General features: G+C 43.6%; 6 protein-coding genes and 1 pseudogene across 6 annotated transcripts; 1 reads left to right on the top strand and 6 right to left on the bottom strand.

Annotated features, from left to right (window-relative positions):
- Positions 1–4842: 4842 nt before the first annotated feature.
- LOC124006182 lies at positions 4843–8852 on the bottom strand. The gene is made up of 5 exons (XM_046316022.1): positions 8641–8852; positions 7539–7797; positions 6902–7360; positions 6389–6509; positions 4843–6013 (listed from the first exon to the last, which is right to left on the bottom strand). Exons 1-5 carry the CDS (start codon positions 8841–8843, stop codon positions 5373–5375), a joined length of 1683 nt encoding a protein of 560 aa, XP_046171978.1. The 5' UTR covers positions 8844–8852; the 3' UTR covers positions 4843–5372.
- Positions 8853–28608: 19756 nt separating this feature from the next.
- On the bottom strand, positions 28609–33086 carry LOC124004963 (annotated as a pseudogene).
- A 2613-nt stretch (positions 33087–35699) lies between these two features.
- Positions 35700–46936, bottom strand: LOC124004964. The gene is given in 12 exon segments (XM_046313767.1): positions 35700–36616; positions 36805–36928; positions 37228–37455; positions 37618–38430; positions 38682–38970; positions 39072–39407; positions 43447–44341; positions 44473–44596; positions 44725–44952; positions 45022–45894; positions 46120–46414; positions 46678–46936. Coding segments are annotated over 12 exon segments (5364 nt in total). The 5' UTR covers positions 46920–46936.
- A 6899-nt stretch (positions 46937–53835) lies between these two features.
- LOC124006338 (extracellular calcium-sensing receptor-like) lies at positions 53836–59127 on the bottom strand. The gene is made up of 6 exons (XM_046316301.1): positions 58587–59127; positions 57507–57792; positions 56549–57355; positions 55373–55603; positions 55106–55229; positions 53836–54973 (listed from the first exon to the last, which is right to left on the bottom strand). The coding sequence occupies exons 1-6, from the start codon at positions 58796–58798 to the stop codon at positions 54060–54062; spliced, it is 2574 nt and encodes an 857-aa protein (XP_046172257.1). The 5' UTR covers positions 58799–59127; the 3' UTR covers positions 53836–54059.
- An 84-nt stretch (positions 59128–59211) lies between these two features.
- On the bottom strand, positions 59212–61074 carry LOC124006339 (vomeronasal type-2 receptor 26-like). Its single transcript, XM_046316302.1, has one exon. The coding sequence runs from the start codon at positions 60385–60387 to the stop codon at positions 59731–59733; it is 657 nt and encodes a 218-aa protein (XP_046172258.1). The 5' UTR covers positions 60388–61074; the 3' UTR covers positions 59212–59730.
- A 6811-nt stretch (positions 61075–67885) lies between these two features.
- Positions 67886–71946, bottom strand: LOC124005689 (extracellular calcium-sensing receptor-like). Its single transcript, XM_046315153.1, has 6 exons — positions 71763–71946; positions 71318–71606; positions 69930–70682; positions 69608–69835; positions 69096–69219; positions 67886–68930 (listed from the first exon to the last, which is right to left on the bottom strand). The coding sequence occupies exons 1-6, from the start codon at positions 71897–71899 to the stop codon at positions 68011–68013; spliced, it is 2451 nt and encodes an 816-aa protein (XP_046171109.1). The 5' UTR covers positions 71900–71946; the 3' UTR covers positions 67886–68010.
- A 40155-nt stretch (positions 71947–112101) lies between these two features.
- LOC124005848 (extracellular calcium-sensing receptor-like) lies at positions 112102–121373 on the top strand. Its single transcript, XM_046315470.1, has 11 exons — positions 112102–112331; positions 112436–112727; positions 113026–113268; positions 113403–113498; positions 113665–113980; positions 114069–114241; positions 114394–114624; positions 114850–114973; positions 115588–115781; positions 120415–120693; positions 120802–121373. The coding sequence occupies exons 1-11, from the start codon at positions 112102–112104 to the stop codon at positions 121228–121230; spliced, it is 2607 nt and encodes an 868-aa protein (XP_046171426.1). The 3' UTR covers positions 121231–121373.
- The last annotated feature ends 22806 nt before the right edge of the window (positions 121374–144179 follow it).

Genomic DNA, 144179 nt, shown 5'->3' on the forward strand with positions numbered 1-144179 from the left:
ACTTTTTGTCACGAATATTACCGAAGGTGACTCCCCTTCTTGTTCGGGTGGCGCTCGGCGGTCGTCGTCGCCGGTCTACTAGCTATCACCGATCCGTTGTTCTATGTTTGGTTTTGTCTGATTGGTAGCACCTGTTTCTTGTTTGGTTGTTAGGGTAGGGTTATATATAGTTTGTTCAGCCCGCTTCTGTTTCGTGCGGGCTTGTTCGTCTGTTCTGTGTTTGAGTGTATTTTGTTTGTATTTTGGGTTTCACGCTGTCCGTTTATATTTCTGTTAATTTGTTTTCCTACTTTTGTTCATGTTATTTATCCGGGACATTAAAGCGTGTTTTTTCCCACATCTTTTGCTCTCGGCGCCTGACCTCCTCACTCATCTGCCGTAACACTTTTCTGCTCTTTTGCACACCAATATCTCTACCTGTACATGACCATCTGATCATTTATCACTCCAGTGTTAATCTGCAAAATTGTAATTATTCGCCTACCTCCTCATGCCTTTTGCACACATTGTATATAGACTCCCCTTTTTTCTACTGTGTTATTGACTTGTTAATTGTTTGCTCCATGTGTAACTCTGTGTTGTCTGTTCACACTGCTATGCTTTATCTTGGCCAGGTCGCAGTAGCAAATGAGAACTTGTTCTCAACTAGCCTACCTGGTCAAATAAAGGTGAAATAAAAAAATAAAATAAAAACATTTTTCAGGCATTAACGACACACATAAAGAGATGCTGGCTCTTAATTAGATTTTGTTGTTGAGATTTTTCCTGCATGCAAAGGTTTAAAAAGGCTTCTAACGTTTGTAATTTCAGACTTGTATGAACTGTATAAATAAATACAATATAAATATATAATATTTACATATAATACGTATAATATATATAATATAAACATGTCCAACCGGCTTCACAACAGCAGACCACGTGTAACCACGCCAGCCCAGGACCTCCACGTCCAGGTTCTTCACCTGCGGGATCGTCTGAGCCCAGCCACCCAGACAGCTGATAAAATTGTGGGTTTGCACAACCAAAGAATTTCTGCACAAACAGTCAGAAACCGTCTCAACCCACCAGATACAATCCTAAATCCATAAACATGGGCACCCTCATAGATATTATCATGACCAGCTTGCCCTCCAAATACACCTCTGCTGTTTTCAATCAGGATGTCAGCATTCACTGCCTCATTGCCTGCATCCACTATGGGTCCGCGGTCAAACGACCACCCCTCATCACTGTCAGACTTTCCCTAAAACACTTCTGCGAGCTGGCCTTTCTCATCGACCTGGCCCGGGTATCCTGGAAGGATATTGACCTCATCCCGTCAGTCGAGGATGCCTGGTCGTTCTTTAAAGGTAATTTTCCCACCATCTTAAATAAGCATGCCCTTTTCAAAACAAAAATAAAACTTAGAACAGATATAGCCCTTGGTTCACTCCAGACCTGACTGCCCTTGACCAGCACAACAACATTCTGTGGCGGACTGCAATAGCATTGAATCGTCCCCACGATATCCAACTGTTCAGGGAAGTCAGGAACCAATACAGTCAGGAAAGCAAAGGCTATCATTTTCAAACAGAAATTTGCATCCTGTAGCTCAAACTCAAAACATCTTATGGACACTGTAAAGTCCATGGAGAACAATAGCACCTCCTCCCAGCTGCCCACTGATAAATCCATGATAATCGAAAATTTCAATAAGCATTTCTCTACGGCTCGCCATGCTTTCCTCCTGGCTACCCCAACCCTGGCCAACAGCTCTGCACCCCCCGCAGCTACTTGCCTGAGCCTCCCAGCTTCTCCTTCACCCAAATACAGATAGAATATGTTCTGAAAGAGCTGCAAAACCTGGACCAGTACAAATCAGCTGGGCTAGACAATCTGGACCATCTCTTTCTAAAACTATCTGCCACCATTGTTGCAACTCCTAACCCCTCAGATCACTAAAGATTGGAAAGCTTCAAAGGGACACTCTAGGCCAAAACTGTTTTATACCTATATCCATCCTGCCCTGCCTTTCTAAAGTCTTCAAAAGCCAAGTCAATAAACAGATCACAGACCATTTCGTATCCCACCGTGCAATCTGGTTTCAGAGCTGGTCTCTGATTGAGTGGACACTGCATTGTCACAGAGCTTTTTCATGCGCCGTGACCGAGAGCGCGCCTTTCTTGTTTTCCTTTTATATTGACAAAGCTTTTATCCGGTTGAAATATTATTGATTATTACGACTAAAAACAACCTGAGAATTGATTATAAACATTGTATGACATGTTTATGCAAACTTTAGTGATACATTTCAGATTTTCCGTCTGCCTGTTGTGAATGCCTTTGATCCTGTGGATTACAGAACAAAACGTGAGAACAAAACGGAGGTTTTTTGGATATAAAGAGGGACTTTAATAAAACAAACATTAATTGAGTAAATGGGAGTCTTGGGATTGCAACCATATGAAGATCATCAAAGGTAAGTGATTAATTGTATCGCTATTTCTGACTTTTGTAACTCCTCTAATTGGCTGGTTACTGTTTGTAATTATTTATCTGCTGGGCGCTGTTCTCAGATAATCGCATGGTTTGCTTCCACCATAAAGCCTTTTTGAAATCCGACACATCGGTTGGATTAACAAGAAGTTAATCTTTAAGACGATGTATAACACTTGCGGATGTTTTATGAATTTATATAATGTTTTTGAATTTGGCGCACCACAATTTCACTGGATGTTGGCCAGGTGGGACGCTAGTGTCCCACAGACCCTAGAGAAGTTAAACCACCCACCACTGCGACCTATATGGCCCTCGCTACATATTCATCGCCAGACCCACTGGCTCCAGGTCATCTATAAGTCTATGCTAGGTAAAGCTCTGCCTTATCTCAGTTCACTGGTCACGATAACAACACCCACGCGTAGCACGCGCTCCAGCAGGTATATCTCACTGGTCATCCCTAAAGCCAACACCTCCTTTGGCCACCTTTCCTTCCAGTTCTCTGTTGCCAGTGACTGGAACGAATTGCAAAAATCGCTGAAGCTGGAGACTTATAATTCCCTCACTAACTTTAAACATCAGCTATCTGAGCAGCTAACCGATCGCTGCAGCTGTATATAGTCCATCTGTAAATAGCCCACCTAATCTACCTACCTCATCCCCATATTATTTTTATTTACTTTTCTGCTCTTTTGCACACCAGTATCTCTACTTGCACACCATCATCTGGTCATCTATCACTCCAGTGTTAATCTGTTAAATTGTAATGACTTTGCTATTATGGCCTATTTATTGCCTTACCTCCTCACTCCTTTTGCACACACTGTATATAGACTTTCTTTTTTTTCTATTGTGTTATCACCGCCTGGTATGGCAACTGCTCAGCTTCTGCTCAGCCATTGCCACCCCGACTATTTACATTAGTTGGCTATCTGGATATGACGCTAGACAGTTAGCCATCACAAAGCTACCCTTAGTTACTGTATGTCAGAGAATGGTGCATTATTGGTAATTCCTGAGATGCCTGGAATAATGGATAATGTTGAAAGTATTCTGTACTTCTGTATATGTAAAGTGTAATATTGGGATGTAAACTCACAATGTAACATGTTCTAACTGTATATCTGACATAGTACAGGTGTCCTCTTTATTTTAAGCCAATAACCATGTGTGTGAGGTGTACACTTTTGTTTCAAAGTAGATTGGTTTGAGACAACCCAGAAACAGTCTGCGTGACTGATTTAGCCCACTGCTATATGTTTAGGCTTATAATGATAGGACCATACTGTACCTAGTGTGCTGATCACACCCCTATTTGAGCCTACTTGTTGGAGACCTGAATCAAATTTCAATGTATTGGACGCAGCTGGCTGATGAATGTCGTCTGTTGTGTGTGAGCTCTTTGCAATAATGAAAAGGGAGTTTAGGCCTCTGATTCTCACAATGGGCAGTACTACTACTATGTGCTCCATTCACTGCTATGTCAGTGGGGAGCCCAGCAGGCCTACAGTTCAAGCAGGTAACATATAGATGTAGGATATTAATTTGATCACTCTTTTGTTGGTGAGAAAAGGCAAACTTGTAGTGTATTTAAGCAATAAGGCCCGAGGGGGTGTGGTATATGGCCAATATATCACAGCTAATGGCTGTTCTTATTACGCAAAGCGGAGTGCCTGGATACAGCCTTTAGCCGTGGTATATTGGCCATATACCACAAACCCCTGCGGTGCCTTATTGCTATCATAAAGTGGTTAACAACATAATTAGAGCAGCAAAAATAAAGGTTTTGTCATACCCGTGGTATACAGTCTGATATACCACATATTTCAGCCAATCAGCATTCAGGGCTTGAACCACCCAGTTTATAATTTTGTTTTAAACAGGCTTCTAAAGTTCATAATTTTCACTTTGACATTTCAGACTTGAATTTGACCTAACGAAAAATGTATCAACCTCAGCAAAATGTCCATTCATTATAATCCACATAATAATTCACATTTCCTGTTGCTGCAAGATTATTTTCCTGCTGTAGCAAACTGGCTCAAATTAAGATGCTACATCTGTAGTGTTGACACCTACAAACAACTCTATTCACCAGAGGTTCAGATACCTTATTATGTGGTATAATGTCCTCTAAGGGTTAAAATATGTACTTCTCAGTTTCATTTATTTGATTGTGGTATTATGTTATGATCACCAGTTTGTTAATCAGAGTTGAGTGTAATGATAGTATTGTGTATTTTTGTATTTATTATGGATCCCCATAAGCTGCTGCCAATGTATCTTGTATTGCACTTAAGGATGCTTTATGCACAGTTGTAGGAAACAGTCACATAATTACATTTTTGTATTGTTGCTTTATTAAGATGACATTAGATACATTTCTTAGGGGCGGCAGGTAGCCTAGCGGTTAGAGCGTTGGACTAGTAACTAAAGGTGGCGAGATCAAATCCCAGAGCTGACAAGGTAAAAATCTGTCATTCTGCACCTGAACAAAGCAGTTAACCCACTGTTCCTAGGCCATAAAAAAAATAAGAATTTGTTCTTAACTGACTTGCCTAGTTAAGTAAAATTATTGTGGTTACAAAGCTATTTTATAACTATGGATAATATTAACAAGTGTTTAGAAAACAATGAATTTATGTGCAACCGGGATGGGCAACTCCAGTCCTCGGCGGTGCCTGATTGGTGTCACTCTTTCCCCCCATCCCTAGCTAACACACCTGATGAAACTAATTGCATTCTAAACCGAAGATCATGATTAGTTGAACATTGGAGTCAGGTGTGTTAGCTGAGACTGGGGCAAAAGTGTTACACCAATTAGGCCCTTGAGGACTGGAGTTAACCATCCCTCGTGTAAAACCTTTCAGTTTCTAGGTTTAGACATCTAGCTATGTTGAATGTATCTCAATGACTAGTTTATACCTTGTTGGTGCCCTGGAGGTTTGCAGCCATGCTGCTAATTGTACATGTATAAGAACAGTCAATAGAATGAACTTCGCTTGCATAGATGGTAGCTTATTGACCAGAGAGACCAGAACAAAGCACAAGAAGGCTAGGAGCCCTATGTAGGGGAAAGGAGGGGAGACTGTTAACCAAAGAGCACAGATCAGGACCTGTATGAGAGTGAAAGCCAGAACACTGAGTCTCTGCTGTGGAGGACCAAACCATTTCATGGCTTTACTGGCTGGAAGTGTAGCCCTGAAGGCCATCAACACCACTATTGTTTTCCCCAGAACACAAGAGATGCAGAGGACGAAGGTGATCCCAAACGCTGTGTGACGCAGCATACAGGACCATTCAGAGGGCCGGCCAATGGCGGTGAGAGGTGAGAGAGTACACAGAGTCTGTGTGATGAGCAGCAGGAAGCTCAGCTTTCTGTTGGCTCTGAGGACAGGGGTGTCTCTGTGTGATCTACTGGTGTAGATCATAAGCCAGAACAGAGCTGTCACCACAAGTCCTTCTTCCACCCAGCCATAAGAGACACACTGATGGCTGCTCTGCAGGATATGTGGGATATAGTTACTAGCATCTGGTAAAGAAACACAGCATTTAGAACAATGCGAGGATTTTACACTGTCAATAAGCAAAACATCAAAAAGGTGACATTGTAGCCTGAATAGATCATTGATTATCTTTAATATGATTTGTGGTATTTAGGGGAATATTACACTGACTTAAAATGCTGCACAATTAATTTTATACCTTGGCTTTCGTGTCCTGATATACATTTTTTTTAATTTCAGCGTGATTTTCACGCTAAATGTTAGGTTGAATCAAATTATTCAAAACACATTATTTATATACAATTTGCGGTTCATGATTTGTTACAAAAACGCAACCATTATTATAGAGGAGGAAGAGGAAGTCAACATTATATCAGTCACAAGTGGATTTTTTTCCTCACCATTTTTCTGTTCATGTTCTCTGTCCGTCGTCACTTTTAGGTTGAAACAACGTGATACTACTGTGTTAGCATCACTCCATCTGCCCAGCGGAGATATATTTATGCACACCGCCTTTGGTAGCTGTCAGTGGAATACTACAATAGTTACTACAACATAGACACACACAATGCACTTAGACATACAATCTGTATGTACATGGGGAGGAAGGTAGCCTAGTGGTTAGAACGTTGGACTTGTAACCAAAAGGTTGCTAGATTGAATCCCAGAGCTGACAAGATACAAATCTGTTGTTCTGCCCCTGAACAAGGGAGTTAACCCACTGCCCCCCGGTAGGCCGTCATTGAAAATAAGAATTTGTTCTTGCCTAGTTAAATAAATGTAATACAAAAATATGGGAGAAAAACGTTTTTTTTTTTTTTTGGGGGGGGGGGTCTGCCACTTTTCATTTTCCCCTCATTGCATCAGCCTTCATAAATAGTACAATAATCACAAAATTCCAAGTTAACAAGTACCTGGTTTGGTGTCAACACAGCATATTTCATACAGTCAGACTCAGTATGACTGTCGCTGCATTGCTTTCTCATGTCAGCTGCCGTTGTCAATGCACACATGACCCTATGGACCTGGAACGATGCTCGGCCCTCAGGGAGAGGGGAGCACAGCCACTGCTGAGCAGCCAGGCTCCAGTCACAGATAAAGGAACTCTGTGATCCATCCGAGGGTATCAGATTTAGTAAGAACTCAGTCAGGCCGGGGAGAACAAACCCCTTCACTTCATGTGAGGGAGCCTGACTCTCAGCTTTACCCTCCGGTATGCATGTCCCACAGACAACATCCACTCTGCTCCAGCATGTCAGGGGCAGCATCGGGGCTAGGTTCTGGGCACAGTGACTGGACTCTGCTCTGAGGAGAATGGCTCTGGGGTTAACATCTCTGTCTCTCAGACATGCACAAGTACATAGGTGGATCATCTAGGACAGAAAGGAGAAGAACACACACATATTATATCATTATTGAGCTCACTTACTAATGTCGGAATCAACAAAATTTTATTACATGTTAAAACTTGCATTACTCAACAAATCATTCTGTAGGAGGTAGGGCTGCACAATATGTACTGCTGGGTATCACGCTCCCTGTCAGTCTCACCTGTAGCCAGTGTGAGGAGCTGCCGAGACCAGAGGAGGAGTGTCCCACCAGCGCCAGCACCCTGCTGCGGCTCCAGCTCCGCAGTCCTGTCGGCTCTCTCTGCTCCCCTCCTTTCAAAGCCTCCAGAACGGCTCGCAGCAGATTGTTGCTCCCACAGATGGAATAGACGTTGTAGCCCAGAGTCACAGCCGGTAGAAGTTCAGAGTTTCTGTTGATCTCCTCTCTAGTGAATAGCACCATCCAGTCCTCTTGAATTGTGCTGGAGAATAAAATAGCTATTTTCACATGGCTGTACATAAACCCCCTACTCCCCCTTCAAAATCTTTTCAACAATTTGGAAGACAGTAAGATCCTCCTCCAAAAACCTACATTTAGCAAATCAATATGAATGTCTGGTGCTACATCTGTTCATTTAATACAGCTGTAACCTGCGTATAACAATTCAAGATGAGTGCAGTTTATTTGTGTACATTTAGTCCTCAACAACAGAGAGAGAGAGAGAGAGAGAGAGAGAGAGAGAGAGAGAGAGAGAGAGAGAGAGAGAGAGAGAGAGAGAGAGAGAGAGAGAGAGAGAGAGAGAGAGAGAGAGAGAGAGAGAGAGAGAGAGAGAGAGAGAGAGAGAGAGAGAGAGAGACAGAGACAGAGACAGAGACAGAGACAGAGACAGAGAGAGAGAGAGATCTGGAGTGACTTCGGGAGAAACTAGTACATTGCTCCGGCATCCTGTGGAGTTTCTCATCAGGTTGTTTAATTGCCTTTTAGATGTCCCATGATATGTCATTTAGAGTCCAATCATTTGATCTCAGTTTCCCACAGAGACAATTACAACAATTACAAAATCAGTGCTGATTAAACAACCAAGAGTGACATTTAAATCCAGGTTCTCCATATCTTACAATATAATGTTATAATAAGTAGTATTATATGTGCATTACGGACAAAAATACATTGTATTTAGGAATCGTCGATACATATATTTAATGTTCCTAGAGAGAGAAATTGTTAGTGCTGAAAAGAGATGGTCGAATTTGCAAAATAAAATGACATTAGTAAAAAAATTAGTAAAAATTAGTAAAAATTACAATTCCATTTGTATACTCACCGTTCATATTTCAGAAACGGATTCATTCTACAGTGAGTGAGAGCGTCTCCAGCGGAGTTGTTTAAAGTGGAACCTCTTGTCTCCCCATCCTCTCTAGTGTGTGGTAGCTCAGCGCTCGGGTCCAGAGTCAGACAGAGTCTTCTGCAATAGGGAGTCACTGCCCCGGTGAACAGAGCTATCAAGACAAGTGTGACTGGTCTCATCTCAGAGCCTCGCCTTGGCACAGTCACCATCCTGGAGAGTCTCTGTGTTTTATAGCCTCCTGTCTCCTACCCAGCTGTAAGGGGCTATTCAATTGGGGACAGACTGACAAGCAAACACAATTGTTGCGTAAGGCATCCAGAACTTAGGAGAGCAAACAACATGACATCTGATTCCTTGGTCAACCAATGGTAATTTCCGTTTATTTACCACAGTAATTGTTTATCTCTTTCAAGAGAAGTTTTCCCATTCCCACTCTCACTGTGTGTCCTAATATAACAGCCCTTTCCATTCTAGTGTACACAGTACGATGAGTTATTATCTAAGTAATGTGTTTTTAGATTACCTTTAATTTATTTCAACATCTATCTGAAATGGGTCACACTGGTTTCCAGTTACAGATAGATATCATTCACAAAGCCTAGCATGTCAGCTGCAAAAATAGACCCTGATTCTATGACATCTATCTGCCAAAGTATGTCATCTGCCATAATATGTATCTATCTGCCATAATATGTATCTATCTGCCATAATATGACATCTATCTACCACATTATGACATCTATCTACCACATTATGACATCTATCTACCACATTATGACATCTATCTGCCACAATTATGACATCTATCTACCACATTATGACATCTATCTACCACATTATGACATCTATCTACCATAATATGACATCTATCTATCACATTATGACATCTATCTGCTGTATTATGACATCTATCTACCACATTATCACATCTATCTGCTGTATTATGACATCTATCTACCACATTATGACATCTATCTACCACATTATGACATCTATCTACCATAATATGACATCTATCTATCACATTATGACATCTATCTGCTGTATTATGACATCTATCTGCCACATTATGACATCTATCTACCATATTATGACATCTATCTACCACATTATGACATCTATCTACCACATTATGACATATATGACATCTATCTACCACATTATGACATCTATCTGCCATATTATGACATCTATCTACCATATTATGACATCTATCTACCACATTATGACATCTATCTGCTGTATTATGACATCTATCTACCATATTATGACATCTATCTACCATAATATGACATCTATCTACCATATTATGGCATCTATCTACCATAATATGACATCTATCTACCATATTATGACATCTATCTGCTGTATTATGACATCTATCTACCACATTATGACATCTATCTGCCGTATTATGACATCTATCTACCACATTATGACATCTATATAGAGTATTATGACATCTATCTGCCATATTATGACATCTATCTACCACATTATGACATCTATCTGCCACATTATGACATCTATCTACCACATTATGACATCTATCTATCATATTATGACATCTATCTGCCATATTATGACATCTATCTGCTGTATTATGACATCTATCTACCACATTATGACATCTATCTGCCACATTATGACCTATATCTACCACATTATGACATCTATCTGCTGTATTATGACATCTATCTACCATATTATGACATCTATCTGCTGTATTATGACATCTATCTACCACATTATGACATCTATCTGCTGTATTATGACATCTATCTACCACATTATGACATCTATCTGCCATATTATGACATCTATCTACCACATTATGACATCTATCTGCCACATTATGACATATATCTACCACATTATGACATCTATCTATCATATTATGACATCTATCTGCCATATTATGACATCTATCTGCCATAATATGACATCTATCTGCCACATTATGACATCTATCTATCATATTATGACATCTATCTGCTGTATTATGACATCTATCTACCACATAATGACTTCTATCTGCCATATTATGACATCTATCTGCCACATTATGACATCTATCTGCCATATTATGACATCTATCTGCCATATTATGACATCTATCTGCCACATTATGACATCTATCTGCCATATTATGACATCTATCTGCCATATTATGACATCTATCTGCTGTATTATGAAATCTATCTGCCATAATATGACATCTATCTACCATAATATGACATCTACCACATGACATCTATCTACCACATTATGACATCTATCTGCCACATTATGACATCTATCTGCCACATTATGACATCTATCTGCCATATTATGACATCTATCTGCCTATATTATGACATCTATCTGCCACATTATGACATCTATCTGCCATATTATGACATCTATCTGCCATATTATGACATCTATCTGCTGTATTATGAAATCTATCTGCCATAATATGACATCTATCTACCATAATATGACATCTACCACATGACATCTATCTACCACATTATGACATCTATCTGCCACATTATGACATCTATCTGCTGTATTATGACATCTATCTACCACATTATGACATATATCTGCTGTATTATGACATCTATCTACCACATTATGACATCTATCTGCCATATTATGACATCTATCTACCACATTATGACATCTATCTGCCACATTATGACATATATCTACTGTTATGACATCTATCTATCATATTATGACATCTATCTGCCATATTATGACATCTATCTGCCATAATATGACATCTATCTGCCACATTATGACATCTATCTATCATATTATGACATCTATCTGCTGTATTATGACATCTATCTACCACATAATGACTTCTATCTGCCATATTATGACATCTATCTGCCACATTATGACATCTATCTGCCATATTATGACATCTATCTGCCATATTATGACATCTATCTGCCACATTATGACATCTATCTGCCATATTATGACATCTATCTGCCATATTATGACATCTATCTGCTGTATTATGAAATCTATCTGCCATAATATGACATCTATCTACCATAATATGACATCTACCACATGACATCTATCTACCACATTATGACATCTATCTGCCACATTATGACATCTATCTGCCACATTATGACATCTATCTGCCATATTATGACATCTATCTGCCATATTATGACATCTATCTGCTGTATTATGAAATCTATCTGCCATAATATGACATCTATCTACCATAATATGACATCTACCACATGACATCTATCTACCACATTATGACATCTATCTGCCACATTATGACATCTATCTGCCACATTATGACATCTATCTACCACATTATGACATCTATATAGAGTATTATGACATCTATCTGCCATATTATGACATCTATCTACCACATTATGACATCTATCTGCCACATTATGACATCTATCTACCACATTATGACATCTATCTATCATATTATGACATCTATCTGCCATATTATGACATCTATCTGCTGTATTATGACATCTATCTACCACATTATGACATCTATCTGCCACATTATGACCTATATCTACCACATTATGACATCTATCTGCTGTATTATGACATCTATCTACCATATTATGACATCTATCTGCTGTATTATGACATCTATCTATTATGACATCTATCTGCTGTATTATGACATCTATCTACCACATTATGACATCTATCTGCCATATTATGACATCTATCTACCACATTATGACATCTATCTGCCACATTATGACATCTATCTACCACATTATGACATCTATCTATCATATTATGACATCTATCTGCCATATTATGACATCTATCTGCCATAATATGACATCTATCTGCCACATTATGACATCTATCTATCATATTATGACATCTATCTGCTGTATTATGACATCTATCTACCACATAATGACTTCTATCTGCCATATTATGACATCTATCTGCCACATTATGACATCTATCTGCCATATTATGACATCTATCTGCCATATTATGACATCTATCTGCCACATTATGACATCTATCTGCCATATTATGACATCTACATCTATCGCCATATTATGACATCTATCTGCTGTATTATGAAATCTATCTGCCATAATATGACATCTATCTACCATAATATGACATCTACCACATGACATCTATCTACCACATTATGACATATATCTGCCACATTATGACATCTATCTGCCACATTATGACATCTATCTGCCATATTATGACATCTATCTGCCATATTATGACATCTATCTGCCACATTATGACATCTATCTGCCATATTATGACATCTATCTGCCATATTATGACATCTATCTGCTGTATTATGAAATCTATCTGCCATAATATGACATCTATCTACCATAATATGACATCTACCACATGACATCTATCTACCACATTATGACATCTATCTGCCACATTATGACATCTATCTGCTGTATTATGACATCTATCTACCACATTATGACATATATCTGCTGTATTATGACATCTATCTACCACATTATGACATCTATCTGCCATATTATGACATCTATCTACCACATTATGACATCTATCTGCCACATTATGACATATATCTACCACATTATGACATCTATCTATCATATTATGACATCTATCTGCCATATTATGACATCTATTATAATATGACATCTATCTGCCACATTATGACATCTATCTATCATATTATGACATCTATCTGCTGTATTATGACATCTATCTACCACATAATGACTTCTATCTGCCATATTATGACATCTATCTGCCACATTATGACATCTATCTGCCATATTATGACATCTATCTGCCATATTATGACATCTATCTGCCACATTATGACATCTATCTGCCATATTATGACATCTATCTGCCATATTATGACATCTATCTGCTGTATTATGAAATCTATCTGCCATAATATGACATCTATCTACCATAATATGACATCTACCACATGACATCTATCTACCACATTATGACATCTATCTGCCACATTATGACATCTATCTGCCACATTATGACATCTATCTGCCATATTATGACATCTATCTGCCATATTATGACATCTATCTGCTGTATTATGACATCTATATGCTGTATTATGACATCTATCTGCCATATTATGACATCTATCTGCCACATTATGACATCTATCTACCACATTATGACATCTATCTGCTGTATTATGACATCTATCTGCCACATAATGACATCTATCTGCCATATTATGACATCTATCTGCCATATTATGACATCTATCTACCACATTATGACATCTATCTGCTGTATTATGACATCTATCTGCTGTATTATGACATCTATCTGCCACATAATGACATCTATCTGCCATATTATGACATCTATCTGCCATATTATGACATCTATCTGCCATATTATGACATCTATCTGCCATATTATGACATCTATCTACCACATTATGACATCTATCTGCCATATTATGACATCTATCTGCCGTATTATGACATCTATCTGCCACATTATGACATCTATCTATCATATTATGACATATATCTGCTGTATTATGACATCTATCTGCCATATTATGACATCTATCTGCTGTATTATGACATATATCTATCATATTATGACATCTATCTGCCACATTATGACATCTATCTATCATATTATGACATCTATCTGCCGTATTATGACATCTATCTGCCATATTATGACATCTATCTGCTGTATTATGACATCTATCTGCCATATTATGACATCTATCTGCCACATTATGACATCTATCTACCACATTATGACATATATCTGCTGTATTATGACATATATCCGCTGTATTATGACATCTATCTGCCACATTATGACATCTATCTACCACATTATGACATCTATCTGCCATATTATGACATATATCTGCTGTATTATGACATCTATCTGCCATATTATGACATCTATCTGCTGTATTATGACATCTATCTGCCATAATATCACAGCTATCTACCATAATATGACATCTACCACATGATGACATCTATCTGCCACATTATGACATCTATCTGCCACATTATGACATGTATCATATTATGACATCTATCTGCTGTATTATGACATATATCTACCACATTATGACATCTATCTATCATATTATGACATCTATCTACCACATAATGACATCTATCTATCATATTATGACATCTATCTGCTGTATTATGACATCTATCTACCACATAATGACATCTACCTGCCACATTATGACATCTATCTGCCATATGATGACATCTATCTACCACATTATGACATATATCTGCTGTATTATGACATATATCTGCCACATTATGACATCTATCTACCATATTATGACATCTATCTACCACATTATGACATATATCTGCTGTATTATGACATATATCTGCCACATTATGACATCTATCTACCACATTATGACATCTATCTGCCATATTATGACATCTATCTGCCACATTATGACATCTATCTGCCACATTATGACATCTATCTGCTGTATTATGACATCTATCTGCCGTATTATGACATCTATCTGCCACATTATGACATCCATCTGCCATAATATGACATCTATCTACCATATTATGACATCTATCTACCACATTATGACATCTATCTGCTGTATTATGACATCTATCTGCCACATTATGACATCTATCTACCACATTATGACATCTATCTACCACATTATGACATCTATCATATTATGACATCTATCTACCACATAATGACATCTATCTACCACATTATGACATCTATCTGCCACATTATGACATCTATCTGCCACATTATGACATCTATCTGCCATATTATGACATCTATCTGCTGTATTATGACATCTATCTGCCATATTATGACATCTATCTGCCATATTATGACATCTATCTGCCATATTATGACATATATCTGCAGTATTATGATATCTATCTGCCATATTATGACATATATCTGCTGTATTATGACATCTATCTGCCATATTATGACATCTATCTGCCATATTATGACATCTATCTGCTGTATTATGACATCTATCTGCTGTATTATGACATCTATCTGCCACATAATGACTTATATCTGCAATATTATGACATCTATCTGCCACATTATGACATCTATCTACCATAATATGACATCTACCACATGACATCTATCTACCACATTATGACATCTATCTGCCACATTATGACATCTATCTGCCACATTATGACATCTATCTGCCATATTATGACATCTATCTGCCATATTATGACATCTATCTGCTGTATTATGACATCTATATGCTGTATTATGACATCTATCTGCCATATTATGACATCTATCTGCCACATTATGACATCTATCTACCACATTATGACATCTATCTGCTGTATTATGACATCTATCTGCCACATAATGACATCTATCTGCCATATTATGACATCTATCTGCCATATTATGACATCTATCTACCACATTATGACATCTATCTGCTGTATTATGACATCTATCTGCTGTATTATGACATCTATCTGCCACATAATGACATCTATCTGCCATATTATGACATCTATCTGCCATATTATGACATCTATCTGCCATATTATGACATCTATCTGCCATATTATGACATCTATCTACCACATTATGACATCTATCTGCCATATTATGACATCTATCTGCCATATTATGACATCTATCTGCCATATTATGACATCTATCTATCATATTATGACATCATCTGCTGTATGACATCTATCTGCCATATTATGACATCTATCTGCCACATTATGACATCTATCTATCATATTATGACATCTATCTGCCACATTATGACATCTATCTATCATATTATGACATCTATCTGCTGTATTATGACATCTATCTGCCATATTATGACATCTATCTGCCATATTATGACATCTATCTGCTGTATTATGACATCTATCTGCCATATTATGACATCTATCTGCCACATTATGACATCTATCTACCACATTATGACATATATCTGCTGTATTATGACATATATCCGCTGTATTATGACATCTATCTGCCACATTATGACATCTATCTACCACATTATGACATCTATCTGCCATATTATGACATATATCTGCTGTATTATGACATCTATCTGCCATATTATGACATCTATCTGCTGTATTATGACATCTATCTGCCATAATATGACAGCTATCTACCATAATATGACATCTACCACATGATGACATCTATCTGCCACATTATGACATCTATCTGCCACATTATGACATCTATCATATTATGACATCTATCTGCTGTATTATGACATATATCTACCACATTATGACATCTATCTATCATATTATGACATCTATCTACCACATAATGACATCTATCTATCATATTATGACATCTATCTGCTGTATTATGACATCTATCTACCACATAATGACATCTACCTGCCACATTATGACATCTATCTGCCATATGATGACATCTATCTACCACATTATGACATATATCTGCTGTATTATGACATATATCTGCCACATTATGACATCTATCTACCATATTATGACATCTATCTACCACATTATGACATATATCTGCTGTATTATGACATATATCTGCCACATTATGACATCTATCTACCACATTATGACATCTATCTGCCATATTATGACATCTATCTGCCACATTATGACATATATCTGCCATATTATGACATCTATCTGCTGTATTATGACATCTATCTGCCGTATTATGACATCTATCTGCCACATTATGACATCCATCTGCCATAATATGACATCTATCTACCATATTATGACATCTATCTATTATGACATCTATCTGCTGTATTATGACATCTATCTGCCACATTATGACATCTATCTACCACATTATGACATCTATCTACCACATTATGACATCTATCATATTATGACATCTATCTACCACATAATGACATCTATCTACCACATTATGACATCTATCTGCCACATTATGACATCTATCTGCCACATTATGACATCTATCTGCCATATTATGACATCTATCTGTTGTATTATGACATCTATCTGCCATATTATGACATCTATCTGCCATATTATGACATCTATCTGCCATATTATGACATATATCTGCAGTATTATGACATCTATCTGCCATATTATGACATATATCTGCTGTATTATGACATCTATCTGCCACATTATGACATCTATCTGCCATATTATGACATCTATCTGCTGTATTATGACATCTATCTGCTGTATTATGACATCTATCTGCCACATAATGACATCTATATCTGCAATATTATGACATCTATCTGCCATATTATGACATCTATCTACCATATTATGACATCTATCCACATGACATCTATCTATGACATCTATCTGCCACATTATGACATCTATCTGCCATGACATTATGACATCTATCTGCCATATTATGACATCTATCTGCCATATTATGACATCTATCTGCTGTATTATGACATCTATATGCTGTATTATGACATCTATCTGCCATATTATGACATCTATCTGCCACATTATGACATCTATCTACCACATTATGACATCTATCTGTTGTATTATGACATCTATCTGCCACATAATGACATCTATCTGCATCATATTATGACATCTATCTGCCATATTATGACATCTATCTGCCACATTATGACATCTATCTGCCATTATGACATTATCTGACATCTATCTGCCATATTATGACATCTATCTGCCATATTATGACATCTATCTGCCATATTATGACATCTATCTGCCATATTATGACATCTATCTACCACATTATGACATCTATCTGCCATATTATGACATCTATCTGCCATATTATGACATCTATCTGCTGTATTCTATGACATATATCTGCCATTGTATTATGACATCTATCTGCCATATTATGACATCTATCTGCATCTATATTATGACATCTATATGACATCTATCTGCCACATTATGACATCTATCTATCATATTATGACATCTATCTGTTGTATTATGACATCTATCTGCCATATTATGACATCTATCTGCCATGTATTATGACATCTATCTGCCATATTATGACATCTATCTGCCATTATGACATCTATCTACATATATCTGCTGTATTATGACATCTATCTGCTGTATTATGACATCTATTATTATGACATCTATCTGCCACATTATGACATCTATCTGCCACATTATGACATCTATATCTCTATCTGCCATATTATGACATCTATCTGCCACATTATGACATCTATCTGCTGTATTATGACATCTATCTGCCACATTGACATCTATCTGCCATATTATGACATCTATCTGCCACATTATGACATCTATCTGCCATGACATCTATCTGCCATATTATGACATCTATCTGCCATATTATGACATCTATCTGCCACATTATGACATCTATCTGCCATATTATGACATCTATCTGCCATATTATGACATCTATCTGCCACATTATGACATCTATCTGCTGTATTATGACATCTATCTGCCATATTATGACATCTATCTGCTGATTATGACATCTATCTGCCATATTATGACATCTATCTGCCATCATTATGACATCTATCTATCATATTATGACATCTATCTGCTGTATTATGACATCTATCTGCCATTTATGACATCTATCTGCCATATTATGACATATTATGACATCTATCTGCCATATTATGACATCTATCTGCCACATTATGACATCTATCTACCACATTATGACATATATCTGCTGTATTATGACATATATCTGCTGTATTATGACATCTATCTGCCATTATGACATCTATCTACCATTATGACATCTATCTGCCATATTATGACATATATCTGCTGTATTATGACATCTATCTGCCATATTATGACATCTATCTGCTGTATTATGACATCTATCTGCCATAATATGACAGCTATCTACCATAATATGACATCTACCACATGATGACATCTATCTGCCACATTATGACATCTATCTGCCACATTATGACATCTATCATATTATGACATCTATCTGCTGTATTATGACATATATCTACCACATTATGACATCTATCTATCATATTATGACATCTATCTACCACATAATGACATCTATCTATCATATTATGACATCTATCTGCTGTATTATGACATCTATCTACCACATAATGACATCTACCTGCCACATTATGACATCTATCTGCCATATGATGACATCTATCTACCACATTATGACATATATCTGCTGTATTATGACATATATCTGCCACATTATGACATCTATCTACCATATTATGACATCTATCTACCACATTATGACATATATCTGCTGTATTATGACATATATCTGCCACATTATGACATCTATCTACCACATTATGACATCTATCTGCCATATTATGACATCTATCTGCCACATTATATATATCTGCCACATCTATCTGCTGTATTATGACATCTATCTGCCGTATTATGACATCTATCTGCCACATTATGACATCCATCTGCCATAATATGACATCTATCTACCATATTATGACATCTATCTACCACATTATGACATCTATCTGCTGTATTATGACATCTATCTGCCACATTATGACATCTATCTACCACATTATGACATCTATCTACCACATTATGACATCTATCATATTATGACATCTATCTACCACATAATGACATCTATCTACCACATTATGACATCTATCTGCCACATTATGACATCTATCTGCCACATTATGACATCTATCTGCCATATTATGACATCTATCTGCCATATTATGACATCTATCTGCCATATTATGACATCTATCTGCCATATTATGACATCTATCTGCCATATTATGACATCTATCTGCAGTATTATGACATCTATCTGCCATATATGACATATTATGACATCTATCTGCCATATTATGACATCTATCTGCCATATTATGACATCTATCTGCTGTATTATGACATCTATCTGCTGTATTTGCATATGACATCTATCTGCCACATAATGACTTATATCTGCAATATTATGACATCTATCTGCCACATTATGACATCTATCTACCATATTATGACATCTATCTACCACATTATGACATCTATCTGACATCATCTGCCACATTATGACATCTATCTGCCACATTATGACATCTATCTGCTGTATTATGACATCTATCTGCCATATTATGACATCTATCTGCCATATTATGACATCTATCTGCCACATTATGACATCTATATCTGCCACATTATGACATCTATCTGCCATATTATGACATCTATCTGCCATATTATGACATCTATCTACCACATTATGACATATATCTGCTGTATTATGACATCTATCTGCCACATTATGACATCTATCTACCATATTATGACATCTATCTACCACATTATGACATATATCTGCTGTATTATGACATATATCTGCTGTATTATGACATCTATCTACCACATTATGACATCTATCTGCCATATTATGACATCTATCTGCCACATTATGACATCTATCTGCCATATTATGACATCTATCTACCATATTATGACATCTATCTTATGACATCTATCTGCTGTTTATGACATCTATCTGCCATATTATGACATCTATCTGCCACATTATGACATCTATCTGCCACATTATGACATCTATCTGCCATATTATGACATCTATCTGCCATATTATGACATCTATCTGCCACATTATGACATCTATCTGCTGTATTATGACATCATCTGCCATTATGACATCTATCTGCCATCTATTATGACATCTATCTGCTGTATTATGACATCTATCTGCCATCTATATGACATCTATCTGCCATGACATCTATCTGCCATATTATGACATCTATCTGCCACATTATGACATCTATCTGCCACATTATGACATCTATCTATTATGACATCTATCTACCACATTATGACATCTATCTGCCATATTATGACATCTATCTGCCACATTATGACATCTATCTGCCACATTATGACATCTATCTATCATATTATGACATCTATCTGCCATATTATGACATCTATCTGCCACATTATGACATCTATCTGCTGTATTATGACATCTATCTATCACATTATGACATCTATCTGCCATATTATGACATCTATCTATGATATTATGACATCTATCTGCCACATTATGACATCTATCTGCCATATTATGACATCTATCTATTATGACTGTATTATGACATCTATCTGCCATATTATGACATCTATCTGCCATCTATCATTATGACATCTATCTACCATCTATTATGACATATATCTGCTGTATTATGACATCTATCTACCATCATCTATCTGCTGTATTATGACATCTATCTGCCACATTATGACATCTATCTGCCACATTATGACATCTATCTGCCATATTATGACATCTATCTGCCATCTATCTATTATGACATCTATCTGCCATATTATGACATCTATCTGCCATATTATGACATCTATCTGACATCTATCTGCCATATTATGACATCTATCTGCCATAATATGACATCTATCTGCCACATTATGACATCTATCTGCCACATTATGACATCTATCTGCCACATTATGACATCTATCTGCCACATTATATTATGACATCTATCTGCCACATTATGACATCTATCTGCTGTATTATGACATCTATCTATCCATATTATGACATCTATCTACCACATAATGACATCTATCTATCATATTATGACATCTATCTGCTGTATTATGACATCTATCTATAATGACATCTACCTGCCACATTATGACATCTATCTGCCATATGATGACATCTATCTACCACATTATGACATATATCTGCTGTATTATGACATATATCTGCCACATTATGACATCTATCTACCATATTATGACATCTATCTACCACATTATGACATATATCTGCTGTATTATGACATATATCTGCCACATTATGACATCTATCTACCACATTATGACATCTATCTGCCATATTATGACATCTATCTGCCACATTATGACATATATCTGCCATATTATGACATCTATCTGCTGTATTATGACATCTATCTGCCGTATTATGACATCTATCTGCCACATTATGACATCCATCTGCCATAATATGACATCTATCTACCATATTATGACATCTATCTACCACATTATGACATCTATCTGCTGTATTATGACATCTATCTGCCACATTATGACATCTATCTACCACATTATGACATCTATCTACCACATTATGACATCTATCATATTATGACATCTATCTACCACATAATGACATCTATCTACCACATTATGACATCTATCTGCCACATTATGACATCTATCTGCCATATTATGACATCTATCTGCCATATTATGACATCTATCTGCTGTATTATGACATCTATCTGCCATATTATGACATCTATCTGCCATATTATGACATCTATCTGCCATATTATGACATATATCTGCAGTATTATGATATCTATCTGCCATATTATGACATATATCTGCTGTATTATGACATCTATCTGCCATATTATGACATCTATCTGCCATATTATGACATCTATCTGCTGTATTATGACATCTATCTGCTGTATTATGACATCTATCTGCCACATAATGACTTATATCTGCCATATTATGACATCTATCTGCCACATTATGACATCTATCTACCATATTATGACATCTATCTACCACATTATGACATCTATCTCCCACATTATGACATCTATCTGCCACATTATGACATCTATCTGCTGTATTATGACATATATCTATCATATTATGACATCTATCTGCCATATTATGACATCTATCTGCCACATTATGACATCTACTATCTGCCACATTATGACATCTATCTATCATATTATGACATCTATCTGCCATATGATGACATCTATCTACCACATTATGACATATATCTGCTGTATTATGACATATATCTGCCACATTATGACATCTATCTACCATATTATGACATCTATCTACCACATTATGACATATATCTGCTGTATTATGACATATATCTGCCACATTATGACATCTATCTACCACATTATGACATCTATCTGCCGTATTATGACATCTATCTGCCACATTATGACATCCATCTGCCATAATATGACATCTATCTACCATATTATGACATCTATCTACCACATTATGACATCTATCTGCTGTATTATGACATCTATCTGCCACATTATGACATCTATCTACCACATTATGACATCTATCTACCACATTATGACATCTATCTACCACATAATGACATCTACCTGCCACATTATGACATCTATCTGCCATATGATGACATCTATCTACCACATTATGACATATATCTGCTGTATTATGACATATATCTGCCACATTATGACATCTATCTACCATATTATGACATCTATCTACCGTATTATGACATCTATCTACCACATTATGACATCTATATAGAGTATTATGACATCTATCTGCCATATTATGACATCTATCTACCACATTATGACATCTATCTGCCACATTATGACATCTATCTACCACATTATGACATCTATCTATCATATTATGACATCTATCTGCCATATTATGACATCTATCTGCTGTATTATGACATCTATCTACCACATTATGACATCTATCTGCCACATTATGACCTCTATCTACCACATTATGACATCTATCTGCTGTATTATGACATCTATCTACCATATTATGACATCTATCTGCTGTATTATGACATCTATCTACCACATTATGACATCTATCTGCTGTATTATGACATCTATCTACCACATTATGACATCTATCTGCCATATTATGACATCTATCTACCACATTATGACATCTATCTGCCACATTATGACATCTATCTACCACATTATGACATCTATCTATCATATTATGACATCTATCTGCCATATTATGACATCTATCTGCCATAATATGACATCTATCTGCCACATTATGACATCTATCTATCATATTATGACATCTATCTGCTGTATTATGACATCTATCTACCACATAATGACTTCTATCTGCCATATTATGACATCTATCTGCCACATTATGACATCTATCTGCCACATTATGACATCTATCTGCCATATTATGACATCTATCTGCCACATTATGACATCTATCTGCCATATTATGACATCTATCTGCCATATTATGACATCTATCTGCTGTATTATGAAATCTATCTGCCATAATATGACATCTATCTACCATAATATGACATCTACCACATGACATCTATCTGCCACATTATGACATCTATCTGCCACATTATGACATCTATCTGCCACATTATGACATCTATCTGCCATATTATGACATCTATCTGCCATATTATGACATCTATCTGCTGTATTATGACATCTATATGCTGTATTATGACATCTATCTGCCATATTATGACATCTATCTGCCATATTATGACATCTACCACATGATGACATCTATCTGCCACATTATGACATCTATCTGCCACATTATGACATCTATCATATTATGACATCTATCTGCTGTATTATGACATATATCTACCACATTATGACATCTATATATCATATTATGACATCTATCTACCACATAATGACATCTATCTATCATATTATGACATCTATCTGCTGTATTATGACATCTATCTACCACATAATGACATCTACCTGCCACATTATGACATCTATCTGCCATATGATGACATCTATCTACCACATGATGACATATATCTGCTGTATTATGACATATATCTGCCACATTATGACATCTATCTACCATATTATGACATCTATCTACCACATTATGACATATATCTGCTGTATTATGACATATATCTGCCACATTATGACATCTATCTACCACATTATGACATCTATCTGCCATATTATGACATCTATCTGCCACATTATGACATATATCTGCCATATTATGACATATATCTGCCATATTATGACATCTATCTGCTGTATTATGACATCTATCTGCCGTATTATGACATCTATCTGCCATATTATGACATCTATCTGCTGTATTATGACATCTATCTGCCATATTATGACATCTATCTGCCACATTATGACATCTATCTACCACATTATGACATATATCTGCTGTATTATGACATATATCTGCTGTATTATGACATCTATCTGCCACATTATGACATCTATCTACCACATTATGACATCTATCTGCCATATTATGACATATATCTGCTGTATTATGACATCTATCTGCCATATTATGACATCTATCTGCTGTATTATGACATCTATCTGCCATAATATGACAGCTATCTACCATAATATGACATCTACCACATGATGACATCTATCTGCCACATTATGACATCTATCTGCCACATTATGACATCTATCATATTATGACATCTATCTGCTGTATTATGACATATATCTACCACATTATGACATATATCTATCATATTATGACATCTATCTACCACATAATGACATCTATCTATCATATTATGACATCTATCTGCTGTATTATGACATCTATCTACCACATAATGACATCTACCTGCCACATTATGACATCTATCTGCCATATGATGACATCTATCTACCACATTATGACATATATCTGCTGTATTATGACATATATCTGCCACATTATGACATCTATCTACCATATTATGACATCTATCTACCACATTATGACATATATCTGCTGTATTATGACATATATCTGCCACATTATGACATCTATCTACCACATTATGACATCTATCTGCCATATTATGACATCTATCTGCCACATTATGACATATATCTGCCATATTATGACATCTATCTGCTGTATTATGACATCTATCTGCCGTATTATGACATCTATCTGCCACATTATGACATCCATCTGCCATAATATGACATCTATCTACCATATTATGACATCTATCTACCACATTATGACATCTATCTGCTGTATTATGACATCTATCTGCTGTATTATGACATCTATCTGCCACATTATGACATCTATCTACCACATTATGACATCTATCTACCACATAATGACATCTATCTACCACATTATGACATCTATCTGCCACATTATGACATCTATCTGCCACATTATGACATCTATCTGCCATAATATGACAGCTATCTACCATAATATGACATCTACCACATGATGACATCTATCTGCCACATTATGACATCTATCTGCCACATTATGACATCTATCATATTATGACATCTATCTGCTGTATTATGACATATATCTACCACATTATGACATATATCTGCTGTATTATGACATATATCTGCTGTATTATGACATCTATCTGCCACATTATGACATCTATCTACCACATTATGACATCTATCTGCCATATTATGACATATATCTGCTGTATTATGACATCTATCTGCCATATTATGACATCTATCTGCTGTATTATGACATCTATCTGCCATAATATGACAGCTATCTACCATAATATGACATCTACCACATGATGACATCTATCTGCCACATTATGACATCTATCTGCCATATGATGACATCTATCTACCACATTATGACATATATCTGCTGTATTATGACATATATCTGCCACATTATGACATCTATCTACCATATTATGACATCTATCTACCACATTATGACATATATCTGCTGTATTATGACATATATCTGCCACATTATGACATCTATCTACCATATTATGACATCTATCTACCACATTATGACATCTATCTGCTGTATTATGACATCTATCTGCCACATTATGACATCTATCTACCACATTATGACATCTATCTACCACATTATGACATCTATCATATTATGACATCTATCTACCACATAATGACATCTATCTACCACATTATGACATCTATCTGCCACATTATGACATCTATCTGCCACATTATGACATCTATCTGCCATATTATGACATCTATCTGCCACATTATGACATCTATCTGCCATATTATGACATCTATCTGCCACATTATGACACCTATCTGCCATATTATGACATCTATCTGCCACATTATGACATCTATCTGCCATTTTATGACATCTATCTACCATATTATGACATCTATCTGCCATATTATGACATCTATCTGCCATATTATGACATATATCTGCAGTATTATGATATCTATCTGCCATATTATGACATATATCTGCTGTATTATGACATCTATCTGCCATATTATGACATCTATCTGCCATATTATGACATCTATCTGCTGTATTATGACATCTATCTGCTGTACTATGACATCTATTTGCCACATAATGACTTCTATCTGCCATATTATGACATCTATCTGCCACATTATGACATCTATCTACCACATTATGACATCTATCTGCCACATTATGACATCTATCTGCCACATTATGACATCTATCTGCCACATTATGACATCTATCTGCTGTATTATGACATATATCTATCATATTATGACATCTATCTGCCATATTATGACATCTATCTGCCACATTATGACATCTACTATCTGCCACATTATGACATCTATCTATCATATTATGACATCTATCTGCCATATGATGACATCTATCTACCACATTATGACATATATCTGCTGTATTATGACATATATCTGCCACATTATGACATCTATCTACCATATTATGACATCTATCTACCACATTATGACATATATCTGCTGTATTATGACATATATCTGCCACATTATGACATCTATCTACCACATTATGACATCTATCTGCCGTATTATGACATCTATCTGCCACATTGGGTTGATAAATTGATAATTTTCGTGTGATTTTTAATAAGAATATTTCACTCATTCAGATCTAGGATGTGTTATGTTGGTGATCCCTTTATTGTTTTGTGCAGTGTATTATTTAACCATGCTATGATGCTATACAGTGTTGGTTTAACGTTTACTTTGTTTACAAAAATTGGAATAAAACAAGCTCATATTTTGGGTTCTGATGGGGTACGACAGTTGAACTAAGCTCATGAGGAATTTATAAGTTATTATTATTATTCCTCATGAATCAATGGCTAAACACTGTATATCATGTATTTATTTTACATTTTAAGTCGAATAAAGGATGTCGCAATTAAAGATTTTAGCTTTAATCTAATTTAAGAACGTTTCATGTTTTATTGGGAATTCCAAAAATATATATATTAGATTTGTTTCAAAATATATCTCATGAATAACTATCTTTATAAGTAATTGATTATGGATAAGTTTCTTTCAAATTTGATGAATATGTGAGATATGCATTAGAAGTGTATTTTTTTTTATTGGACACAGAGAGAATATATCAAATTCAGCCAAGGCTATGCATGTCTGTAGACTTTAAAGATGGCAATGAATGAGATGTAGTTATACTTCAAACTTAAATCCACTAGAGGGTAGACCGTTTTCTTTGCCAACCCTTCAGCATTGTCAGTATATAGTACTGTACATCTTTCCTCAGGTGCACTTGGCTGCTGCTCTATGCGTTATACTGTTGGATATATATTGAAAGGTGTTTGTTTTTAAGCATTATGTGGGGCAGATGGGTCACGGCATGAATTCTAATAAAACAGCAAACATACAGTACCCAGACAATTGTACATTTTAAATCAACAATAAATGATCAGAATACATGACATTTTACATTGAATTGTTTTTGCATAAAGATGACCTCTTCTACCCCATGAGAATGTTTTTTGTGTGTGTGTGTTTTCCTCTGGCTTTTTTGAAGAAAGATACAAAATAGCATTCCATAACTAAAGGCTAGCATAGCAAAGATCTGTTGTGGAAATTCTACACAGGGACACTCAAAGACAATCTTTAATGAATCATCCTTTATTATTAGTACTCTGGAGAGATTTCAACAAACTCAATGCACCAAGTACACATGTTGATCAGGAGCTCTACCGGGGCAGTCCCGTTAGTTCTCTTATATTTGCTTGATTTAGCTGATTCATAATTCATAATTAATTCATCATTAGCGTTTGCTTCATTCATGTGACCGACCAATACTGGTTCATGCATGTGACAGACTAATACTGGTTCATGCATGTGACAGAGTAATACTGGTTCATGCATGTGACAGACTAATACTGGTTCATGCATGTGACAGACTAATACTGGTTCATGCATGTGACAGAGTAATACTGGTTCATGCATGTGACAGAGTAATACTGGTTCATGCATGTGACAGAGTAATATTGGTTCATGCATGTGACAGACTAATACTGGTTCATGCATGTGACAGAGTAATACTGGTTCATGCATGTGACAGAGTAATACTGGTTCATGCATGTGACAGAGTAATACTGGTTCATGCATGTGACAGAGTAATACTGGTTCATGCATGTGACAGAGTAATATTGGTTCATGCATGTGACAGACTAATACTGGTTCATGCATGTGACAGACTAATACTGGTTCATGCATGTGACAGAGTAATACTGGTTCATGCATGTGACAGACTAATACTGGTTCATGCATGTGACAGAGTAATACTGGTTCATGCATGTGACAGAGTAATACTGGTTCATGCATGTGACAGACTAATACTGGTTCATGCATGTGACAGAGTAATACTGGTTCATGCATGTGACAGAGTAATACTGGTTCATGCATGTGACAGAGTAATTCTGGTTCATGCATGTGACAGACTAATACTGGTTCATGCATGTGACAGAGTAATACTGGTTCATGCATGTGACAGACTAATACTGGTTCATGCATGTGACAGAGTAATACTGGTTCATGCATGTGACAGACTAATACTGGTTCATGCATGTGACAGACTAATACTGGTTCAAGCTGAAACTGAGATATTTCTCATTCCCAAAAACAAGGGTCTGGGCATTCTGCCAAATTGCAGATACTGAAAGTGAGGATTCGTTCAACAAGTCACTTTCATGAACACAGAAATTGGTTATTAGAAAAACACAAACATGACATTTTCCTCACAGATCTCCACAGCTGGAGTGAACTTCCCAGGAGAGCTGCCATGAGCTGAATACAGTATGAGCATGCTGAAGGTGATGCATTTGGCCTCATTGAAGTTATGAGGAAGCTTTTAAGACAGAAAAGGCAGCACAAAGCACAAGAGAGACAGGAGTCCTATATAACCCAACACAGCCCAGAAACCAATAGCTGAACCCACATCACACTCTAGAATGATCTTTTCCTTGTAGGTTTTCATATTCTTGTAGGGGAAAGGAGGGGAGACTGTTAACCAAAGAGCACAGATCAGGACCTGTATGAGCGTGAAAGCCAGAACACTGAGTCTCTGCTGTGGGGGACCAAACCATTTCATGACATTACTGGCTGGAAGTGTAGCCCTGAAGGCCATCAACACCACTATGGTTTTCCCCAGAACACAAGAGATGCAGAGGACGAAGGTGATCCCAAACGCTGTGTGACGCAGCATACAGGACCATTCAGAGGGCCGGCCAATGAAAGTAAGAGAACACAGAAAACACAGAGTCAAGGAGAAGAGCAGCAGGAAGCTCAGCTCAGAGTTGTTGGCCCTGACTATGGGGTCTCTCTGAATTGGAATAAAATTGTTTGTATCATAACAGTTAAACAAACCAGTCAAATATACCAAAAACAAAATGACCCCCATGACCTCAGAGTAGGACAGGAATTCAATCTATCCCCTCTCCCATTGGATCAGTACTGGACTGGGCACTTCATGCACTCGGCTGAATCTGTTTGGAGAAAAAGCCCACAATAAAACACAACGTTAATGATTCAGGAAAACAAACAGACTCACATAAGTGTCCGAGGAGAGTGTGTGTATTCATGTTCACTCATGTGCATATCAATGCTTGTTCACTGTAGAGTGTGTGTTACTTGACTTGTCTCAATACTTTACTGGGGCAGCAGGGTAGCCTAGTGGTTAGAGTGTTGAACTAGTAACCGAAAGGTTGCAAGTTCAAATCCCCGAGCCGACAAGGTCAGCGACACATCTGTTGCTCTGCCGCTGAACAGGCAGTTAACCCACTGTTCCTATACCAGTTAACCCACTGTTCCTATACCAGTTAACCCACTGTTCCTAGGCTGTCATTGAAAATAAGAATTTGTTCTTAACTGACTTGCCTAGTTAAATAAAGGTAAAATAACATTTAAAAAACATGCCAACAGGGGCTGAGTGGCTGAGCTTCAGTGTAATTGTTGTGTTATTGAATATCATGCAGGATAGCATACTGACTCCCCAGCCAGAGATATGAGACAATATCTCTCCTCCCCAGATAATGCTAGAAACCACTTCCATGGTCCCGATGTAGCACTATGTAAGTGTATAAGTTCATATCTGGCTGGGGAATCTCCATTGCTGTAAAAATGTTAAAAAAGCCTCTCTTCCCATTGTGAAATTTACAATATGTAAGTAGTGCAAATGCTAAAGAGGAAAATGTTAGAGGGAAAAGCATGTAGCTTTTGCATTCATCGTTCTGTTGCTGTATTATCAGACTACAGTGAAATCATTTATTTTACTTTAAATGATTTGCCGTAGATAAAGGTCACATTTATAGAGCGGTATATAGGCAATAAACCTCAGATGTACAGTAGATTAAAAGATCACTCATAATATTGAAAACAATAAAACTCAGAATTTTCTAGTCACCTGAAACAGGATACTCACTTCTTACACCTTGGTAGATCTGGTAAACTCTGGAAGTTGGGTACCCTGCTGTCGTACTCCGTCTGGAAGGTGAAGATGCCTCCGACGACGAGTTCCCCGTCCTTGGCCATGTCTGGCAGCTCTGCCCTGCCCTGCAGCCTGCACACAGGCTCTCCCTCCCCCATCACCACCAGCAGCACCAACAGGACCAGCTCCAGCAGTAGAACGGCTCCGGGCTCCGTAGTGTAGTCTAGAGATAGGGATGGATCCGTAGTGTAGTCTAGAGCTAGGGATGGATCTGTAGTGTAGTCTAGAGATAGGGATGGATCCGTAGTGTAGTCTAGAGCTAGGGATGGATCTGTAGTGTAGTCTAGAGCTAGGGATGGATCTGTAGTGTAGTCTAGAGCTAGGGATGGATCTGTAGTGTAGTCTAGAGCTAGGGATGGATCTGTAGTGTAGTCTAGAGCTAGGGATGGATCCGTAGTGCAGTCTGATGATAGGGCTGGCGCTTTAGTGCAGTCTAGAGCTAGGGATGGATCTGTAGTGCAGTCTGGATCTAGTGCTGGCTCCGTAGTGCAGTCTGGATCTAGTGCTGGCTCCGTAGTGCAGTCTGGAGCAAGGACTGTCTCCGTAGTGCAGTCTGGAGCTAGGGCTGGCTCCGTAATGCAGTCTGGAGTTAAGGCTGGCGCCGTGGTTCGTACTCCTCACATCTCCTCTTTTTATACTCTCTGAACCCTGCATCTGTCTCAGAGCCTTACCACCGAGGCCCTGTCTGTCGGTGCTCCCGCCCCTTACTCCTGTCCCCGTACACATCCTGCCCACACACCCCTCAACCTGGCATGTAGGAGGTGTGACACGTCTCTGAGGTATCGAGAGCATGACATAGGGGTGTTAAGAGAGCATAGGAGAGCCAGCCAGCGCCGGGCTACCCAAGTCCTCACAGTGAGGACGCATGCGCCCTGCATGATTTAGGCTGTAGATGTCTCTAACTACGGTACCGTAGGTAGTACCGTAGTGTCCACAGTCTAATGGAACACTGGAAATATGTGACACATGCATATCCGGGCACGTTGCTGCTATTTGATGTGCTCCAAAGCTCTGTTACAGCCGTTCTAATTCACAGATGTAAAAATGTGTGGCGGCTGCAGTCTGTGAGATGTACAGAAAATAAATCAGGGGGTTTATGCAATCGACCTTTACTTGCCGAAACCATTTGCAAAAGAAACACACACAAAAACAACAACATGAAACTGGACTCATTGAGGGTATAAATGTGTACCCATAACTAGATCTCCTTTCTTCACCAGCTGGGGTTGTTGAGGTTTTCAGTCTGCAAAGGTCAACTGTCCTTTTTGAAGAGCTTTATCAGCAACCAGGAGAGGATGAGGCACCACCATGGACTCTCAACCAGGAGAGGATGAGGCACCACCATGGACTCTCAACCAGGAGAGGATGAGGCACCACCACGGACTCTCAACCAGGAGAGGATGAGGCACCACCATGGACTCTCAACCAGGAGAGGATGAGGCACCACCATGGACTCTCAACCAGGAGAGGATGAGGCACCACCATGGACTCTCAACCAGGAGGGGATGAGGCACCACCATGGACTCTCAACCAGGAGAGGATGAGGCACCACCATGGACTCTCAACCAGGAGAGGATGAGGCACCACCATGGACTCTCAACCAGGAGAGGATGAGGCACCACCATGGACTCTCAACCAGGAGAGGATGAGGCACCACCATGGACTCTCAATGGCACCTGTCCAACCCCAGTTATCCCAGTAGGTCCCTTTGTATTACAATGGTTGGGATAAAGTGACAGGCTGATATCTGGGTACATGGTTCATGTGATAGTATAGTGTATTTTTTGTAGTATAATTGCTGAAGAGCAGGTTTAAAGAGATTCGGTCAAATAGATTACCCTGCCCTGGTTTAGGCCTCTTCGTATGTAAGGAGAGGGCAGCATTTTCTTGTGTTTATCTACAAAGCACTAATGCAATAAATCAAAACGTCCTATGTATCTGTCATCATTAATTCAATTTAGACTTACAAATGAACTAACCTGGTCTCAGGATTCGATTTACACTGGAGGCCCCTTCGGTCTCCACAGAGTTGGGTTTTTGCATCATTTATGTGGAACAACTTACAGTGCACTCTGAAATGAGATGTTCTGATCCGCCCCGTGGTCAATTCAGAGACATGATCAGAGACCTCTATGTTAATAATGAATGTGTCTGCTTTTCTGAATGTGTTTTGTAATTTTGTATATTGTATGTTGTGTGTGTTTGATGTATTTATGCAGGACTCATCTGTAAAAGAGAGCCTAGTCTTAGTATGACTTCGCTTTAAAAACGTTTAAATAAAAAAATACATCAAAAAATATAAAAAGAGGCACGTTGCACTATAAAATGGAGTGCAATGGATCATAGTGTTCTGTTTTTGTTTTAAAAATGTATTGAAGACTATTGTTAACCCTGTAAGCACCTTGCAACTAACCAGAGGTCAGTTACATTACAACGTAATGGATTATCATTGCCCCCAACCAAAAGAATTAGGACTTTTTCATTGTTTTTCATTTTTTCAAATTCTTGATCCTGTGCAGTTTTAAATCAAATGTAAACACCAAAACATACATTTCAATTTACTTTAGAAGAAATAGCGAATCATGCAAAGGTAGTCACTATTTGACAGAATCTGTAGATTACAGTATACTGTGTCTTTGGATGGGAAGCTGCCACTGTTGTTGTTGTGTTAAAGGATGAGCTAGAGGCCTTGAGGTGTTTACTCCCCCGGGACTGTGCTCTGTGGCATTAGCAGCAGCTCCTCTGTACCTGGAGAGACACATCCCACTGTACGTGTGTGTGTCAAAGGGACGGCTTGTCTGTACCAGATGGTTATCTGTCTGTCTGTCTGTCTGTCTGTCTGTCTGTCTGTCTGTCTGTCTGTCTGTCTGTCTGTCTGTCTGTCTGTCTGTCTGTCTGTCTGTCTGTCTGTCTGTCTGTCTGTCTGTCTGTCTGTCTGTCTGTCTGTCTGTCTGTCTGTCTGTCTGTCTGTCTGTCTGTCTGTCTGTCTGTCTGTCTGTCTGTCTGTCTGTCTGTCTGTCTGTCTGTCTGTCTGTCTGTCTGTCTGTCTGTCTGTCTGTCTGTCTGTCTGTGCACACAATAACTTATGGAGACAGCCTGTCTATCTTTGACAATGTCCTAATGTTCATGTTTCAATATCTATTATTTCACAAAAGGTTTTTGTTGATTGTGATTTATTTAAATACACACAACACTAAAAGCACTAAACACTACACAGTAAGTGACTTATATTCTTTTAACAAGGTTCAAACATGCAGCAGTTGTTGTCCTCACAGTTTACTCCAGAACATTTGACAAACAGTATATCAATTAGTAGGCCTCAACATTTTCTCAAATATGTTAATGACGGATATCATTGGATGTCTTCCCCATCATATGTTTCTTGGTGTTTTGCTCTGGCCTCAGCAATATAATCAAACATTTAGGAGCAAATATGCAGAAAAGTAAACCAAAACTAGAGGCCAGAATAGCAAAGATTTCCACAGCTACAGTGAACTTCCCAGGAGAGCTGACATAAGCTGGGATAAAGGTGATCCAGACTGCACAGAATATGAGCATGCTGAAGGTGATGAATTTGGCCTCGTTGAAGTTATCAGGCAGCTTCCGAGCCAGAAAAGCCAGCACAAAGCACAAGAGAGACAGGAGTCCTATATAACCCAACACAGCCCAGAAACCAATTGCTGAACCCACATCACACTCTAGAATGATCTTTTCCTGATATGTTTTCATATTCTTGTAGGGGAAAGGAGGGGAGACTGTTAACCAAAGAGCACAGATCAGGACCTGTATGAGAGTGAAAGCCAGAACACTGAGTCTCTGCTGTGGAGGACCAAACCATTTCATGACATTACTGGCTGGAAGTGTAGCCCTGAAGGCCATCAACACCACTATGGTTTTCCCCAGAACACAAGAGATGCAGAGGACGAAGGTGATCCCAAACGCTGTGTGACGCAGCATACAGGACCATTCAGAGGGCCGGCCAATGAAAGTAAGAGAACACAGAAAACACAGAGTCAAGGAGAAGAGCAGCAGGAAGCTCAGCTCAGAGTTGTTGGCCCTGACGATGGGGGTCTCTCTGTAACAGTAGAAAATGAATGATGTCATCACAGTAAGAAACACCCCTAGCAATGAAAACAAGGCCAGCAGTGTCCCCATGATTTCCTCATAAGATAAGAATTCAACTTCTTTCGGACGGCAGGAATCTCTGTACGTGTTGGACCAGTATTCCAACTGACACCTCATACATTCGATGGAATCTGAGGTTAGATGGGAAAAAAAAACAACAGTCCACTTTTACAATCGTAAAGCAATTACATACTAAGATCGATGTCTGAAATATGACATCATTTAAAAAATTGTTTTTTTAGGAACGTGCCTCTGGGACCTGTGTCGATTTCTGAGTGACTGTTTCAGTGAGCCGTAATGCTGTGTGTTTGCTCATCACCTGTAGCGTTGCTGATCTCTCCGTCTGAACATGGCACACAGTCAAAACAGCATACGGGCTTTCCTTTCTGCACAGCCTTACGAGTGCCTGGGGGACAGCTCTCACTGCACACTGACACAGGTATCTTTAGGGGACAGAGAGCATACATATTACTGTAAATGTTACATGTTTTACTCCAACAGGGTCTGTTACCGTTTTCACTGCACACTGACACAGGCACCTGATGCACAGAAAACAGCGAAAACAACCACAACAACTCAATCAAAAGGAGTGTAATGACAGAATCATGTTTTTAATATACTTGTGTACACTTAGATCCTAAAATGTATTTTGACCTAGAATATGAAGAAAACAAATAGTTTTTGTATTCACTGTAGAATATATATATACAGAGAGAGATGTTTGAGTGACTAAGAGCCGCACCTTTTCACTACGTCCTCTCCATATGACGCTGATGTTATTCATCATGAACTGGTGGCCTTTTGGCAGTGCGGCATCATAGGTCCCGACGGTGACTCCATCCATGGTGCCTGGGTTAGTGATTTGTAAGTTAACCAGTTCGTATCTAGCCGGTGAGTCTCCATTACCGTCGAAAAACACTCTCTCCCCCTCTTCTGTTGTGAAATTCACTGTTTGAAGGTAATACAAAACCTTTTGTGTTTTTTTGGGTGGGGGGAGAAATTACAAAAATAGTTCAGCTACTAAAAAAGTTGAAGAAAAAAAAACGCATAATCTCTCACCAGTGTATTTGTTTATGATACGTAACGTGTGACAATGAAAACTAGTGAATTCTCTTGACTGGTTCCTGCTCACCTGCCAGGGCTGTATGCGTGTGGGTTGAGCACAGCTCCCGTTAGAGAAGGGTCCCCGGCTCTCCTCACATGTCAACAGGTTGTGGAGGGCGTGAGCTACAGCGTAGACAGACTTATACACGTTATTACTGAATGTGAACTCGGACACATCTGTGAACGTGTTCTGCACGTCTCTTAAACTCTCAGAGCCGTTGCACGGCTTCCTCTTAGGTTCTGTAGTCATATTGAGTGAGCAGTCGAACACAATCTCCCAGAAATCCCTGAGAAACATGCTGTCGGGGAAGTGAGAAGGGTGGACGTCCTTCAGATGCTCTCCCAGCCCAGGGATGTGAGCCCTGGTCACCGTGAAGCCTATGGCGCCTTGCAGGGCGCTGTGTCCCTCGATGGCAGTGAGAGAAGGATCTGTGATCCACGCATCGCTGCCGATCCACTGTAGTCCTGTGATATTGTGCCTGTAGAGCTCACTCACCAGAACCTTGATCTCCCTGTGGGTCATGAAGGCCATGATGACCTTTGAACTGGACTGTTTAATAATCTCCACTATCCTGAGAATCTCATGGCGCGGACCTGTCTGCTCAAATGCCTCAGAGTATTCTATACACACTCCCTCCTCCTGTGCAGCTAGCATGAAGGTGGCTAGGCCTCTATTCCCGTAGTCATTATCACTGCTTATAGCCCCCACCCAGCTCCAGCCAAAGTGCTTGACCAGTTGGGCCAAGGCTCTGCTCTGGTAGAAGTCACTGGGGATGGTTCTAAAGAAGGAAGGGAACTCCTTTCTGTTACTCAGACACCCACAGGTGGCGAAGTGGCTGATCTGTTTTAAGTGAGGGTCACAAAAGACAGTTTGTGACGTTAGTGACAAAATATCACACCACTTCTGAAAATGACAGCACATCTTATCACAGAACTTCTGAATATGACAGCACATCTTATCACAGAATAGATTATACTGTAGATACTTGTGCATTTGATTTAAAAGCTATGTGGAGTAGTAATTTGTTCAAGCTGACATTGTATTTACTAGGCAGTTTAGGTTGTTCAATTTATGTTCATTTTGTATCTTACCACTGGTATTTGAAACCTCCCAACCATCTGTGCCATTCCGATAGTAGGTGTTGATCCAGAATGCCCAAGGATGGCCTGGACTGTGTCCGATTTACTGCAGTTGTTGTCATTGATTATGCTCTTCTGCCCGTTCACCAGAGCCATCGCAGCTCTCAGTATATCCATAGTGCCACAGTTATTGTAGATTTTGTATCCAAGCTTAATGCCTGGAAGAATTTCATAGTTTCTGTTGATCTCCTCAATTGCAAAGATCATTGTTTGAGCAAACTGGAATTCTCTGAAATTATAACTAAAAAAAATGTGTAGTTAGAAATGATTTCATACACGTTAAACTTCAAATAACAAAAAACAACAACGTTTGAATCAAATAAACATGATGAATATACCTACTTTATGCATCTACGAATTTTAGGGATTGTCTGAAATGTGTCTATGACCCCATCTTGTTCGGTGCGGAACGAGAAGATGCCTCCGATGACAAGGTCCCCGTCCTTGGCCATGTCTGGCAGCTCTGCCCTGCCCTGCAGCCTGCACACAGGCTCTCCCTCCCCCATCACCACCAGCAGCACCGACAGGACCAGCTCCAGCTGTGGCATGGCTCCTGGCTCTGTAGTGCAGTCAGGGCTCTTAGACTCTACAGCTCCCGGCCTCAGCCCCATATATAGCCCCTGGCCCCCCGCCCCTGCAGCAGGGGTAGCTGCTATGGCTCCATCCCTGGTGTGGCTCCTGGAGGAGGAAGGTCTCAGGAGACCAGGGGACACTCAACCAAACAAAGAATAAAAGACACGTTGAGATGCTGTCTCATTGTGATCAGGATGTTGTTTTTGTTTTGGCATGGCACTCTCTCTGGTTGTTGGGAAGGTGGCATGGTACTCTCTCTGGTTGTTGGGAAGGTGGCATGGTACTCTCTCTGGTTGTTGGGAAGGTGGCATGGTACTCTCTCTGGTTGTTGGGAAGGTGGCATGGTACTCTTTCTGGTTGTTGGGAAGGTGGCATGGTACTCTCTCTAGTTGTTGGGAAGGTGGCATGGTACTCTCTCTAGTTGTTGGGAAGGTGGCATGGTACTCTCTCCGGTTGTTGGGAAGGTGGCATGGTACTCTCTCTGGTTGTTGGGAAGGTGGCATGGTACTCTCTCTGGTTGTTGGGAAGGTGGCATGGTACTCTTTCTGGTTGTTGGGAAGGTGGCATGGTACTCTCTCTGGTTGTTGGGAAGGTGGCAGGGTACTCTCTCTGGTTGTTGGGAAGGTGGCATAGTACTCTCTCTGGTTGTTGGGAAGGTGGCATGGTACTGTGGTTGTTGGGAAGGTGGCATGGTACTCTCTCTGGTTGTTGGGAAGGTGGCATGGTACTCTGGTTGTTGGGAAGGTGGCATGGTACTCTCTCTGGTTGTTTCGAAGGTGACATGGTACTCTCTCTTGGTGTTGGGAAGGTGGCATGATACTCTCTCTGGTTGTTTCGAAGGTGACATGGTACTCTCTCCGGTTGTTGGGAAGGTGGCATGGTACTCTCTCTGGTTGTTGGGAATGTTCATGGTACTTTGTTTGTTGAGAAGGTGGCATGGTACTCTCTCTGGTTGTTGGGAGGGTGGCATGGTACTCTCTCTGGTTGTTGGGAAGGTGGCATGGTACTCTCTCTGGTTGTTTTGAAGGTGGCATGGTACTCTGGTTGTTGGGAAGGTGGCATGATACTCTCTCTGGTTGTTGGGAATGTTCATGGTACTTTGTTTGTTGAGAAGGTGGCATGGTACTCTCTCTTGGTTGTTGGGAATGTGGCATGGTACTCTCTCCGGTTGGTGGGAAGGTGGCATGGTACTCTCTCTGGTTGTTTTGAAGGTGGCAAGGTACTCTGGTTGTTGGGAAGGTGGCATGGTACTCTCTCTGGTTGTTGGGAAGGTGGCATGGTACTCTCTCTGGTTGTTGGGAAGGCGGCATGGTACTCTCTCCGGTTGTTGGGAAGGTAGCATGGTACTCTCTCTGGTTGTTTTGAAGGTGGCATGGTACTCTGGTTGTTGGGAAGGTGGCCTGGTACTCTCTCTGGTTGTTGGGAAGGTGGCCTGGTACTCTCTCTGGTTGTTGGGAAGGTGGCATGGTACTCTGGTTGTTGGGAAGGTGGCCTGGTACTCTGGTTGTTGGGAAGGTGGCATGGTACTCTCTCTGGTTGTTTTGAAGGTGGCAAGGTAGTCTGGTTGTTGGGAAGGTGGCATGGTACTCTCTCTGGTTGTTGGGAAGGTGGCATGGTACTCTCTCTGGTTGTTGCGAAGGTGGCATGGTACTCTCTCTGGTTGTTGGGAAGGTGGCATGGTACTCTGGTTGTTGGAAAGGTGGCATGGTACTCTGGTTGTTGGAAAGGTGGCATGGTACTCTGGTTGTTGGGAAGGTGACATGGTATTCTCTCTGGTTGTTTGGAAGGTGGCATGGTACTCTGGTTGTTGGAAAGGTGGCATGGTACTCTGGTTGTTGGGAAGGTGGCATGGTACTCTCTCTGGTTGTTGGGAAGGTGGCATGGTACTCTGGTTGTTGGGAAGGTGGCATGGTACTCTGGTTGTTGGGAAGGTGGCATGGTACTCTCTCTGGTTGTTGGGAAGGTGGCATGGTACTCTCTCTGGTTGTTTGGAAGGTGGCATGGTACTCTCTCTGGTTGTTGGGAAGGTAGCATGGTACTCTCTCTGGTTTTTGGGAAGGTGGCATGGTACTCTCTCTGGTTGTTGGGAGGGCGGCATGGTACTCTCTCTGGTTGTTGGGAAGGTGACATGGTACTCTCTCTGTTTGTTGGGAAGGTGGCATGGTACTCTCTCTGGTTGTTGGGAACGTGGCATGGTACTCTCTCTGGTTGTTGGGAAGGTGGCATGGTACTCTGGTTGTTGGGAAGGTGGCATGGTACTCTCTCTGGTTGTTGGGAAGGTGGCATGGTATTCTCTCTGGTTGTTGGGAAGGTGGCATGGTACTCTCTCTGGTTGTTGGGAAGGTGGCATGGTATTCTCTCTGGTTGTTGGGAAGGTGGCATGGTACTCTCTCTGGTTGTTGGGAAGGTGGCATGGTACTCTCTCTGGTTGTTTTGAAGGTGGCAAGGTAGTCTGGTTGTTGGGAAGGTGGCATGGTACTCTCTCTGGTTGTTGGGAAGGTGGCATGGTACTCTCTCTGGTTGTTGCGAAGGTGGCATGGTACTCTCTCTGGTTGTTTTGAAGGTGGCAAGGTAGTCTGGTTGTTGGGAAGGTGGCATGGTACTCTCTCTGGTTGTTGGGAAGGTGGCATGGTACTCTCTCTGGTTGTTGCGAAGGTGGCATGGTACTCTCTCTGGTTGTTGGGAAGGTGGCATGGTACTCTGGTTGTTGGAAAGGTGGCATGGTACTCTGGTTGTTGGAAAGGTGGCATGGTACTCTGGTTGTTGGGAAGGTGACATGGTATTCTCTCTGGTTGTTTGGAAGGTGGCATGGTACTCTGGTTGTTGGAAAGGTGGCATGGTACTCTGGTTGTTGGGAAGGTGGCATGGTATTCTCTCTGGTTGTTTGGAAGGTGGCATGGTACTCTGGTTGTTGGAAAGGTGGCATGGTACTCTGGTTGTTGGGAAGGTGGCATGGTACTCTCTCTGGTTGTTGGGAAGGTGGCATGGTACTCTGGTTGTTGGGAAGGTGGCATGGTACTCTGGTTGTTGGGAAGGTGGCATGGTACTCTCTCTGGTTGTTGGGAAGGTGGCATGGTACTCTCTCTGGTTGTTTGGAAGGTGGCATGGTACTCTCTCTGGTTGTTGGGAAGGTAGCATGGTACTCTCTCTGGTTTTTGGGAAGGTGGCATGGTACTCTCTCTGGTTGTTGGGAGGGCGGCATGGTACTCTCTCTGGTTGTTGGGAAGGTGACATGGTACTCTCTCTGTTTGTTGGGAAGGTGGCATGGTACTCTCTCTGGTTGTTGGGAACGTGGCATGGTACTCTCTCTGGTTGTTGGGAAGGTGGCATGGTACTCTGGTTGTTGGGAAGGTGGCATGGTACTCTCTCTGGTTGTTGGGAAGGTGGCATGGTATTCTCTCTGGTTGTTGGGAAGGTGGCATGGTACTCTCTCTGGTTGTTGGGAAGGTGGCATGGTATTCTCTCTGGTTGTTGGGAAGGTGGCATGGTACTCTCTCTGGTTGTTGGGAAGGTGGCATGGTACTCTGGTTGTTGGGAAGGTGGCATGGTACTGTGGTTGTTGGGAAGGTGGCATGGTACTCTCTCTGGTTGTTGGGAAGGTGGCATGGTACTCTCTCTGGTTGTTGGGAAGGTGGCATGGTACTCTCTCTGGTTGTTGGGAAGGTGGCATGGTACTCTGGTTGTTGGGAAGGTGGCATGGTACTCTGGTTGTTGGGAAGGTGGCATGGTACTCTGGTTGTTGGGAAGGTGGCATGGTACTCTGGTTGTTGGGAACGTGGCATGGTGCTCTCTCTGGTTGTTGGGAAGGTGGCATGGTACTCTCTCTGGTTGTTGGGAAGGTGGCATGGTACTCTCTCTGGTTGTTGGGAAGGTGGCATGGTACTCTCTCTGGTTGTTGAGAAGGTTAGCATGGTATTTAGGTTATATACCTCTTTCACTACATTTTAGCCATACTCTGACAATAAATACAAATTCTGCTGAATTGGACTTAGTTCATAATCAAAAAATCAACCAATTCCATTTCTAGTTATACATGGTTTATTTTCAACATTTAACATTTAAACATTCAAACCTGAAATACTTCAAATGTAAAATTAAGTACATTATCATGAGAAAACAAAACAATATATGCATTCATGCTGACATTTTTCCCATCATCAACTTTTTAGTGTTTTTCTCTGGTTTCATTAAAATTATATAACATTTAGGTGCAAATATACAGAAAAGCAACCCAAAGCTTGAGGACAGAATGGCAAAGATCTCCACAGCTACAGTGAACTTCCCAGGAGAGCTGACATAAGCTGGGATAAAAGTGATCCAGACTGCACAGAATATGAGCATGCTGAAGGTGATGAATTTGGCCTCGTTGAAGTTATCAGGCAGCTTCCGAGCCAGAAAAGCCAGCACAAAGCACAAGAGAGACAGGAGTCCTATATAACCCAACACAGCCCAGAAACCAATAGCTGAACCCACATCACACTCTAGAATGATCTTTTCCTTGTAGGTAGTGAGGTTTTTTATGGGGAAGGGAGGGGACAGGACCAACCACAGAGTGCATATCAAAGCCTGGACAAACGTGAAGGACACTACAGTCAATCTCTGCTGTGGAGGACCAAACCATTTCATGACATTACTGGCTGGAAGTGTAGCCCTGAAGGCCATCAACACCACTATGGTTTTCCCCAGAACACAAGAGATGCAGAGGACGAAGGTGATCCCAAACGCTGTGTGACGCAGCATACAGGACCACTCAGAGGGCCGGCCAATGAAAGTAAGAGAACACAGAAAACACAGAGCCAAGGAGAAGAGCAGCAGGAAGCTCAGCTCAGAGTTGTTGGCCCTGACGATGGGGGTTTTCTTGTATCTGAAGAAAATAAATGCCACAATACTCGTCAAACATGTTCCTAGCAGGGAGACAGCAGTCAGCAACACTCCCATGATTTCTTCATAGGAGAGAAATTCTATTTCCTTCTTTTCACACATATCCCTCTTCTTATTGGTCCAAAACTCAGGATGACATTGATCACAGGTGACAGAATCTATAAAAAAATAAAATAAAAGGAATGTAATTAGTTTTATAAAGACGAGACACAAACTATTTTTCATTCCAGGACAACTGTGTAGGTCGTTTTTTTTCTTCTCTTACCACTGTTTGACTTATTGTTACTACCTGTGTCATTGCTGATTTCTCCCTCTGCACATTGGATACAGTCATAACAGCATTCAGGCTTTCCTTTCTGTACAGCCTTACGAGTGCCTGGGGGACAGCTGTCACTGCACACTGACACAGGCACCTGTAAAATAAAAAAAACAGTGGTGTTTTATATTAGAGAACATGGTGACACAATCCACTACTCTGTGTACAGTTACAAAATGATAGCCTGCAACACATAGCGTGTATTTGACAATCAATTAGTCGCACCAGCTTTGCATTCTGCGTCCACACTAAGGAGCTGTTGTTGATGGTGAGTTGCCTGTCTGCAGGTAGGGAGGCATCGTAAAGACCCACGGTAACAAACTCCACACTGCCGTCCTCTTTCGGCTGCCAGTTGATGATGTCATACTTGGCAGTAACGTCCCCTTTCTCGTTGAAATACACCTCCTCCCCTTCCTTTGTCTTGAAACGCACGTTTTTTATGTGCTCGAGAATCTAAGGAGACATAACAATAACAGTAATAATATTAACATAGCAGGAATGCTTTTTTTTTGTAGTTAGAACTGAAATGTCTGACACATGAAAATCTGAGTTACACTTCCTAATGTGTGCTTATCAACTCACTGTCTGTGGATCAGGCTGTGTCTTGTTGCCACACGTCTCCCCACAGCCCCAAGCATTATGGAGGGCATGGGCCACAGCCAGAACACCTTTATAGACATTATTAAAGATAGCCATTAGAGACAGATCAGTGAAGATGTTCTGCAACCCAGACAGATTCTCCCTGCCTGTACACTCTCGCTGAGACTGACCCGTCTCGGACTCTGAGCTCTCACCCTGCCTGAAGCGACAGTCAAACAGAGCCTCCCAGAACTCACTGAACATGCTGCTGTCAATGCCGGCGGAGTTAAGCGGCCTCACGTCCAGGATGAACTCTCCCAGCCCTGTGACATGGGCTTTGGCGATGGACAGGCCTATGGCTCCATTTAGGACGTGGTGGGCATCCACCCTGGCGATGTAGGAGTCAATGATCCATCCCTCGGAGCCCACCCACTGGTAGCCTGTCAGATTGTGGAGGGCAAATTGCCTCACCAGCAGGTCTAGGTCCAGGAAGGAGAGGAAGGCAACAATGACCTTGGATTTGGACGTCTTGATGCTCTCTATGACCCTCTGCAGCTTCTCCTCAGGGTCTGTCCTGAAGAAGGCCACAGAGTACTCCAGACAGATCCCCAGCTGCTCTGCCGTCTCAATGAACGTGGCCATGCCGTTATTTCCATAGTCGTCGTTGGTTCGGATGGCGCCCACCCAAGTCCATCCAAAGTGCTTGACCAGCTGGGCCAGGGCTCTGCTCTGGTAGCGGTCACTGGGGATGGTTCTGAAGAAGGAGGGGTACTTGACTTTATCACTCAGACACCCACATGTGGCAAAGTGGCTGATCTGAGGAAATAAATTGTACAGGAGTCACAATAGACAACCAATTAGGACATACAACTATCTATCAACAGTATAAGAATAGACAACACATCCAAATACTACTATTTAGGGGGGAAAGCATTTTTCAAAAAGTTTTTAATGACTACCAATGAGCATGTTTTGAGTTAATGTATAGAACATCTTAATTCACTGATACCCTCGTGACTCCTAACCCTGCCCTCTGCCTACCATCGGGATATGGAAGGGACCGAGGACGGTAGCAGTGGCCATGCTGGGTGAGGAGGAGTCCTCCCCCATGATGGCCTGAACCTGGGCTGGTCTGGAGCAACCTGAACCCTCTGTGGCTGTCTCCTGGTTCCCGTTAGCCAGCGCCAGGGCCACCCTCACCCCTCTGGCTATGGAGCCACATGAGTCATAGATCTTATAGCCTAGAGAGACACCGGGCAACAGGGATGAGCTGTTGTTGATCTCCTCTATGGCAAACAGCATAGCCTGGGTAAACTGGAACGCTCTGAAATTCAGACTGGTTCCAACACGACAGTTGTTAATGTCAGGGTTTGGGGTTCAAATGTTCCCTAACTAAAAATGCACAATATTTTCTAAAAAAAAAATTTTTGTAAGAAATTATTCTAGAGATACATTATTGAAACCGATAATTGTTGATAACCATAGTAAAAAAATAAGGAATTAGCTGTTTTCTTAATATGTATGGTGTTCTTAAAAATTACCATAGTATTTTCCCTGATTTTCAATATTATGCCAACTTTATTCCTGCCAGTAGTTTACCTGCTGCACTGCAGAGGTGGTGGGCTATGTGTGTAGTTCAGCTCTCTGTTCTGCCAGCTGCTGTGGAATGAGAAGATGCCTCCCAGAATGATGTCTCCGTCCTTGGCCAGCTGTGGGTACTCTGGACCTCCTCTCCGCCTGCACATCACCAAGCCCTCTGGCTCTGCCTTGGATAGAGCAGCCACCAGAACCAGCTGTAGCATCGCCCAGCCCTGCTCTGGCCACCTATGTGTGGACAGCATTCCTGACACTGCTAGGCTTCTGTAGTATGCTAGGCTGGCATTACAGGTGCCCAACTAATGGATGGCAGTGCTGAAATGGATATTTATACGGTGTCACACTCCACCAGGGAACGGGCACCATTGGGCATCAGTGAGGGAGGTGCTACATTGCTTCATGATAACAACACTTTATTGATTACCGGAAAATTACTGGCATGTTTAGTGTGGAGATGTTTTAAGGTCATACTAAGGATAATTTTGCTATTTGATTTTGAATTTTAAGACCCCTTGAAGTATCAAAAAAAATTCCCCCCCAAAATATTTGATGAAACATTGAATTTGGCATTACTGCTAGTAGCCCATACAAATGCATTGAATAACATATTCACTACATGGAACAATAGATAGTCCCCCAAAACTAAATCTAAATGAATTTTATTCTGAAGGGTCTTATATCTGACAGATGAGAAAGAACAGGAAATGTAACAATATATTTTTCGCACATAATGGTCTCCATGTAACATAACAAAATGTGGAAAAAGTCAAGGGGTCTGAATACTTTCCGAATGCATTGAATTTGGAAATGATTCAGACCCCGTGAATTTTTCCACATTTTGTTATGTTGCAGCCTAATTCTGAAATGGATTAAATCGTTTTTTCCCCCTCACCAATCTACACAATACCCCATATCGACAAAGCAAAAAAAATAAACATTTTTCATTGTTGAAATTTCTTACAAAAAAAATGATAATAATATCACATTTACATAAGCATTCAAACCCTTTACTCTGTACTTTGACAGTGATTCCAGCCTTGAGTCCTCTTGTGTATGAGGCTACAAGCTTGCTACACCTGTATTTGGGGAGTTTATCCCATTCTTCTCTCATGCTCTGTCAGATTGGATGGGGAGCATTGCAGCACAGGTATTTTCAGTGATGTTCAATTGTGTTCAAGTCCTGGCTCTGGTTAGGGCATTCAAGGACATTCAGAGGCTTGTCCCGAAGCCACTCCTGCGTTGTATTGGCTGTGTGCTTAGGGTTGTTGTCCTGTTGGAAGGTGAACCTTTGCCCCAGTCTGGAGTCCTGAGTGCTCTGGCCAGGTTTACATCAAGGATCTTTCTGTACTTTGCTCTGTTCATCTTTTCCTCAGTCGTGACTAGTCTCCCAGTCCCTGCCGCTGAAAAACATCCCCACAGCATGATGCTGCCACCACCATGCTTCACTGTAGGGATGGTGCCAGGTTTCCTCTTCGACATGAGTCTGACACCTGGCTTTCAGGTCAAAGAGTTCAATCTTGGTTTCATCAGACCAGATAATCTTGTTTCTCATGGTCTGAAAGTCCTTTAGGTGCCTTTTGGCAAACTCCAAGTGGGCTGTGATGTGCCTTTAACTGAAGAGTGGCTTCCGTCTGGCAACTCTACCATAAAGGCCTGATTGGTGGAGTGCTGCAGAGATGATTGTCCTTCTGGAAGGTTCACCAATCTCCGCAGAGGAACTCTGGAGCTCTGTCATAGTGACCATCAGGTTCTCAGTCACCTCTCTGACCAAGGCCCTTCTCCCACGATTGCTCAGTTTGGCCAGGAGGCCAGCTCTAGGAAGAGTCTTGGTGGTTCAAAACTTCTTCAATTTAAGAATGATGGAGGTCACTGTGTTATTGGGGACCTTCAATGCTGCAGAAATGTTTTGGTGCCCTTCCCCATATCCGTGCCTCGACACAATCCTGTCTCAGAGCTTTATGTATAATGCCTTCGACTTCATGGCTTGGTTTTTGTTATGAATTTTTTTATTTTGTTAAAAAAATGTATTCACCTTTATTTAACTTATTTGGGACTGGGGGCAGTATTGAGTAGCTTGGATGAATAAGGTGCCCAGAGTAAACTGCCTGCTACTCAGGCCCAGTTGCTAATATATGCATATTATTATGCATGAAACTCTGACGTTTCTAAAACTGCTTGAATGATGTCTGTCAGTATAACAGAACTCATACGGCAGGCAAAAACCTGAGAAAAAATCCAACCAGGAAGTGGGGAATATGAGGTTTGTAGTTTTTCAAGTCATTGCCTATCCAATATACAGTGTCTATGGGGTGATATGTTGCTCTTCCAAAGGCTCCCACTACATGTCCACAGTCTTTAGAACCTTGTTTGATGCTTCTACTGTGTAGGAGGGGGGAATAAGAGCTGATTGAGTCAGGTCACTGGCCGAGTGCCATGAGCTGATCATGCACGCTCACGTGGGAGCGACCTGCGTTCCATCACATTTTTACAGACAAAGGAATTCTCCGGTGGGAACATTATTGAAGATTTATGTTAAAAACATCCTAAATATTGATTCTGTACATCGTTTGACATGTTTCTATGAACTGTAATATGACTTTACGTCTGAACTTTCGCCTGGACTTGCCCGAGCCTCGTGAGTTTGTATTGTGTACTAAACACGCGAACCAAAAGGAGGTATTTGGACATAAATTACTTTTTCAAACAAATCAAACATTTATTGTGGAACTGGGATTCCTTGGTGCATTCTGATGAAGATCATCAAAGGTAAGTGAATATTTATAATGTTATTTCTGACTTCTGTTGACTCCACAACATGGCGGATATCTGTATGGCTTGTTTTGTTGTCTGAGTGCCGTACTCAGATTATTGCACGGTGTGCTTTTTCGGTAAAGCTTTTTGAAATCAGACACAGAGGTTGCATTAAGGAGATATTTATCTAAACTTATATGCATAACACTTGTATTTTCATCAACATTTATAATGAGTATTTCTGTAAATTGATCTGGCTCTCTGCAAAATCACCGGATGTTTTGGAAACAAAACATTACTGAACGTAACGCGCCAATGTAAACTGAGATTTTTGGATATAAATATGAACTTTATCAAACAAAACATACATGTATTGTGTAACATGAAGTCCTATGAGTGTTATCTGATGAAGATCATCAAAGGTTAGTGATGAATTTTATCTCTATTTGTACTTTTTGTGACTCCTCTCTTTGGCTGGAGAAATGGCTGTGTTTTTCTGTGACTAGGTAGTGACCTAACATAATGGCTTGCCATGCTGTCGTCGTAAAGCCTTTTTGAAATTGGATACTGTGGCTGGATTTACAATGAGTTTATCTTTAAAATGGTGTAAAATACTTCTATGTTTGAGGACTTTTAATTATGGGATTTCTGTTGTTTTGAATTTGGCGCCTTGCAATTTCACTGGCTGTTGGCGAGGTGGGACACTACCATCCCACATATCCCTGAGAGGTTTATTTAACTTCTCTAGGTTATGGGGCATCATTCGGAATTTTGGATGAAAAGCATGCCCAAATTAAACGGCCTGCTACTCGGGCCCAGAAGATGTGATATGCATGTAACTAGTAGATTTGGATAGACAACACTCTAAAGTTTTCAAAACTGTTATAATAGTGTCTGTGAGTATAACAGAACTGATTTAGCAGGCAAAAACCTGAGAAAAATCCATTCAGGAAGTCGTTTTTTTTGTGGGTTTTGTAGTTTTCTATTCAATGCCATTACAGTATCCATTGACTTAGGACTCCATTTGAAGTTCCTATGTATTCCACTAGATGTCAACAGTCTTTAGAAATTGTTTCAGGCTTGTATTCTTATAAATGAGTGAGTAAGACCAGTCTGAACGAGTGGACCCTCACCGTTTCACAGAGCCTTTTCATGCGCATGTGCATTTCTTGTTTACCTTTTATATTGAACACGTTATTGTCTGGTTGAAATATTATAGATCATTTAGGCTAAAAAACAACCTGAGGATTGAATATAAACATTGTTTTACATGTTTAATGAACTTTACGGATACAATTTGGATATTTTTTGTCTGATTGATTTGACTGCGTTTGAGCCTGTGGATTACTGAAGAAAACGCGCTGGATATAAAGAGACTTCATCAAACTAAAGGAAAGTTTATTGAGTAAATTAATGTCTTCTGATTTCCACCATATGAAGATCATCAAAGGTAAGGGATTAATTGTATCTCTATTTCTGAGTTTTGTAACGCTTCTGCTTGGCTTGTTGCTGTTTGTAATAATTTGTCAACTGGGCTATGTTCAGGGCTAGGTATGTTCTGGGCTAGGTATGCTTTTTCCAAAAAGCATTTTATAAATATGACACTGTGATTGGTTTAACAAGAAGTTAATATTTAAACCTATGTCAAATATGTTTTGTTTTCTGAATTTGTATAATGAGCATTTCTGTTTTTGAATATGGCGCTCTGTAATCTCACTGGATGTTGGCCATATGGGACTCTAGCGTCCCACATACCCTAGAGAGGTTATTAACCAGGTAGGCTAGTTGAGAACAAGTTCTCATTTACAACTGCGACCTGGCCAAGATAAAGCAAAGCAGTATGACAAAGACAACAACACAGATAGACTATGTGATAGACTGCATCCAGTTTGCTGAGTAGAGTATTGGAAGCTATTTTGTAGATGTCATCGGCGAAGTCGAGGATCTGTAGCATAGTCAGTTTTACTAGGGTAAGTTTGGTGTAAGTAAGGATTTGTTGTGAAATAGAAAGCCGATTCTAGATTTGATTTTGGATTGGAGATGTTTAATATGAGTCTGGAAGGAGAGTTTACAGTATAACCAGACACCTAGGTATTTATAGTTATCTACATATTCTAGGTCGGAACCGTCCAGGGTGGTGATGCTAGTCGGGCGGGCGAACGGTTGAAAAGCATGCATTTGGTTTTACTACCTTTTAAAAGCAGTTGGAGGCCACGGAAGGAGTGTTGTATGGCATTGAAGCTCGTTTGGAGGTTAGTTAGTACAGTGTCCAAAGAAGGGCCAGAAGTATACAGAATGGTGTCGTCTGCGTAGAGGTGGATCAGGGAATCTCCTGCAGCAAGAGCGACATCATTGATATATATAGAGAAAATAGTTGGCCTGAGAATTGAACCCTGTGGTACCCCAATAGAGACTGCCAGAGGTCCGGACAACATGCCCTCCGATTTGACACACCGAAGCCTGTCTGCAAAGTAATTGGTGAGCCAGGCAAGGCAGTCATTAGAAAAACCAAGGATTTTGATTCTGTAGACTAGAATTTGGTGATTGACAGAGTCGAAAGCCTTGGCCAGGTCGATGAAAATGGCTGCACAGTTCTGTCTTTTATCGATGGCAGTTAATATATCATTTAGTACCTTGAGCGTGGTGGAGGTGCACCCGTGATCGGCTCGGAAACCGGATTGCACAGCCGAGAAGGTAAGGTGGGATTCTAAATGGTCAGTGATCTGTTAATTAACTTGGCTTTAAAAGACCTTAGATAGGCAGGGCAGGATGGATATAGGTCTGTAACAGTTTGGGTCTAGGGTGTCACCCCCTTTGAAGAGGGGGATGACCGCGGCAGCTTTCCAATCTTTAGGGAACTCGGACGATACGAATGAGAGGTTGCACAAGCTGGTAATAGGGGTTGCAACAATGGCGGCGGATAGTTTTTGAAAGAGAGGGTCCAGATTGTCTAGCCCAGCTAATTTGTTCTAGTCCAGGTTTTGCAGCTCTTTCAGGACATCTTCTATCTGGATTTGGGGGAAGGAGAAGCTGGGGAGGCTTGGGCGAGTAGCTGCAGGGGGGCAGAGCTGTTGCCCAGGGTTGGTTGTAGCCAGGAGGAAGGCATGGCCAGCTGTAGAGAAATGCTTGTTGAAATTTTAGATTTTCATGGATTTATCAGTGGTGACCGTGTTACCTAGCCTCAAAATCCTTCCAGGATATTTCTGCTCTCCTGCGTCTGACTTCACTGCCACCAGTTCCGCAAACCTTACAGTGGAAGGCTACCTGAAATGTTTGACCCAAGTTAAATAATTTATAGGCAATTCTACCAACTACTAATTGAGTGTATGTAAACTTCTGAACCACTGGGAATGTTATGAAAGAAATAAAAGCTGAAATAAATAATTATCTCTAATATTAGTCTGACATTTCACATTCTTAAACTAAAGTGGTGATCCTAACTGACCTAACGCAGGGAATGTTTTGTAGGATTAAGTGTCAGGAATTGTGAAAAACTGAGTTTAAATTTATTCAGCTAAGGTGTATGTAAAATCAAATTAAACATCACTATTATTTTGTAAAAAATGTAAGGTATTTTTGACATGTTTCAATAAAGTTGTTTGAAGTAGAAGCTCATCTTTTGTAGGTATTTTCACTTGGAAATGAGTAATAAGTAATTAAGTAGAAATACACTTTATTTTAACTCGAGAAAGCCTGTGTAACACCTAGTAATTACATTGTACTTATGCAGATATTACATGTATTATGTGGTGTAGTTGTGGGTTTATCCTCTCACTTGGTTGGCAAGGAGGTTCAGCTCGTCATAATGGTAACATTAATTGTAAGGAAAAACTATTATAATCTGGGATGACATCTGGGATGACGGTAGACCCTAGTCAGTAAGGTGGGTCTATATCCAATCTGTTTCAGTAAACCCAGGTGATACACCTTTTTTTGGGGGGGGGGGGGGGGGTTGCTGTCAACAACATACATTGAGTGGAATTTTTTTGAAGAGTTCGCATTCACAGGTAGGTAATGAGGGCCTATTGATCCTTCAACATTTGTAATCTCGGACACCCAGCGCATTTGTCCACAAGATATTACAACCTTGTGACAATTATTCCTGAATAGGATGCAGCTGAGAAGAAACTACACACTAAATTGGTCAATTAAATGGAAACTTGCCCATTTGTAACAAGCTTTTGTTGTTACACCTCCGTAATTACAAACTGCAGTTACCACCAGTTAAATAGGGTTATTTCAGTGTAACTATACAATTAACCACATTACTTGTTACAGCGTAATTACACATAAGGACCCCTTAAAAATAAGTGTTGACAAAAATATGCAGCATGATGAGTTCATTGTTTTGGTTTTACCCTTTTAAAATAACTGGCAGAAGTGATTTAAACATTTTATTAGTTTCACTGAGTTTCAAAGGTTATTATCACAGCTGAGAAGAAATCTCTGAGAAGTTAGCAGAGAAACCATTGTCAGCTATAGTTTCTTGCCTATTACACAGATAAGGATATAAAGATACGAGATTAAACTTATTATCTAAAAACATTACATTAAACAAATACTTTATAAATAATATCATCTAACATCAAAACATTTTAAAGTCAGTAATATATTCAAAAGGTGTTGTAACAAAGTCAAAGGGTTTTTGATGATGTTTTAGCCATCAAATGTTTTTTGGTGTTTTTCTCTGGTTTACATAAAATTATGTAGCATTTGGGGAGAAATATACAAAAGAGCATTCCATAACTAGAGGCCAGAATAGCAAATATTTCCACAGCTACAGTGAACTTCCCAGGAGTGCTGACATAAGCTGGGATAAAGGTGATCCAGACTGCACAGAATATGAGCATGCTGAAGGTGATGAATTTGGCCTCATTGAAGTTATCAGGCAGCTTCCGAGCCAGAAAAGCCAGCACAAAGCACAAGAGAGACAGGAGTCCTATATAGCCCAACACAGCCCAGAAACCAATAGCTGAACCAACATCACACTCTAGAATGATCTTGTCCTTATATGTCTTCATATTGTTGTATGGGAAAGGAGGGGAGACTGTTAACCAAAGAGCACAGATCAGGACTTGTATGAGAGTGAAAGCCAGAACACTGAGTCTCTGCTGTGGAAGCCCAAACCATTTCATGACATTACTGGCTGGAAGTGTAGCCCTGAAGGCCATCAACACCACTATTGTTTTCCCCAGAACACAAGAGATGCAGAGGACGAAGGTGATCCCAAACGCTGTGTGACGCAGCATACAGGACCATTCAGAGGGCCGGCCAATGAAAGTAAGAGAACACAGAAAACACAGAGTCAAGGAGAAGAGCAGCAGGAAGCTCAGCTCAGAGTTGTTGGCCCTGACTATGGGAGTCTTTCTGTAGTTGAAGAATATCAGTGCTATTGTCATTGTCAGACACCCACCAAACACAGAGAAGGCTACCAGCAGTATACCCATGAGTTCCTTGAAGGTGAGGTATTCAATGCCTTTCAAATGACAGTTATTCCTCTCTTCATTTGACTTGTACTCGGGGGGGCATGTTGTACATGTCACTGCATCTGAAAGCATAAACAGTTGTATTATGTACAGCGAGTACATCTTTAGAAAGACTAGTAAAGTGCTGGCTGAGATTCTTCCCAAAATGAACAGGATGAAGGCTAGCGTAAAGGCTACGAGTCCCGAGGTCTCACTTGTGGTGTTGCTGAACTCCCCGTCTGCACAGGCAATGCAGTCAAAGCAACAGAAAGGTTTCCCCTTAACGAAGGCCCGGCGTGTCCCTGGCAGACAGCTCTCACTGCAGATAGACCTGGGTACCTGGAACACACAGATACCCTTTACGCCGCTCATACTTAAACACACACAAGTTCACAGTATACTTTAATGCAAAACTCTTGAAGGAACACATTCACAGTTGTGTTGAATGATTAATAGATGCTTCCCCCCAAACAAGTCTTCACCTCAGGCTGATTGTCTGCCCAGACAGCACTCACACCTTCCTTCATCTCAAACCTCTGGCCCTCTGGTTGTGAGGCATCATAGTAGCCGATGGTCTCAAACAAGATGTACCCTGTGCTATCCATCTGCCAGTTGACCAGGGCGTAGCGTGCCGATGGGTCCCCCTGATCATCAAAGAACACCCTCTCACCATGCTTAGTGGTGAAATTCACCTGGGTCAGGTAATGTAACACCTGGAGGAAGGAAATCAAATAAGGGGTGTTGATTTTTTAGCTTTTTACCCCTTTTCCCCCCCAAAAAATCGTTGTATCTAATTGGTAGTTACAGTCCTTGTCTCATCGCTGCAAATCCCGTACGGACTCGGGAGAGGCGAATGTTGAGAGCAATGCATCCTCCCCTAACCAAGCTGCACTGCTTCCTGACACACTGCTCGCTTAACCCAGAAGCCAGCCACACCAATGTGTCGGAGGAAATACAGTACACCTGGCGACCGTGTCAGCGTGAATGCGCCCAGCCTGGCACAGGAGTCTCTAGAGCGCGATGGGACAAGGACATACCTGCCAGCAAAACCCTCCCTCAACCCAAACAATTCTGGGCCAATTGTATGCCGTCCCATGGTTTTCCCGGTCCCGGCTGGCCGAGACTTAAACCCAGAATTTCTATTGGCACATCTAGCAACTGCAATGCAGTGCCTTAGACCACTGCGTTACTCGGGAGGCGCAGTGGTATTTTTTTTAACACAGTCTTACTTTCTCTACCCGATCTCGTGTCATAGTCAACAGGTGTTATTTGTTAGCTTAGTAAAGCCACATAGTTACAGGCTACAGGTGTTATTTGTTAGCTTAGTAAAGCCACATAGTTACAGCCTTCAGGTGTTATTTGTTAGCTTTATTAAAGCCACATAGTTACAGGCTACAGGTGTTATTTGTTAGCTTAGTTAAGCCACAGTTACAGGCTACAGGTGTTATTTGTTAGCTTAGTAAAGCCACAGTTACAGGTGACAGGTGTTATTTGTTAGCTTAGTAAAGCCACATAGTTACAGGCTACAGGTGTTATTTGTTATCTTAGTTAAGCCACAGAGTTACAGGCTACAGGTGTTATTTGTTAGCTTAATAAAGCCACAGTTACAGGTGACAGGTGTTATGTGTTATCTTAGTTAAGCCACAGAGTTACTTTACCTGCCACGGCTCTATTTTATCCCTGGCTGCACATGTGTTATCTTGAAAAGGCCCCTTCCCACTCTGACAGGTAGTGAGCAGGTGTAGCGCGTGAGCCACAGCATACACAGCCTTGTAGATGTTGTTGAGCAGACTAGCATCTGACACGTCTGTGTAGCGGGATCCAGTGTCTCTCAGGGATTCCCTCCCTGTGCAAGCTCTGACCGGGGAGCCAGGAGTCATGCTACAGCTGAACACGCTCTCCCACAACTCCACCAGACCCCTGTCCCCCAGCTGAGTGGAGGGCCGCCTGTTGGCCAAGAACTCCCCCAGGCCGGGGATGACCGCGTTGGGCACAGCGAAGCCCACCGCCCCCTGGACCACGGCGTAGTTGACGTGGGAGGCGATGTAACGGTAGGTGATCCATCCCTCGCTACCCACCCACTGCAACCCCGTCACGTTCTGCATGTGCAGCTCTTTTATCAGGATTTCCAGGTCTGTGCCGTCTGCAAACGCCACAATCACCTTGGAGGTGGACTGTTTAATGATGTCCACCACCTTTAGGAACCACTCTCTGGGGTCGGTCCTGTAGATTGCCACTGAGTAGTCGACACACACCCCTTCACTGGAAGCTGCTTTCAGGAAGGTGGCCATGCCATTGTTACCATAGTCACTGTTGGTTCTGATGGCCCCCACCCAAGTCCAGCCAAAGTGTTTGAGCAGCTGGGCCAGGGCTCTGCTCTGGTAGTGGTCACTAGGGATGGTTCTGAAGAAGGAAGGGTATTGCCTTCTGTTACTCAGACATGCACAGGTGGCTGAATGACTGAGCTGGAAAGACAAAGACAGACGATTCTAACACACTGATCAAACGTTGCCGTTCTGTTGAAAGTAGCACATTGTGCCACAGCAGTATTTTCACATAGTACCATATCTGCCTTTCACTCTCTCAATACATACAGACATACACTCCCTGACTCACCACTGGTATGTGAAAGGGCCCCATGGTGCGCGCCATGGCTATAGTGGAGGTGGACGTGGTCTCCCCTATGACAGCATGCACGGTGGAGGGCTTGGTGCAGTTCTGTGGCTCCTCCTCATATCCGTTCATCAGAGCCAAGGAAGCCCGCACAGACAGGGGGATGCTGGGGCACGAGTCAAAGATCCTGTAGCCCAGAGACAGGCCTGGCAGCAGCTCAGAGCTGTTATTGATCTCCTCTATGGCAAAGATCATAGTTTGGGCATACTGGAGCTCACCTGGGTCCAGCCTGCAGAGAGGACTTCTAGAACTGTCACTTCAGTTTTAGTCAGTGAAAACCCAGCCAGAAACAGACCTATAAAGTGTTTAGTCAGTGAAAACCCCAGCCAGAGACAAATCAAATCAAATGTATTTATATAGCCCTTCGTACATCAGCTGATATCTCAAAGTGCTGTACAGAAACCCAGCCTAAAACCCCAAACAGCAAGCAGACCTATAAAGCATTTAGTCAGTGAAAACCCATCCAGAGACCTATAAAGCATTTAATCCGTGTAAAACCAAGCCAGAGACAGACCTATAAAGCATTTAGACAGACCTAAAGCATTTAAAAAACCCCAGCATTTTTAGTCAGTGAAAACCCCAGCCAGAGACCTATAAAGCATTTAGTCAGTGAAAACCCATCCAGAGACCTATAAAGCATTTAATCCGTGTAAAACCCAGCCAGAGACAGACCTATAAAGCATTTAGTCAGTGAAAACCCCAGCCAGAGACCTATAAAGCATTTAGTCAGTGAAAACCCCAGCCAGAGACAGACCTATAAAACATTTAGTCAGTGAAAACCCCAGCCAGAGACAGACCTATAAAGAATTTAGTCAGTGAAAACCCCAGCCAGAGACAGACAGTTTTCAACACTTTTTGAATATAATGTCTCTTACACACCTGTGATCATACATGTTTGTCCACGTGAACAGAGACATAAGCGTTATTACATTTACATTACATTTAAGTCATTTAGCAGACGCTCTTATCCAGAGCGACTTACAAATTGGTGCATTCACATCAAACAATTCAACATTTACTTACCCTTCACACTGAATGCTTCCTGGGTTGACCTGCAGAGTTGGATTCACACTGACTGGGTTTTGGTGAAAGGAGAAAATACCTCCTAAGTTGATGTCTCCCTCCTTTGTGAACTGTGACAGTTCTTTTGTTCCATAAGATCTGCACACAGGCTGCCCAGCCTTAGCTGTCACTGTCAGTAGAGTGATCACCAGGAGGTCTGCTAGCTGCAGCATAGCTTTTCACTGAGTCTCTCACCTCTCACCGTCCTGACAATGCTCCATCTGGGCTCCTTTATACGTTACCATTAATGATGGGTATGATGCTATAGGAGCTTAGAACTGTTTCAATGTCTTAGTTTCGACCAATGATGACACTCACTGTGTGATTGTCAAAACAGTTGGCCTATTAGGTGTTAAAAGGGATCCCTAAGAGGTTTTAAGTAAGAGTAGTGCAGTCCCGTGTGTCTTTCCCAGAACCAATGGCTCAGTCACTTCGGAATATAGATTCTAGAAGATGAGTACTCTGAAGAATACTTTTTTTTTACATGGAGAGCGTTTTGGGAAATCAGAAAGTTTCCGGTGAAACTGTAATTCAGGCAGAAATACAAGAAAGTTGTTTTTGGATTATTAGTGAATGGTTTAGCATTATTGTTTTTCTAGTCATAATTTGTCTCTAGGAATTAACTTATTTCAATCAGTCAACATGTACGGTAGGTTATTTATAATAAGCGGTACGTGGAGAAAATCGGACCTAACTGCAATTTAAAATCGATGGCCCTCCCTTCAGGAAAAGCATATTTTAACTAAACTCTCCATGAAAGATTAAAAAAATACAAGTGACCAGACCCCTAAACCCAAAATAATAATTAAAATATAAAGTCGATAGCAGAAATCCTGCCTACCATTTATCCTCACAATCCAGGGCCGAAGACTTAACATGCGTTTCCCCAAACATTACGCAGAGAGAACGGTCGCTAAGTGTGTCGTTGGAGAGCGTGTCGATATTGATAGCATCGAAAGAAAGACAACGCTGCTCTCGGATCAGCATCCTCCATTCAAACATTTCCTTAACTTTAGAATGATTTCACAATACTGACCATTTTGGGGGAGGGGAAGCAACCAGTGCACCTGTCTAACGCCCACAACCTCCCTAACCCCTCTCAATACTAAAAGTGTGTATAAAGTTGAGGTAATATGATATAATACTTGGGAGCAAATATACAGAAAAGTAAACCATAACTAGAGGCCAGGATAGCAAATGTCTCCACAGCTACAGTGAACTTCCCAGGAGAGCTGACATAAGCTGGGATAAAGGTGATCCAGACTGCACAGAATATGAGCATGCTGAAGGTGATGAATTTGGCCTCATTGAAGTTATCAGGCAGCTTCCGAGCCAGAAAAGCCAGCACAAAGCACAAGAGAGACAGGAGTCCTATATAGCCCAACACAGCCCAGAAACCAATTGCTGAACCCACATCACACTCTAGAATGATCTTTTCCTTGTAGGTTTTCATATTCCTGTAGGGGGAAGGAGGGGAGACTGTTAACCAAAGAGCACAAATCAGGACCTGTATGAGAGTGAAAGCCAGAACACTGAGTCTCTGCTGTGAAGGACCAAACCATTTCATGACATTACTGGCTGGAAGTGTAGCCCTTAAGGCCATCAACACCACTATTGTTTTCCCCAGGAAGCTCAGCTCAGAGTTGTTGGCCCTGTCAATGGGAGTCTTTTTGAAGTGAACGAAGACCAATGACACCACTGTGGTTATTAAACACGCGCCGACCAATGAGATTGCAGCCAGGAGGATTCCCATGATTTCCATGGTTACAAATTAGAGAAATGACACCTCTTTTGGGACATAGCGACTCTTGTCTCCGTTTGACCAGTATTCCTGGGAACGTACAAGGAACGTACAAGGAACGTAGAAGGAAAACGCTATGATCTAATAGTGTATTATAATAGGCAGCTGTTCTCAGAGCCTGTTGCTTTTCTAGTTAGATCCTAATGTTACCCAGCTAACTAACATTGAACCTGGCTGATTAGCTCCAGCACTGTGGTATTATTGGCACTGTGTTCATTGTTGTTTAACTAGCTAATGTTAGCTGGCTGGCCCGTTGGCTGACGTTACGTGACGTGTGTACAACACACGTTGAATATGGCCGGTGTCAGTAAACGTCTAGAATAAAACGCAATAAAACAAAATACAGCTAGGTTGGTTAGGCTGTTTTCATGTTGTCGGGAGGTAAACAAATCATCGGCCAGAGTGTCAGGTATGCGCTCTGAGAACGAAACGAGATGGGTGGGACTAAAGCTTAAGAGGGTGTGAACGATGCTGAATGAGTGTTGACAATGACGAGTTCTTCACTCGATACCAAAACATTCAAAGGCAATTTTTCTCAACAGTGAGTTTACAAGCTGATCAACATTCAAAGCACAATTATCCTCCAGTATTTATGCTGCAATAATTTATGTGTCGGGGGGCTAGGGTCAATCTGTTATATCTGGAGTATTTCTCCTGTCTTATCATTTGTCCTGTGTGAATTTTAAGTATTCTCTCTCTAATTCTTTCTTTCTCTCTTTATTTATTTCTTTCTCTCGGAGGACCTGAGCCCTAGGACCATGCCTCAGGACTACCTTGCATGATGACTCCTTGTTGTCCCCAGTCCACCTGGCCGTGCTGCTGCTCCAGTTTCAACTGTTCTGCCTGCGGCTATGGAATCCTGATTACAATTATTTGACCATGCTGGTCATTTATGAACATTTGAATATCTTGGCTATGTTCTGTTATCTCCACCTGGCACAGCCCGAAGAGGACTGGCCACCCCTCATAGCCTGGTTCCTCTCTAGGTTTATTCCTATGTTTTGGCCTTTCTATGGAGTTTTTCCTAGCCACCGTGCTTCTACACCTGCATTGCTTGCTGTTTTGGGGGTTTAGGCTGAGTTTCTGTACAGCACTTTGATATATCAGCTGATGTTAGAAGGGCTATATAAACACATTTGATTTGATTTGAAATTACTTTCCCATTGTTTCCTCAAATGCAGTGTTTGATATACCATTTTGTAGCTCTGAGTCTCTACTTTCATCCAATGTAAAAATAAAAAACTATTTCATATTTTGCTACATAAGACCGAATCCAGGTAGTGAGTCACATATTCTAAAAGTTAACACATACTCCACAGTTAATCTATCTTTTCGGTCAGTGGATTTAGTTTGTATCAGTCAGAGCTTAGCCCTATCCACTAAGAGACATAAGGGGCCGCTATGGGTCCCCCGGACCAAAAATAAATACATTTAACTGAAGGCCTCCAAAAGGCTAAGGGTCGGCTGTAGTATCAGTTTTCTCACCTGTTAGGTTGCTGATCTCCCCAGCAGCACAGAGGGGATACAGGACAAAGAACAGACTGGTATTGTTTTTGATCGCTGCCTGGAGGAACCCTGGGAAGCAGCTGTCACTACACACAGACCGAGGCCTCTGAAACACAACACCTGCTCACTCCCTCTAACCTGTCTGTCTCGCTTTAATCCTTATTAATCCCCCTTGGTCACAGTCATTCAATTCATTCCCGCCTACACGTTGTATGTGTCATCTCTGACAAATGTAAATACCTTTATTCTGATTGTCTATGTTTTATGAAAGTACCTGAAACTGCTACCATGTGTTTTCTGTGTCACTGTGTACCTTTAAGGGATTGCCAGCCCATTCTATCTTTATCCCATTCATGGCAAACTGCTCTCCATTAGCGAGAGAGACATCGTAATTCCTCACAGTGACAAACACTGTCCCTGCTGCCTGGTCTCTCTGCCAGTTCCACACCTCAATTTTGTTTTAAACTCTCCCCAGACTTCATGTTGAAGTTTACATCTCGCAGGTATCTCAACACCGGCATGAGTTAAAATAATCACCATGTACTGATGTACACTGTCCCAATAGGATAGCACCTTTTGGTTCCTAATAAAACCATGTTTGGTTCCCGTGTAGAACCCTCTGTGGAAAGGGTTTTACACGGAATCCAAAAAGATTCTACCTGGAACCAAATAGGGTTCTTCAAAGGATTCTCCTAAGGGGACAGCCGAAGAACCCTTTTAGGTACTAGATAGCACCTTTTGGTTCCTAATAAAACCATGTTTGGTTCCCGTGTAGAACCCTCTGTGGAAAGGGTTTTACACGGAATCCAAAAAGATTCTACCTGGAACCAAATAGGGTTCTTCAAAGGATTCTCCTAAGGGGACAGCCGAAGAACCCTTTTAGGTACTAGATAGCACCTTTTGGTTCCTAATAAAACCATGTTTGGTTCCCGTGTAGAACCCTCTGTGGAAAGGGTTTTACACGGAATCCAAAAAGATTCTACCTGGAACCAAATAGGGTTCTTCAAAGGGTTCTCCTAAGGGGACAGCCGAAGAACCCTTTTAGGTACTAGATAGCACCTTTTGGTTCCTAATAAAACCATGTTTGGTTCCCGTGTAGAACCCTCTGTGGAAAGGGTTTTACACGGAATCCAAAAAGATTCTACCTGGAACCAAATAGGGTTCTTCAAAGGATTCTCCTAAGGGGACAGCCAAAGAACCCTTTTAGGTACTAGATAGCACCTTTTGGTTCCTAATAAAACCATGTTTGGTTCCCGTGTAGAACCCTCTGTGGAAAGGGTTTTACACGGAATCCAAAAAGATTCTACCTGGAACCAAATAGGGTTCTTCAAAGGATTCTCCTAAGGGGACAGCCGAACCCTTTTAGGTACTAGAACCCTTTTCCTAATAAAACCATGGTTCCCCGTAGATTCTTCAAAGGATTCTCCTAGCACCTTTGGTTCCTAATAAAACCATGTTTGGGTCCCGTGTAGAACCCTCTGTGGAAAGGGTTTTACACGGAATCCAAAAAGATTCTACCTGGAACCAAATAGGGTTCTTCAAAGGATTCTCCTAAGGGCACAGCCGGAGAACCTTTTAGGTACTAGATAGCACCTTTTGGTTCCTAATAAAACCATGTTTGGTTCCCGTGTAGAACCCTCTGTGGAAAGGGTTTTACACGGAATCCAAAAAGATTCTACCTGGAACCAAATAGGGTTCTTCAAAGGGTTCTCCTAAGGGGACAGCCGGAGAACCCTTTTAGGTATTAGATAGCACCTTTTCTGTTAATGTACTTTAGAAGTAAAATGGTGTGATTGTAAATATTTGTCATTTTCATAAAACCAGTCAGTCAATTATCAAATCAGTTGAACAAAATGAACTATCTGTGGGCCATAAAGATCACCTCAGCTCACCTGTGCTGGCTCGATGCTGTCTCTCCTATCCTGGCTCGATGCTGTCTCACCTGTCTTTGCTCGATGCTCTCTCTCCTTTCCTGGCTCAATGCTGTCTCTCCTTTCCTGGCTCGATGCTGTCTCAAATGTCCTGGCTCAATACTGTCTCATGTGTCCTGGCTCGATGCTGTCTCTCCTGTCCTGGCTCGATGCTGTCTCTCCTGTCCTGGCTCGATGCTGTCTCACCTGTCCTGGCTCGATGCTGTCTCTCCTATCCTGGCTCGATGCTGTCTCACCTGTCTTTGCTCGATGCTCTCTCTCCTTTCCTGGCTCAATGCTGTCTCTCCTTTCCTGGCTCGATGCTGTCTCAAATGTCCTGGCTCAATACTGTCTCACGTGGCCTGGCTCGATGCTGTCTCTCCTGTCATGGCTCGATGCTGTCTCTCCTGTCCTGGCTCGATGCTGTCTCACCTGTCCTGGCTCGATGCTGTCTCTCCTATCCTGGCTTGATGCTGTCTCTCCTATCCTGGCTCGATGCTGTCTCACCTGTCATGTCTCGATGCTGTCTCTCCTGTCCTGGCTTGATGCTGTCTCTCCTGTCCTGGCTCGATGCTGTCTCACCTGTCCTGACTCGATGCTGTCTCTCCTGTCCTGGCTCGATGCTGTCTCTCCTATCCTGGCTCGATGCTGTCTCTCCTGTCCTGGCTCGATGCTGGCTCGATGCTGTCTCTCCTGTCCTGGCTCAATGCTGTCTCTCCTATCCTGGCTCGATGCTGTCTCTCCTGTCCTGGCTCGATGCTGTCTCACCTGTCCTGGCCCGATGCTGTCTCTCCTGTCCTGGCTCGATGCTGTCTCTCCTATCCTGGCTCGATGCTGTCTCTCCTGTCCTGGCTCAATGCTGTCTCACCTGTCCTGGCTCGATGCTGTCTCTCCTGTCCTGGCTCGATGCTGTCTCACCTGTCCTGACTCGATGCTGTCTCTCCTGTCCTGGCTCGATGCTGTCTCTCCTATCCTGGCTCGATGCTGTCTCTCCTGTCCTGGCTCGATGCTGGCTCGATGCTGGCTCGATGCTGTCTCTCCTGTCCTGGCTCAATGCTGTCTCTAGTATCCTGGCTCGATGCTGTCTCTCCTGTCCTGGCTCGATGCTGTCTCACCTGTCCTGGCCCGATGCTGTCTCTCCTGTCCTGGCTCAATGCTGTCTCTCCTATCCTGGCTCGATGCTGTCTCTCCTGTCCTGGCTCGATGCTGTCTCACCTGTCCTGGCCCGATGCTGTCTCTCCTGTCCTGGCTCAATGCTGTCTCACCTGTCCCGGCTCGATGCTGTCTCTCCTGTCCTGTCTCAATGCTGTCTCTCCTATCATGGCTCGATGCTGTCTCTCATGTCCTGGCTCGATGCTGTCTCTCCTGTCCTGGCTCGATGCTGCCTCTCCTGTCCTGGCTCGATGCTGTCTCTCCTGTCCTGGCTCGATGTTGTCTCTCCTATCCTGCCTCGATGCTGTCTCACCTGTCCTGGCTCGATGCTGTCTCTCCTATCCTGGCTCGATGCTGTCTCTCCTGTCCTGGCTCGATGCTGTCTCTCCTGTACTGGCTCGATGCTGTCTCTCCTGTCCTGGCTCGATGCTGTCTCTCCTGTCCTGGCTCGATGCTGTCTCACCTGTCCTGTCTCAATGCTGTCTCTCCTGTCCTGGCTCGACGCTGTCCCTCCTATCCTGGCTCGATGCTGTCTCTCCTGTCCTGGCTCAAAGTTGTCTCTCCTGTCCTGGCTCTACGCTGTCTCTCCTATCCTTCCTCGATGCTGTCTCTCCTGTCCTGGCTCGATGCTGTCTCTTTGTGCACAGTTCATATTCACACCTTGGCCTTTCCTGTGCCTGCTGGTCAACAGGTCATGTATGGAGTGGGCTACATCATACACTGCTTAATACACATTATTAGAGAAGCTCAGCTCGGACATGTCAGTAAACGGGTTACTGATTAAAAAATATATACGGTGAAACTATTCCTTTTTTAAACTTTTGTGGAACATCTGTTAGTCAAATCACAGTGTAAAAGCAGCTGGGTCGACTCTTGGCCATTTTCTTGTTTTGTGGTGGAAAGCTGAGGCGGATCGACTCTTGGCCATTTTCTTGTTTTGTGGTGGAAAGCTGAGCGGATCGACTCTTGGCCATTTTCTTGTTTTGTGGTGGAAAGCTGAGGCGGATCGACTCTTGGCCATTTTCTTGTTTTGTGGTGGAAAGCTGAGCGGATCGACTCTTGGCCATTTTCTTGTTTTGTTGTGGAAAGCTGAGGCGGATCGACTCTTGGCCATTTTCTTGTTTTGTGGTGGAAAGCTGAGGCGGATCGACTCTTGGCCATTTTCTTGTTTTGTGGTGGAAAGCTGAGCGGATCGACTCTTGGCCATTTTCCTGTTTTGTGGTGGAAAGCTGAGGCGGGTCGACTCTTGGCCATTTTCTTGTTTTGTGGTGGAAAGCTGAGCGGATCGACTCTTGACCATTTTCTTGTTTTGTGGTGGAAAGCTGAGGCGGATCGACTCTTGGCCATTTTCTTGTTTTGTGGTGGAAAGCTGAGGCGGATCGACTATTGGCCATTTTCTTGTTTTGTGGTGGAAAGCTGAGGCGGATTGACTCTTAGCCATTTTCTTGTTTTGTGGTGGAAAGCTGAGGCGGATCGACTATTGGCCATTTTCTTGTTTTGTGGTGGAAAGCTGAGGCGGGTCGAACATAACACGTCAACCCTGTTACCCATAAATAGACAGGCTAGAAATGCTTAAAGAACTCTTTTAAGCATCGTCCCCTTTTTTTGTCATTTTTCGCCTGAAATGACATACTCAAATTGAACTGCCTGTAGCTCAGGACCTGAAGCAAGGATATGGGATTGGTACCATTTGAAAGGAAACACTTTGAAGTTTGTGCAAATGTGAAAGGAATGTAGGATAATATAACACAATACATCTGGTAAAAGATAATACAAAGAAAAAGTAAAATACAAAAAAATAAATGCAAGAGAAAGGCCATAATGTATTATTCCAGCCCAGGTGCAATATACATTTTGGCCACTAGATGGTGGCAGTGTATGTGCACATTTTTAGACTGATCAAATGAACTATTGCATTTCTGTTCAAGACTTTGCATCAAGACTGCCCAAATATGCCTAATTTGTTTATTAATAACTGTCTATGTTAAAAAGTGCGCACTATCCTCAAACAAGAGCATGTTATTCTTTCATAGTAATAGCAAATGTAAATTGGACAGTGCGGTTAGATGAACAATAATATAAGCTTTCTGTCAATATCAGATATGTCTGTGTCCTGGGAAATATTCTTGTTACTTACTACCTCACGCTAATCACATTAGCCTACGTTAGCTCAACCGTCCCGTGGAAAGGACACCGATCCTGAAGAGGTTTTTTAAACAGTTTTTGACCAAAACTGATGTAGGGTGTTGGCTTTAGTATCGTTTCAATTAAGGACTGTAACTTTCAAAGGCACTAACAAAATATATATATATATAAACCTCTTGAGTTGGGAAAACATGTTTTTTATTCAGTTGAACATGTCCTCTTCATGACAGAATAATAAAATCAGGTGAAATCAACCTTCTTTTTTCCCACCAAGTTACACTAGCCAAAATGGACTCATTTCGTGGAAAGACCCATAACGTATTTGCCAGAATAAGGACATGCCATTTGCTAGTGTGTCTTTCAGCAGCAGTGGGGGGGGGGGGTGCATGTACTGTATGTTGACAGAATAGCATTGAAGCTTAACACATTTCCAATGACATGTTTTATGTGTTCCAAATAAAATTTTATTTGTCACATACACATGGTTAGCAGATGTTAATGCGAGTGTAGCGAAGTGCTTGTGCTTCTCGTTCCGACAATGCAGTAATAACCAACAAGTAATCTAACTAACAATTCCAATACTACTGCCTTATACACAGTGTAAGGGGATAAATAATATGTACATAAAGATATATGAATGAGTTATGGTACAGAGCAGCATAGGCAAGATACAGTAGATGGTATTGAGTGCAGTATATACATATGAGATGAGTATGTAAACAAAGTGGCATAGTTAAAGTGGCTAGTGATACATGTATTACATAAGGATGCAGTAGATGATATAGAGTACAGTATATACGTATGCATATGAGATTAATAATGTAGGGTATGTAACATTATATTAGGTAGCAGAGCAGCACATGGAAAGATTTTAGTGTAAGTTTTCATTTCGTTTCATTTTCCCCATCATATGTTTCTTGGTATTTAGCTCAGGTTTAAACAGAATTATATAACATTTAGGTGCAAATATACAGAAGAGCATTCCATAACTAGAGGCCAGAATAGCAAAGATCTCCACAGCTACAGTGAACTTCCCTGGAGAACTGACATAAGCTGGGATAAAGGTGATCCAGACTGCACAGAATATGAGCATGCTGAAGGTGATGAATTTGGCCTCGTTGAAGTTATCAGGCAGCTTCCGAGCCAGAAAAGCCAGCACAAAGCACAAGAGAGACAGGAGTCCTATATAACCCAACACAACCCAGAAACTAATAGCTGATCCCACATTACACTCTAGAATGATCTTTTCCTTGTAGGTTTTCATATTCTTGTAGGGGAAAGGAGGGGAGACTGTTAACCAAAGAGCACAGATCAGGACCTGTATGAGAGTGAAAGCCAGAACACTGAGTCTCTGCTGTGGAGGACCAAACCATTTCATGACATTACTGGCTGGAAGCGTAGCCCTGAAGGCCATCAACACCACTATTGTTTTCCCCAGAACACAAGAGATGCAGAGGACGAAGGTGATCCCAAACGCTGTGTGACGCAGCATACAGGACCATTCAGAGGGCCGGCCAATGAAAGTAAGAGAACACAGAAAACACAGAGCCAAGGAGAAGAGCAGCAGGAAGCTCAGCTCAGAGTTGTTGGCCCTGACGATGGGAGTGTCTTTCTTTATCAAGTAGAGAATAGCCACAAGCACAGTTAGAAACACTCCAAACAAGGAGAAAAGCATAAGTACAATCCCCATGAGCTCAGTAAAGGTCAGGAACTCAATAGCCTTAAATATACATTTGTCTCTGCCAAGATTGGACCAGTACTCATCAGGGCAGTCTATGCAGCCATTAGAATCTGAAAGGAAATCATGATTAGTATGATTAGTAGTAAAGTAGAACACATGATGTCATAATCTAGACATTACATTGACCAAGGACTGAACTCTGAAAAAGTGGATTAGGACACACATCGCGCAACTTGTGTAAGTTCTGTGCAGAATGAATGTTGGGCTTGTGGTACCTGTAGCGTTGCTGATCTCTCCCTCTGAACATGGAACACAGTCATAACAGCATACGGGCTTTCCTTTCTGCACAGCCTTACGAGTGCCTGGGGGACATCTCTCACTGCACACTGACACAGGCATCTTTAGGGGACAGAGGGCATACATATTACTGTAAATGTTACATGTTTTACTCCAGCAGGGTGTGTCACATAAATGTTTTAAATTGTAATAATGAGTCAAACAATAAGGAAGGAAAGGATGTTTTATTGTCACATACACCGGGTAGGTGGAGTGAAATGTGTTGTTTAACAGGGTCAGTCATAGTAATACAGAGCCCCTGGAGCAAAATAGGGTTAAATGCCTTGCTCATGGGCACATCGACAGATATTTTAACCTTGTACGCTTGGGTTTTTGAACCAGCAACCTTTCGGTTACTGGCCCAACGCTCTAACCGCTAAGCTTCTGTTATTCAGAAACGTTGTGTTTGTAAACAGTTAGTTTTTAATCTGTTGGCACCTATTTACTGTACCTGTTGGAGCTCCCCAGGCCACATGATGTCCTCTGTCCTGAGGACAAACTGTTGTCCCGGGGGTAGGGAGGCATCATAGTAGCCCACTGGTTTAAACTGGACCCCTCCGTCTGGCCCACGCTGCCAGTTCACCACCTCGTACCTGGCTGCTGCAGCACCTGTACTGTCAAACCACACCTGGTCCCCTGTCTTTATGGTGAAATTCACCTGCTTCAGAGACTCCACTACCTGGGGAAAAAAGGAACAAGTATCAGTTTTTTATTTTATTTTGAGATATACTGTCAGTGAGGAATGGAGAATTGACGTTTTTAGTTGCTGTTACCTGCCAAGGTTCAGTTCTAACATTTTGATCACATCCGTGTCCGTCTTTGCACTTTAGCAAGCTGTGCAGCGAGTGGGCCACTGCATATATGGCCCTATAGATATTACTAGAGTATCTGAGCTCATCCACATCTTCATTATAATCTCTCAGCTCTATCAGATCCTGACTCTCACTACAAAGACTACTCACACTCTCCTGGTGGCTTGTCTCTGTGCATTGAAATGCCGTGTCCCAGAACTGCTTAATCACAAAGTCAGAGAAGCCGCTGATGTTGGCCTTCTGGACAGCGAACCCCAGTGAACCCCCCAGCACACTGTAGCTGGTAGGGGTGACCAGGCTGTCTGCAGTGATCCAGGCCTCCACACCAATAAACTGTAGGCCGGTGATGTTCTGCAGACTGAGCTCCTCCAGTAGGTTGTTCATCTCCACGTGGGCCAGAAAGCCTACAATCACCCTGGCCGTCCCACCTCGGATCACATTAACAACCTTTAACAGCTTCTCTGGCTCCGTCCGGCTGAACTTCTCTGAGTATTCCACACAGACACCCTCCTCCTGGGCTGCAGCCAGGAAGATAGCCATGCCGTTGTTGCCATAGTCACTATCACTGTTGACCGCTCCCACCCAGCTCCAGCCGAAGTACTTGACCAGCTGGGCCAGTGCTCTGCTCTGATAGAGGTCACTGGCGATGGTTCGGAAGAAAGAAGGGTACTCCTTTCTGCTGCTAAGGCACTCACATGTGGCAGAGTGGCTGATCTACAGAACAGAGAGAGGACGAGAGAGACATGGAGAGAGAGAGAGAGAGGGAGAGCGAGAGAGAGAGAGAGAGAGAGAGAGAGAGAGAGAGAGAGAGAGAGAGAGAGAGAGAGAGAGAGAGAGAGAGAGAGAGAGAGAGAGAGAAAGGGAGAGAGACAGGGATTGGGTGAGAGAGGACGAGAGAGACATGGAGAGAGAGACAGAGAGAGAGAAAGGGAGAGAGAGAGAGAAAGGGAGAGAGAGAGAGAGGATGAGAGAGACATGGAGAAAGAGGGAGAAAGGGAGAGAGAGCGAGAAAGAGAGAGAGACAGGGAGAGAGAGAGAGAGAGAGAGAGAGAGAGAGAGAGAGAGAGAGAGAGAGAGAGAGAGAGAGAGAGAGAGAGAGAGAGAGAGAGAGAGAGAGAGAGAGAGAAAGGGAGAGAGACAGGGATTGGGAGAGAGAGGACGAGAGAGACATGGAGAAAGAGAGAGAAAGGGAGAGAGAGCGAGAAAGAGAGAGAGACAGGGAGAGAGACAGGGATTGGGAGAGAAAGAGAAATGGAGAGACAGGGAGAGAGAAAGAGACGTAACTGAATACACTAAAACAAGATTGACTTAAAATCTCGTATAATTGCTTGTCCTATAGGGCCTCTTACCACAGGTATCTGGAATGGACCGGTGGTGCGTGACATCACTATAGTGGAGGAGGACTCTGACTCTCCGATGATGGCGTGAACTGCTGTTTGGCCAAAGCAGGCCTTTCCCACCGTCCTCTCCTGACCGTTCATCAGGGCCATGGCCGCACGCATAGAGTACAGAGTCGAACCGCAGTTGTCATAAATACGATATCCAATAGAGACATTCGGAAGCAGAGTGTCACTGTTGTTGATCTCCTCGATGGCGAAGATCATGGTCTGAGCAAATCGGAACTCTCTGAGGTTTACACTAGAGGAAAGGTAAAGAAAGATATAAGTTTATATACGTTTTACAAATCATGAGCATAATAATAAAATCAATAAAATAGCCAAATATTCAATAAACGGTAACCAAGGAGGAGCTTACTTGGGGAATTTGAGAGGTGGTGTCGGTGAAGGAGCTTACCTGGAGCAGGTGAGAGGCGGTGGTGTTTCTGTGAAGGAGAGCGGGGGCTGTGTGGTTTTGCTGTGGATGGAGAAGGCTCCTCCTATAGTCACGTCTCCTACCTTGGACAGCAGAGGGAACTCTGGGCTCCCCAGCATCCGACAGACAGCCTCCGTTCCCTCTGCCCCAAAGACTCCTAACAACCCCACCACTACCACCCACAGCAGCTGCATCACACTCTGAAGGGGTTTCACTCCCTGACCTGAGACCTGAGCAGACTCCTACACTGAGTTTTATACTCACAAAGACAGCTGCAGGGCATGGTGGACTAGAGTTATCCAATCAGAGACAGGCGTAATGGGACGGTCTCTACGGGCCACTGTGGATATTATTGCCTCTTTTGAAATAACGTATCATCACTGCGCTGCTTTAAAGACAGGATCGCAGGAAGACATTCCACTGCGCTGCTTTAAAGACTGGATAGCAGGATGAAATTCCACTGTGCTGCTTTAAAGACAGGATAACATTATGACATTTCACTGTGCTGCTTTAAAGACAGGATAGCAGGATGAAATTCCAATACGCTGCTTTAAAGACAGGATAGCAGGATGAAATGTCACTGCGCTGCTTTAAAGACAGGATAACATTATGACATTTCACTGCGCTGCTTTAAAGAGAGGATAGCAGGATGACATTTCACTGCGCTGCTTTAAAGACAGGATAGCAGGATGACACTTTAGTGCATTAGGGACATCATCAGTGATCATCCACTTTCTAAGGTTGGGGGGGGTGAAATGTATTCTATTCAAATACACTATCCTGTAGGTCAATAGCATCATGAAGGGGAATGTCCTGTCTCCCAGTGGTAGAGCTCCAAGACTTCAGCTGAGAGGCAGAGCTCCATGACTTCAGCTGAGAGGCAGAGCTCCATGACTTCAGCTGAGAGGCAGAGCTCCATGACTTCAGCTGAGAGGCAGAGCTCCATGACTTCAGCTGAGAGGTAGAGCTCCATGACTTCAGCTGAGAGGTAGAGCTCCAAGACTTCAGTTGAGAGGCAGAGCTCCATGACTTCAGCTGAGAGGTAGAGCTACAAGACTTCAGCTGAGAGGTAGAGCTCCAAGACTTCAGCTGAGAGGTGGAGCTCCATGACTTCAGCTGAGAGGCAGAGCTCAATGACTTCAGCTGAGAGACAGAGCTCCATGACTTCAGCTGAGAGGTAGAGCTCCAAGACTTCAGCTTAGAGGTAGAGCTCCATGACTTCAGCTGAGAGGTAGAGGTCCATGACTTCAGCTGAGAGGCAGAGCTCCATGACTTCAGCTGAGAGGTAGAGCTCCAAGACTTCAGCTGAGAGGCAGAGCTCCATGACTTCAGCTGAGAGGTAGAGCTCCAAGACTTCAGCTGAGAGGCAGAGCTCCATGACTTCAGCTGAGAGGTAGAGCTCCAAGACTTCAGCTGAGAGGTAAAGCTCCATGACTTCAGCTGAGAGGTAGAGCTCCATGACTTCAGCTGAGAGGCAGAGCTCCATGACTTCAGCTGAGAGACAGAGCTCCATGACTTCAGCTGAGAGGTAGTGCTCCATGACTTCAGCTGAGAGGTAGATCTCCATGACTTCAGCTGAGAGGCAGAGCTCCAAGACTTCAGCTGAGAGACAGAGCTCCATGACTTCAGCTGAGAGGTAGAGCTCCAAGACTTCAGCTGAGAGGCAGAGCTCCAAGACTTCAGCTGAGAGGTAGAGCTCCATGACTTCAGCTGAGAGGTAGAGCTCCATGACTTCAGCTGAGAGGCAGAGCTCCATGACTTCAGCTGAGAGACAGAGCTCCAAGACTTCAGCTGAGAGGTAGAGCTCCATGACTTCAGCTGAGAGGTAGAGCTCCATGACTTCAGCTGAGAGGCAGAGCTCCATGACTTCAGCTGAGAGGTAGAGCTCCATGACTTCAGCTGAGAGGTAGAGCTCCAAGACTTCAGCTGAGAGGCAGAGCTCCATGACTTCAGCTGAGAGGTAGAGCTCCATGACTTCAGCTGAGAGACAGAGCTCCATGACTTCAGCTGAGAGGTAGAGGTCCATGACTTCAGCTGAGAGACAGAGCTCCATGACTTCAGCTGAGAGGTAGAGCTCAAAGACTTCAGCAGTTGTAGTAGAGCTCTGCCCATAATTGAGTGACCTCTGGTCGCAGATCATTCCATGATGACATGGCTCTATACATAACTGATTAATTAGTCCCTCCTGCAAAAAAGCACTCCCGCAACATGATGCTGCCCCTCCTGTGCTTCACGGTTGGGATGGTATTCTTCGGCTTGCAAGCCTCCCCCTTTTTCCTCCAAACATAACGATGGTCATTATGGCCAAACAGTTCTATTTTTGTTTCACCAGACCAGAGGACAATTCTCAAAAAAGTGTAATCTATGATCGCAGCGGTATGACGGCTGCGTGGTCCCATGGTGTTTTTACTTGCGTACTATAGTTTGTACAGACGAACGTGGTACATTCAGATGTTTGGAAATTGCTCCCAAGGATGAACCAGACTTGTGGAGGTCTACAAATATTTGTAGACTGAGGTCTTGGCTGATTTCTTTTGATTTTCCCATGATGTCAAGCTAGGCGGCACTGAGTTTGAAGGTAGGCTTTGAGGCCTTGGCAGGTACACCTCCAATTGATTCAAATTATGTCAATTAGCCTCTCAGAAGCTTCTAAAGCCATGACATATTTTTCTGGAATTTTCCAAGCTGTTTAAAAGCACAGTCAACTTAGTTAATGTAAACTTCTGACCTGCTGGAATTGTGATACAGTGAATTATAAGTGAAATAATCTGTCTCTAAACAATTTTTGGAAAAATTACTTGTGTCATGCACAATATAGATGTCCTAACCAACTTGCCAAAACTATAGTTTGTCAATAAGAAATTTGTGGAGTGGTTGAAAAACGAGTTTTAATGACTCCAACCTAAGTGTATGTAGACTTCTGACTACAATTGAATGGGGACAGACAATACATCTGCATTGCTTGCTGTTTGGCGTTTCAGGCTGGGTTTCTGTCTAGCACTTTGTGACATCAGCATTGCTTGCTGTTTGGCGTTTTAGGCTGGGTTTCTGTCTAGCACTTTGTGACATCAGCATTGCTTGCTGTTTGGCGTTTTAGGCTGGGTTTCTGTCTAGCACTTTGTGACATCAGCATTGCTTGCTGTTTGCCGTTTTAGGCTGGGTTTCTGTCTAGCACTTTGTGACATCAGCATTGCTTGCTGTTTGGCGTTTTAGGCTGGGTTTCTGTCTAGCATTTTGTGACATCAGCATTGCTTGCTGTTTGGGGTTTTAGGCTGGGTTTCAGTCTAGCACTTTGTGACATCAGCATTGCTTGCTGTTTGGCGTTTTAGGCTGGGTTTCTGTCTAGCACTTTGTGACATCAGCATTGCTTGCTGTTTGGGGTTTTAGGCTGGGTTTCTGTCTACCACTTTGTGACATCGGCTGATGTAAAAAGGCTTTATAATTACATTTGATTGAATTTGATTGATAATAGAAAGATCAAGAAACGTTTGTTATTTTTTTGTACATGTATTTAACCCCTTATTTGTGTCTCTTAACAGTCTCCATATATCCACTACTTCCCATAAGGTTTTTCAACTGGCACCAGGGGACCTTCAGACAAGTCTGGTGAGGACATCCTGGAGCAAAACAATGTACGTGTTTGTGTGTGTCTCACCTTTCCACGGACGGTTTATAGCGTTAGCCCAAACTATTGGGAAGTTTGACTTCGACCCTAGGAGGTTAACCCTCCTCTTACAAAATGTTGACAAGGTTATAAACAATGATTTTTAATTAAAATAATAATTGTGTCCTTCAAACTTTGCTTTTGTCAAAGAATCCTCCATTTGCAGACATTACAGCTTTGCAGACCTTTGGCATTCTAGTTGTCAATTTGTTGAGGTAATCTGAAGAGATTTCACCCCATGCTTCCTGAAGCACCTCCCAAAGGTTGGATTGGGTTGATGAGCACTTGTTACGTATCATAGGGTCAAGCTGGTCCTACAACAGCTCAATAGGGTTGTGATCCGATGACTGTGCTGGCCACTTTATTATAGACAGAATACCAGCTGACTGCTTCTTCCCTAAATAGTGAGAATGGGTTAACTGCCTTGTTCAGGAGCTGAATGATATATTTTTACATTGTCAGCTTGGGGATTCCATTATAGCAACCTTCCAGTTATTAGTCCAACACTCTAACCACTAGGCTACCTGCCGCCGACCTGAAATATGGCTTTGCAACTCTGCCTAGAAGTCCAGCATTCCGGAGTCGCCTCCTCACTGTTGACGTTGAGCCTGGTGTTTTGTGGGTACTCTTTAATGAAGCTGCCAGTTGAGGACTTGTGAGGCGCCTGGTTCTCAAACTGGACACTCTAATGTACTTGTCCTCTTGCTCAGTTGTGCACCGGGGCCTCCCACTCCTCTTTCTATTCTTTGTTGGAGCCAGTTTGCACTGTTCTGTGAAGGGAGTAGTACACAGACAAAATAATGTTTGGTCAGTTTTTACTTGCTTCTTTGACTGTCTTGAGTCGTGTTTTAAACTGTGTGGGTCAATCTGGCCCATATCACAATAGACATAATTGTTCAGCAAAGCACAAGGGTTAAAGGTGAGTCTAGACTGACTGATCTACAAATCACCTTGCGTCATGAATGACTATTGAATAGTATGTGTAGAACAGTCAGGCAGTCACAATTGACCCATGATACATCACAGTTGTGGTCCTTCTGTAGCTCAGTTGGTAGAGCATGGCGCTTGTAACGCCAGGGTAGTGGGTTTGATCCCCGGGACCACCCATACGTAGAATGTATGCACACATGACTGTAAGTCGCTTTGGATAAAAGCGTCTGCTAAATGGCATATATTATTATTATTATTATTAGTTTGTAATGCTCTTGAACAGAGCCACTGTGTGTGAGTCCGTGCGGGAGTACTTGTGTGTGCACATGTTTGGCAGACAGCTTATTTGTTTATTTTCGATTTGATGTATTCACTTCCGTCATCTATCTTTACTTCACCTCATTCTTCTGCAATTTAGGCCCATCATAATCATCTAGATGTGGGTATTAAGATCAAACTTTTGACAGTCATCCCATGTAAACAATTCATTCAGTGTGCCTCATTTAGCGAGGCATTGGCGATGTGTTCAATGTGTTGTTATTATGTTTCCCAGCCCTGCAGATGTTTAATGATCTTCTGATATTTAATTAACACCTGGGTTGTTTGTGTTGTGTGTTTGTGCAGACGCCTGTCAGATCGTTTTCCAGGCGAGTGATCTTCTGAGGGCCATCCATAGGGGAGTTAGATCTGAGCTCAGGAACACGTGTTGAGCTGGAGGAGCCTGAGGCCTGCCCCCTGGACTCCTTGGTTCTTCCTGGTTTGCCTTTGTGTCTTGCACCATGCTAACCTTATGGCTCTGAGCTGAGGAAAGCATGGCCTGCCCCTTGGACTCCTGTGGTTCTTCCTGGTTTCCCCTGTGTCTTGCACCTTGCTAACCTTATGGCTCTGAGCTGAGGAAAGCATGGCCTGCCCCGTGGACCCCCGTGGCGTTGAAAGTGATCAACACATCCTGGCCAATAAAGAACGGACAGAGGAACAGCACATTATAATCACAAATGCAATGTTGACTTTCAAACATCCCTGCAAAATAACACTGAGCTTTCAGCCTCCCTGCTAAATTAAATTGAGCTTCAGCCTCCCTGCTAAATTAAATTGAGCTTCAGCCTCCCTGCTAATTAACACTTGCATCTAATCAAATGGCTACTCAGATTATTTGCCATACACCCCCTTTACACCGCTGCTACTACTCTCTGTTTATTATCTATTCTTTTCTATGCTATCTACATGTACATACTACCTCGATTACGTCGACTAAACGGTTCCAATTATGTCTAACATTGACTCTGTACCAGTAACCCCCTGTATATAGTCTCGCTATTGTTATTTTACTGCTACTCTTTAAATACTTGTTACTTTTATTTCTTAATCTTATTCATATTTGTTCTTCTTTTTTATAAACTGCTTTGTTGGTTAAGGGCTCGTAAGTAAACATTTCACTGTAAGGTCTACACCTGTTGTATTCGGCGCATGTGACTGATAACATTTGATTTGATTTGAATACATAGAGTTGCGATACATAGAGTTGCGATACATAGAGTTGCGATACCTACCAAAAGGTAGGATACCTATCCACAAGCATGTACTGTAGCTATGTCATTGATTCAATTATGGTTCATTTGGGATAGTGAGCAGATATCCTATTGATACAGTCTTGGACTGCTGTAAAACAATGGTAGAGACTTGGACTGCTCTAAGACAATGGTACAGTGTTGGAATGCTCTAAAACAATGGGACAGTGTTGGACTGCTCTAAGACAATGGTACAGTCTTGGACTGCTCTAAGACAATGGTACAGTATTGGACTGCTCTAAGACAATGGTACAGTGTTGGAATGCTCTAAAACAATGGGACAGTGTTGGACTGCTCTAAGACAATGGAACAGTGTTGGACTGCTGTGAGACAATGAGACAGTCTTGGACTGATGTAAGACAATGGTACAGTGTTGGAATGCTCTAAGACAATGGAACAGTGTTGGAATGCTCTAAGACAATGGAACAGTGTTGGACTGCTGTAAGACAATGGGACAGTCTTGGACTGCTCTATGACATTACATTACATTTAAGTCATTTAGCAGACGCTCTTATCCAGAGCGACTTACAATGGGACAGTCCTGGACTGCTCTATGACAATGGGAAAGTCTTGGATTGCTCTAAGACAATGGTACAGTCTTGGACTGATGTAAGACAATGGAACAGTCGTGGACTGCTCTATGACAATGGGACAGTCTTGGACTGCTGTGAGGCAATGAGACAGTGTTGGAATGCTCTAAGACAATGGAACAGTGTTGGACTGCTCTAAGACAATGGAACAGTGTTGGACTGCTCGAAGACAATGGAACAGTGTTGGACTGCTGTGAGACAATGAGACAGTCTTGGACTGCTCTAAGACAATGGAACAGTGTTGGACTGCTGTGAGACAATGGGACAGTCTTGGACTGATGTAAGACAATGTGACAGTCTTGGACTGATGTAAGACAATGGTACAGTGTTGGACTGCTGTGAGATAATGAGATAGTCTGGACTGCTCTATGAAAATGGGACAGTCCTGCACTGCTCTATGACAATGGTACAGTCTTGGACTTATGTAAAACAATGGAGCAGTATTGGACTGATGTAAGACAACGGACCGTTTTGGACTGGTGTGAGACAATGAGACAGGCTTGGACTGCTCTATGACAATGGGACAGTCTTAGACTGCTCTGAGACAATGATACAGTCTTGGACTGCTGTGAGACAATGAGACAGTCTTGGACTACTGCAAGTTAATGGTACAGTCCTGGACTGATGTAAGACAATTGGACAGTCTTGAACTGCTCTAAGCAATTGGACAGTCATGGACTGCTCTAAAACAATAGTACACTCTTGGAATGCAGTAAGACAATGCAACAGTATTGGACTGCTCTAAGACCATGGACAGTCTTGGAATGCTGAAAGACATTGGTACAGTCTTGGACTGCTCAGAGATAATGGGACCGTCTTCGACCGCTGTGAGACAATGCGACTGTCTTGGACTTCTCTAAAAGAATGGGACAGTCTTGGTCTGCTGTGAGACTATGAGACAGTCTTGGACTGCTGTGAGACAATGAGACAGTCTTGGACTGCTCTGAGACAATGGGACAGTCTTGGACTCCTCTCAGACAATAGGACAGTCTTCGACTGCTGTGAGACAATGAGACAGTCTTGGACTGATGTAAGACAATGGGACAGTCTTGAAAAGCTCTAAGACAATGGGACAGTCTTGGACTGCTCTGGGACAATGGGACTGTCTTGGACTCCTCTCAGACAATTGGACAGTCTTGGACTGCTGTGAGACAATGAGACAGTCTTGGACTACTGTAAGTCAATGGTACAGTCCTGGACTGATGTAATACAATTGGACAGTGTTGGAATGCAGTAAGACTATGGGACAGTATTAGACTGCTCTAAGACCATGGACAGTCTTGGACTGATGTAAGACAATGGTACAGTCTTGGACTGCTCTGAGAATGGAACAGTCTTGGACTTATTTAAGACAATGGGACAGTCTTGGACTGCTGTAAGACAATGGGACAGTCTTGGACTGATGTAAGACAATGGGACTGTCTTGGACTGCTGTGATACAATGGGACAGTATTGAACTGGTCTAAAACAATGGGACAGTCTTGGACTGCTGTGATACAATGAGACAGTATTGGACTGCTGTGATACAATGACACAGTCATCTATTGCACAGTCCAAAATCAACCAATCAAATTGATGTGTGTGTTTTCTGTAATTTATATAATTCAGGGCTCATCTCTAAATTAGATACAGTGGGGAGCACAAGTATTTGATAAACTGCCGATTTTGCAGGTTTTTCTACTTACAAAGCATGTAGAGGTCTGTCATTTTTGTCATAGGTACACTTCAACTGTGAGAGACTGAATCTAAAACAAAAATACAGAAAATCACATTGTATGATTTTTAAGTAATTAATTTGCATTTTATTGCATGACATAAGTACTTGATACATCAGAAAAGCAGAACTTAATATTTGGTACAGAAACCTTTGTTTGGCAAGTACAGAGATCATACATTTCCTGTAGTTCTTGACCAGGTTTGCACACACTGCAGGATTTTGGCCCACTCCTCCATACAGACCTTCTCCAGATCCTTCAGGTTTCGGGGCTGTCGCTGGGCAATACGGACATTCAGCTCCCTCCAAAGATGTTCTATTGGGTTCAGTTCTGGAGACTGGCTAGGCCACTCCAGGACCTTGAGATGCTTCAAACGGAGCCACTGCTTAATTGCCCTGACTGTGTATTTTATGGTCGTTGTCATGCTGGAAGACTCAACCACGACCCATCTTCAATGTTCTTACTGAGTGAAGGAGGTTGTTGGCCAAGATCTCGCAATACATGGCCCCCTACATCCTCCCCTAAATACGGTGCAGTCGTCCTGTCCTCTTTGCAGAAAAGCATTCCCAAAGAATGATGTTTCCACCTCCATGCTTCACGGTTGGGATGGTGTTCTTGGGGTTGTACTCCTCCTTCTTCTTCCTCCAAACATGGTGAGTGGAGTTTAGACCAAAAAGCTCTAGTTGTGTCTAATCAGACCACATGACCTTCTCCCATTCCTCCTCTGGATCATCCAGATGGTCATTGGCAAACTTCAGATGGGCCAGGACATGCGCTGGCTTGAGCAGGGGGACCTTGTGTGCGCTGCAGGATTTAATCCATGACGGCGTAGAGTGTTACTAATGGTTTTCTTTGAGACTGTGGTCCCAGCTCTCTTCAGGTCATTGACCAGGCCCTGCTGTGTAGTTCTGGGCTGATCCCTCACCTTCCTCATGATCATTGATGCCCCACGAGGTGAGCTCTTGCATGGAGCCCCAGACCGAGGGTGATTGACCGTCATTTTGAACTTCTTTCATTTTCTAATAATTGCGCCAACAGTTGTTGCCTTCTCACCAAGCTGCTTGCCTATTGTCCTGTAGCCCATCCCAGCCTTGTGCAGGTCTACAATTTTATCCCTGATGTCCTTACACAGCTCTCTGGTCTTAGCCATTGTGGAGAGGTTGGAGTCTGTTTGATTGAGTGTGTGGACAGGTGTCTTTTATACAGGTAAATAGTTCAAACAGGTGAAGTTAATACAGGTAATGAGTGGAGAACAGGAGGAATTCTTAAAGAAAAACTAACAGGTCTGTGAGAGCCGGAATACTTACTGGTTGGATGGTTATCAGATACTTATGTCATGCAATACAATGCTAATTAATTACTTAAAAATTATACAATGTGATTTTCTGGATTTTTGTTTTAGATTCCGTCTCTCACAGTTGAAGTGTACCTATGATAAAAATTACAGACCTTGACATGCTTTGTAAATAGGAAATAGGAAAACCTGCAAAATCGTCAGTGTATCAAATACTTGTTCTCCCCACTGTATTGGTCGCAGTGTGACTCCCTTTTAAAATAACGGTTAAATACACATTTATTTAAAAAACTACCACTGGATGCTACCACTATCCCACCACTACTACCTACCACTATCCCACCACTACTACCTACCACTATCCCACCACTACTACCTACCACTATCCCACCACTACTACCTACCACTATCCCACCACTACTACCTACCACTATCCCACCACTACTACCTACCACTGGATGCTACCACTATCCCACCACTACTACCTACCACTATCCCACCACTACTACCTACCACTGGATGCTATCACTATCCCACCACTACTACCTACCACTATCCCACCACTACTACCTACCACTATCCCACCACTACTACCTACCACTATCCCACCACTACTACCTACCACTTGATGCTACCACTATCCCACCACTACTACCTACCACTATCCCACCACTACTACCTACCACTAGATGCTACCACTATCCCACCACTACTACCTACCACTATCCCACCACTACTACCTACCACTGGATGCTACCACTATCCCTCCACTACTACCTACCACTGGATGCTACCACTATCCCACCACTACTACCTACCACTGGATGCTACCACTATCCCACCACTACTACCTACCACTATCCCACCACTACTACCTACCACTATCCCACCACTACTACCTACCACTGGATGCTACCACTATCCCACCACTACTACCTACCACTGGATGCTACCACTACTACCTACCACTATCCCACCACTACTACCTACCACTATCCCACCACTACTACCTACCACTAGATGCTACCACTATTCCACCACTACTACCTACCACTATCCCACCACTACTACCTACCACTAGATGCTACCACTATCCCACCACTACTACCTACCACTATCCCACCACTACTACCTACCACTGGATGCTATCACTATCCCACCACTACTACCTACCACTATCCCTCCACTACTAGCTACCACTGGATGCTACCACTATCCCACCACTACTACCTACCACTATCTCTCCACTACTACCTACCACTGGATGCTACCACTATCCCACCACTACTACCTACCACTGGATGCTACCACTATCCCACCACTACTACCTACCACTATCCCACCACTACTACCTACCACTGGATGCTACCACTATCCCACCACTACTACCTACCACTATCCCACCACTACTACCTACCACTATCCCACCACTACTACCTACCACTATCCCACCACTACTACCTACCACTATCCCACCACTACTACCTACCACTATCCCACCACTACTACCTACCACTATCCCACCACTACTACCTACCACTAACCCTGGACCATATGACAGGAACATAGATGGGTATAAACAACAGGAAATACTCTTCATTAGGCCAGATGGACATTCCACAACATTACTTATACCGAACCCATCCTTTCATGTGTCCATTCTGACATGGGCTAAGAGTATGTGTCTCTCTGCCCAGACACAGGTGTTGACTACTAACTATCTCAGTGAGACAGAGAGGCACAGAGGGCCATATCATGGACTCTGTCTCCCTCCACTGACTGTGTTGACTGAGAGCAGCCTCGCTAGATCACAAATAGTGAATGACAACATGCAGAAGCATCCCTCCCCTCTGTCAACACGATGTTGACTGCAGAGGTATTATGGGGCATGTTATTCATCAGGGGTTGTATAGTTTCCTGATAGTGTGAGAAATATATATATTTTTTTATCATCATTAACTTGACTATTACAACCAATTATTATGTTCTCCCAATGCTGTAGCTTCTCTAGATGGACCCTCATGTGTGCACCAGCATTCTCAACATTATTTGCCAAATCTTGTTCATTAAAGGGGAAATCTGCATTTGAAACGTCCATTTTTGAAATCATAATAATTAAATAATTGTAAATATTCTAGGGATGTATGATTCACCTACACGCATTGGTCCCTGGTTCAAATGTTAAGATATGAGTGCATTGGGTCTGGGGGATCCCAAACTAATCCGAATGAAACATGAATCAGTCAGAAAACCTATTCAAACGTAAAAAATGGTTCACTATTGTTTAAAAAAAAACATATTAGTTTTCTACCGCTGTTTAAATGATGCGTTCTCTCCTTCAGTTCATCAGCCTATCGAACTTTTATGGTTGTATAACTGCATATGACTGTCAGATAACAGGTATGCGGGACACACAGCTGCTGGCGCCAAAGATAGGTAATCACTGTTCTTCTACTAGGCTAGTCGTAAATCTGGCGCCTTCAAAATTCCGATGCTGCAAAATGGATACTGCGATGTCAATTCATAGTTTTTATTAGTGGAGTGACAACCAATGTAATTTGCTGGGTCATTGTTACCAAATGCGCTGTAGAAAAGTGTGTTTAACAGGAGTTATGTAGCCTACCAGAGTGGACACAACTCACATTTTCAGTCATGCAAATTTTATTTAGGTTTTACAGGTTCAGCGTAATAAATAGCTTGGCTACTTTTTCTTTACACAGTCAGTGTATTTGGTCATTTTTGGATGAACAGGGTAACAGGGACAGCAATCATTTCGTATTTATTGGTCAGAGTGGAGCTTCTTAAATTCCAAACGGGCTAAACCACTACGGGGGGGAGGGATTCTAAGCATGGCACTATATATTAATTGGCTAAATGCCAATGATAATTTCTAAATATAAATAATTACAGAGTACTAGATCAAAACATTTTCAAATGTCCAAAAATGACCAGTTAATCAGTGGGTAACCTCTGCTGAGTTCCCAACAACTGGATGGTCAAGTGTTGAAGGGAAATGGAAAGAGAGCTTGTGACGAGACATTAATAAGGCCACACTCCATCTTAACTCCTCCTCCACATCTACTGGATTGGTTGAACAATTTTTTTTTTCATTCTCGCCAAGACTAGTATGTTGAGGATCTAGTTTCAGGCCTTTCCTTTACGCCTGCTACGATAGGTTAATCAGTGGGTGATGGGGATTTCAGATAATATAAAGTTGGGGGGGCATACATTTCTCTTCCACCCTAGTCTGATAGTGTGGTGGTAGATTCTCAGGTAGCTGGTCGCAGCGCAGGTGCCATTGATATTGACACGCACGCACAAACAAACACACACACACTGTCACAATCGTTGTCCTCCTCGTCTGAGGAGGAGTAGTTGGAAGGATCGGAGGACCAAAATGCAGCGTTGAATGTGCTCATCGTGAATTTAATGAACAGAGAACCCTTGAACAAACTATACAAAACAATAAACTAATAACAACCGTGAAGCTATAATAAGAACTGTGCTGACACAAGCAACTAACATAGACAATCACCCACAACCCACAATGAGAAAACAGGCTACCTAAATATGGTTCCCAATCAGAGACAACGACTAACACCTGCCTCTGATTGAGAACTATATCAGGCCAAAAACAGAAACAGACAAACTAGACATCCAACATAGAATGCCCACTCAGATCACACCCTGACCAAACAAAACATAGAAACATACAAAGCAAACTATGGTCAGGGCGTGACAGTACCCCCCACCCCAAGGTGCGGACTCCGGCCGCAAAACCTGAACTTGTAGGGGACGGTCTGGGTGGGCAACTGTCCATGGTGGCGGATCTGGGGCTGGATGTGGCCCACACTCCACCATAGTCTTAGTCCACCATAGTAGCGTCCTTTGAGCAGCGACCCTCGCCATCGACCCTGGCCTGGGAACCCTAATAAATGGACCCACAGGACTGAGGGACACCTCTGGACTGAAGGACGCCTCTGGACTGAAAAAACTCCTCCGGACTGAGAGGTAGCTCAGGACTGAGGGGTACTCAGGACTGAGGGGTAGCTCAGGACTGAGGGGTAGCTCAGGACTGAGAGGTAGCTGAGGACTGAGAGGTAGCTCAGGGCTGAGGGGTAGCTCAGGACTGAGGGCAACTCCGGACTGAAGGACAGATCCGGACTTAAAAGCAATTCCGGCATCGCCGACGTGACAGGCAGCTCTGGCAGCTCCTGGCTGACTGGCAGCTCCTGGCTGGCTGACGGCTCTGCCTGCTCCTGGCTGGCTGGCGGCTCTGGCAGCTCCTGGCTGGATGGAGGATCTGGCAGCTCCTGGCTGTCTGGAGGATCTGGCAGCTCCTGGCTGGCGGCTCTGGAAGCTCCTGGCTGGCTGACGGCTCTGGCACCTCCTGGCTGGCTGACGGCTCTGGCAGCTCCTGGCTGCCAGAGTACAACGCCCGCCACAGCGGGTGCGTGGAGGTGGTACTGGATAGACCGGACCGTGAAGGTGCACTGGAGATCTTGAGAGTTGGGCTGGCACCATCCGCCCTGGCTGGATCTTCACCCTAGCCCGGCAGATGTGGGGAGCTGGGATGTAGCGCACCGGGCTAAGCACGTGTACTGGGGACACCATGCGTTCCACCGCATAACACGGTGCCTGACCAGTAAAACGCCCGCCACAGTTAGCACGGTTAGGAGCGCTGTAGCGCTGAGCTGGCACAGGACGTGCCGGGCTAGGGAGGTGCACAGGAGGCCTGGTGCGTGAGGCTGGCACAGTCTTCACCAGATGACTAGCACGCACCTCAGGACGAGTATGGAGAGCTGACCCAGGTGACATTAACCCCCCGACACGCTCCGTCGGGTGTATGCCGTGCCTCATGCACCAACACAGCAACTCCCTCAACTCCCCAAAGACATTTTTGAGGCTGCCTCTCGGGCTTCCATCCGCGCTGCCGTGCTAGCTCCTCGTAATGCCGCCTCTCTGCTTTCGTTGCCTCCAGCCCTGCATTGGGGCGGCGATATTCCCCTGGCTGCTCCCAGGGTCCTTTGCCGTCCAAAATCTCCTCCCATGTCCAGGACTCTTGTGATGCTGGCCGCCGCTGCTGCTGCTGCCCGTTACCACGCCGCTTGGTCCTTGGTTGGTGGGTGATTCTGTCACGATCGTCGCCCTCCTCGTCTGAGGAGGAGTAGTTGGAAGGATCGGAGGACCAAAATGCAGCGTTGAATGTGCTCATCGTGAATTTAATGAACAGAGAACACTTGAACAAACTATACAAAACAATAAACTAATAACAACCGTGAAGCTATAATAAGAACTGTGCTGACACAAGCAACTAACATAGACAATCACCCACAACCCAGAATGAGAAAACAGGCTACCTAAATATGGTTCCCAATCAGAGACAACGACTAACACCTGCCTCTGATTGAGAACTATATCAGGCCAAACACAGAAACAGACAAACTAGACATCCAACATAGAATGCCCACTCAGATCACACCCTGACCAAACAAAACATAGAAACATACAAAGCAAACTATGGCCAGGGCGTGACACACACACACACACACACACACACACACACACACACACACACACACACACACACACACACACACACACACACACACACACACACACACACACACACACACACACACACACACACACACACACACACACACACACACACACACAAACAGAGGGCTACTCAGTTTAGAGAAGTAATCTCAGACAGACAAAACTCAGAGAGGTCCAGCTCCTGAGCTCCCATCAGCAGCAGAAATGTTTTTGAAATGTTTTTAAATCTGTTCATTCCAAAGAAATCATATCGAACCGAATCGCGTCAATTCGTTCCCCGAATCAAATCGAATCACATCAAATCGAATCACATCAAATCGAATCACATCAAATCGAATCACATCAAATCGAATCACATCAAACCGAATCACATCAAATCGAATCACATCAAATCGAATCACATCAAATCGAATCACATCAAATCGAATCACATCAAACCGAATCGCGTCAAATAGTTTCAAACTAAAACGTATCGTTCCTGAATCATGTCGGAGACCATGCATCTAGATTCATGTTGAACTTTCATGAAAGGAGAGACGCTAACATCACTAATACCCATTGATTCTTGAAGAATATAACTTATGAATGCCTCATGAACTCACACTCCATCAGAACCCAAAATATAAGCTTCTTTTACTCCAATGTTTGTTACCAAAGTCAATGTTAAACAAACACTGTATAGCCTTAAAAAATGGTTTGAACTAATACATTTATATCAGGGATGGTCAGTCCTTTGCATCCATATCTCGGTCTAAGAATTTGAGAGTGGTTACATTTCTCCAGTCCTATCCCTCAACTTTTGATCAAAACAGAGGCGGGGTTCCCGCTTTGTTTTTGCTTTAACTGCAGATTAGCCCTTTTAAGATAGAATGGGCCAGTTCCTAACTAGATAAATTAGTGAGTAAATCATGTATTCATGTCAATGGTAGATTTGTTTTAAACTTTGAGAGATGTGTGCTTATACAGCAGGCAACCTCAGCCCGTGTTGATTGTCCTGGAACCTGGAAAGACCCTGTCATACCTGTTACACAGGCCCCATCTGTACATCAGCCTAGCACAGTCATTGTGATCTGTCATTACACATCTGTGACTGTCATCTTCACACGTTCAACATGTAAAGAGTAAAGGTTAAAGAGTAAAGGTTATAATATTATAATATAATGGAAAGGCTAAGATTTCAATTCATCTCTCCATTTCAACAGCACATATAACATTGTTTATTGTATAAATAGGTCTACACCTGTGGTCTGCAGTGTGCGCAGCCCTTCCCAGCCTATAGTTAATAAGTGTTTTTTGATCATTGAACAGAGCCACAGTTTACCCCTCTGAGTGCACCTTGCCAGCCTGTTGCATCTCCTAATGCATGTCCTAATCACATCCCCTTATCCCTCTGTCAGACCTGGAGACTAATTATGTTTCCATGCCACACCTGGTGAACCCTCGCCTCATCGCCCCCGGGTCCTGATGTCATCACCTGTGTATGAAACACCTACCTGTCCCCGCCTGCCCGCCTGGCCTCTCCGTTCCTCCTGTACCCCCAGGGCTTCCCGTAAATTGGCAGGTCTGGGGCAAGGTCTCCTAAACGTTGCCCGTCCCTAAGCGCCACGTTAAACCGGTTCAGCGAGTCTTTGTCATGCTTCGTTACATCTGGCCTAAGATGGCTCGTTAAAACAGAGCTCCAGGCAAGGCTGGGACATTGCGCAGGTGATTTTCCGGTGCTCTAAGTTCACAACAATCCTCCGTCTCTCTCCAGGGAAGCCTCGGTGTAATTGTTTTTCTTTGCCAGTCTGCTACAGTTATTGGTGTTTTCCACTTCGAGGCACCTCAGGTGAAACTATGGGAGCTCAGGGAGAGAAAATCGTATGTTTGGCGTCTCCACCCACATGCTTTTCATTAAAGAGTAGGGGTGGGAGGGGGGGGGGGGTTGAACATTAAAATGAATAATAGCTCATCCATAAAATAAGTTGGGGCCTGTTTGGCTACCTGTACTCTAGAGCTAAAGTATTCAGCAGTATATGTACAGTGTGACAGCACAATATGAAATAACTCCATATACACAAAGACCATGACTACCTTAAGAATCTCTCTCTCTCTCTCTGCCATGCCATCACCTTTCATACATTAGATTCATATCTCTCAGATCCCTATCTCTGTCACAGGACAAGAAGTGAAGTGCTCTCATGTTATGGGACCTCTACACCAGGCGGTGTCAGAGGAAGGCCCATTTTTTCTAACGGAGTTGTGTTTCAAGCAAACTGACTTGTTGTGGATAAAAGGCTGTGTGTGATGTAGTGCACATACAAATTACCCACTCACTGAATGAAATAAATAGGTTAACTGGGTTTCCATTGCATTTTCAATTCCACCAATGGTTTAGTCACAGACTGTTGCGATAAATAGCAAACTTACCCTATCTGGTTTACACCCATGCTCTCTAGACAAGAGTTCGATGATAAAGTGGACAGGGGGTTAAATGATGAGATATGGATAAGAGCAATAACCAATCATCATGTCACCAGCTTTCAAATAATAGTCTATCCTCAATATTTAGTCTATTGGAGACCTGCATGACCACCATGTGAAGTTTTTTTTATTTCATCTGCCTATAAACTTTTCATGTTATTCCACATCGTGGTGGTAGGCCTACAACATAACATATTATCATGTGAATACATGTTTACTTTGATATGATGGTTAGTATATCTACAGTGGGGCAAAAAAAGTATTTAGTCAGCCACCAATTGTGCAAGTTCTCCCACTTAAAAAGATGAGAGAGGCCTGTAATTTTCATCATAGGTACACTTCAACTATGACAGACAAAATGAGAAAAAAAATCCAGAAAATCACATTGTAGGATTTTCAATTAATTATTCATTTGCAAATTATGGTGGAAAATAGGTATTTGGTCAATAACAAAAGTTTATCTCAATACTGTTATATACCCTTTGTTGGCAATGACAGGTCAAATGTTTTCTGGAAGTCTTCACAAGGTTTTCACACACTGTTGCTGGTATTTTGGCCCATTCCTCCATGCAGATAAACTCCCTCCAAAGATTTTCTATGGGGTTGAGATCTGGAGACTGGCTAGGCCACTCCAGGACCTTGAAATGCTTCTTACGAAGCCACTCCTTCGTTGCCCGGGCGGTGTGTTTGGGATCATTGTCATGCTGAAAGATCCAGCCACGTTTCATCTTCAATGCCCTTGCTGATGGAAAGAGATTTTCACTCAAAATCTCATGATACATGGCCCCATTCATTCTTTCCTTTACACGGATCAATTGTCCTGGTCTCTTTGCAGAAAAACAGACCCAAAGCATGATGTTTCCACCCCCATGCTTCACAGTAGGTATGGTGTTCTTTGGATGCAACTCAGCATTCTTCATCCTCCAAACACGATGAGTTGAGTTTTTACAAACAAGTTCTATTTTGGTTTAATCTGACCATATGACATTCTCCCAAACTTCTTCTGGATCATCCAAATGCTCTCTAGCAAACTTCAGATGGGCCTGGACATGTACAGGCTTAAGCAGGGGGACACGTCTGGCACTGCAGGATTTGAGTCCCTGGCGTCGTAGTGTGTTACTAATGGTAGGCTTTGTTACTTTGGTCCCAGCTCTCTGCAGGTCATTCACTAGGTCCCCCCGTGTGGTTCTGGGATTTTTGCTCACCGTTCTTATGATCATTTTGACCCCACGGGGTGAGATCTTGCGTGAAGCCCCAGATCGGGGGAGATTATCAGTGGTCTTGTATGTCTTCCATTTCCTAATAATTGCTCCCACAGTTGATTTCTTCAAACCAAGCTGCTTACCTATTGCAGATTCAGTCTTCCCAGCCTGGTGCAGGTCTACAATTTTGTTTCTGGTGTCCTTTGACAGCTCTTTGGTCTTGACCATAGTGGAGTTTGGAGTGTGACTGTTTGAGGTTGTGGACAGGTGTCTTTTATACTGATAACAAGTTCAAACAGGTGCCATTAATACAGGTAACGAGTTGAGGACAGAGGAGCCTCTTAAAGACGAAGTTACAGGTCTGTGAAAGCCAGAAATCTTGCTTGTTTGTAGGTGACCAAATACTTATTTTCCAACATAATTTGCAAATAAATTCATATGCAAATGAATTACTTAAAATTACTTTAAAATCATACAATGTAATTTTCTGGATTTTTGTTTTAGATTCTGTCTCTCACATTTGAAGTGTACCTATGATGCAAATGACAGACCTCTACATGCTTTGTAAGTTGGAAAACCTGCAAAATCGACAGTGTATCAAATACTTGTTCTCCCCACTGTAGGTGAGTCCAAATGATTGCTGATGTGGGTGACGAGGGAAGCATGTGTGCGTAATAATGAGGAAATTGGCGCCCTTGAATGCCAGGGGGGAAGAGTGGGAGCAGACGTGACGGTACCTCCCGCTCTAGGGGCACCACCCGCATCCCACCTGGGCAAGCCTGATGGGCCGGGTAGAGGCACGGGCGCTGGACAAGCTGGCTGGGCGTAAAATCAGGACAAACTTGCAGAGGCGTCAGAGTCTTGCGAGCTTGCTGATCACGCCGGAACAATGGAGCCTGTTGAGCCGGCTGAAGCGCAGACGCCTGGCGACCCTGTCGTCTCAGATTTTGAAATGATGCTTTACAGCGAAAGCTGTAATACTAAGACCAAGGCGTGACAGAACCCCCCCCTAAGGTGCAGACTCCCGGACACACCTCAAAACCATAGGGAGGGTCCGGGTGGGCGTCTGTCCATGGTGGCGGTTCCGGCTCGGGACGTGGACCCCACTCCATTAATGTCCTAGTTCCTCCCCTTCGCGTCCTGGGATAATCCACCCTCGCTGCCGACCATGGCCTGATAGTCCTCACCCAGAACCCCACAGAACTGAGAAGCAGCTCGTGACTGAGGGGCATCTCGGGACTGAGGGACAGCTCGGGACTGAAGGGCAGCTCGGGACTGAGGGGCAGCTCGGGACTGAAGGGCAGCTCGGGACTGAGGGGCAGCTCGGGACTGAGGGGCAGCTCGGAACTGAGGGGCAGCCCGGAACTGAGGGGAAGCCCAGTACTGAGAGAAAGCCCAGTACTGAGAGGAAGCCCAGTACTGAGATGAAACTCAGGCAGGTAGTAGGCTCCGGTAGATCCTGGCTGGCTGGCGGATCTGGAAGATTCTGGTTGACTAGCAGATCTGGAAGAGACTGGTTGACTGGCAGATCTGGAAGAGACTGGTTGACTGGCAGATCCGGGAGAGACTTGTTGACTGGCAGATCTAGAAGATCATGGCTGACTGGCGGATCTAGCTGCTCTATGCAGACTGACAGCTCCTTGCAGACTGACAGCTCTGACTGCTCCATGCAGACTGGCGCTCCTTGCAAACTAGCAGCTCCTTGCAGACTGGCAGCTCTGGCTGCTTCATGCAGACTGACAGCTCTGCCTGCTTCATCCAGACTGACAGCTCTGACTGCTCCATGCAGGCTGACAGCTCTGACTGCTCCATGCAGGCTGACAGCTCTGACTGCTCCATGCAGGCTGGCAGCACCTTGCAGACTAGCAGCTCCTTGCAGACTGGCAGCTCTGGCTGCTTTATGCAGACTGACAGCTCTGGCTGCTTCATACAGACTGACAGCTCTGGCTGCTTCATGCAGACTGACAGCACCTTGCAGACTGACAGCACCTTGCAGACTGACAGCTCCCTGCAGACTGGCAGCTCAGGCTGCTCCGTGCAGACTGACAGCTCAGGCTGCTCCGAACAGTCAGGAGGCTCCGGCAGCGCTGTAGAGAAGGAAGGCTCTGATAGCGGTGAACAGGCGGAAGACTCCGACAGCGCAGGAGGGAAGGAAGGGTCTGGCTGTGCTGAACAGGCGGGATACTCCGACAGCGCAGGAGGGAAGGAAGGCTCTGGCTGTGCTGAACAGGCGAGGCGCACAGAAGGTGCGTGGTGCTGGAACTGGTGCTACAGGATTGAGGACATGCACAGGAAGCCTGGTGCGGGGAGCTGCTACCGGAGGACTGGTGTGTGGAGGTGGCTCTGGATAGACCGGACCGTGCAGGCACACTGGAGCTCTTAAGCACCGAGCCTGCCCAAGCTTACCTGGCTCGATGCCCACTCTAGCCCGGCCAATAGGAAGGGCTGGTATGAACCGCACCGGGCTATGCACCCGCACTGGAAACATCGTGTGCTCCATAGCATAACACGGTGTCTGCCCAGTCTCTCTAGCCCACCGGTGAGCACAGGGAGTTTGCGCAGGTCTCCTACCTGGCATAGCCATACTCCCATTAAGCCCCCCCCAATACATTTTTTGGGCTGCTTTTCGGGCCTCCAACCGCATCGCCGTGCTGCCTCCTCATACTAGCGCCTCTCTGCTTTAGCCGCCTCTATTTCTTCCTTGGGACGGCGATATTCTCCAGGCTGAGCCCAGGGTCCTTTTCCGTCTAATATCATCTCCCAAGACCAGAAGTCCTTATATTGCTGCTCCTCACAATTAACAGGGAGAGTAGGCTCAGGTCTGATTCCTGACTCAGCCACTCTCTCTCTGCACCCTCCCCCAATAAATATTTGGGGGTTACTTTCGGTTTTCGCTCTGCGCCAATGTGTCTTTCTTTTTGACTCCATTCGCCTATAGCCCTCTTCGCATTGCTCCAGCGAATCCCAGGCGGGCTCCTGCACTCTCTCTGGGTCGGCTGCCCACCTGTCTATTTCTTCCCACGTCTTATACTCCATGCCTTTTCTGTACATAACATCCTCCTTTTTCTGCTCCAGCTGTCGCTGCCTGTTAACATGCTGCTCGGTCCGAGTGTGGTGGGTGATTCTGTAACGGCGTTGTTCGTTTGTCAAAAGAGAGTCGGACCGAAATGCAGCGTAGTGGTTACTCATGACTTTGATAGAAAAAGTGACACATGAAATAACGATACAAAATACAAAACAACAAATGGAACGTGAAACCTAATTACAGCCTATCTGGTGAAACTACACAGAGACAGGAACAATCACCCACAAAATACACAGCGAATCCAGGCTACCTAAATACGGTTCCCAATCAGAGACAACGAGAATCACCTGACTCTGATTGAGAACCGCCTCAGGCAGCCAAGCCCATACAACACCCCTACTCAGCCGCAATCCCAATAATACAAAAACCCCAATACGAAATACAACAACATAAACCCATGTCACACCCTGGCCTAACCAAATAATTAAAGAAAACACAAAATACTAAGACCAAGGCATGACAGTGTAAGGGGATAAAGAATATGTACATAAGGATATATGAATGAGTGATGGTACAGAGCAGCATAGGCAAGATACAGTAGATGGTATCGAGTACAGTATATACATATAAGATGAGTATGTAAACAAAGTGGCATAGTTAAAGTGGCTAGTGATACATGTATTACATAAGGATGCAGTCGATGATATAGAGTACAGTATATACATATGCATATGAGATGAATAATGTAGGGTAAGTAACATTATATAAGGTAGCATTGTTTAAAGTGGCTAGTGATATATTTACATCATTCCCATCAATTCCCATTATTAAAGTGGCTGGAGTTGAGTCAGTGTCAATGTGTTGGCAGCGGCCACTCAATGTTAGGGGTGGCTGTTTAACAGTCTGATGGCCTTGAGATAGAAGCTGTTTTTCAGTCTCTCGGTCCCAGCTTTGATGCACCTGTACTGACCTCGCCTTCTGGATGATAGCGGGGTGAACAGGCAGTGGCTCGGTTGGTTGATGTCCTTGATGATCTTTATGGCCTTCCTGTAACATCGGGTGGTGTAGGTGTCCTGGAGGGAAGGTAGTTTGCCCCCGGTGATGCGTTGTGCAGACCTCACTACCCTCTGGAGAGTCTTACGGTTGAGGGCGGAGCAGTTGCCGTACCAGGCGGTGATACAGCCCGCCAGGATGCTCTCGATTGTGCATCTGTAGAAGCTTGTGAGTGCTTTTGGTGACATGCCGAATTTCTTCAACCTCCTGAGGTTGAAGAGGCGCTGCTGCGCCTACTTCACGATGCGGTCTGTGTGAGTGGACCAATTCAGTTTGTCTGTGATGTGTATGCCGAGGAACTTAAAACTTGCTACCCTCTTCACTACTGTTCCATCGATGTGGATAGGGGGGTGTTCCCTCTGCTGTTTCCTGAAGTCCACAATCATCTCCTTAGTTTTGTTGACGTTGAGTGTGAGGTTATTTTCCTGACACCACACTCCGAGGGCCCTCACCTCCTCCCTGTAGGCCGTCTCGTCATTGTTGGTAATCAAGCCTACCACTGTTGTGTCGTCTGCAAACTTGATGATTGAGTTGGAGGCGTGCGTGGCCACGCAGTCGTGGGTGAACAGGGAGTACAGGAGAGGGCTCAGAACGCACCCTTGTGGGGCCCCAGTGTTGAGGATCAGAGGGGAGGAGATGTTGTTACCTACCCTCACCACCTGGGGGCGGCCGTCAGGAAGTCCAGTACCCAGTTGCACAGGGCGGGGTCGAGACCCAGGGTCTCGAGCTTGATGACGAGCTTGGAGGGTACTATGGTGTTGAATGCCGAGCTGTAGTTGATGAACAGCATTCTCACATAGGTATTCCTCTTGTCCAGATGGGTTAGGGCAGTGTGCAGTGTGGTTGAGATTGCATCGTCTGTGGACCTATTTGGGCGGTAAGCAAATTGGAGTGGGTCTAGGGTGTCAGGTAGGGTGGAGGTGATATGGTCCTTGACTAGTCTCTCAAAGCACTTCATGATGACGGAAGTGAGTGCTACGGGCGGTAGTCGTTTAGCTCAGTTACCTTAGCTTTCTTGGGAACAGGAACAATGGTGGCCCTCTTGAAGCATGTGGGAACAGCAGACTGGTATAGGGATTGATTGAATATGTCCGTAAACACACCGGCCAGCTGGTCTGCGCATGCTCTGAGGGCGCGGCTGGGGATGCCGTCTGGGCCTGTAGCCTTGCGAGGGTTAACACGTTTAAATGTCTTACTCACCTCGGCTGCAGTGAAGGGGAGACCGCATGTTTTCGTTGCAGGTCGTGTCAGTGGCACTGTATTGTCCTCAAAGTGGGAAAAAAAGTTATTTAGTCTGCCTGGGAGCAAGACATCCTGGTCCGTGACTGGGCTGGATTTCTTCATGTAGTCCGTGATTGACTGTAGACCCTGCCACATGCCTCTTGTGTTTGAGCCGTTGAATTGAGATTCTACTTTGTCTCTGTACTGACGCTTAGCTTGTTTGATAGCCTTGCGGAGGGAATAGCTGCACTGTTTGTATTCGGTCATGTTACCAGACACCTTGCCCTGATTAAAAGCAGTGGTTCGCGCTTTCAGTTTCACGCGAATGCTGCCATCAATCCAAAATTTAGGGAGTCTTGTTTTCAGATTAGCCTTGTTAAAATCCCCAGCTACAATGAATGCAGCCTCCGGATAAATGGTTTCCAGTTTGCAAAGAGTTAAATAAAGTTTGTTCAGAGCCATCGATGTGTCTGCTTGGGGGGGGGGATATATACGGCTGTGATTATAATCGAAGAGAATTCTCTTGGTAGATAATGCGGTCTACATTTGATTGTGAGGAATTCTAAATCAGGTGAACAGAAGGATTTGAGTTCCTGTATGTTTCTTTCATCACACCATGTCTCGTTAGTCATAAGGCATACGCCCCCGCCCCCGCCCCGCCCCCCCCTCTTCTTACCAGAAAGGTGTTTGTTTCTGTCGGCGCGATGCATGGAGAAACCCGTTGGCTGCACCGCTTCGGATAGAGTCTCTCCAGTGAGCCATGTTTCCGTGAAGCATAGAACGTTACAGTCTCTGATGTCCCTCTGGAATGCTACCCTTGCTCGGATTTCATCAACCTTGTTGTCTAGAGACTGGACATTGGCAAGAAGAATGCTAGGGAGTGGTGCACGGTGTGCCCGTCTCCGGAGTCTGACCAGAAGACCGCCTCGTTTCCCTCTTTTTCAGAGTCGTTTTTTTTGGTCGCTACATGCAATCCATTCCGTTTTCCTGTTTGTAAGGCAGAACACAGGATCCGCGTCGCGAAAAACATATTCTTGGTCGTACTGATGGTGAGTTGACGCTGATCTTATATTCAGTAGTTCTTCTCAACTGTATGTAATGAAACCTAAGATGACCTGGGGTACTAATGTAAGAAATAACACGTAAAAAAAACAAAAAACTGCATAGTTTCCTAGGAACGCGAAGCGAGGCGGCCATCTCTGTCGGCGCCGGAAGACTAAATATTGAGGATAGACTATTATTTGAAAGCTGGTGACATGATGATTGGTTTTTGCTCTTATCCATATCTCATCATTTAACCCCCTGTCCACTTTATCATCGAACTCTTGTCTAGAGAGCACGGGTGTAAACCAGATAGAGTAAGTTTGTCGCAACAGTCTATTTATCGCAACAGTCTTTGTGACAAAACCGTTGGTGGAGTTGAAAATGCAATGGAAACCCAGTTAACCTATGTATTTTATTCAGTGAGTGGGCAATTTTTATGTGCACTACGTCACGTGCACCACATCACACTTAGCCTTTTATCCACAACAAGTCAGTTTGCTTGAAACACAGTTTGCTTGAAAAACAACTCCAAATGTGCATCTTGCATATTTTAGAATAATCTCCCTCCTTCCTACAATCTTCTGGAGCTGGTGTTTACAGAACATTTTGTTTGGCTTCCTTACAATCCTCTGGAGCTGGTGTTTACAGAACATTTGGTTTGGCTTCCTTACAATCCTCTGGGGCTGGTGTTTACAGAACATTTGGTTTGGCTTCCTACAATCCTCTGGGGCTGGTGTTTACAGAACATTTTGTTTGGCTTCCTACACACCTCTGGGGCTGGTGTTTACAGAACATTTGGTTTGGCTTCCTTCACACCTCTGGGGCTGGTGTTAACAGAACATTTGGTTTGGCTTCCTACACACCTCTGGGGCTGGTGTTTACAGAACATTTGGTTTGGCTTCCTTCACACCTCTGGGGCTGGTGTTTACAGAACATTTGGTTTGGCTTCCTTCACACCTCTGGGGCTGGTGTTTACAGAACATTTGGTTTGGCTTCCTTCACACCTCTGGGGCTGGTGTTTACAGAACATTTGGTGTTGTCTGATCAGGATATTAAGGGCCTCCAGTTAGACATGTTTTCAAGGTGATTTTGATGTATTGTATATGCCTAGTCCATATCAGTGTTCTGTTGATAATATGAGAGTCATGGCATCTGATCAAGTCAAGTTCAGTGTTAGCTACCAAACTTTTTTATCGTTATTCTGGATTTAGACAAAACAATATTGGCACACTTGCACTTTACAAATGAGTGCAATGAAGTATAATGTTACGCTTTTGTCACGCCTTGGTCATTGTATCTTGTGTTTTTGTTATATGTTTGGGTAGGCCAGGGTGTGACATGGGTTTATATGTTGTGTTTCGTATTGGGGTTTGTATTAATTGGGATTGTGTATTATTAGGGGTGTGTCTAGTTAGGCTTGGCTGCCTGAGGCGATTCCTAATTGGAGTCAGCTGATTCTAGTTGTCTCGGATTGGGAACCGTATTTAGGTAGCCTGAGTGCGTGTTGTATTTCGTGGGTGATTGTACCTGTCTCTGTGTTAGTCACCAGAAAGGCTGTAATTAGTTTCTCTCGTTTGTTGTTTTCTTCTTCAGTTATTTCATGTACCGCATTTATCTTTATTAAAGTCATGAGTAACCTACACGCTGCATTTCGGTCTGACTCTCTTCAAACAACAGACGAACTTCGTTACAGCTTTTTCTATTTAAAACTGGTTGAATGACTATTTCTACCCTGTTGGCACCTGCAACTTACTACAGGTGAATTAAATTACACAGAAAATGATAATTATTACCTCCAACCAAATTAATTTGAATTTGGAATAATTTAGTGCAGAGCAATTTAATTCAGTTTAAAAAAATTGTATTGGCCCTTTGCAGTTCTAAATCAAACAAATACATTTGTAAACACCACATATTATGTTTTCAATTTCAACTTTAGAAGAAATAGTGAATCATGCAAGAGTGTCAATACACATGTATTTGATCGCATTTGTACACTGCGTGATTAAATCTCTCCGCTCTGTGCCTCCTGTCTCTTCCCTAGAGGAGCTTATTGACACTGTAACTGTCGCAGTGTTGTTCTCTCTCATCATGTTGTCTTCATTATCACCTGAACAGGTCCTCCACTGAGAGAGGTGCACCCTGGGACATCTTGTTATGACCCTACTTACTAAGCAGAGGTAGTCTCAGGGATGTATTAGAGGAGAGGAGAGGAAACTGTTGCCTGGAGCGCCACAACACACCTCTTTACCTCTTTATTGCTCTCTACCACCCCCCTCCCTCCCTCCATCCCTCCCCTTCCCTTTCCCACAAGGGGAGATATTAGTTAAGAGGAGACAAACTATAGCCTGGGGCAACATAACACTCATTATGTTTCTCTCTCTCTCTCTCTCTCTCTCTCTCTCTCTCTCTCTCTCTCTCTCTCTCTCTCTCTCTCTCTCTCTCTCTTTCTCTATGTCCTTCTCTCTGTCTCATATATCCTGCAGTGTTCCCCAATGGCAAGGCAAGTTATCACACAAAGTGGGCCTTTATGAGTCATTACTCCATAGGTTTACAGTAGTCATGTGTCTAGAGAGTTGGGCCAATAAGGTTTTCTGCATTATGATTCATTTGAATGACACTACAATATTCTATGGCAGCCAGGCTAGCTCCCCATTATAACACTACACGGGGAATATTTCAACAATCTATTTTTAACGGAATGTCTAGAAAAATAAACAATATTTACAATTCTAAATGTTGTCTCAACTCTGTAAATATATGATTATCTTGTTCACAGCTGCATTACTCCACAAAGACACTGAGAGCTGGCATGCAGGGAAAAGAGCAATACGGTGCCCTGAATTAATCCCCTACACATGTATATATTAAAACTGCTATACTGTACATCACATGGAAGACTTAGCTCTATACTGACCATTATGCTCATATTCTGCCATGACAACAGCTTCCTTGAGGATTGTGTAGATTAGAGGTCTGAGACCTTCAGCTGGTAAGGAGTTGAGGTGAGCCCTCTGCCTCTTCACATCCCTGTAGGATACATTGGTGCTCCACTCAGGCAGAGTGGTGAATGGTGTTTGTCTCCTGACTCACTCCATTATGGTCCACTGTGCATGGCAGTTGTGCGTTGTTGTCACTGCCTGCTGTGAAACTGGCAGATGCTCTTGCTATTCCATTGACCGGTATCCCGTGGGGAGATCGGACCTATCGGACAGGAGGCCATCTGAGAGGGTGGTCAGTCAGCTAGACAGCATATAAAGAGGTCTCTTCACGTGTGAGGGGTCTACATGCCCTACTGTCTTTGAGGTTTCAGCATGGATGGAACTATTTGACAGGTGGACAGTTGTATTCTGGGACCAGGGCTTCATGAGGATATGGATTATGGTATCGTTCAGTAGGGTGTGATTTCTAAAACTAGAGGAAACTCTCCTTACTGGAACTTGAGGCAACATGCAGGGTGGTGTAGTGTTAACAACATGCAGGGTGGTGTAGTGTTAACAACATGCAGGGTGGTGTAGTGTGTTAACATGCAGGGTGGTGTAGTGTGTTAACAACATGCAGGGTGGTGTAGTGTGTTAACAACATGCAGGGTGGTGTCGTGTGTTAACAACATGCAGGGTGGTGTAGTGTGTTAACATGCAGGGTGGTGTAATGTGTTAACAACATGCAGGGTGGTGTAGTGTGTTAACATGCAGGGTGGTGTAGTGTGTTAACAACATGCAGGGTGGTGTAGTGTGTTAACATGCAGGGTGGTGTAGTGTGTTAACATGCAGGGTGGTGTAGTGTGTTAACATGCAGGGTGGTGTAGTGTGTTAACATGCAGGGTGGTGTAGTGTTAACAACATGCAGGGTGGTGTAGTGTGTTAACATGCAGGGTGGTGTAGTGTGTTAACATGCAGGGTGGTGTAAACAACATGCAGGGTGGTGTAGTGTGTTAACATGCAGGGTGGTGTAGTGTGTTAACATGCAGGGTGGTGTAGTGTGTTAACATGCAGGGTGGTGTAGTGTGTTAACATGCAGGGTGGTGTAGTGTGTTAACATGCAGGGTGGTGTAATGTGTTAACAACATGCAGGGTGGTGTAGTGTGTTAACATGCAGGGTGGTGTAGTGTGTTAACAACATGCAGGGTGGTGTAGTGTGTTAACATGCAGGGTGGTGTAGTGTGTTAACATGCAGGGTGGTGTAGTGTGTTAACATGCAGGGTGGTGTAGTGTGTTAACATGCAGGGTGGTGTAATGTGTTAACAACATGCAGGGTGGTGTAGTGTGTTAACATGCAGGGTGGTGTAGTGTGTTAACAACATGCAGGGTGGTGTAGTGTGTTAACATGCAGGGTGGTGTAGTGTGTTAACATGCAGGGTGGTGTAGTGTGTTAACATGCAGGGTGGTGTAGTGTGTTAACATGCAGGGTGGTGTCGTGTGTTAACATGCAAGGTGGTGTAGTGTGTTAACAACATGCAGGGTGATGTAGTGTGTTAACATGCAGGGTGGTGTCGTGTGTTAACATGCAAGGTGGTGTAGTGTGTTAACATGCAGGGTGGTGTAGTGTGTTAACATGCAGGGTGGTGTAGTGTGTTAACAACATACAGGATGGTGTAGTGTGTTAACAACATGCAGGGTGGTGTAGTGTGTTAACAACATGCAGGGTGGTGTAGTGTGTTAACATGCAGGGTGGTGTAGTGTGTTAACAACATGCAGGGTGGTGTAGTGTTAACAACATGCAGGGTGGTGTAGTGTGTTAACATGCAGGGTGGTGTAGTGTGTTAACATGCAGGGTGGTGTAGTGTGTTAACAACATGCAGGGTGGTGTAGTGTGTTAACATGCAGGGTGGTGTAGTGTGTTAACATGCAGGGTGGTGTAGTGTGTTAACATGCAGGGTGGTGTAGTGTGTTAACATGCAGGGTGGTGTAGTGTGTTAACATGCAGGGTGGTGTAATGTGTTAACAACATGCAGGGTGGTGTAGTGTGTTAACATGCAGGGTGGTGTAGTGTGTTAACAACATGCAGGGTGGTGTAGTGTTAACAACATGCAGGGTGGTGTAGTGTGTTAACATGCAGGGTGGTGTAGTGTGTTAACATGCAGGGTGTGTGTTAACATGCAGGGTGTTAACATGCAGGGTGGTGTAATGTGTTAACAACATGCAGGGTGGTGTAGTGTGTTAACATGCAGGGTGGTGTAGTGTGTTAACAACATGCAGGGTGGTGTAGTGTGTTAACATGCAGGGTGTAGTGTGTTAACATGCAGGGTGGTGTAGTGTGTTAACATGCAGGGTGGTGTAGTGTGTTAACATGCAGGGTGGTAACATGCAGGTGGTGTAGTGTGTTAACAACATGCAGGGTGATGTAGTGTGTTAACATGCAGGGTGGTGTCGTGTGTTAACATGCAAGGTGGTGTAGTGTGTTAACATGCAGGGTGGTGTAGTGTGTTAACATGCAGGGTGGTGTAGTGTGTTAACATGCAGGGTGGTGTAGTGTGTTAACAACATGCAGGGTGGTGTAGTGTGTTAACAACATGCAGGGTGGTGGTGTGTTAACATGCAGGGTGTGTTAACAACATGCAGGGTGGTGTAGTGTGTTAACAACATGCAGCGTGGTGTAGTGTGTTAACATGCAGGGTGGTGTCGTGTGTTAACATGCAGGGTGGTGTAGTGTGTTAACATGCAGGGTGGTGTAGTGTGTTAACATGCAGGGTGGTGTAGTGTTTTAACAACATGCAGGGTGGTGTAGTGTGTTAACAACATGCAGGGTGGTGTAGTGTGTTAACATGCAGGGTGGTGTAGTGTGTTAACAACATGCAGGGTGGTGTAGTGTGTTAACAACATGCAGGGTGGTGTAGTGTGTTAACAACATGCAGGGTGGTGTAGTGTGTTAACAACATGCAGGGTGGTGTAGTGTGTTAACATGCAGGGTGGTGTAGTGTGTTAACAACATGCAGGGTGGTGTAGTGTGTTAACATGCAGGGTGGTGTAGTGTGTTAACATGCAGGGTGGTGTAGTGTGTTAACATGCAGGGTGGTGTCGTGTGTTAACATGCAGGGTGGTGTAGTGTGTTAACATGCAGGGTGGTGTAATGTGTTAACAACATGCAGGGTGGTGTAGTGTGTTAACAACATGCAGGGTGGTGTAGTGTGTTAACATGCAGGGTGGTGTAGTGTGTTAACATGCAGGGTGGTGTCGTGTGTTAACATGCAGGGTGGTGTAATGTGTTAACAACATGCAGGGTGGTGTAGTGTGTTAACAACATGCAGGGTGGTGTAGTGTGTTAACATGCAGGGTGGTGTAGTGTGTTAACATGTGTGTTAACAACATGCAGGGTGGTGTAATGTGTTAACAACATGCAGGGTGGTGTAGTGTGTTAACATGCAGGGTGGTGTAGTGTGTTAACATGTGGTGTAAACAACATGCAGGGTGGTGTAGTGTGTTAACATGCAGGGGGGTGTAGTGTGTTAACAACATGCAGGGTGGTGTAGTGTGTTAACATGCAGGGTGGTGTAGTGTGTTAACATGCAGGGTGATGTAGTGTGTTAACAACATGCAGGGTGGTGTAGTGTGTTAACAACATGCAGGGTGGTGTAGTGTGTTAACATGCAGGGTGGTGTAGTGTGTTAACATGCAGGGTGGTGTAGTGTGTTAACAACATGCAGGGTGGTGTAGTGTGTTAACATGCAGGGTGGTGTAGTGTGTTAACAACATGCAGGGTGGTGTAGTGTGTTAACAACATGCAGGGTGGTGTAGTGTGTTAACAACATGCAGGGTGGTGTAGTGTGTTAACAACATGCAGGGTGGTGTAGTGTGTTAACAACATGCAGGGTGGTGTAGTGTGTTAACATGCAGGGTGATGTAGTGTGTTAACATGCAGGGTGGTGTAGTGTGTTAACATGCAGGGTGGTGTAGTGTGTTAACAACATGCAGGGTGGTAACAACATGCAGGGTGGTGTAGTGTGTTAACAACATGCAGGGTGGTGTAATGTGTTAACAACATGCAGGGTGGTGTAGTGTGTTAACAACATGCAGGGTGGTGTAGTGTGTTAACATGCAGGGTGGTGTAGTGTGTTAACATGCAGGGTGGTGTAGTGTGTTAACAACATGCAGGGTGGTGTCGTGTGTTAACATGCAGGGTGGTGTAGTGTGTTAACAACATGCAGGGTGGTGTAGTGTGTTAACATGCAGGGTGGTGTAGTGTGTTAACAACATGCAGGGTGGTGTCGTGTGTTAACATGCAGGGTGGTGTAGTGTGTTAACAACATGCAGGGTGGTGTAATGTGTTAACAACATGCAGGGTGGTGTAGTGTGTTAACATGCAGGGTGGTGTAGTGTGTTAACATGCAGGGTGGTGTAATGTGTTAACAACATGCAGGGTGGTGTAGTGTGTTAACATGCAGGGTGGTGTAGTGTGTTAACATGCAGGGTGGTGTAGTGTGTTAACATGCAGGGTGGTGTAGTGTGTTAACATGCAGGGTGGTGTAATGTGTTAACAACATGCAGGGTGGTGTAGTGTGTTAACAACATGCAGGGTGGTGTAGTGTGTTAACATGCAGGGTGGTGTAGTGTGTTAACATGCAGGGTGGTGTAGTGTGTTAACATGCAGGGTGGTGTAGTGTGTTAACATGCAGGGTGGTGTAGTGTGTTAAGCGGTCATATTTGCGTTGTCTTTCCGTTTTCAACCTATAATACCAGAAAATGGACATTAACTCAAAGAGCATTGAGGCTTCGACACCATCTTGCTTCTGGGCTAAAAGTACATTTGGCCAAACCTGTGCCCACCGAGTTCCGTCTTTGAAGCCTTTTCCATGTATGAGAAATGGACATGTCCATTTGGTGATGTTTTGTCCATTTACCATAAGCAGCCACTTGCCATCTTGTGGAATTTTCTGGTACAGCAGCAAAATGTCCTAAAATGTATAACACGGAAACCAAATGTCCATGCGACTTTATTTGATGACTTCCTGGAAGCCCGGGCCCCTGGGGGACAACCTGAGGTTGTCGGACTATTTGAATAACACCCGCGGACCTCAAGCAAGGAACCGTACATTTGCTGTCAAATGTTAATATATAACTCATCATAAAATCTCATGAAGATTGTCTGGTTTTATTTCAGAATAAAGAGTAACATGTACATGTATTCAGTTTCATATATTGTTATGCAACTTCTTCCTAACCTTAGATAAATATATATCATATGATACATGGTCAATATTGCACATAACTCAGTGGCAAATGTATTATAATCTTGTATAATTTTATTACGAATAAAATAAACCATATATTGAAGAAGGATTTTTAATTGAGACATGGATTGTGTATGTTAGCCATTCAGAGGGTAAATTGGCGAGACAATATATTTAAGTTCCTTTGAACAGGGTATGGTTGTAGGTGCCAGGCGCACCGGTTTCAGTGTGTCAAGGACTGCAACGCTACTGGGTTTTTTCATGCTCAACAGTTTCCTTTGTGTATCAAGAATGGTCTACCACCTAATGGACCTTCCGCCAACTTGACAGTCAACATGGGCCAGCATCCCTGTGGAACACTCCACCTTAGTCTTAGCCCAATTAGGTGGCGCCTCTGGAGTGGCGACCCTCGCCGCCGACCCCAACCTGGGGCCCTTACCGCGGGCCCCGAATAGGAGGCAGACTCTGGCGGCGTCGGAGTGAAGGGCAACTCTGGCGGCTCCGGAATGAAGGGCGACTCTGGCGGCTCCGGAGTGAAGGGCGGCTCTGGCGGCTCCGGACAGACGGGCGGCTCTGGCGGCTCCGGACAGACGGGCGGCTCTGGCAGCTCCGGACAGACGGGCGGCTCTGGCAGCTCCGGACTGACAGGCTGCTCTGGCAGCTCCGGACAGACGGGCGGCCCTGGCAGCTCCGGACAGACGGGCGGCTCTGGCAGCTCCGGACAGACGGGCGGCTCTGGCAGCTCCGGACAGACGGGCGGCTCTGGAAGCTCCTGACAGACGGGCGGCTCTGGCAGCTCCGGACAGTCGGGCGGCTCTGGCAGCTACGGCCAGACGGGTGGCTCTGGCAGCTCCGGACAGACAGGCGGCTCTGGCAGCTCCGGACAGAGGGGCGGCTCTGGCAGCTCCGGACTGACGGGCAGCTCTGGCAGCTCCAGACAGACGGGCGGCTCTGGCAGCTCCGGACAGATGGGGGGCTCTGGCAGCTCTGGACAGACGGGCGGATCTGGCAGCTCCGGACAGACGGGCGGCTCTGGCAGCTCCGGACAGGCGGGAGACAACATTATGATTCAAAAAGGATTCCCTCAGACTGCTCTGATGTCCAAAAGATTTCAAATCGAAATTTCTTGATGTGAAACTTTTAAGTTGCATCCATTTGAAAATATCTACATTTGTCAGTCCAAAATGTATTTTTATTTCTGTCATAGAAATACATGTATTTATTGTCACCAAATCGTTTACGATTTCTATGCCTTTAGTTTTCCATTTGGACCAATGTATCGGTGATTGATGAATCCGGAAAAAGCTAATCAAGGATTGTTCTATAGGGTTGTGTTTTTAGGGAGTGATATTGGTTCGTGCAGAATACGTTAATTTACTTCAATATTGTTATAGTTTTCTTAATTAACTATGAAGTTGTTCATGTTTTGAACTTTAGCCTTAGAAAATAGACACATAAAAATATTCTGGGGATGAACATGCGCATCTCCAATGTGTACCCATTCCTCGTTAGTGCATTTAACTATATGTCACAAGTAAAAGCCCTGGTTGGCGAGTTGATACAATTCCAAGTCTAGAAGGGCAAAACCACCCTGTGACTTAGGAAGATGTAAAACATTCCTTTATATTCTATGAGTTTTGTTTGCCCAAATAAAGTCTGTTATGACTGAGTATACCTTTTGTAAAGAATGTCTTTGGTGGTGTAATTGGTATTACAGAGATGAAATCTAAAACACTTTGGGAGGTTTATTCTACCTGTAAGATTTATGGGAATGCTTTTTTCCATTTAATTAGATCTGCTTTCATATTGTTGAATAATGGGATGAAGTTATCTTTATATATTTGTTGTTTGTTGTCACTTATTAATAAGCATCCTAAGTGTGGTCCACTTTAACAATGAGGCCTAGTCAAGGTGTAAATTACATCTCACATTCCAGTGTTCTAACTTGTAAACAAGGCTGCATGGGATTTATGTTAATGATACTCTGTACAGCCAATGGCAATGTCTACTTAGGTATAATGCCAGGATTTGACAGCTCTAAAACAGTTCCACCTCCGACTGCCAAAACAACCACTATGCGTATGCAGATCTGATTGAACAGATTTTGAGCCCTAACAGTATACATACAAACAGTGGAGGTGTACACATACTCTGCAAAGGGACGTTAAACTTTCAAACCAAACTTTGAAGCCACAAACAAGGCACAGATGTGTCGCTCCACAAAACCCAGACCAGGTCTTTAACCTCACAACTGACCCGAGTCTTGTCAGCTAACCCAAGCATGTCAGCTAACACAACCTTCGACACAGAAACAATCTTCTTAAAGAATATTCCAGTATATAATATCCCAGCCTGCGAAGGAGATATCTAAACTACCAAGTATGTAAACTACACCTAGTATCTTGGTGTATCGGTATATAACTTGATATGATCTAACACATCTCTCCCGCAGAATAACTCCGCTAGAGAGTTTAGTAATGTCTAGTTGTCCCCCACCCAAACTCAGAACAAGCCCTCTAAAGCATTATCCCCCACCCAAAATCAGAACGAGCCCCTCTAAAGCATTAGCCCCCACCCAAACTCAGAACTAGCCCTCTAAAGCATTAGCCCCCACCCAAACTCAGAACGAGCCCTCTAAAGCATTAGCCCCCACCCAAACTGAGAACGAGCCCTGTAAAGCTTTAGCCCCCACCCAAACTCGGACAATTTTACTAGCCCTATGTTAGGCTGTTTTTATGTTATCCAGAGCATTGGTGATTGCAACTGTACTGCTGGTAACAATTTAATGATGCCTTTTTACTGACAATGGCCATATTCATATGCGCTCTGGCACACTCCGACGAGTGCTCTAAAGTCAGAGATAATTGCATAGTGGATTATTTTGTTTAGACATGTAGCTAGCTATTTATCTAAACAATTAACAGTAAGCCTGACTCATAACGTTACTACCCTGCATTAATCTGCAGATAGCTAACGAATCAGGTTCAATGTTAGCTAGCTAGATAACATTAGGCTATAATTAGCAATGCAAATGGCTCTGAGATGATAATAATAATAATAATAATATCACAACACAGATCATACACGTAACGTTAGCTAGCGAGCCAGCCAGCTAAAGTTAGCTAGCTGGCTAACCGGACACTTTAACTTGAAATGAAAACGACTTTCGGACAAAATTAGAAATGTGTAATATCTGAAAATGAATCTAGACTATTTTACCCGTATACATGGATGGAAGCTTCTCCCACTTTGCCCTTAGTTTAAAGATGTAATCCAAAAACAGGTGTTTATACAACAGCCTTCTGTGTGTTCTCTTATCGACTCTCTGCATATTTGCAGTAAAATGCCAGATTTTGGCTAGCGGGAAGATTCCTGTCTTTTTCTGTGGCTAAACCAACTAGGCTCATAATTTAACAATTGTATTAGTATTTACAGATGGCATACAGATTTTTTAAATTAAGGCACATGAAAGTTCACATGTTCCAGAAGGCATTTCTGACAAAAAGTTTATCTTCAAATGGCTCTCCTGTGAAGTAGTGACAAGCGATATATGCCTAGTTTCCTGAAATGAGTCACATTTATATAAGAATTCAGACTTTTTACACAGTACTTTGTTGAAGCACCTTTGGCTGCGATTAAAGCCTTGAGTCTTCTTGGGTATGACGCTACAAATGTGGCACACCTGTATTTGTGGAGTTTCTCCCATTCTTCTCTGCAGATCCACTTAAGATCTCTCATGTTGGATGTGGAGCGTTGCTGCACAGCTATTTTCAGGTCTCTACAGAGATGTTCAAGTCCGGACTCTGGCTGGGTCACTCAAGAACATTATGAGACTTGTCTTGGCTGTGTGCTTAGGGTTGTTGTCCTGTTGGAAGGTGAACCTTCCTCCAGTCTGAGGTCCTGAGAGCTCTGGAGCAGGTTTTCATCAAAAATCTCTCTGTCCTTTGCTCCATTCATCTTTCCCTCAATCCTGACTAGTCTCCCAATCCCTACCTCTGGAAAACATGATGCTGCCACGCCCATGCTTCACCATAGGGACGGTGCCAGGTTTCCTCCAGACGTGATGCTTAGCATTCAGGTCAGAGAGTTCCATCTTGGTTTCATGAGACAAGAGAATCTTGTTTCTCATGGTCTGAGAGTCCTTTAACTAACTGACTGACTTTAAGTGCATACACATCTATGTGACCTTTGACATTTAGGTCTGAAGTCATGGACATTAAACATTCTTGTGCATTATCCTACTTACTACTGACAGAGCTACCCGTCACAGGGACATTGCAGTCAACTCAGAGGCTACGGCTGAGGAAACGAATGCATAGCAGAAGTCCAGCTACAGCAGAGCCATCAACAGACAAATAGATAATAACGGAATAAGGTGGAATCCTATTATATCAATAAAAACATCTAAACAAAACGTGTTTAATTCAAGGAAGATCGGTTGAAATTGCAATTTGTTCTAAAACAATTTGTTCTAGAACACTAAAATGTTTTGCATGTGAGGTGGGCAAAATTTCCTTCTGTGGGGAGGCGTGGGGGCATTCGCATGAATATTCATGAGTCTAGACATAGAACATGTCGGATGATTGGTTGAGCCTTTTTGAATGCGTGATGTCACTTTGAGCCCTTAACAAAACAAAAGGTCGGACAATATCTCTAATAGTAACCAACAACTTCAATGACAGTTAATATAAAATGTAAATACAAATCGGACATTCTCCAAAAACAATGTCGCCGAGGAAACAGGGAAACAGTGTTCAATTCATATAAGCAGATTTCTTATAAAACAGCTCAGCTAGCAAGCAAAATGTAAATTCCTGCCGCTAGCTAGCTAACGTTAGCTAACCTCGGGAGCTCATGGGGACATAAGCTTCAAGAACGATGGTAGCTATCTTATAAATGCATTGGTCACAGGAACAACTATCCATGAGTTGAGCATATTGGCTGGAAACCAACCAGTAGCAAGTTTTTATGTTGGAATCATATCATAACCCACTGTTAGATATGATTCCACCACAAAATGGGCTACTATATGTGGGATGTCATGCACTCAAGAAGGCTCAACCAGATTAATGAATATTCAGGAACCCTCCCCACCCCCAACTAATTTAGTGCGAGGTGGGGGGGCTCCCTCCAAAACAATCTTGCTTAGGGCCCCCAAAAGGCTAGAGCAGGTCCTGCATATGTGTGTATAATGTACAATCAGTTAGTGAGAGAGAGACAATAATATCATGTTGATTTGTATGTCCACTGTATACTTGAGAGTCACGGCATATTGGTTCCTGTTTCAGTCATGTCTTTGGTCACGTTCACGTGGGTCAAACTAAACAAACAATGATTGGTTGACGATAGAATTTACCACTATGCAGGTGATGGCTGCAGGATGACGTTGGCGAAGAGCAACTGCAGAAACTTGCAGATGACAACAGTAAATACCTTTGATTACGTGATTTTTGTCAAATTCATGTTGTCAACATTAACATTAAATGTTAATTTAATGTCTCTGTCTCTGTCTCTGTCTCCATCTCTCTGTCTCTGTCTCTCTCTCTCTCTGTCTCCATCTCTCTGTCTCTGTCTCTCTCTCTCTCTGTCTCTCTCTCTGTCTCTCTCTCTGTCTCTCTCTCTGTCTCTCTGTCGCTCTCTCTCTCTCTCTCTCTCTCTCTCTCTCTCTCTCTCTCTCTCTCTCTCTCTCTCTCTCTCTCTCTCTCTCTCTCTGTCTCTCATTCTCTGTCTGTCTCTCATTCTCTCTGTCTCTCTGTCCCTCTCTCTCTCTCTCTCTCTCTCTCTCTCTCTCTCTCTCTCTCTCTCTCTCTCTCTCTCTCTCTCTCTCTCTCTCTCTCTCTCTCTCTCTCCAATCGTCCCTTTCACCTTTTTACTTCAGTGGGCTAAATCGGGGTCGTACAGAGTGTTTCTTAGTCCTAAAACAAATCTACTTAGGGACAAATGTATACATCTCACACACATGGTTATGGGCTTCAGAAAAATAAGAATCCTGTACCATAGCAGATATAGAGTTGAAATGTATTCCAACACCGGATTTTCGGCTGCTTTTTATTTAACTGTGAAAATATGAATAACATTCCACCCATGAGGCCACTAGGTGACTTGACAGCAGGAACGGGCGACTCGATTTTGTCACATGTACAGTATTTTATTAAGACAATCATTCATAAGAATGAGATAAAGTATGACGTAACATCTGATGTTGTTGAAGAACAGACGCTGATTCTCCTCTCCCATTACATTACCTTCAATAACATCACCCTCATAGGCTTTCTCCAATTACCCTCAATTACCTGTTCCCCAAGTTATCCTCCAATAACATGCCCCAATTAACCCCCTCCTGCCCCACCTGTCCCTACAAGCACCCCCTAGTGGCTGTGTGCCTGTTTTTTAGCCGGGGGCTCATTTCTCCCTATATCAGCATCTCCCCTTCTCTCCTCTTCCTCTCCCTCTTTCACTCTCTGCAGGAGATGCTAGACTGACAGACACTCATCCTCTCTGTCTGTCTGTCTGTCTGTCTGTCTGTCTGTCTGTCTGTCTGTCTCTCTCACCAGGATAAGGTTTACTGTTGATAGGTAGGGCAGAGAAGGAACATGTTTTTTTGTGTGTCTATCACTGTTGTTTCACACAACTGTCTGGTTACAGGTGTCCATGGTGTATGGTGTATGGTGTATGGTGTATGGTGTATGGTGTATGGTGTATGGTGTATGGTGTATCTCATGTCATTCTATCTACTCAGTGTTCTGTCTGTACGATCTTGCTTTGATCTCTCTCCTCCAGGTGACGGACTTTCCCAGTCCTCGACCTTGTCTCTTTCCAGGTGATGTGCCTCTGTGGCTGGCTGTGGCTGCTCTGCTGCCTCCCTATCCCCGGGTATGTCTGGGGTCAGTCTGGAGATGGAGGGGGGGCCTGTCGACTGATGGCTAACCCCATCTCGGGCAGTGTTTATCGGGCAGGAGATGTGGTCATTGGAGGCCTGTTCCCCGTCCATGTGGAAGCCCCTCTACCAGAGCAGGAGTTCCGGAGTATTGAGGGAAATGTGACATGTACAATGTACGCAACTCCGTGAGATGACAGCTTTGTGTCGTTGTTTTCACGTGTAAAGTGTTTTCAGTTACCTCCTCTCTACCTGTCTCTTCCCTTCCTCCATCTGTCAGTTTCTACCAGCGTGCTTACCGCTGGCTCCAGACCATGATCTTTGCGGTGGAGGAGATTAACCGCGACCCAGCCCTCCTTCCTAACCTCACCCTGGGGTTCCTGGCTGCTGACACATGCCTGGCAGAGGGTACCACTCTGGGGGCAGCCCTAGCCATGGTGACCGGCCAGGAGGCCTCTGTGGCAGGTGAAGAGTGTGGAGCAAACCCTGAGGTACCCGTCATCATCGGTGATGCCCGCTCCTCAGCCTCCATCGTGGTGGCACAGACCCTCGGGCCGTTTGATTTACCCATGGTGAGGCATGGGGTTGTATTACAGACTGGGATGGAAAGAGATAACGACTCTTACACATTCAAATATCTATCTAAATGACTTTCTTACACATTCAAATATCTATCTAAATGACTTTCTTACACATTCAAATATCTATCTAAATGACTTTCTTACAGATTACACTCAAATATCTATCTAGATAAGGCTTACACATTCAATTAAATATCTATCTTGATGACTCTATGTTCACTTCTCTCCTTCTGCTCTGAGTGTTAAAAATTCTTATTCTCCCTGACTCTCTCTCTCTGTTCTCTCCCAGGTAAGTTATTTTGCCTCATGTGCCTGTTTGAGTGACAACTGGAGGTACCCATCGTTCTTCCGTACGATACCCAGCGATGCCTTCCAGGCTCGGGGCATGGCCAGGCTGCTGCATCAGCTGGGCTGGGAGTGGGTGGGGCTGGTGTCAGGGGATGATGACTATGGAAAGTTTGGGGTTCAGATGCTTCTCCAAGATCTCCAAGGATCTGGGGTTTGTGTCGCCTACGCAGAGGTCATCCCCAAGGTACGACCTCACTCTGATGATTTCTGTCTCTCTTTAACTCTGCTTCGCCCCCTCTCCAGGAATATAAAATAGAAACACTCTCTCTGATTTTCTCTGACTCTATTCCCTCTCTCTCACTGATGGGCTTCCCCAAGGTACCATCTCAGAGACGGATGAAGTACATCGTGGACACCATCAGAGGATCTACTGCCAGAGTGGTGGTGACATTTGCTATCTCTCAGGATGCACGGGTAATCAGTTACTGGTCAGAGTATTGTTAAGTATTTGTTACACAACTGTAGCAGAGTGTTTTTGTCCTACCATGTCTTGATGCCCTTTATAGACAAGTATTTTCTTATTGATAATCATGTACTTCAACTTGACTATCTTGATCTTTTTAACCGTCTCATTCTTCAGGCCCTGATGGAAGAGGTTGTCCGTCAGAACATAACAGACAAGCAGTGGATCGCCTCGGAAGCCTGGGTCACCTACTCTACTCTCTCTTCCCCAAAAAACCTGCCCTCTCTTGCCGGGACTATTGGATTTGCCCTGAAGAAAGCTGTCATTCCCAGCCTAGGCCCTTTCCTAACACGCCTCCGTCCTGATGGGGACGACCAGAAATCCGACCCCTTCCTGAGGGAATTGTGGGAGGAGATTTTTGGGTGTTCTCTGGGGATTGACCTCAGCATAACCCCGTCGTCCCGGCGACAGTGTACTGGTTCAGAGGTCATAGGTGAGGGAGAGTTTACAACTAATGCTCTGTTTTATGTGTCCTGATCCATTCCCGATGTTGTCTCAGTAAAATAAAGTGTCAATCCTAGGTGAGGGGGAGAGCCAGTATGCTGACGTGTCTCAGCTGAGAGCCAGCTACAATGTGTACAAGGCTGTTTACGCCATCGCCCACGCCATTCAGGACATGGTGGCCTGCCCACCAGGGGAGGGACCCTTTAATAGTGGACAGTGCCCTGATATCAGGAAGCTTCAGCCCAGCCAGGTGACAATACCATGTTGATCTGTTTTCAGGTTAACAACTCTAACGTTTCCAGGATACAATGGAAACACTTTATAAGTGTTGAGCACTAAAAGCCAAAAGCCACCACTGGTTCTAACTCTTAATCCTGTTTCAATAAACCTTTTGTCTTTGAGATTGCTCATTATCTGAGGAGAGTGAACTTCAGTACTCCTGTGGGGGATTTGATCCACTTCGACATGAATGGTAATCCGCCTGCCTCTTATGACATCATCAACTGGCATGTGACCCACGAGGGGACAGCAGAGTTTGTCCAGGTCGGCCATTTTCTGTCTTCAGTGGGCGTGGACGACCAGTTTCACATCAATATGGAGAAGGTGGTGTGGGGAGGGGGCAGCGGAGATGAGGTGAGTACCATTTAGCTTGGTGTCTCTGAAGCAGAGAGGAGTGTGTGTGTGTGTGTGTGTGTGTGTGTGTGTGTGTGTGTGTGTGTGTGTGTGTGTGTGTGTGTGTGTGTGTGTGTGTGTGTGTGTGTGTGTGTGTGTGTGTGTGTGTGTGTGTGTGTGTGTAATAATGGTGATAATAGTGATGATGATGATGATGATGACTGCGTCCTCCCCACCGTCTGGTAGGTCCCTGTGTCTATATGCAGTGCTGCCTGCCCCCCTGGTACCAGACATGCGGTACAGAAGGGGAGGCCCGTTTGCTGCTTTGACTGTCTGTCCTGCGCTGAGGGAGAGATCAGCAACACAACAGGTCGTCTATCAACTTTTCTCATTCCAATTCATATTTGACTGGTCCTGATCCTGACTGGTCCTGATTCTGACTGGCCCTGGTTCTGACTGGTCCTGATCCTGACTGATCCTCATTCTGACTGGTTCTGACTGGTCCTGATTCTGACTGCTCCTGATTCTGACTGGTCCTGCTTCTGACTGGTCCTGTTTCTGACCGGCACTGAGTCTGACTCGTCCCCATTCTTTCTGGTACTGATTCTGCTGATCCTGACTGGTCCTGATTCTGACTGGTTCTGACTGATCCTGCTCCTGACTGGTCCTGGTCCTGACTGGTCCTCATTCTGACTGGTTATGACCTGCCCTGGTTCTGACTGGTCCTGGTTCTGACTGGTCCTGGTTCTGACTGGTCCTGGTCCTGACTGGTTATGACCTGCCCTGGTTCTGACTGGTCCTGGTTATGACTGGTCCTGGTTATGACTGGTTATGACCTGCCCTGGTTCTGACTGGTCCTGGTTCTGACTGGTCCTGGTCCTGACTGGTTATGACCTGCCCTGGTTCTGACTGGTCCTGGTTCTGACTGGTCCTGGTTCTGACTGGTTCTGATTCTGACTCTTGATTTCTGTTCCTTTCTGTCAGGGTCAGTTGAGTGTAGCAGGTGTCCAGAGCGGTTCTGGTCCAACCCAGATCGTACGGCCTGCGTCCCACAGCTGGTGGACTTCCTCTCCTACAGCGACACCATGGGCGTCATCCTGTCCGTCATCTCAGTTTCCGGGGCAACGCTCACAGCTGGTGCCATGACCACCTTCTTCTACCACCGCCATACTCCCCTGGTGAGTTGAATTATGTGATCATAGAAATACAATGAATAGAACGGGTGTCCCCATTCAAGTCAATGATGGCATAACGGATGGACTGGCAGGCATTTTGGATGCGTTTATAAATTCACTCTGGCTAATCTATTCTGATTTCAGAGCACTCTCCTCTGATTCTAAATACTGTAGCTTCATTCAATTGTTGCCAGCAACCCAGTTATAGTCACCAACGCGCTGGATAACACGAAAGTAGCCAAACCAGCTTTGCTAGGGCAAATAAAATGGTCAGAGTGAGGTGCACTCTCATTTATGTTTGGAAGTAGCTAGCAAGCTAGCTAACTTTAGCAAGTTCACTTGGGTGCTTGACTGCCGTTGTGAGGTCAGAATGCTCGGATCAACCCTACTCCTCGGCCAGAGCGTCCAGTGGGTTCTCTAATGCTCCAGGAGCGAAAACCTCTGAATTTACCAGCAGACAATCTGACAATGCTCTGAATTTACAAACGCCCAGAGCGCACTCTGAGCGCTCTCTGGCACTTCAGAGTGAATTTACTAACTTACCCTTTGAGTGTTCCCGATGTCAGGAAGTAAAAACTGGAAGTGTAGCCTTCAATCTGTGCTGTGATTTGTTGAGTCAACTCTACTGACATTGCAAAAAATACATTCCATTGCATGAGCCACATCAGTTGGTATAATTTTTTTAAAATATATATTTCATTTTTTGAACCTTTATTTATACAGGTTTTCTCATTTAGATAATATCTCTTTAGGTTACCCATTGACTGACAGAAAATAGTTTACTTTTTTCAAACACAATTTTATTGTGGTCTGCTTGTTTTTAGTCAATTTCAAAACTACATTTAAGAAAACTACAATATGTCTAAAGATTACTTTTCAACATTGTATGCTCATGTGTAATATTGTAGGGCTTCCCTCATGCCCCTTTTCATGACGATGCTAGCAGCCACTAGCTAGCTACCGACCGGAACATTAAGCTAGCCAAGACCAACAACACATACAAACAAACTATACAACTACAAGTAGTGAGTGGAGTTACTAACAGACTATACAACTACATGTAGTGAGTGGAGTTACTAACAGACTAACAGACTATACAACTACTAGTAGTGAGTGGAGTTACTAACAGACTATACAACTACAGGTAGTGAGTGGAGTTACTAACAGACTAACAGACTATACAACTACAAGTAGTGAGTGGAGCTACTATCAGACTAACAGACTATACAACTACAAGTAGTGAGTGGAGTTACTAACAGACTATACAACTACAAGTAGTGAGTGGAGCTACTAAAATACTATACAACTACAAGTAGTGAGTGGAGTTACTAACAGACTAACAGACTATACAACTACAAGTAGTGAGTGGAGTTACTAACTATACAACTACATGTAGTGAGTGGAGTTACTAACAGACTAACAGACTATACAACTACAAGTGAGTGGAGTTACTAACAGACTATACAACTACAGGTAGTGAGTGGAGTTACTAACAGACTAACAGACTATAAAACTAGTGGTGGAGTTACTAACAGACTAACAGACTATACAACTACAAGTAGTGAGTGGAGTTACTAACAGACTATACAACTACAAGTAGTGAGTGGAGTTACTAACAGACTATACAACTACAAGTAGTGAGTGGAGCTACTAACAGACTATACAACTACAAGTAGTGAGTGGAGTTACTAACAGACTAACAGACTATACAACTACAAGTAGTGAGTGGAGCTACTAACAGACTAACAGACTATACAACTACAAGTAGTGAGTGGAGTTACTAACAGACTAACAGACTATACAACTACAAGTAGTGAGTGGAGTTACTAACAGACTATACAACTACAAGCAGTGAGTGGAGTTACTAACAGACTATACAACTACAAGTAGTGAGTGGAGCTACTAACAGACTATACAACTACAAGCAGTGAGTGGAGCTACTAAAGACTAACAGACTACAACTACAAGTAGTGAGTGGAGTTACTAACAGACTAACAGACTATACAACTACAAGTAGTGAGTGGAGTTACTAACAGACTAACAGACTATACAACTACAAGTAGTGAGTGGAGCTACTAAAAGACTAACAGACTATACAACTACAAGTAGTGAGTGGAGTGGAGCTACTAACTAACAGACTATACAACTACAAGTAGTGAGTGGAGTTACTAACAGACTAACAGACTATACAACTACAAGTAGTGAGTGGAGTTACTAACAGACTATACAACTACAAGTAGTGAGTGGAGTTACTAACAGACTATACAACTACAAGTAGTGAGTGGAGTTACTAACAGACTATACAACTACAAGTAGTGAGTGGACTATAACAGACTATACAACTACAAGTAGTGAGTGGAGTTACTAACAGACTAACTACAAGTACAACAGACTATACAACTACAAGTAGTGAGTGGAGTTACTACTAACAGACTATACAACTACAAGTAGTGAGTGGAGTTACTAACAGACTAACAGACTATACAACTACAAGTAGTGAGTGGAGTTACTAACAGACTATACAACTACAAGTAGTGAGTGGAGTTACTAACAGACTATACAACTACAAGTAGTGAGTGGAGTTACTAACAGACTAACAACTACAACTACAGTAGTGAGTGGAGTTACTAACAGACTAACAACTACAAGTAGTGAGTGGAGCTACTAACAGACTATACAACTACAAGTAGTGAGTGAGCTACTACTAACAGACTATACAACTACAAGTAGTGAGTGGAGCTACTAAAACTACAAGACTAACAGACTATACAACTACAGGTAGTGAGTGGAGTTACTAACAGACTATACAACTACAAGTAGTGAGTGGAGTTACTAACAGACTATACAACTACAAGTAGTGAGTGGAGTTACTAACAGACTATACAACTACAAGTAGTGAGTGGAGTTACTAACAGACAACAAGTTAAACATCTTAACCTGTCATAAAATGTTTTACACACAAATTGCTGTATTTAGCCTACTCTCCCACACCAAATAGCTTGAAGCCAAGCGACTCTTCTCGCAGGCTTACCTTGTTACGTGTCATGGAACGACATAGCAGCTTCTTCAGCATGTTTTGTTATAACTGTGTAACAACAAATTTGACGATAAAAGTTGATCATTTTACATTGCGGGTCATTAGGAAAGAATGTTTGTTTTTCCCACTTTGTGTGCGTGGTCGAGGGGAATTTCTTATTTTACGTGAATATTGACTCAGAGTATCAGTTAAGATCAAATGTTATTGGTCACATATTGATCACACAACAGATGTTATTGGTTCACATATTTAACAGATGTTATTGGTCACATATTTAGCAGATGTTATTGGTCATATATTTAGCAGATGCTATTGGTCACATATTTAACAGATGCTATTGGTCACATACACATATTTAACAGATGTTATTGGTCACATACACATATTTAACAGATGTTATTGGTCACATATTTAACAGATGTTATTGGTCACATACACATATTTAACAGATGTTATTGGTCACATACACATATTTAACAGATGTTATTGGTCACATACACATATTTAACAGATGTTATTGGTTACATATTTAACAGATGTTATTGGTCATTCACATATTTAGCAGATGCTATTGGTCACATATTTAACAGATGTTATTGGTCACATATTTAACAGATGTTATTGGTCATTCAAGTCGCTTTGTATAAAAGCGTCTGCTAAATGGCATATATTATTATTATATATTATTATTCACATATTTAGCAGATGCTATTGGTCACATATTTAACAGAAGTTATTGGTCACATATTTAACAGATGTTATTGGTCACATATTTAGCAGATGTTATTGGTCCATATTTAAGAGATGTTATTAGTCACATATTTAACAGATGTTATTGGTCACATATTTAACAGATGTTATTGGTCACATATTTAACAGATGTTATTGGTCCATATTTAACAGATGTTATTGGTCACATACAAATATTTAACAGATGTTATTGGTAACCTACACATATTTAACCTCTCTTGGGTAGGGGGCAGTATTTTTACGTCCGGATGAAAAGGATGCCCAAAGTAAACTGCCTGTTACTCGGGCCCAGAAGCCATGCATGTAATTGATATATTTGGATAGAAAACACTCTAAAGTTTCTAAAACTGTTAAAATTATGTCTGTGAGTGTAACAAAGCTGATATGGCAGGCAAAAGACAGAGGACAAACTATCCCCCCCAAAAAAGAATTCAGCCTACCACTGTTTTCAATGGCTGTCACTTTTATTATAAGGTGAAATCCTCCCAGATTGCAGTTCCTTGGGCTTCCACTAGATGTCAACAGTCCTTAGAAAGAGTTTCAGGCTGGTTGTTGGAAAAATGAGCCATAAATTGTAGTTTTTTCTAGGTGGCTCCCATTTCGGCTGCAGTGTTTCCAAGCGAGTGGAAGAGAACCTGTATCCGTTCTTTGCGGATGTTGGCCAGGTGGTACGCTACTGTCCCACCTGCCCAGATGTTATTGGTCACATACAAATATTTAACAGATTCTATTGCGGGTGTAGGGAACTGCTTGTGGCGTAGCGAAATGTTACCGAATTGTGTCATACTGTATAAGGATGAGATTTATGATGTTACTCAGTCTAAATTTTCATTCTCTGTCTCATTTCAGGTGAAAGCCAACAATTCTGAGCTCAGCTTCCTGCTCCTGCTGTCACTCAAGCTCTGCTTCCTGTGTGCACTGGTTTTCATTGGCCGGCCGAAGCCATGGACTTGCATGCTGAGACACACCCTGTTTGGTATAAGCTTTGTGTTCTGCATCTCCTGTCTGCTCAGCAGGACTGTGGTGGTGCTGGTGGCCTTCAGGGCCACTCTGCCTGGAGAGAACCTGATGAGATACTTCAGCCCAGCTCAGCAAAGGATGGGCATCTCCATCTGCACACTCATCCAGGTGAACATCTAGTTTTTACTATTGAAATGTATTTATTTCCTTCACTGACCGTATTCTGTTGTTATGGTGACTGTGTTTTTTCCTTCCAAACCCCTTTCCCTTCCACAGGTGCTGATCTGTGTGCTGTGGCTGGCCCTAGCTCCACCCCGGCCGGCTGAGAGGGGGGACAGAGAGGGTCGGGGGCCGAGGGTGGTCCTGGAGTGTGACGTGGGCTCTGTGGTCGGCTTTTCTCTGGTGCTGGGCTACATTGGCTTGCTAGCCTCTCTTTGTCTCCTCTTAGCCTTCCTGGCCAGGAAACTCCCTGACAACTTCAACGAGGCCAAGTTCATCACCTTCAGCATGCTGATCTTCTGTGCTGTATGGATCTCCTTCGTCCCTGCCTACGTCAGCTCTCCTGGGAAGTACACTGTAGCTGTGGAGATATTTGCCATCTTAGCCTCTAGTTTTGGGCTGCTGTTCTGTCTGTTTGCTCCAAAGTGTTTCATCATCCTCCTGAGACCAGAGAGAAACACTAAGAAGCACATGATGTCCAAATAGAAAGCACCAAGAAACACATGATGTCCAAATAGAAACCACCAAGAAACACATGATGTTCAATTAGAAACTACCAAGAAACACATGATGGTCAAGTTGGAAACAAAAAGAAACACATGATGGTCAAGTTGGAAACAAAAAGAAACACCTCTATTGGCCACAGGAGTGTGTTGTTGTGCCTCCTCAAAGTCAGTTATTGTAATAAAAGATCCTCCATCTTACATTGATCCTCACTCAGCTTGTCCTCTTAACACCTCTATCAGCTCATTGTAGTGTTTGACAGGTATCCTAATCGAATCGAATGAAACGAGAGTGTTCTCTCACTGCAAGCCCACAAGCTTTCATTCTCCTCTTCTTTCAGTGCTCAGTCAGAAATCAAACCCCTGTCTGCTCCCTAGCCCCCTAGCCCCCTAGCCCCTAGTTCCTGGCCCCTAGCTCCTAGCCCCTAACCCCTGATTTGATGGGTTTAGGAAACATAGCAGTAACTTCACCCAGCTCGCTGGTAGAATATATCTTCTCATAGAGCCCTCTTACAGGGAGAGAGGATCAGAGAGAGGCTCGGTCACTAGAGGCCTGGCGAGGCTATATGGGCTGTAGCCCTGCAGGCTAACACAGGCCAGAGTGATGAGAGAGTCCAGAGTGATGAGAGAGACCAGAGTGATGAGAGAGAGACCAGAGTAATGAGATGGGCCAGAGTGATGAGATGGGCCAGAGTAATGAGATGGGCCAGAGTGATGTAAGAGGGGCCAGAGTGATGAGAGAGGGCCAGAGTGATGAGAGCGACCAGAGTGATGAGAAAGGGGCAGAGTGATGAGTGAGGGACCAGAGTGATGAGAGAGGGGCCAGAGTGATGAGAGAAGGGCCAGAGTGATGAGAGAGGGGCCAGAGTGATGAGAGAAGGGCCAGAGTGATGAGAGAGGGGCCAGAGTGATGAGAGGCCAGAGTGATGAGTGAGGGACCAGAGTGATGAGAAAGGGGCCAGAGTGATGAGAGAGGGACCAGAGTGATGAGAGAGGGGCCAGAGTGATGAGAGAGGGGCCAGAGTGATGAGAGAGGGACCAGAGTGATGAGAGGGACCAGAGTAATGAGATGGGCCAGAGTAATGAGATGGGCCAGAGTGATGAGAGGGGGCCAGAGTGATGAGACCAGAGTGATGAGAGACCAGAGTGATGAGAGAGACCAGAGTAATGAGAGACCAGAGTGATGAGAGAGGGGGCCAGAGTGATGAGAGGGGGCCAGAGTGATGAGAGGGACCAGAGTGATGAGAGGGGCCAGAGTGATGAGAGGGACCAGAGTGATGAGAGAGACCAGAGTGATGAGAGAGGGGCAGAGTGATGAGAGAGGGGGCAGAGTGATGAGAGAGGGGCCAGAGTGATGAGAGAGGGGCCAGAGTGATGAGAGGGACCAGAGTGATGAGAGGGACCAGAGTGATGAGAGGGGCCAGAGTGATGAGAGGGGGGCAGAGTGATGAGAGAGGGGCCAGAGTGATGAGAGAGGGGCCAGAGTGATGAGAGAGGGACCAGAGTGATGAGAGAGGGACCAGAGTGATGAGAGAGGGGCCAGAGTGATGAGAGAGGGACCAGAGTGATGAGAGAGGGACCAGAGTGATGAGAGAGGGGCCAGAGTGATGAGAGAGGGGCCAGAGTGATGAGAGAGGGGCCAGAGTGATGAGAGAGGGGCCAGAGTGATGAGAGAGGGACCCGAGTGATGAGAGGCCAGAGTGATGAGAGAGGGGCCAGAGTGATGAGAGAGGGGGCAGAGTGATGAGTGAGGGACCAGGGTGATGAGAAAGGGGCCAGAGTGATGAGAGGCCAGAGTGATGAGAGGTCAGAGTGATGAGAGAGAGGCCAGAGTGATGAGAGAGAGGCCAGAGTAATGAGAGAGAGGCCAGAGTGATGAGAGCGGGGCCAGAATGATGAGAGGGAGGCCAGAGTGATGAGAGAGGAGGCCAGAGTGATGAGACGGAGGCCAGAGTGATGAGAGAGGCCAGACTGATGAGAGAGGGCCAGAGTGATGAGAGAGGGACCAGAGTGATGAGAGAGGGGCCAGAGTAATGAGAGAGAGGCCAGAGTAATGAGAGAGAGGCCAGAGTGATGAGAGGGAGGCCAGAGTGATGAGAGGGGGCCAGAGTGATGAGAGGCCAGAGTGATGAGAGAGGGAGGCCAGAGTGATGAGAGAGGGCCAGAGTGATGAGAGAGGGCCAGAGTGATGAGAGGGGGCCAGAGTAATGAGAGAGGGGCCAGAGTAATGAGAGAGGGCCAGAGTGATGAGAGAGAGGCCAGAGTGATGAGAGAGGGGCCAGAGTGATGAGAGAGAGGCCAGAGTGAGAGAGGGCCAGAGTGATGAGAGAGGCCAGACTGATGAGAGGGGGACCAGAGTGATGAGAGGGACCAGAGTGATGAGAGAGAGGCCAGAGTCTCAGGGCTCTCTGAGGTGACAGGCTGTCATTGGATCGTTAAACTTTCCTCTTTTGAAACTCTAACACACCTGTACAATATTAACAAACCTGGATGTCCTTGCAAAAATAAACTAGAATATCAGCCCTTTTTGACTTGATGCTGCTGCCCCTCTGCCAGGCCAATAGCAATTGATCTGTTGCTATTCCTGCTCAGGCAAGATGGAAGGATATGGGGCCCCGCAGAGAGAAGGGAGAGGGGTGTCCTGTTATGGAAGGATATGGGGCCCCGTAGAGAGAGTGGGGGAGGGGTGTCCTGTTATGGAAGGATATGGGGCCTTGCACAGAGGGGGGGGAGACCTGTTATGGAAGGAGACTGATGAGGGGGGACCAGAGTGATGAGAGGGACCAGAGCCCCGATGAGAGAGGGGGAGGGGTGTCCTGTTATGGAAGTGATGGGGCCCCGTCATTGAGAAGGGGAGGGGTGTCCTGTTATGGAAGGATATAACACCTTGCACAGAGGGGGGGAACCTGTGTCCTTGCAAAAATAAACCCCGCAGAATATCAGGGGTGTCCTGTTATGGAAGGATATGGGGCCCCTGCCAGAGAGAAGGGGGAGGGGTGTCTGTTATGGAAGGATATCCTGCACAGGCCTGTTATGGAAGGATATGGGGCCCGCAGAGAGAAGGGGGAGGGGTGTCCTGTTATGGAAGGATATGGGGCCCCGCAGAGAGAAGGGGGAGGGGTGTCCTGTTATGGAAGGATATGGGGCCTTGCACAGAGGGGGGATCCTGTTATGGAAGGATATGGGGCCCCGCAGAGAGAAGGGGGAGGGGTGTCCTGTTATGGAAGGATATGGGGCCCCGCAGAGAGAAGGGGAGGGGTGTCCTGTTATGGAAGGATATGGGGCCTTGCACAGAGGGGGGATCCTGTTATGGAAGGATATGGGGCCCCGCAGAGAGAAGGGGGAGGGGTGTCCTGTTATGGAAGGATATGGGGCCCCGCAGAGAGAAGGGGGAGGGGTGTCCTGTTATGGAAGGATATGGGGCCTTGCACAGAGGGGGGGGGGGGGGGGGGGGTCCTGTTATGGAAGGATATGGGGCCGCGCAGAGAGAAGGGGGAGGGGTGTCCTGTTATGGAAGGATATGGGGCCCCGCAGAGAGAAGGGGAGGGGTGTCCTGTTATGGAAGGATATGGGGCCTTGCACAGAGGGGGGATCCTGTTATGGAAGGATATGGGGCCCCGCAGAGAGAAGGGGAGGGTGTCCTGTTATGGAAGGATATGGGGCCCCGCAGAGAGAAGGGGGAGGGGTGTCCTGTTATGGAAGGATATGAGGCCTTGCATAGAGGGGGGGGGTGTCCTGTTATGGAAGGATATGGGGACTTGCACAGAGGGGAGGGGGGGGTGTCCTGTTATGGAAGGATATGGGGCCTTGCACAGAGGGGGGGCTACAGTGATGGATATTTATTGTGTGAAGGTTGTATTGGTAAAAATGTGCAGAATGTCAAAACCTTTTGTTTATGTTCTAGGAGTGCTAGATTGAATTGACTGAAAATAGGTTGGTTGTGTTCCAAATGTAGAGACGAAAATGACTCACCGGGGTTTCTGATACCATTTTAGTTGATGCAGCAAACTGGATGCAGTTTATCACAGTGCCATCCGTTTTGTCACTAAAGCACCTTATACTACCCACCACTGCGACTTGTATGCTCTAGTCGGCTGGCCCTCGCTACATATTCGTCGCCAGACCCACTGGCTTCAGGTCATCTACAAGGCCATGCTAGGCAAAGCTCCGCCTTATCTCAGCTCACTGGTCACGATGGCACCACCCATCCGTAGCACGCGCTCCAGCAGGTGTATCTCATTGATCATCCCTAAAGCCAACACCTCATGCCTGTGACTGGAACGAATTGCAAAAATCGCTGAAGTTGGAGAACTTTATCTCCCTCACCAACTTCAAACATCAGCTAGCTGAGCAGCTAACCGATCGCTGCAGCTGTACATAATCTATTGGTAAATAGCACACCCATTTTCACCTACCTCATCCCCACAGTTTTTATTTATTTACTTTTCTGCTCTTTTGCACACCAATATCTCTACCTGTACATGATCATTTATCACTCCATTATTAATCTGCAATATTGTAATTATTCGCCTACCTCCTCATGCCTTTTGCACACATTGTATATAGACTCCCCTTTTTTTCTCTGTGTTATTGACTTGTTAATTGTTTACTCCATGTGTAACTCTGTGTTGTCTGTTCACACTGCTATGCTTTATCTTGGCCAGGTCGCAGTTGCAAATGAGAACCTGTTCTCAACTAGCCTACCTGGTTAAATAAAGGTGAAATAAAATTTAAAAAATAAAAATGGCACGAATACGCTTTCAACAGTCATAGGCAGCGTACCTCCTGCACTGTCGCACAGAAGAATCGCCAGGCATAAGAGCTTGAACATTGCCCCATTAGTGTGCACTGTATAGATTAATGTTTTTTCAGTGATCTAATCAATGTTATATCAGCCCCTTTTCAATGCAACAAACCAAAACAAGTCAAACTTTGTCACACCATGATCTTTTCAACCCCCCCAGCAGGTGTCTCCTATTTTTCCCCATTACCCCCTATGTATTTATACCTGCGTTTTATGTTTGTCTGTTGCCAGTTCGACTTGTGTTGTCATGTCGTCCCAACGGGTTTTTCGTGTGTTTTACCGGCTCTCTAGTTCTTGTTTTCTAGTCTTCCCGTTTCCAACCTTTCTCCCTGCCGTTCTGTCCCTTTTTGACTCTGCCTGGGACTACAAACCGCTGCCTGGGACTACAAACCTCTGCCTGGGACTACAAACCTCTTCCTGGGACTACAAACCTCTGCCTGGGACTACAAACCTCTGCCTGGGACTACAAACCTCTGCATGGGACTACAAACCTCTGCCTGGGAACTACATACCTCTGCCTGGGACTACAAACCCCTGCCTGAGACTACAAACCTCTGCCTGCCCCTGACCTGCCTTTTTAACTCTGCCTGGGACTACAAACCTCTGCCTGCCCCTGACATGCCTTTTTGACTCTGCCTGGGACTACAAACCTCTACCTGCCCCTGACCTGCCTTTTTGACTCTGCCTGGGACTACAAACCTCTGCCTGCCCCTCGACCTGCCTTTTTGACTCTGCCTGGGACTACAAACCTCTACCTGCCCCTGACCTGCCTTTTTGACTCTGCCTGGGACTACAAACCTCTGCCTGCCCCTCGACCTGCCTTTTTGACTCTGCCTGGGACTACAAACCTCTACCTGCCCCTGACCTGCCTTTTTAACTCTGCCTGGGACTACAAACCTCTGCCTGGGACTACAAACCTCTGCCTGGGAATACATACCTCTGCCTGGGACTACAAACCTCTGCCTGCCCCTTGACCTGCCTTTTTGACTCTGCCTGGGACTACAAACCTCTGCCTGCCCCTCGACCTGCCTTTTTGACTCTGCCTGGGACTACAAACCTCTGCCTGCCCCTGACCTGCCTTTTTGACTCTGCCTGGGACTACAAACCTCTGCCTGCCCCTCGATCTGCCTTTTTGACTCTGCCTGGGACTACAAACCTCTACCTGCCCCTGACCTGCCTTTTTGACTCTGCCTGGGACTACAAACCTCTGCCTGCCCCTCGACCTGCCTTTTTGACTCTGCCTGGGACTACAAACCTCTACCTGCCCCTGACCTGCCTTTTTGACTCTGCCTGGGACTACAAACCTCTGCCTGCCCTCGACCTGCCTTTTTGACTCTGCCTGGGACGACAAACCTCTACCTGCCCCTGACCTGCCTTTTTGACTCTGCCTGGGACTACAAACCTCTACCTGCCCCTGACCTGCCTTTTTGACTCTGCCTGGGACTACAAACCTCTGCCTGCCCCTGACCTGCCTTTTTGACTCTGTCTGGGACTACAAACCTCTGCCTGCCCCTCGACCTGCCTTTTTGACTCTGCCTGGGACTACAAACCTCTACCTGCCCCTGACCTGCCTTTTTGACTCTGCCTGGGACTACAAACCTCTGCCTGCCCTCGACCTGCCTTTTTGACTCTGCCTGGGACGACAAACCTCTACCTGCCCCTGACCTGCCTTTTTGACTCTGCCTGGGACTACAAACCTCTACCTGCCCCTGACCTGCCTTTTTGACTCTGCCTGGGACTACAAACCTCTGCCTGCCCCTGACCTGCCTTTTTTACTCTGTCTGGGACTACAAACCTCTGCCTGCCCCTCGACCTGCCTTTTTGACTCTGCCTGGGACTACAAACCTCTGCCTGCCCCTCGACCTGCCTTTTTGACTCTGCCTGGGACTACAAACCTCTACCTGCCCCTGACCTGCCTTTTTAACTCTGCCTGGGACTACAAACCTCTGCCTGGGACTACAAACCTCTGCCTGGGAATACATACCTCTGCCTGGGACTACAAACCTCTGCCTGCCCCTTGACCTGCCTTTTTGACTCTGCCTGGGACTACAAACCTCTGCCTGCCCCTCGACCTGCCTTTTTGACTCTGCCTGGGACTACAAACCTCTGCCTGCCCCTGACCTGCCTTTTTGACTCTGCCTGGGACTACAAACCTCTGCCTGCCCCTCGATCTGCCTTTTTGACTCTGCCTGGGACTACAAACCTCTACCTGCCCCTGACCTGCCTTTTTGACTCTGCCTGGGACTACAAACCTCTGCCTGCCCCTCGACCTGCCTTTTTGACTCTGCCTGGGACTACAAACCTCTACCTGCCCCTGACCTGCCTTTTTGACTCTGCCTGGGACTACAAACCTCTGCCTGCCCTCGACCTGCCTTTTTGACTCTGCCTGGGACGACAAACCTCTACCTGCCCCTGACCTGCCTTTTTGACTCTGCCTGGGACTACAAACCTCTACCTGCCCCTGACCTGCCTTTTTGACTCTGCCTGGGACTACAAACCTCTGCCTGCCCCTGACCTGCCTTTTTTACTCTGTCTGGGACTACAAACCTCTGCCTGCCCCTCGACCTGCCTTTTTGACTCTGCCTGGGACTACAAACTTCTGTCTGCCCCTGACCTGCCTTTTTTACTCTGTCTGGGACTACAAACCTCTGCCTGCCCTTCGACCTGCCTTTTGACTCTGCCTGGGACTACAAACTTCTGTCTGCCCCTGACCTGCCTTTTTGACTCTGCCTGGGACTCTGCCTGGTCCTTCTGTAGCTCAGTTGGTAGAGCATGGCGCTTGTAACGCCAGGGTAGTGGGTTCGATTCCCGGGACCACCCATACGTAGAAAGTATGCACACATGACTGTAAGTCGCTTTGGATAAAAGCGTCTGCTAAATGGCATATATTTCTTATTATTATACTACAAACCTCTGCCTGCCCCTGACCTGCCTTTTTGACTCTGCCTGGGACTACAAACCTCTGCCTGCCCCTGACCTGCCTTTTGACTCTGCCTGGGACTACAAACCTCTGCCTGCCCTCGACCTGCCTTTATGCCTGCCCCTTTGTTATATTAAATATTCTGAGAACCGAACCATCGGCCTCTGTGTCTCCATCTGGGTCATATCCTAAGTCGTGATAGTACAAACTGGCCATGACTCACTCAGCAGACACAGACCAGCTCCACAACGCTGTCTCCCTGCAAGGAGCCACCATTGGAAGACACAAGGAGCAACTTCAGAACCTAATGGAGGGACTCCAGACCTTGGAGGAATGCTGTGATGTTAAACTCATTACTGGAGAAAGCCACAACGGAAACCACGAACTGAAGGCTACGAACTGGTCCGTTTGGTACAATTTTGTGAAACTCATGAGAGACAATACGGCCACATTACCATAATGCTGTTTATATAATAGCCTCAGTTATAAGGCTTGCATCTAATTGCTGTACAGGGTGAATGAGGAAAGATTAAATTATTTGTAAAATTATAGGATGCTATGTAATGATGTAATGTGAGAGAATTGTGTTTCTGTGTAAAGTTTCACTTAAGTCACTGGCAAGCCCCCATTAACACAGCCAGGACTTGGCATCATGAGACAGCCTTTTTCTGCTCTTCCGAATAAAGCCCCCACCTTGAGAATTGCTCAACAGACCATGTTTCTCTCAATTACGAGAGTAAAGGTTGCAGACCAGCTTACCTCGATAACGAGAGGGCCAAGGTTTGAGACCAGACTGCTGAGTCTTTTAACCATCCCACGAGGTTAAACTTTTAGACTATCGATACCGACAGAATAAGAACAAGTCTTTGACTATAAATTACTGGTCTGCAGCTAGGAATTCGGTATCATTGAACGTGAAGACCGAAAACCACCGAAACATCTATTCTATAATGACATGAATGAATGTCACTCTGATCTATCCATTCTAACCACGATAGAGAGAGAGAGAGAGGACAAACTCTCCAACAGAAACAAACTTTTCAACAGAGATCCCTACGACACACTGAGCGTAAGTATATATATTGATTGCAATTATTCCCGAATGAGGGAGCGTTCATGTGCAAAGGATTAGCATTTCAAATAATTATCAACTTGTAGTGTCTTATCTCAGTCGACCCCCACTTCCCTTTCTGTCCACCAAGCCGCGATGCCGGTTTATCCCACTAGGGAAACTCCGTTGTCATTTCGTTGTAACTATCTACTGTTTGTTTATGCATTTCTGTGAATTACTTAGTGAGAAAATAAATATTTTATGTATGGATGACTGGGTTTGTGCAGATAACCAATCATTTACGACGTTTGGAATGAGACTAGCTTGAGGTAAATTATAATTCATTAATTCGACGAATTGATCAGATATAAAATATCTGAAGAGTTATATTAGGAAAATTATAACTTTGTATTCTGAATATTTTCCTTGGTGCCCTGACTTCCTGGTTAATTACAGGTAGATGATTAATCAGTTTAATCACATAATAATAATTACAGAGAGTCAGTTGAGAAATAAGTCTTCAGTTTAATGATGCCGAAGACACGACAACTCTCACCCTTTAAGTGTTCCTTGGGTTACCAACCCCGCTCTTCCCTGAGGAAGAGGTCCACATGCCCTCGGCTCAGATGTTCGTTCGCCGCTGTTGGTGTACCTGGAAGAGAGCCCAGTCCACTCTTCTTAAGACCACCTACAGGTTTCGGGCAGATCGCCACCGGACCTCTGTTCAAATAAACCTACCATTAAAATGATATACTTATAATTTCTTTGTCAGTGGGCAAACGTTGACATTTCTGTTTCAGGAAACTAGACAAACATTGACTAAATGACGAATTATGACCCCAACCTTTTCTTAATTACATCTCTAAGACAAATGTCAAAAAGCATAACAATGTTACAGCTAAAAAAAAAACATTTTCGAAACGAGTCAATACTCCCTTATTCTATTGGCAACCTCTAGGAACAGTTACCAGATCATGAAGATAGCAATACATATATCACAGTCCATTTGAAGTTACTGTCATCCCTTATTAACATATATTTCCCTTCCTATATGCAGCCTGAACACAACACCACTGTATAAGTACCCCAAAAACCAGGACCTCAGTGAACTAATCATTTACCCCATTCAAACATGTGATTTAAAAAAAAACATGTTAAATTAAAAATAAACTATTTAGAATTACAACTCTTTATAACTCCCTGCAGAAATAATGATAATCTCCTAAAGTAATGGTACAATTTGGATAGAGAATGGTGATGATGAATTTTATAATGAATCTCCCCCCCCTCGTCTATTTCATTCCTAATGAAGTTGATCATTCTTCATTAGGAGTTTTTAATATTCAGGGCTTTCGTCACCATTAAAATGTTTGCTCTCCCCTTTCTTTCCCTGTCCTTCGGAAACCATTTAAAAACCTCTTCAAAACATTTCATCCTCCTCTCTGTAAACATCATACCACATAAAAAAAAATGTCAAGTTCATTTTGGGTTTGGTAACCCCAATGCTAGTTCCTCGTGACCCCTCCAACCTTTCGTCTAGAATCCCATTCCAGAGTAAGACGAGATCAAATGTAAATGTATTTAAAAATAAAACTACATAAACTGTCTAATGATTTAGACAAACCCTAAGGCCTCCTGCATTTGCGATAAGTGTTCGGTCATATAATTCAAATGTAATTCAAATGTGGTACCTTTAGAATCCACCTTTAGAAACCAAAGGGAGAAGCTGTGCTATCGTAAATACAGTATCTTATGCATTCTAAATTACCGCCCATTTGGAAAAAGAAAATGCAATAAATATTTACTCTGAGCTGCGCTTCGGTAGGTTAGTGGTAGATGGAAGGCCGTGTTGCCCAACCGAGTCCTTTGTACTTTGAAGAGTGTATCTGGTGGTGAACGGGATACGTTGTAGTGTCGTCGTTGTGTGGTAGACGGGATACTCTGTCTGTCCTCTCCTAGCCCACGTTTGCAGCTGCTGTTGCTAACTCAATGGCTAGGAGGTATCACTTTTGTCGTGAATAAGTTCAAAGTTCATACCATTCACAACCAAAGCTAGCTCACGCTGAGGTTGGCTTAGTTCTGTTGTTGACATGTTAGTCCTTTTAGCGCAGAGGCTGCAGGCCTCATGTACTTGGAACAGGAGGTTATATTTTCATCAAGGCTTTATATAGTGGAGCGAGAAGGGTGTGGTTTGAAAAGTTTTATAACCCGTGTCTCTTCACAGGGGCGGGCCACTGATTGAGCAGAGCACTAACCTTATGAAAACCCAAATCTCTGATTTGGAAGTTAAAATTACGTTTAATCTCTCTTCACCAAAATGTTTATATTCAAACATTTAAATTGAACAACAATTCCATGTGAATCCGATAACTACAATGTGCAGACTTTCCACTGTAGAGTTTATGTCACCCTATCATTGATGAGAATGTCTCAGATGACAACCGAACTGACATCATATTCATTAAGTACCACCGCATATGTTTAATTGGTCAGATTACCAGAATATAGTTCATTTCCCCCCACCTTCTGATGTTCCCAGAATCTCTATGTTAACCAAGGGGTTTGCAAATGTAACCTCAGTTGGGTAGAGAGAGGAAAAAGGGGGGAGAGGTATTTATGACTGTCATAAACCTACCCCCCAGGCCAACGTCATGACAGTGTTCAGGCTATCTTAGATTCCTTAACTACCGTCGATTATACACACCTTCAATTAACTATTTTCTAAGAAAACACTACACACTGACCTGGATAATAATTAATTGGACACAGTGTTACAGTGTTTCATTCATACAGGTTTAAAGTGAAAGAGTGAAACAATATGTTATACAGTAGTGCTTGGTTGCAGAAAGCCTTCAGTTGTAACTGGATAAATGAACTCCCTCTGGACAACACTCCTTACACGATTTAGTGATCACTTTGATGATGAACTCTTGATCTGCTGTGTGTGTGTGTGTGTGTGTGTGTGTGTGTGTGTGTGTGTGTGTGTGTGTGTGTGTGTGTGTGTGTGTGTGTGTGTGTGTGTGTGTGTGTGTGTGTGTGTGTGTGTGTGTGTGTGTGTGTGTGTGTGTGTGTGTGTGTGTGTGTAGTTACCCTCTCATGAAGTAATGCCTATCTCACCAGTAGGGAACAGTAATATCTATCATAACCAGTAGAGAACAGTAATATCTATCAGAACCACTAGAGACCAGTAATATCTATCAGAACCAGTAGAGAACAGTAATATCTATCAGAACGAGTAGAGCACAGTAATATCTATCAGAACCAGTAGAGAACAGTAATATCTATCAGAACCAGTAGAGAACAGTAATATCTATCAGAACCCGTAGAGAACAGTAATATCTTTCAGAACCAGTAGGGAACAGTAATATCTCTCACCAGCAGGGAGCAGTGTTGTCCCAGTGTGAATAAGCAGATTGAATATTATACCATAGCAGATTTATCAACACTTCCAGGTTCCTAACCTAAACCGGAAGGTATTTAAACAAAATTATGCAAACAAAAAAATTATGTACAAAACCATCTTTGGGGGGGGTCACAAGTTGTAATCAAGGTTCTGATTTGTTACAAGATGCTGTGTAATTGTGTAAAGCTAACTGTAGAAAATGGGAATCAGCTGTAGTGTCCTTGTAGAGGAGGTTTGTACTGTAGTGTCCTTGTAGAGGAGGTCTCTACTGTAGTGTCCTTGTCGAGGAGGTTTGTACTGTAGTGTCCTTGTCGAGGAGGTCTGTACTGTAGTGTCCTTGTCGAGGAGGTCTGTACTGTAGTGTCCTTGTAGAGGAGGTCTCTACTGTAGTGTTCTTGTAGAGGATTTTTAAAAACCTTTATTTAACTAGGCGTCAGTTAAGAACACATTCTGATTTACAATGGCGGCCTACCCCAGCCAAACCCTAACCCGGACGACGCTGAACCAATTGTGCACCGCCCTATGGGACTCCCAATCACGGCCGGTTGTGACACAGCCTGGATTCGGGTGTCTATAGTGACGCCTCTAGCACTGAGATGCAGTACCTTAGACCGCTGTGCCACTTAGGAGCCCTATGTACTGTAGTGTCCTTGACGAGGAGGTATCTACTGCAGTGTCCTTGTAGAGGAGGTCTGTACTGTAGTGTCCTTGTAGAGAAGGTCTCTACTGCAGTGTCCTTGTAGAGGAGGTCTGTACTGTAGTGTCCTTGCCGAGGAGGTCTGTACTGTAGAGTAGGTCTGTACTGTAGTGTCCTTGACGAGGAGGTATCTACTGCAGTGTCCTTGTAGACGAGGTCTGTACTGTAGTGTCCATGTAGAGAAGGTCTGTACTGTAGAGGAGGTCTGTACTGTGGTGTCCTTGTAGAGGAGGTCTGTACTGTAGTGTCCTTGTACAGGAGGTCTGTACTGTAGTGTCCTTGTAGAGGAGGTCTGTGCTGTAGTGTCCTTGTAGAGGAGGTCTGTGCTGTAGTGTCCTTGTAGAGGAGGTCTGTACTGTAGAGGACTGCCTGGGACTACAAACCTCTGCCTGCCCCTCGACCTGCCTTTTTGACTCTGCCTGGGACTACAAACCTCTACCTGCCCCTGACCTGCCTTTTTGACTCTGCCTGGGACTACAAACCTCTGCCTGCCCCTCGACCTGCCTTTTTGACTCTGCCTGGGACTACAAACCTCTACCTGCCCCTGACCTGCCTTTTTAACTCTGCCTGGGACTACAAACCTCTGCCTGGGACTACAAACCTCTGCCTGGGAATACATACCTCTGCCTGGGACTACAAACCTCTGCCTGCCCCTTGACCTGCCTTTTTGACTCTGCCTGGGACTACAAACCTCTGCCTGCCCCTCGACCTGCCTTTTTGACTCTGCCTGGGACTACAAACCTCTGCCTGCCCCTGACCTGCCTTTTTGACTCTGCCTGGGACTACAAACCTCTGCCTGCCCCTCGATCTGCCTTTTTGACTCTGCCTGGGACTACAAACCTCTACCTGCCCCTGACCTGCCTTTTTGACTCTGCCTGGGACGACAAACCTCTACCTGCCCCTGACCTGCCTTTTTGACTCTGCCTGGGACTACAAACCTCTACCTGCCCCTGACCTGCCTTTTTGACTCTGCCTGGGACTACAAACCTCTGCCTGCCCCTGACCTGCCTTTTTTACTCTGTCTGGGACTACAAACCTCTGCCTGCCCCTCGACCTGCCTTTTTGACTCTGCCTGGGACTACAAACTTCTGTCTGCCCCTGACCTGCCTTTTTTACTCTGTCTGGGACTACAAACCTCTGCCTGCCCTTCGACCTGCCTTTTTGACTCTGCCTAGGACTACAAACTTCTGTCTGCCCCTGACCTGCCTTTTTGACTCTGCCTGGGACTCTGCCTGGTCCTTCTGTAGCTCAGTTGGTAGAGCATGGCGCTTGTAACGCCAGGGTAGTGGGTTCGATTCCCGGGACCACCCATACGTAGAAAGTATGCACACATGACTGTAAGTCGCTTTGGATAAAAGCGTCTGCTAAATGGCATATATTTCTTATTATTATACTACAAACCTCTGCCTGCCCCTGACCTGCCTTTTTGACTCTGCCTGGGACTACAAACCTCTGCCTGCCCCTGACCTGCCTTTTTGACTCTGCCTGGGACTACAAACCTCTGCCTGCCCTCGACCTGCCTTTATGCCTGCCCCTTTGTTATATTAAATATTCTGAGAACCGAACCATCGGCCTCTGTGTCTCCATCTGGGTCATATCCTAAGTCGTGATAGTACAAACTGGCCATGACTCACTCAGCAGACACAGACCAGCTCCACAACGCTGTCTCCCTGCAAGGAGCCACCATTGGAAGACACAAGGAGCAACTTCAGAACCTAATGGAGGGACTCCAGACCTTGGAGGAATGCTGTGATGTTAAACTCATTACTGGAGAAAGCCACAACGGAAACCACGAACTGAAGGCTACGAACTGGTCCGTTTGGTACAATTTTGTGAAACTCATGAGAGACAATACGGCCACATTACCATAATGCTGTTTATATAATAGCCTCAGTTATAAGGCTTGCATCTAATTGCTGTACAGGGTGAATGAGGAAAGATTAAATTATTTGTAAAATTATAGGATGCTATGTAATGATGTAATGTGAGAGAATTGTGTTTCTGTGTAAAGTTTCACTTAAGTCACTGGCAAGCCCCCATTAACACAGCCAGGACTTGGCATCATGAGACAGCCTTTTTCTGCTCTTCCGAATAAAGCCCCCACCTTGAGAATTGCTCAACAGACCATGTTTCTCTCAATTACGAGAGTAAAGGTTGCAGACCAGCTTACCTCGATAACGAGAGGGCCAAGGTTTGAGACCAGACTGCTGAGTCTTTTAACCATCCCACGAGGTTAAACTTTTAGACTATCGATACCGACAGAATAAGAACAAGTCTTTGACTATAAATTACTGGTCTGCAGCTAGGAATTCGGTATCATTGAACGTGAAGACCGAAAACCACCGAAACATCTATTCTATAATGACATGAATGAATGTCACTCTGATCTATCCATTCTAACCACGATAGAGAGAGAGAGAGACAAACTCTCCAACAGAAACAAACTTTTCAACAGAGATCCCTACGACACACTGAGCGTAAGTATATATATTGATTGCAATTATTCCCGAATGAGGGAGCGTTCATGTGCAAAGGATTAGCATTTCAAATAATTATCAACTTGTAGTGTCTTATCTCAGTCGACCCCCACTTCCCTTTCTGTCCACCAAGCCGCGATGCCGGTTTATCCCACTAGGAAACTCCGTTGTCATTTCGTTGTAACTATCTACTGTTTGTTTATGCATTTCTGTGAATTACTTAGTGAGAAAATAAATATTTTATGTATGGATGACTGGGTTTGTGCAGATAACCAATCATTTACGACGTTTGGAATGAGACTAGCTTGAGGTAAATTATAATTCATTAATTCGACGAATTGATCAGATATAAAATATCTGAAGAGTTATATTAGGAAAATTATAACTTTGTATTCTGAATATTTTCCTTGGTGCCCTGACTTCCTGGTTAATTACAGGTAGATGATTAATCAGTTTAATCACATAATAATAATTACAGAGAGTCAGTTGAGAAATAAGTCTTCAGTTTAATGATGCCGAAGACACGACAACTCTCACCCTTTAAGTGTTCCTTGGGTTACCAACCCCGCTCTTCCCTGAGGAAGAGGTCCACATGCCCTCGGCTCAGATGTTCGTTCGCCGCTGTTGGTGTACCTGGACGAGAGCCCAGTCCACTCTTCTTAAGACCACCTACAGGTTTCGGGCAGATCGCCACCGGACCTCTGTTCAAATAAACCTACCATTAAAATGATATACTTATAATTTCTTTGTCAGTGGGCAAACGTTGACATTTCTGTTTCAGGAAACTAGACAAACATTGACTAAATGACGAATTATGACCCCAACCTTTTCTTAATTACATCTCTAAGACAAATGTCAAAAAGCATAACAATGTTACAGCTAAAAAAAAACATTTTCGAAACGAGTCAATACTCCCTTATTCTATTGGCAACCTCTAGGAACAGTTACCAGATCATGAAGATAGCAATACATATATCACAGTCCATTTGAAGTTACTGTCATCCCTTATTAACATATATTTCCCTTCCTATATGCAGCCTGAACACAACACCACTGTATAAGTACCCCAAAAACCAGGTCCTCAGTGAACTAATCATTTACCCCATTCAAACATGTGATTTAAAAAAAAACATGTTAAATTAAAAATAAACTATTTAGAATTACAACTCTTTATAACTCCCTGCAGAAATAATGATAATCTCCTAAAGTAATGGTACAATTTGGATAGAGAATGGTGATGATGAATTTTATAATGAATCTCCCCCCCCTCGTCTATTTCATTCCTAATGAAGTTGATCATTCTTCATTAGGAGTTTTTAATATTCAGGGCTTTCGTCACCATTAAAATGTTTGCTCTCCCCTTTCTTTCCCTGTCCTTCGGAAACCATTTAAAAACCTCTTCAAAACATTTCATCCTCCTCTCTGTAAACATCATACCACATAAAAAAAAATGTCAAGTTCATTTTGGGTTTGGTAACCCCAATGCTAGTTCCTCGTGACCCCTCCAACCTTTCGTCTAGAATCCCATTCCAGAGTAAGACGAGATCAAATGTAAATGTATTTAAAAATAAAACTACATAAACTGTCTAATGATTTAGACAAACCCTAAGGCCTCCTGCATTTGCGATAAGTGTTCGGTCATATAATTCAAATGTAATTCAAATGTGGTACCTTTAGAATCCACCTTTAGAAACCAAAGGGAGAAGCTGTGCTATCGTAAATACAGTATCTTATGCATTCTAAATTACCGCCCATTTGGAAAAAGAAAATGCAATAAATATTTACTCTGAGCTGCGCTTCGGTAGGTTAGTGGTAGATGGAAGGCCGTGTTGCCCAACCGAGTCCTTTGTACTTTGAAGAGTGTATCTGGTGGTGAACGGGATACGTTGTAGTGTCGTCGTTGTGTGGTAGACGGGATACTCTGTCTGTCCTCTCCTAGCCCACGTTTGCAGCTGCTGTTGCTAACTCAATGGCTAGGAGGTATCACTTTTGTCGTGAATAAGTTCAAAGTTCATACCATTCACAACCAAAGCTAGCTCACGCTGAGGTTGGCTTAGTTCTGTTGTTGACATGTTAGTCCTTTTAGCGCAGAGGCTGCAGGCCTCATGTACTTGGAACAGGAGGTTATATTTTCATCAAGGCTTTATATAGTGGAGCGAGAAGGGTGTGGTTTGAAAAGTTTTATAACCCGTGTCTCTTCACAGGGGCGGGCCACTGATTGAGCAGAGCACTAACCTTATGAAAACCCAAATCTCTGATTTGGAAGTTAAAATTACGTTTAATCTCTCTTCACCAAAATGTTTATATTCAAACATTTAAATTGAACAACAATTCCATGTGAATCCGATAACTACAATGTGCAGACTTTCCACTGTAGAGTTTATGTCACCCTATCATTGATGAGAATGTCTCAGATGACAACCGAACTGACATCATATTCATTAAGTACCACCGCATATGTTTAATTGGTCAGATTACCAGAATATAGTTCATTTCCCCCACCTTCTGATGTTCCCAGAATCTCTATGTTAACCAAGGGGTTTGCAAATGTAACCTCAGTTGGGTAGAGAGAGGAAAAAGGGGGGAGAGGTATTTATGACTGTCATAAACCTACCCCCCAGGCCAACGTCATGACAGTGTTCAGGCTATCTTAGATTCCTTAACTACCGTCGATTATACACACCTTCAATTAACTATTTTCTAAGAAAACACTACACACTGACCTGGATAATAATTAATTGGACACAGTGTTACAGTGTTTCATTCATACAGGTTTAAAGTGAAAGAGTGAAACAATATGTTATACAGTAGTGCTTGGTTGCAGAAAGCCTTCAGTTGTAACTGGATAAATGAACTCCCTCTGGACAACACTCCTTACACGATTTAGTGATCACTTTGATGATGAACTCTTGATCTGCTTGATCTGCTGTGTGTGTGTGTGTGTGTGTGTGTGTGTGTGTGTGTGTGTGTGTGTGTGTGTGTGTGTGTGTGTGTGTGTGTGTGTGTGTGTGTGTGTGTGTGTGTGTGTGTGTGTGTGTGTGTGTGTGTGTGTGTGTAGTTACCCTCTCATGAAGTAATGCCTATCTCACCAGTAGGGAACAGTAATATCTATCATAACCAGTAGAGAACAGTAATATCTATCAGAACCACTAGAGACCAGTAATATCTATCAGAACCAGTAGAGAACAGTAATATCTATCAGAACGAGTAGAGCACAGTAATATATATCAGAACCAGTAGAGAACAGTAATATCTATCAGAACCAGTAGAGAACAGTAATATCTATCAGAACCCGTAGAGAACAGTAATATCTTTCAGAACCAGTAGGGAACAGTAATATCTCTCACCAGCAGGGAGCAGTGTTGTCCCAGTGTGAATAAGCAGATTGAATATTATACCATAGCAGATTTATCAACACTTCCAGGTTCCTAACCTAAATCGGAAGGTATTTAAACAAAATTATGCAAACAAAAAAATTATGTACAAAACCATCTTTGGGGGGGGTCACAAGTTGTAATCAAGGTTCTGATTTGTTACAAGATGCTGTGTAATTGTGTAAAGCTAACTGTAGAAAATGGGAATCAGCTGTAGTGTCCTTGTAGAGGAGGTTTGTACTGTAGTGTCCTTGTAGAGGAGGTCTCTACTGTAGTGTCCTTGTCGAGGAGGTTTGTACTGTAGTGTCCTTGTCGAGGAGGTCTGTACTGTAGTGTCCTTGTCGAGGAGGTCTGTACTGTAGTGTCCTTGTAGAGGAGGTCTCTACTGTAGTGTTCTTGTAGAGGATTTTTTAAAAACCTTTATTTAACTAGGCGTCAGTTAAGAACACATTCTGATTTACAATGGCGGCCTACCCCAGCCAAACCCTAACCCGGACGACGCTGAACCAATTGTGCACCGCCCTATGGGACTCCCAATCACGGCCGGTTGTGACACAGCCTGGATTCGGGTGTCTATAGTGACGCCTCTAGCACTGAGATGCAGTACCTTAGACCGCTGTGCCACTTAGGAGCCCTATGTACTGTAGTGTCCTTGACGAGGAGGTATCTACTGCAGTGTCCTTGTAGAGGAGGTCTGTACTGTAGTGTCCTTGTAGAGAAGGTCTCTACTGCAGTGTCCTTGTAGAGGAGGTCTGTACTGTAGTGTCCTTGCCGAGGAGGTCTGTACTGTAGAGTAGGTCTGTACTGTAGTGTCCTTGACGAGGAGGTATCTACTGCAGTGTCCTTGTAGACGAGGTCTGTACTGTAGTGTCCATGTAGAGAAGGTCTGTACTGTAGAGGAGGTCTGTACTGTGGTGTCCTTGTAGAGGAGGTCTGTACTGTAGTGTCCTTGTACAGGAGGTCTGTACTGTAGTGTCCTTGTAGAGGAGGTCTGTGCTGTAGTGTCCTTGTAGAGGAGGTCTGTGCTGTAGTGTCCTTGTAGAGGAGGTCTGTACTGTAGAGGAGGTCTGTACTGTAGTTTCCTTGTAGAGGAGGTCTGTACTGTAGTGTCCTTGCAGAGGAGGTATCTGTGTAGTGTCCTTGTAGGGAGGTCTGTACTGTAGTGTCCTTGTAGAGGAGGTCTGTACTGTAGTGTCCTTGTAGAGGAGGTCTGTACTGTAGAGGAGGTCTGTACTGTAGTTTCCTTGTAGAGGAGGTCTGTACTGTAGTGTCCTTGTAGAGGAGGTCTCTACTGTAGTGTCCATGTAGATGAGGTCTGTACTGTAGAGGAGGTCTGTAGTGTAGTGTCCTTGCAGAGGAGGTATCTGCTGTAGTGTCCTTGTAGAGGAGGTCTGTACTGTAGAGGAGGTCTGTACTGTAGTGTCCTTGTAGAGGAGGTCTGTACTGTAGTGTCCTTGTAGAGGAGGTCTGTACTGTAGTGTCCTTGTAGAGGAGGTCTCTACTGTAGTGTCCATGTAGATGAGGTCTGTACTGTAGAGGAGGTCTGTAGTGTAGTGTCCTTGCAGAGGAGGTGTCCTTGTACAGGAGGTCTGTAGGTATCTGCTGTAGTGTCCTTGTAGAGGAGGTCTGTACTGTAGAGGAGGTCTGTACTGTAGTGTCCTTGTAGAGGAGGTCTGTACTGTAGTGTCCTTGTAGAGAAGGTCTCTACTGCAGTGTCCTTGTAGAGGAGGTCTGTACTGTAGTGTCCATGTAGATGAGGTCTGTACTGTAGAGGAGGTCTGTACTGTAGTGTCCTTGCAGAGGAGGTATCTGCTGTAGTGTCCTTGTAGAGGAGGTCTGTACTGTAGTGTCCTTGTAGAGGAGGTCTGTACTGTAGTGTCCTTGTAGAGGAGGTCTGTACTGTAGAGGAGGTCTGTACTGTAGAGGAGGTCTGTACTGTAGTTTCCTTGTAGAGGAGGTATCTACTGTAGTGTCCATGTAGAGGAGGTCTGTACTGTAGAGGAGATCTGTAATTTGGTGTCCTTGTAGAGGAGGTCTGTACTGTAGTGTCCTTGTAGAGGAGGTCTGTACTGTAGAGGAGGTCTGTACTGTAGTTTCCTTGTAGAGGAGGTATCTACTGTAGTGTCCTTGTAGAGGAGGTCTGTACTGTAGTGTCCTTGTAGAGGAGGTCTGTGCTGTAGTGTCCTTGTAGAGGAGGTCTGTACTGTAGAGGAGGTCTGTACTGTAGTTTCCTTGTAGAGGAGGTATCTACTGTAGTGTCCTTGTAGAGGAGGTCTGTACTGTAGTGTCCTTGTAGATGAGGTCTGTACTGTAGTGTCCTTGTAGAGGAGATCTGTACTGTAGTGTCCTTGTAGAGGTCTCTACTGTAGTGTCCATGTAGATGAGGTCTGTACTGTAGAGGAGGTCTGTACTGTAGTGTCCTTGCAGAGGAGGTATCTGCTGTAGTGTCCTTGTAGAGGAGGTCTGTACTGTAGAGGAGGTCTGTACTGTAGTGTCCTTGTAGAGGAGGTCTGTACTGTAGTGTCCTTGACGAGGAGGTATCTACTGCAGTATCCTTGTAGAGGAGGTCTCTACTGTAGTGTCCATGTAGATGAGGTCTGTACTGTAGAGGAGGTCTGTACTGTAGTGTCCTTGCAGAGGAGGTATCTGCTGTAGTGTCCTTGTAGAGGAGCTCTGTACTGTAGTGTCCTTGTAGAGGAGGTCTGTACTGTAGAGGAGGTCTGTACTGTAGTTTTCTTGTAGAGGAGGTCTCTACTGTAGTGTCCTTGTAGAGGAGGTCTTTAATGTAGTGTTCTTGTCGAGGAGGTCTTTACTGTAGTGTCCTTGTAGAAGAGGTCTGTACTGTAGTGTCCTTGTAGAGGAGGTCTCTACTGTAGTGTCCTTGTAGAGAAGGTCTCTACTGTAGTGTCCTTGTAGAGGAGGTCTGTACTGTAGTGTCCTTGTAGAGGAGGTCTCTACTGTAGTGTTCTTGTCGAGGAGGTCTTTACTGTAGTGTTCTTGTCGAGGAGGTCTCTACTGTAGTGTCCTTATCAAGGAGGTCTCTACTGTAGTGTCCTTGTAGAGGAGGTCTCTACTGTAGTGTCCTTGTCGAGGAGGTCTCTACTGTAGTGTCCTTGTCGAGGAGGTCTCTACTGTAGTGTCCTTGTAGAGGAGGTCTCTACTGTATGTCAAATGACAGACTCCTCCATGTGTTTCTCCTTACCCAGCAGAGCCAGAGAACACACAGGTAGAGGTTCTATCAGACACCCCTGTTTGGCAAGGAGAGAGAGAGAGATGTTACCAAACGGACTAACATCCAGCTAAGCAAGAATAATACACTTTAACGCAATTTTTAAATGAGTTTGAATGTAGCAATATTTCAACCTCCCTACTTGGTGGATCGTCTTAACAGCGTATTCTGTATCAGCCCTTATTTTGGTTGTTTCCACAGGAGAGGGACAAGAGGTGGGAGAAACAGTGAGAGGATGCACAGTTCTGGGAAAAGGGGTTCAGTGGAAGAATGTGTTTGTTTTCCTCATGGATGAGCGAGAGGTATGTTTTGGTATTTCTCAACACAGAGGTTTAAACATATAATTATCTGTCCTTCACTACCAGTTTGAGAGCACTGACAGTCTGTGAACTGACTTTGACGTTGACCAAACCCCTGACCATGACCCCAAACTTGACCTCTGTTCCAGTATGGCTCCAATGAGGGTCATTCACTCAAGATCACCTGTCATCATGCCTGTAGCACAGTAGACTGAGGGGTGAACCAGCCAGGCCTGTAGTACAGTAGACTGAAGGGTGTACCAGCCAGGCCTGTAGTACAGTAGACTGAGGGGTGAACCAGCCAGGCCTGTAATACAGTAGACTGAGGGGTGTACCAGCCAGGCCTGTAGTACAGTAGACTGAAGGGTGTACCAGCCAGGCCTGTAATACAGTAGACTGAGGGGTGAACCAGCCAGGCCTGTAGTACAGTAGACTGAGGGGTGTACCAGCCAGGCCTGTAGTACAGTAGACTGAAGGGTGTACCAGCCAGGCCTGTAATACAGTAGACTGAGGGTGAACCAGCCAGGCCTGTAATACAGTAGACTGAGGGGTGTACCAGCCAGGCCTGTAGTACAGTAGACTGAAGGGGTGTACCAGCCAGGCCTGTAGTACAGTAGACTGAGGGTGAACCAGCCAGGCCTGTAGTACAGTAGACTGAAGGGTGTACCAGCCAGGCCT

The sequence above is a fragment of the Oncorhynchus gorbuscha genome, linkage group LG19 (genome assembly GCF_021184085.1).
Source record: "Oncorhynchus gorbuscha isolate QuinsamMale2020 ecotype Even-year linkage group LG19, OgorEven_v1.0, whole genome shotgun sequence".
NCBI lineage: Eukaryota > Metazoa > Chordata > Actinopteri > Salmoniformes > Salmonidae > Oncorhynchus > Oncorhynchus gorbuscha.

Excerpts from the sequence above, each read along its gene's own strand:
- LOC124006182 (XM_046316022.1), bottom strand. The coding sequence starts at position 8,843 with ATGAGACCAGTCACACTTGTCTTGATAGCTCTGTTCACCGGGGCAGTG. Across the intron at positions 7,361-7,538 it reads GCTCCTCACACTGGCTACAG|ATGATCCACCTATGTACTTG; the intron begins GTGAGACTGACA and ends TTTCTGTCCTAG. Across the intron at positions 6,014-6,388 it reads AGAACATGAACAGAAAAATG|ATGCTAGTAACTATATCCCA; the intron begins GTGAGGAAAAAA and ends TTTCTTTACCAG.
- LOC124006338 (XM_046316301.1), bottom strand. The coding sequence starts at position 58,798 with ATGCTGCAGCTAGCAGACCTCCTGGTGATCACTCTACTGACAGTGACA. Across the intron at positions 57,356-57,506 it reads GGCCCTTTCACATACCAGTG|CTCAGTCATTCAGCCACCTG; the intron begins GTGAGTCAGGGA and ends TTGTCTTTCCAG. Across the intron at positions 55,604-56,548 it reads ATAAAATAGAGCCGTGGCAG|GTGTTACATTACCTGACCCA; the intron begins GTAAAGTAACTC and ends TCCTTCCTCCAG.
- LOC124006339 (XM_046316302.1), bottom strand. The coding sequence starts at position 60,387 with ATGGAAATCATGGGAATCCTCCTGGCTGCAATCTCATTGGTCGGCGCG.
- LOC124005689 (XM_046315153.1), bottom strand. The coding sequence starts at position 71,899 with ATGCTGGGGAGCCCAGAGTTCCCTCTGCTGTCCAAGGTAGGAGACGTG. Across the intron at positions 71,607-71,762 it reads CCGCCTCTCACCTGCTCCAG|TGTAAACCTCAGAGAGTTCC; the intron begins GTAAGCTCCTTC and ends CCTTTCCTCTAG. Across the intron at positions 69,836-69,929 it reads TTAGAACTGAACCTTGGCAG|GTAGTGGAGTCTCTGAAGCA; the intron begins GTAACAGCAACT and ends TTTTTTCCCCAG.
- LOC124005848 (XM_046315470.1), top strand. The coding sequence starts at position 112,102 with ATGTGCCTCTGTGGCTGGCTGTGGCTGCTCTGCTGCCTCCCTATCCCC. Across the intron at positions 114,974-115,587 it reads AGAGATCAGCAACACAACAG|GGTCAGTTGAGTGTAGCAGG; the intron begins GTCGTCTATCAA and ends CCTTTCTGTCAG. Across the intron at positions 115,782-120,414 it reads ACCACCGCCATACTCCCCTG|GTGAAAGCCAACAATTCTGA; the intron begins GTGAGTTGAATT and ends GTCTCATTTCAG.